At 40.0% G+C, this 144,179-nt stretch overlaps 1 protein-coding gene across 2 annotated transcripts; it reads right to left on the bottom strand.

The window, feature by feature from the left end:
• Positions 1-74,132: 74,132 nt before the first annotated feature.
• Positions 74,133-143,212, bottom strand: RCL1 (RNA terminal phosphate cyclase like 1). 2 transcript variants are annotated; one of them, XM_054583083.1, is made up of 10 exons: positions 142,908-143,212; positions 125,039-125,110; positions 122,440-122,615; positions 116,570-116,644; positions 109,036-109,160; positions 99,386-99,511; positions 95,054-95,210; positions 89,066-89,169; positions 79,573-79,659; positions 74,133-79,129 (listed from the first exon to the last, which is right to left on the bottom strand). In XM_054583083.1, the coding sequence occupies exons 1-10, from the start codon at positions 143,041-143,043 to the stop codon at positions 78,979-78,981; spliced, it is 1,209 nt and encodes a 402-aa protein (XP_054439058.1). In that variant the 5' UTR covers positions 143,044-143,212; the 3' UTR covers positions 74,133-78,978. The 2 variants fall into 2 exon arrangements, with proteins under 2 accessions (XP_054439058.1, XP_054439059.1); XM_054583084.1 differs by lacking the exon at positions 79,573-79,659.
• Between the last annotated feature and the right edge of the window lie 967 nt (positions 143,213-144,179).

Below are 144,179 nucleotides of genomic sequence, written 5' to 3'. Positions count from 1 at the left end.
GTAATCTTTTACCATTTAATGGTAGGTTTCCTTCCTATTTGTATAGGTGAGAAAACAGACCTAAGATATTAAGCAGTGGCACAAACAGACTTCCAGGTGAAGATGGTACAACAAAGCAGGACTGTAGAACCTTCACTCACAAGATTATTAAATAAAACAAAAAACTAGAAGAAAATAAAAAGTTTACAGAATATGAGACATGAGAAAGAACTGTGGATACTTTCCATCTTATTAATGACTGATCTGCCATAGACTTGAAAACTTGGTTGGTGCCCTGATTGGTGTGACTTAGTGGGTTGGGCATCATCCTGCAAACCGAAAGGTCGCAGGTTTGATTCCTGGTCAGAGCACATGCCTGGGATGAAGACCAGGGCTCTAGTTAGGGGCATGCAAGAGGCAACCAATCAATGTTTCTCTCCTTCTCTTTCTCCCTCCCTTCCTCCCTCGCTCTCTAAAAAATAAATAAATAAAATGTTAAAAAACAAAAAAATAAAACGCAGTTGGTAATTAGGAAAACCAGAAACATAGCACTGGAAAAAGTAAGTAAATAATGTCATAAGAACTCTCATTAATTATCCTCAATGTAAATGAAGTGAGAGATAAGGAAGCATCCCTGGGAAAAGTCAAAGTTGGGATTTGCAGAGACAGAAAGGGCTGCTGGAACTTGTCTTGTTTTCAGGGCATTGTGCTGAGTCAGAGGAGTGAATAAGAAGGAGGATATAGCATTGTCTGGATGGAATGAGCTCGGTCATCTCACCCTTCTGAGATTCCACAGAAACCAGCTAAAGAGTGCACTTAGCCCAGACTAGCTCTTCCCTCCCTCACACCCATGCCCATACGCTTGGTTTACAGAAAAGTGGAAAGCAAGCAGTACACTGCTCTTAAAAGGGGCAGAATGAAATAGGTAATCTATTCCCAGTGAAGAAGAAAACAATGACAATTTGAATGGATGTCATGGAGAAAATACAGGAGATAATCGGAATGAATGCAGAAGAAAACACACAAAGAAATTAAAGTTAAGGTGAAAGACGATTTTTAAAAAGATGAAAGATGATAAAGAGAAATCTAAAAATAATCTTCTATAAGGATAATTTGTACCATCAGTGAAAGATGATGATATAGAAATAAATATTCAGAAATATAATATAAAAGATTTTCCCTGAAATAATGGCAGAATTGATTGAAAGTACCCACAGTGCTTTTTTTAAAATAAAATTTAACTTTAACAAAATCAACATTTGATCTATATTTCAATTAGGTTCATAAGATTCAAGTATAAATAAAGAATATTTCAGGCATACACACAGAAAAGACACCCACAAGGGGAAATAATGAAGTTAGTCTCAAAAAAACTCTAGCAACATTTAATGCTACAAAATAAGAGAACAGTACTTACAAAGTTCTGAGGAAAAGAGTAACCCAGAACTATTAAAGACTGCAACGTTGTTGTTTAAACAGATGTTATTTCTCTAAATTTTAGAAAACTGGGGTCACATAGAACCCATAAAATTTTTTTTGGAAAAACTACTTAACTATCTAATCTGACCAACCAAAGTTGAATCAAACTAAATTTAGGAATGGAAAAGTCATGGCAAAAGTTCTAGTAGTGATCACAAAAGTCTTTTAAATGTTAAATTAATACTAAACAACTGAGAGAATTATAACTAATCCAGAACGCAAATGTTATAATTTCTGACAAAGTTTAAATATATGATCAACAAAAATCAATGGTAAATGTAAAGAAAAATGCAAGTAAATGTAAGAGTTCATATTATCTCCTTTTTCCAAACAAGCTGTCAATCTTTATTGCCTAAAGTTAAGCATATTTTCTTTTAAAGGTTACCAACTCTTAATGGTTTTCATAATTTCTTTTCTTAACCCTGGAGGGACATTGTAGAAAGTATCTCTTGTGGGTGAGTGTGGGGGGAACAAACCATTATTTGAAGGTTATCAACCCCTTCCATTTCTATTTCTTTTCTTAAATTCATGTAAAGTTAAATTTTAAGTATTATTTATAGTGTGGTTTTATATACAAGAATAAGTAAAATTACATATAGTATTTACAACACAATTCTTTGTATAGTTAAAACTTACAGTAAAACGTTTCTTTCTTTTTTTTTTTTCAATCCATATACAAAGAGAGAAACCTGGAACTATGTTGAGCAAATGTGACCCTCATTTTGGGATATGGAACTTTGGGTCATTTGTTGCTTTTTTTTCTTATTTTTCTATATATTTTTGAGTTTTTATGTATTGTTTTAGTCACTTCTAAGTTTACATACAGTGAAACATTCTTTTTGATATACAGTTCTTTGGGTTCAAACAAATGCATTGTCACAAAACTATGACCAAAATCAAAACGTGGAACAGTTTCATTCCCCTACAAACTTCCCTCATGTAACTTACTTCTTTGAATTCAACATCTCTTCCCACTCCCAGCCCCTCGAACTCTTAATCCATTTACTCTTCCTATAATTTTGCTTTTTCTAGAACTTCCTATAAATGGAATAACACATTGTATAATCTTTCAAATCTGGCTTCTTTCACTTAGCATAATCCATTTGAAATTCACCCATGTTGTTGTGTACAGTAGTTTATTCACTTTTAATGATTAGCAGTATTCCACTGTGTGGATGTTCCCAGTTTGCTAATCCATTCACCAGTTCAAGGACATTAGGCTGTTCCTATTCTGTGATTATGAATTAAGACACTGTTAACATTTGTGTACAGGTTTTTGTGTGAGTATGATTTCATTTCTCTTGAGTAAATACCTAAAAGTGGCACGTTAAGTACAGATTTAATTTTATAAGAAACTACCAAACTGCTTCCCAAAGTGGCTGTTCCATTTTGCATTCCCACTAGCAATGTATGAGAGTTCCAGTTGCTCCATTTTCTCTCTCTTTTTAAAAAAATTATGTAGTGGCCTTCCTTTTCTCTTGTTATGGCCTTTGTTTTGAGTCTTTTGTCTGTTTTAAGTATTGCTACCCCACCTTCTTTTTCATGTCCCTTTTCTTGGAATACTTTTTTCCTATCCCTTCACTTTCAGACTGTGCAGATCTTTTGTTCTGAGGTGGGTCTATTGTAGACAGTATGTATGCAAGTCATGTTTTTTCTTTTAAATGTATTTTATTGATTATGCTATTACAGTTGTCCCATTTTTTTCTCCCCCTTATTCCCCTTCACCCAGCACCCTCCTTCCCACTAGCATTTCCCTACCTCCCCCTTAGCTCATATCCATGGGTCCTACATATAAGTTCTTTGGCTTCTCTATTTCCTATACTATTCTTAAACTTCCCCTGTCTATTTTGAACCCACCATGTATATTTCAAATTCCCTGTAGCTTTTTCTCCATCCTCTCCCCTCCCCCTCTCCTCTGATAACCCTCCATGTGATATCCATTTCTGTGAGCTGTTGCCATTCTAGTTGTTTGCTTAGATTGTTTTTGTTTTTTAGGTTCAGTTGCTCATAGTTGTGAGTTTGTTGTTTTTCTGTTTGTAATTTTTTATCTTCTTTTTCTTAGATAAGTCCCTTTAACTTTTCATATAACTAGGGCTTGGTGATGATGAGCTCCTTTAACTTGACCTTCTCTGGGAAGCACTTTATCTGCCCTTCCATTCTAAATGATAGCTTTGCTGGATAGAGTAATCTTGGATGTAGGCCCTTGCTTTTCATGACTTTGAAAACTTCTTTCTGGCCCCTTCTTGCCTGCAAGGTTTTTTTTGAAAAATCAGCTGAGAGTCTTATGGGAACTCCTTTGTAGGTAACCGTCTCCTTTTCTCTTCCTGCTTTTAAGATTTTCTCCTTAGCTTTAATCTTGGGTAATGGAATTATGACGTGCCTTGGTGTGTGCTTCCTTGGGTCCAACTTTTTGGGGGCTCTCTGAGCTTCCTGGATCTCCTGGAAGCCTATTTCCTTGGCCAGGTTGGGGAAATTCTCCTGCATTATTTTTTCAAATAAGTTTTCAATTTCTTGCTCTTCCTCTTCTCCTTCTGGCAACACTATGATTTGATGTAGGATCATTTAAAGTTGTCCCAGAGGTTCCTAAGCCTCTCCTGATTGTTTTGAATTCTTGTTTCTTCATTCTGTTCTGGTTGAATGTTTATCTCTTCCTTCTGCTCCCTATCGTTGATTTGAGTTCAGGTTTCCTTCCCATCACTGTTGGTTCCCTGTGTATTTTTCTTTACTTCACGCTGAGCAGTCTTCACTTTTTCCTCCATTTTGCGACCATACTCAACCAATTCAGTGAGCATCCATATTACCAGTGTTTTGAACTGTGCATCTGAGAGATTGGCTATCTGTTCATCTCTTAGTTCTGTGTTTGAGGCTTTGATCTGTTCTTTCATTTCAGCCATATTTCTTTGTCTTAGCACTCCTGTTAGATTGGAAGGGGCAGAACCTTAGGTACTTGCCAGGATGGGGCAACCTAGATCTCTGCATTGTGATGCTGTATGGGGAGAGGGGTCCAAGAGGGAACAATGCCACTTGCTTGGCTCTCAGCTGGCTTTCAGTCACTTCCTCCATTGCCCACAAGCAAATTGGGCTCTTCTGGTCCTGAATCCCAGGTGGGTGGGTTTGTGTACTTTCTAGTGGGTCTCCAATGAACTTTCCTGTGAGGCCAGGAGTTTCTCCTACCACTGCAACCCCCACATGTTTTTACAGTCAGAAGTTTTAAGGCTTTATTTCCCCATACTGGAACCCTGGGTTTCACGGTCTGTCTTGATCCCCAGTTGTTTCTCCCAGTTTTTCTGCATGCAAATGTGGGACTGCCCAGTCCACCAGCTGCCACCTTGCCGCATGTCCTCTCCACCCCAGCTGCCATCTCTGCTTCTCCTTCCAGTCTAGATGAATGTTTCCTTTTTAACTCCCTGGTTATTGGACTTCTGTACAGTTCAATTTCCTGGCAGTTCTGGTTGATTTTTGTTTTTAAATTTGTTGTCCTTCTTTTGGCTGTACAAGGAGGCAATGTACATGTACCTATGCCTCTATCTTGGCCAGAAGTCTCTAAAAGTCCATTTCCTCATCTTCACTTAATAGTTACTTATTAGAGTGTGTTTAAAAAAATTTTTTTTAAATTAGCTATACTAATAAGTGTGCAGTGGTAGGTATCTCATTCACTTCCCCAAGTTCTAATGAAGGAAAGAAAGAAGAAAGAAAGAAAGAAAGAAAGAAAGAAAGAAAGAAAGAAAGAAAGAAGTCATTTTTTAGGAAAGAAATCTTTGAAGCTATTATAGAGAAAGAAAAGAACACAAAATAAGATTTTGAGTTTTTAAAAAATGAGATAGTTTCAATTTTTGCTTTTCCAAGTGTGTCGTATAGTCACTATACTTTAGTACCACCCTAACTTCTTTTTTAAATTTTTTCAAGAAACTGTTAATCTCAGCTTTGTCACATTGTAACATTGAGACCTCATCCCCAGGGCCTAATTCCTCATCTCCAAAAATGAGGGTTTTAGCTACCATTAAATCAAATCAGAATCTCCAGGGATGAGACCCAAGTGTCAGTCTTTTAAAGCTTCCCAGGTGTTCTCACGGGCAACCAAAGTTGAGAACTGCTCAACTCATATCTAAATTGCTTCAAACTCCAAAATTCTGTTGGTCTAATTTCAACTTTCACAAGCCTATTTGTTAGGTTCGCTCAACTGGAGCCAGATAATTCTTTGTTGTGGTTGGGGAGGAGGACTCTCTTCTGCATTGTAAGATATTGAATAGCATCTTTTGATTCGACCTACTCTATGCCAGTAACACACCCTTTGCCCCAAGTTGTGACATTTGTCTCCAGATACTGCCCAATATCCCTTGAGAGCAAAATGACCCCGAGTTGAGAACCAATGCCCTACTATAAGTCATGGTAAACCAAAAACAATTCAGTAAAATTTTAAAACTTATTTTACATAAATGTTTATGATGGCTTTATTTTTGATAGCCCAAAACTAGAAGCCAACTAAATGTCACCCAATAGGTGAATGGGTAAACAAGCTTTGGCTTACCCATAAAGTGGAATACTACACAGCAGTACAAAAGGACTCTACAATAGGGATAAACCTTAAATAATGATATGGAATTTTTTTAAAAAGACCAAAAAAGGAGGCATACATGCAATGTCATTTTGTCCATTTATATACGAGTTCTAAAAATGCAAATAATCTTTTTTAACAAGATTTTATTTATTTATTTTTTAGAGAGGATGGAAGGGAGGGAGAAAAACATCAGCGTGTGAGAGAAACATTGACTGGTTGCCTTTCACATGACCCTAACTGGAGAACTAGCCTGCAACCCAGGCAAGTACCCTGACTGGGAATCAAACCCGTGATCTTTCGGTTCACAGGCTGATGCTCAACCCACTGAGCCACATCAGCCAGTACAAAAATGCAGACAATTTTATAGTGACAAAAAGCCAATCAAGCCAAGTGTTGAGTAAGGTGCAGGATGGGAATAAAGGAGCACAAGGGAATTTTTAGGGATAATGGGTATGTTGATTATCTTGATTGTGGTGATGGTTTCACGTATGTACAGGGTGCGACAAAAGTAAGTTTACAGTTGTGAGTATGTGAGTTTGTTCTTGTATCATTACTTATTGTATGATAGTCCATACGAACAGCTGTAAACCTACTTATGCCCCACCTCGTATGTCGAAACTCATCAAAGTGTGCCCTTTAAAAATTTGCCATTTATTGCATGTTCTTTATATTTAAATATAAGATTTTTTAAAAATTCTATACTACACTGAGGTTAGCATTTCTTACCTGATAGGTTCATTAAAAAAATCCAAATTTAACAACAGACTTCATTAGAAAAATTATAGGGAATGGGGACTCTCTTTCATTTCTGGCAGAAAAGCAAAATGGTCAACCCAGAGAAATCTGACATCATTTATCAAAATTACAAAGGGATATGACCCCTGAGCCCAGCAATTTGGTTCTGAGAATTCATGAACTGCAGTACACCTGCACACTTACACATGAAAGTAATGATGCAAGTGCAAGATTACACATTGTAGCCTGGTTGGGATCTGGGCCCTGCCTCATAGAGGTCAATAAACCAGCGTCCATCCCTGGGGCTGCTTAATACATGGAATTCTAGGCAGCTGGAAAGCTCACTATGTACCGATGGGAGAAAACTCCCAGGATACTCTATTAAGTGAAAAAGTAGCATGATGCCGAGTTGTACATGTGGGTTACTACTTTGTGTTTAAGAAAGGGAAAATACAAAAATATATACTGGAAATGTCAGTGTTTGCATAAAGAAGCACTAAAAATTTATCAGAGCAACTCATAAAAGTGGCTTACTATGTGGGGGTCAGAAGGGTAGGATGGGGAACAGGTGCAAGGGAGACTTCTCATTGTACAGCCTTTTGTATTGTTCCTCTCTTTGATGCTGGGAACAGATTACCTTTCAGCAGAGGTATCAAGTTTCCCCCAACTCATCAGAGAGGTCAACAAGGGAATCCAAGGTCCCCACCTTGAAGTCAGGAATGGCAAATTTGGTTTTTTATAAGACAGGTTGGAGTTGGAGGTTACCATGTCCATCCTCTCCAGAGCTTGTAAATTTTCCTTATCGCCAGAGGCAGAAATTAACCCAAACTCTGACAGGCATCCAGTCTTCTTTTAATCGGTTAAGGGAGCAGGAGCCGGCTAGCCACGCTGGTGGTCTGTGGTGCACGGGGCCTGAGTGCAGGCTGGCTCCCTGGAGGCAGTGGCTCAAAATTTAAAATCTTTTAGAAGCTTTTGTAATATACAGCAACATTTTCTTTTGTGTTTTGTCCTATCTACTAGTGTCTGCACTGCAGATATTTATTAAACAGACCTTAATTTTGATGTTGTGTTGCCGACAACCAGCAGAGGGCACATCTAAATATTGACCACACCTCATTTCTTCTGAGCTCCTGCGGAGTGATGATAAGGTACAAGCTGGCATCTTCACCGGTACAATGCCCGTGTGTGGAGCAAGGGGAGAGCAGGGAGGAAGACAAGACTAAAGGCTGAGGAAAGAACTGAGGAGATAAAAGATAACACAGAAGAGCCAGGGGATTGGCAGGCCGGCCAAGTGGTTAGAGATGTGGGCCACCGAACTGGATAATAAACAGCTAATAAAAAGATGAGTGGTTGCCCATGGTTGGAAGGGAGATGGGCATAAACAGGTGGAGCACAGAGGATTTTTAAGGCAGTGAAGTTACTTTGTAGGATACTAATGTGGACCAAAAAAGGGGCCACGTACTAAACCTGACAGGCTCAGATGAGACCTGCATGGTGGCCTTACAAACTCAGAGACCTAAAGTTACCACATAGGAGGGTCTGAAATCAAAACTTCCAAACTGATGGTGAGTAATGGCAGGTTGTCATGTCCTAGGCCTGTAGCTTCCTTACCAAAGATCAGTTTTAACTTTAAGTGAAACTGTGTGTTGTCTTTTTTGCATCTTTGATAACATACCTTTGGAATGTCAGAGCAATTCCTCTTTTCCAGACTCCTCAGGGCGCAATCTCCCACCAGAACACCAGACTAAGGGAACCCTCATTATTATCTCCGTCTCATACCATCTCTATGTGCTATAAATGGTAATGGTTAGCTATCCTGTACACACCGATGTAAAAGAAGTATGTCTATCCATTTTACATTTTATCCAATCCCCTAGACTCCCCCACTTTGCTTTCTCCCACCTCCCTAATCTACCACCAGTGGATTTCATGTAATCCCCTTATGATTTCCCCTTTGTTATATAAAATAAGTGGTAAAACTGCCATTTTTGGAGCATTTTCTCAGTCTATTGAGATTTTTGCTTCCCAGCAATTGGCTCAAATGAACCCATAAACATTCTCTACAGGTTCAGATATACTTATAACAACATGCATAAAAACTAAAAGGCATCGGAGACAAACTATTAGTACTTTGAGACAAAAGCTGGGGATATATATTAGAGTATAGTACAAATGAATGACTGTAATTTGGGAAATGAAAGAACAAAGCCCGCCCCATTTGTTACTGCGGAACCATTTGCCTAGCAGGCCTATGACCTTGTTAAACATGACTGTCATTTTACTCTTCTGAGCTTGTCCCCAGGACTGGAAATGACTGGAAAGCAAGAAGAGAAATAACTGTTCCCTATAGCCACAGTCAGAAGATAACATTGGAACAAACTGCAGCCTCGTGTTACAGCACCCCAGCAGCCAACGGGCCACACAGCAGCAACCGCCCCCACTCTTTTTTAACCCAATTATAATCCCATAAAAGCTCCAAAGCCCCCACCCCCCAATGCTGGTGTCTCCCCACACCATGCCCCTCTCCTTTCTTGGAGAGTGAATAAAAACTTTCTTATCCACACTTTTTCCTCTTTGTGAGCTCTTCCGCAGCCCCGCGTGACTGACCACCCTACAGGAGAGATGTAGATTATAATTTAACACAGGTTGTATGACACTCCTGAGATAACTCTGCGAACTAAGCTAAGTGAGTTAAATGACTCAGCAGGATTGGAATTCATTCAGATTGGAATTTACTCAGCACAGGAATGTGAACATTTTTTATCTTTGCTTTCCTCAAGTAATGGACAGGGTTACCATGTTGCACAAATTGAACAGGCCCCAGTCGAGAACAATAGAATGGCTAACACTGAGACTACTAATAACTCTAATTTCTGTTGCATTTCATAAAATTCAAATTTAATTCAATTGCATATAGATTTAAATGAGTTCCCCCTTGAACTTCCTTCTCATACACTTTGCCTGTTTTGTTGTTGATGTTTGCATTTTTGCTTCACAGTAACTTATTTCAGACCAAAATTTAAGACGGTCCTCTAGCTAGACATAATAGTAATGAGAGTCAATACACTGTATCTGCATGCCTTGCAAGAAGTCTCCATCAAACACACACACACACACAAACACACACACACATGCACACGCACACACACAGAGCAAACACAAGCTGAAGCAGAATCTCATAAAGACTTCAGACTTCAAAAGTTTATGTATGTGTGGAGCTGGGGAGTCTCTCCCTTCATTTTAAATTAAACCTTGCCTTTTGTCCCAACTTCCCAACCTAATTTCACTTTTTCAGTGTTAGGATGGGCCTGACCAATGTTAAGGGTACGAGTAGACTTAAAGGGAAGGGCATGCCTTACCATTCTGTCTAACATGCAGTTCCTCCTCATTATAAGAGGATTCTAAATTTAAAAATCCATTTACTTTATAGAATTTATTGTAGCCCTAAAATCAATACTGATGGAGCCTTTGGAGTCATTTGTTACCATGTGCAGAATGGCAAAAAAAATTGAATTGTCTGACAGCACACATTCCTCGGTCCAAAAGCAACACTCTGCCTCCTTGTTTCAGCTGTGTGCTGTGAATGTATCCTTTTCTTAATCTACTTAGTGCCATATTTTTCACATTTTTTTGTGCTTTTTCTTGGTGATTTCACTGTTTAAATGACCCCCAAATGTAGTGTTGAAACACTGTCTAGTGTTCCTAAGTGCAAGAAGACTGCAAGGTACCTTACAAAGAAATTACATGTTAGATAAGCTTCATTCAGGTGTGAGTTTCAGTGTGGTTGGCCATGAGTTCATATCAAGGGACCAAAAGTATATATTAAACGAGGTGTCTTTAAACAGTAACACACATAAAACTAGGTATATATTGATCAGTTAATGAAAACATGACCAGTGACTTGCAGAAACCTAACCTTGTATTTCCCCTGGGAGCAATGAATCAGTATTTGTTAATTCGGTATTCACAGAAACATTACAAAGTACAACTACTGTGAATAATGAGAACCAACTGTATCTCAAGGATAGAGACCACTAAAGAGGAGCTAATAGCTGAATTAATTATGCTTGTGCCTTGATCTGGGATATCAATGGTAGCGTGATGCCAAGTAGCACATGTGGGTTACTTCTTACCTTTGCCCACAGGCTGCCACTTAGTAACAAGGGATGTGATTAAACAGGTAAAGGTGGCTTGGCATTGTGGCCTTTGATTGAGAAATGGAAATGGCAACCATGAAATACTCTTTCCACTGCATATTATAGTTCAATGCTTGTTAAACCAAACCAATTATATCTCCTAAAAGTATCAGGTCAGCAAACGAGTGCTTAGAAAATTCAAAACAATGTCAAAAAAAATCAAGTCTATCAAATATATAAGGAAATAAAAACTCTTTGGGTCATGTGATTATCAGATTTTTTTTTTTCTTTTTGACACATCTCTACATTTTCTTATAATAAAATGTACTATAATAAAAGTCAGGAAAAGAGGGGACTTTTAAAAAGATTTGTTTTAGTTGTCCATACTAACAATCTTTAGATTGTTTTAGCCTTTCAGAAATATGAACACTAGAGAAACTGACCTCATTTGATTTCTGGAACTTGGCACTTGAAGTTTTGATCTGCAGGCATCCCCAAGGCCACTCTGCCTTAATTTACCTGGAATTTGGGCAAGTCATGAGCTCAGGTTCTTGCAGTCTGTTGTCAGAGGAAAGACATTAGGGTCCTTTCAAACCAGACTGCCTAAGCAGAGACACAGCTATGTTGTGAGGCTGCAAAGCTGGGTGGGATATGGGTGTGGGTACAACTGGTGCACAGCAAGTTTGAGGAGGAATGCCGCTCATTTTAAAGGGATTGTTACCAGAAGCTGCAGTCAAAGGAGCTGGGCCAGAGTTGCCCAAGTGAGCACCAAAGTACACACAGAGCAAATAGGAAGCTTTGTTGGTGCAAACATTACTATATTGGAGTGATTTGTATAATTATTGGTATAATTAAGTCTTAATTTCGGTATGTTTTTCCATTGGACTGCAGAGACTTGGGCCAGCCAAAGATGACATTTTATTTTTCCTTTGGGAAGAATGCTAAATATTTCAAACACCCTATTCAGCTGCTTCATGATACTTCAACTCAGATTTTCAGATGACCTGGTTGATCAGAATGTGATAGAATAGCAACAGTTTTCACAGCGAAAAGAGAGAAAATACACTCAATGTCTTTCATTGGGTTCTGGTTAATTTACTTATGGTACATCCAGAAAATGCTGTGCAACCCTTACTAAAATATTTTTATAAGCTTTTTTAAAAAGATTTTATTTATTTATTTTTAGAGAAGAGGGAAGGAAGGGATAAAGAAGGAAAGAAACATCGATGTTTGCGAGAGATACATCAACCTGTTCCTTCTCACACACCCAACTGGGGACCTCGCTCACAAACCAGGCATGTGCCCTGACTGGGAATCAAACTAGTGACCTTTGGGGTCGCAGGCCAGCACTCAGTCCACTGAGCCACACCATCCAGGGAACCTATACAGCCCTTAAACAGAAGGACAGAGATCTATGTGTGCTAACATGGGAAGACATCAGCAATAGATATTAATAGTGCCCCCTGGCATGCTGTCTCAGTCCTAACCTCAGCTGCAGGTGTGGCAGATAGTTCCCATGCATGTTGAAAGCCTTCCAACTCAAGTGCCAGCAGCAGGCTCTCAGCTTTTCTACCCCAGAACTTTCTCAGCCCTCCCAGAGTAGACTGGAAATATAGGAAAACTAACCTCTTGAGGCAACCCTTGGCAAATGGGGGATGTCTCCCATCCTTCAGAGGGACAATTCTGAGATATGTTCTACATGGTTACTTAGAATCCTCATGGCATTGCTCCCTAGCGTTGATCTGTACACTCACTTCACTAGGCAGATCCTGCTTTTATAGGTTTTCCCTCCTCCTCTGTAGTACTCTCTTTAATAGTTCATTCCAGATTATTAGGACTACCGGGAAGGGAGGGAGGGAGGGAGGGAGGGAGGGAGGGAGGGAGGGAGGGAGGGAGGGAGGGAGGAAAGAACAGGGAAAAAAAAATTACCTGGCCCCAAGTCCTTTACTCAAGCTTTGCATTGGGACAAACCCAAACTAAGATGATTAATGTACATTGGAAGGAGGTGAGAATCAAATTGCATAACTGGATTCATGGTAGTTCCCATATGTGCAGAAACAAAACAAAACACCACAACAAAACAAAATTATAAGTGATATGTATATATGTTCATATGCATTAGAAATAAATGCTATAGAGGTAATCACACCACACTCTAATAGTGGGTATCTCTGGGGCAGTTAAGGGATAAGGAGACTTGCCATTTTAATTTGTATACTTCTCTATTATTTCTATGTTTAATAGAATAGGTTACTTTTGTAATTAAAAATAAACTAAAGGGGAGAGGGCAGTGGTAGTTCCCCTGGTCTTAAAGCATCTAGCTTCCATTTAAGCTGTAAGCTACATTGTACAAAGAAGAGAAACCATGCAGAGATACAACTACCTGTCTTTAAGACAGATACTGAGCATCCCAACCCAAACCATCTTCAAAGAAAAATCACAAACTAAGTAAATATTCTTTTGGAAACCAGGCTTAATGGAAGATGAATTAGCTTCTTCAGATTTATTCTAGAGGTCTCCAGTGTAGTGACCATGGAAAGAAATATTAAAGAGAGTGTAATGAAGACTACAATACTTTAATTATAGATGTAACGCTGGTCCTTCCAGCATGGATTCTGTGGTATTGTGAAAAAAAATTTGATTACAGTTTTTTATCCCCTCTTCTATCAGTGCCCTCCACCATGTCTGCTTTAGTGACCTCCACTCTCACACTAGGTTTGGTCACATGACTTGCTGTGGCCAATAGGATGCTAGCAAAAATGATGCAGCAGGACCTTAAAAAGCATTTGTGCAGCTCTTTTATTCTTTTGCATTTTTCTTGAAGTTTAATCAACAAAAAGTATGATGCTCCACTGTATGTGGTGGGGGGGGCTATAAGCAGGTAATCTTTTTAGTTTATAATTCTCTGCACAAAGAGAAATCACATCTGAACCTAGTGTAGATCATGAGAACCTGGATTTCAAGCTTGCTTCCATGATTGGGTGAGACTTTGCAGGGTTCTGGGCTATGCTTGCACATATTCTCCATATGGAAATATTTGAATAATTTTAGCCAAAAGGAAAGCTGTAATATTGTAACAAAAAATGACCAAAATTTTTAACCCCTCCCTCATCCACACCATTAGTCTTGTAACTTTGTGATGCTCTCCCAGTCTGACTCCACAATCTGTCAAGTGACTTGATTTCGCAAAGAGATTTAGCAAATAGGGTAAAAGCAAAGGCTTGAAAAATATTTGCAGGTTCAGGTTGCTTCTTCTTTGTGCTTTACTTAGCCTCTCAGTTAACCTCGGCTGAGACCATTCTAGATCAGCTGACAGCCAGCCAGTCAACACTTAGAAATGTGAGCATGCCCAGCTAAGATCATCAGAGCCACTCAGCCATCTTATATTTGACCACAGATGTATACCATGGAAGCCCAGGCGAGGCTAGGGGAACCCAGTTCAGGCCAGCTGAATCTCACAGACTTATGAGCTGAGCAAAAATTTATTGTTGTATTAACATACTAAAGTTTTGTGATTGTTTTTTATGCAGCATTATTGTGCCAATAGATAACTGATACAGATTCCTTATAGAAAGATTCAGGAGTAACTGCTAACTTTCTAAAATCAAATATATAGAGTCACTTACTTTTTAACTTCCTTTCTTATCACTTGTCAGTTCTAGGAAAAGATTTATTTAGTTCATGTGATAAAGTTATGTGTATTGAAAGCTATAAAGGTTTGAATAATTTTGTAACAAGTATTTTCCATAAGTTTTTCTCATATTTCAAGCTGGACTTAATTCTACTTTGAGATATGTATTAGAATAGGATGTAGGGTTTGGCTTTTAAGCATATCATTGACATGGACAACAATGCTGTTAACAATTTCTAGGCTATCTTTTCAGTAAAAGGGATTACTTGGGATTGGTGTGAAGTCCAAAATATTAAAATAATTTCTCTTTGTTCAAGCTGTTGCCTCTAACTTGGCGGGTCATCATCAATCATCATCTTTACCACAAAAATTTTCTAGGTGTTTAGTATATAACAGGATTCTGCTAAGTGCTTTACAATGTATCTTAATCAGTCATTGCAGAAGTCCTTTGAAGTGGGCATTCCAAGGCATTGCTTCTACTAGGAAGCCATCCTTGAGCTCCAATTTGAGTTTGGTGGTACCTTTGAATTCCTGGGGTTGCTTTTCAATCTAGATTATTACATCATCACACTATAAAACCTGGGTGATGTCTTTCTATATCTAATTGTCCTTCCTAGACTCTAAACTTCTAGAGGACCTGGATCATGTCTTATTTATCTTTATAATCCCAGTGCTGGGCACACAGTCTGGTATAAAGTAGGTGTACTATAGATGTTGAACTGGTTTGCTGAAAAGGAAAGAGATGACATGGAAAACTATTAGGTCCAGAGCACAAACACACACACACAACCACAAAATCCATTAAGGACCAACTAGAACCTCTTGGTCTGACATTTAGACTCTATCAGGAACTCTTTCTAGGTACCCTGGTCATCACTTATATCTCCAGAAGAAGGAGGGACATGACACAATCTGGAGAGACCCCCATCACTGAACTTCATACGTTTAATAGCTTTTCTTTTTTAATTTATTGGTTTGAGAGAGAGAGAGAGACAGAGACAGAAAAGACAGGAGATAGAGACAGAGAGAGAGAGAGAGAGAGAGAGAGAGAGAGAGACAGAGAATGAGAGGAACATTGATTTGTTGTTCCACTTATTTATGCATTCATTGGTTGACTCTTGTATGTGCCCTGACCAAAGATCAAACCTGCAAGCTTGGCCTATCAGGATGACACTCTAACGAACTGAGCTACCCAGCCAGGGCAATAGCTTGTTTTTCCTTTTCCCCAAATTGAAGTTACTAAGGTGACATCGGTAAATAAAATTATATAGGTTTCAGGGATACAATTCTATAATACATTATCTGTATAATACATTATCTGTTCACCACCCCAAGTCAAGTCTCCTTCCATCAACATTTAATAGCTTTTAATAAGATTAAACATGATATAATTGTCCATTTGCCCCTGAAAAAGGAAAGGAATTTGGGTACTGATTCTGTGCCAGGCACTCTCCTATGTATTTTTATTTCACTTAAAAACAAATATTGCTATACTCCCTCAGAAAATGAGCTGACTACATTAACTGTAGAGAATAGAACTGTTTTCAAATTTCCTATTAAAGCTGCCCTTTGGTCTAAAATTCTGTGAACCAGCTCTTTGAGAGCAATGTATAACAATGATACTTCATTGGACTATAATTCTTTCTCCAACTTCATCTCTGTAACCAAGTCAGTTTGGTTCTATTATAGATATCCAACAGTTTGATATTTTCCTATTTCCTCTCATTTTAAAATATCTTATCTTTTTTCTTACATATCTTTTAAATTTATACATTCCATGCCAATTTTCTGTGAATTAAGTTAGATATCCACCTCTTTTGTATTTTTTTGAAAAAAAACAGAGTTTTAGGTAAAAAATTCTAAATGGCTAATCGTTTTAGGATGACATATCTGAAGATCATCTTATTTCTCCTAGTTTAATTTCTCAAATCCACGTTCATTAGGAACTAATTGCACTTCCCAGATTGAAGAATCTCCCAATACCTCATTAGTCCTTCAAGGTTTGTTTTTCCCTATAAGCTTAGATTCTAGAAAATTTTCTCTTTTAGTTACCAAATTAGTATTGTATGAGAAAGGAGTTCAGGAGTCTAGGTCATGCATGTTTTAAGATCAAACTAATCTCTTTGGCTAACTTGATCGAAAATTACCTTGACTTTTCCCTTTGTAACAGGGAATCTACATGGTGTTAGTTATATAAGGTCAAGAAATAGACACAGTCCATGATAATTTAGTGGAAAATTAAACAAGAATATCTTTTGGGTTTTTTCCTGGCTATTTTTCTTCCTTGGATTTCCACCTTTTTGCTATTTAATAGATATGTAAAGGATTGTGTATCATGTTGGAGGGGGTGGCAATATCCAAAGAAATATCACAAACTCAATATCCCCTTCCCCAAGATGAATTTTAAAGTTTTAAAGCCTCTGGCAATTCACAGAAATAAATGTTAAACAGGGACAGAAATGTGAAGTCATCAATTTTCTTCCAAATCAATACAAGAAAAGTTATCTTCTTTAAAAAAAATGTAAATTAAAGAGGACAAATGAACATTTATCTATGTTTTAATAAACCTTTAATAAGATTCTCTATGAAAAGCTATTTTTTTTTAAAGGCACTTAGGATTCTCAAGCAAGTTACATCAAGGATAAAGAACTGATATTAAACATGAAATAAGTAAGCTAAATAGTTCTTTTGTAGAAAATGAGGAAGTTTTAATACAGGCTATATCTTTGGGATCAGTATCAAGACTGATTACTTAACATTTTATATATTAGTGGTGTATAACTTCCATCTGATGAATAGCTAACTGGATGGGAATGAACTGCAGAAAGTGCCCTTAAAGCTACGAATCTAAGAATGTTTAAGATGGGAGCCTGAAAGGTATGAATCATAACCTCATTTAAAAAAAAAAGAATCTGCCTCATTGATTGCTAAAAAATTCAGCTGAAACTTTGTAGCCATTTTGCTTCTGAAGCCAAAGAATCCCCACCTCAACCCCCAAAAGATTATTATTAGATGTTTCCATACAGGTATTAAAAATAAACACAGAGAACACAACTTACTTTTTCATAAAAATATGATGTATTTGTCAAGCCTGAATGGAAAGGACTTCATAGTTGGACTGTAAAGCTATCTGGGTTTGGATCTGCCGAGTGTTCAAACCCTGGCTCTGCCACTTATCAGCTGTATGACCCCATGTGACCCCATGAAGATAATGACAAATCTACCTCTTAGTGAGACATGTGTGAAGCAAATAGCATACAGCTTTGCACATAGGAATTTTGTAATATGTATTAACAAGTATTACCTTAAACTTTCTTGGAACAAGGTGAGAGACCAAGTTGCAATACTTGCGGTTCAGAAAAAGACAATGAAGCAGTTTTCCCAAAAGGTGAAAGGGATTAGTTGAAGATTCCCAGGGAAGAGGTTGAAGCAAATTGAAAATTCTGGGATAGTTCCAGTATCCTTGGAAGAGAAAGAAGATGGCAGAATGGAAAAAGTTATTGCAGAAAGATATGAGCTAAAGAGTTGGAGCTTCAAGTTGGAAGCTGAATTAAGAAACCAAAAGTGATGATAAGGTAATGGCAAGTTAGGTGGTAGAGTTAAACTCAGAAATCTCAAGGAAGGTATTTTAACAGCTTCCCTGGAAGAAAATTGTACTCTGAGGCAATTTAACATATTGCTATTGAAAGCACCAAAATCCAGTAGCTCTGAGACCCTAACAATTTTTACATTAAGGCATTTCATTTCATTGAGGTGCCATAAGTGGGCTAGAAAACATTTAGGAAAAAATAATAATTCATGGAAAAAGGATTAGATATCCTCAGTGTACACAATAAGTGAGAAAAGAGAAAAATGGTACATATGAATAGGGTTAAGTCAAGTTATTTACCAAACAGGACACTTACATTGTATAGTTGAGGCTTCTTAAAGTTTCTGTGATGAGGGCTAGATTTTGTACCCCTTAATCATCATCCCCCAAATCCTGCCATCCTGCCATCCTGCCATTAGAGGCTATAAGCAACCTCTAATTGTTTTCTGCCTCTATAAATTCACCTATTTTAGATGTTTCATATGAATGGAATCACCCAATATTTCATCCTTTGAGGTTGGCTTCATTCACTTTAGCTCATCCATGCCGTAGCAGTAATTTCTTTTTATTGTTGAATAATATTCAGTTGTATGGATATATTACATTTCATGTCACAGAGTTTTGAAGAAACTCAATCATTTGTCTTGTAGATTTGTCCTTTAGATTTGACTGACGTTTTGGATTTGGCAGAGTGCTTCCTCTTGGTCTCAGTTAACATGTATATATGTATGTCAGTGGTGGAGGCTGGGGTATAAACTGATAAAAGTGCTTGATTAGATTAAGTATTGCTATCATAGAAAAGAATACTTCAGGTAATGCACGTATTTCCTATAATTTCACATCATAAGACATGTAATGTCTGGTCATTTCTTTCATGAATGGCAAAATAATCAGAATGTTTATTAGGTAGTGTCAGCCTGATTCCTCTACTAACTTTTCACTTTACAGCTTTAACATTCATTGACAAACGTGTTGCTTAGGCCCACTCAGGGTGCAAACAAGTGATTTTCTATTTCTATCATTCCTTCTGCATTTATTAGTTGAAATTCTTTCCTAAAAAACTTTCATCAGTTGTTTGGTTACCCTGAAGTAAAGTTTGAAAAGGCAGGATGAATGCTTCATTTTTTTCTTTTTATTTATCAATTTGCAGATAAGTGGGTGCCCTAACCTTCAGTAGTGAACAATGAGTTTGTTTGTCATGTTTTGCATTATTCTGAAATTGTACATGTCAGATGTGATTCAGTGAGTTGCAATTATTATTCTTGTACCAAAGTCTAGGTTTTTCCCATTACTCTGGTAGCTTGCTTGTTTCCTGGTACAATGAGAGGTTCCAGGTTTATCTTATTACATTTCTTACCCCAAACAACCATTTTTCCAAGGAGCCCAGGATCCTTTTAGTGGACCCTGGGATTTAGCATCCACGATCTGGATAATATGAATACCATTGTCACTGCATTGTTACTGCTTTTAGATCTTTCAGAGTTATAACGGTTAGGTCAGAATAGGAAGTATGTACTATTTTTTGAAAGAAAAAAAAACCAGAAACTATATTAGTATATCCATTTCAAGGTTAAGGATACAGGGTATTGACTTAATTTTTCTGGTTTTATATGTGTCTTCTTTCTTTAAACTGAAAGTCTTGGTTTTTAATGTTAATATAATATGATAGACCTATAATATTTTAAAAATAGCAATACCAGTATTATTTAAAACAATAAGACTAATGAATGCAATTTAATATTTTTTGTGAGTTTTTGTTCTTAGGATATACCTGACTAGAGATGTAAACTCAAAGTACTGCACATTAAAGTCACTTTTAGTAATGATTTTCTTTGTGCAATTTGGCATCAACTTGATATACAGTTGTGGCTATTTGTTTCCATTTGTTTTCAATTTGTAGGTATTTATTTTTATTCTTTTTAAGTTCAACTTCCTACATAAAACATTTACAGGGTTCCAAAGTAAAAACTATATAATAAAGTAACTTGACAAAAGTTTTACTTCTTTCTGCCTTGACCCCAAAATCTTGTTCCCCAAAAGAGACAATTTTATTAGATTTTGAGGTATTCTTCCATTACTCTGAAAATATAAACAAATATATATATGCCTCTCTTACACAAAGATCACTGCAAACAGTACTCTAAATCTTAGTATTTTTAATTTAAAATATATCCTATAAATAATTCCATATACCATACAGAGATATTCCTCATTCATTTGTATAATTGCATACCACATTTTGTTTAATCATTCAACAGTTGATGGATATTTGGGTTGTGTCCACCTTTTGGCTTGGCAACATCTCTTTTAAATAAAGAGACATCTTTTTAAAACACAAATCAGACCATCAGGTTTATCGCCTGAAACCTTTTTAAAGACTTTCCATTGGGCTTAGAATAAAATCTAAACTGACATAGTTTTCAAAACCTTGTTTTATCTGGTCCTGCTCATAACCCCAAACTTACCTCCTTCTCTACCCCCTTAAGCTCAGTTCCTCAAGCCTCTCTGCATATTAGAATACTGTGGATTACTTTAAAAAATATTTTCTCCAGCATTACTCCAGACCAATCAAATCAGAATCTTTGGAGGGCAGGACTGGGGCATTAAAATGTTTTAAAAGCATTATTTCTCAAATTTTAACACACATCAAAATCACATGAAGGGCTTGCAAAACACAGATTTCTAGGTCCCAGCCCCAGAGATTCTGATTCAGAAGATCTGAACTAGGGTCTGCAAATTTGCATTTCTAAAAGTTCCCACTTAATGCTGATCCTGCTGTTCTTTTGAGAACCCTCTCAGCGTATCTTCCACCACTTAACATATTTGTTTTCTTTTTATTATTAAATCACAAATTTTGTTGAGTTGTTAATTGTCAGCACTGTGTAGAAAGGGACTGTGTTTATCTTGTTTACTACTCTACATTCAACACCTAATATAGCACCTGAAGTACAGTTGTTTGATAAACAACTGTAATTTATTGAACCATGATAGAAGAATTTAAGAGGACTACATTACAAATTAACAACTCAAACAGTCAAAAATACATAAGACTACTTCACACACAGTGATGGCCATAATCAAAAAGACAGGTTGGCAAGGATGTAGAGCCACATACACTATTACTAGAAATGTAAAATGGTGCAGACACTGTGGAAAATGTCTGGCAATTTCTCAAAATGTTAAACATAGAATTATCATCTGACCCATCTAGTCCACTCTCAAAATATACCCAAGAGAAGGAAACATGTCCACACAAAGAACTGTGTACATTATTAGTGCTTATGACAGCATTATTCATAATAGCCAAAAGGTAGAAACAACCCAAGTATTCATCAGCTGATGAATGATTAAATAAAAGGTATTGATACAATGGAGTTATTTGGCTATCAAAAGGAATGAAGTGCTGATACATATCACAGCATGGATTAACCTCGAAAACATTATGCTGACTCAAGAAGCCAGCATTAAAAAAAAAAAAAAAAAAGGAAAGGAAAAAACACACAGATAATTCCATTTATAGGAAATGTCCAAAATAGACAAAACTATAGAGATGAAAAACAGATTACTGGTTTCCTACATCTGGAAGAAACAAGAGGATTAAGGAGTAATAGCTAAGAGGTATGAGATTTTAGAGATGATGAAAATATTTTAAAACTCATTTCATTTTGGTGATGTGAAATTTAGTATACTCAAAGTGGCAAAGGGTGCGCCACCCTGTGAATATACTAAAATCCCATTGAATTATTCACTTTAAATGGGTGCATGGCATGGTATGTGAATGATATCTCAATAAAACTGTTATAAGAAAATAATGAAGTAAGGATATTTTTTAAAAAGTACAACTTCTTCATTTAGATTTAGAATTTAGAAGCCTGAATAGACAAGTTTGAAACTTTTATCTAATATGCAGAAAATACAAATACTTTTCAAACATTCATGGAGTGTTTACAAGAATGTATCACATATGATAATTCACAAATACACATACACTCACACATATAAACACTCAAATTGAAGAAATAAAAAAATCCTTATAGACGACTTTCTGACAATGACACATAAACAATAGAAATTACGGAAAACAACTTTTAAAAAGCCATGACAGAGAAATAGTACCAGATTTGCCTTTTTGCCATAAAAAACTATAAAACTAGAAAAAAGAGGAGACGACTGTTTTCAGACATTGAACAACATGCAGGGTAGCACTGACTGTGATCTTTGAGAGTGGAAATATACTAGGAAAGCCCAACAATCAAACTCACTGGCTTTCCGCTGTGGGACGAGGGGGTGGAGAATATAAGCATGGCAATAGTTTCGGTGAAGTGACAGCAGAAATCACATTTTCAGACCTCTGAGGAGTTGGAATATTAGGTCAGTACACTAGAGGAGAAAAAAATGCCTGGGGCATAAATTTAAATGGAAATTTAGCATGAGTTCTTGCTAAACACCTTGGATGCACAAATGCAAGAAGTGACTCCACAAAGTCTAGCAGAGATAAACTTTTGTGGTACTGAGTTAAAGTGCTTGAAGATATTTGGATTCTGGCCCATTCAGTGGTTAAGAGACTATAGTTAGTAACTAAATTATTCAGCTGAGATTCCAGAAGGGACATGCCTTAGAAATAAGGACACCCTAGAGTAAGAGTCCTCCCTAAGAAGACTTTAAAACTGAAATAGACCCACACTAACTAGAGTAAAATGAATCCAGGCAAGACCAAATAGTTCTGTAAGTAATTTAACTGCCCAACACAATGAAATTCAACATCCTTTTCCTCCCCAACATTATTCAAAAGATGATGAAATAAAGCCATCTCCCTTACAACATATAATCTACAAGTTCAGCAAAATTAAAGAAAAAATTAATGAACAAGTACATAAGCAGGAAAGATGATCAACAATCAAGAAAAAAAGAAATGTTAGTAGAAAAAGACACTGAATGACCCAGATGTTGAATTATAGATGATGATTTTAAAGCAGCTGGCATAAATACAAAGGGAAGATACAAAGGAAAAAGTGGTATAATGAATGAACAGATGGAGATTTTCAGCGGAGAACTATATAATGTAACGGAACAGGTGGCTAATTTACAACAGAAAAGCAGATATCTGAAATAAAAATTTTACTGGATGGGCTTAACAGACCCAAGAAGAAAAAGTTAATAAACTTGCAGACAAATCAATAAAAATTATTCACTGTGAAGAAAGACCTAAAAAGCTGAAAAAACTAATAAAGCCTCTGTTACATACAGAATAATATTCATGAAATGAAAGGATTAAGAAGAGAATGGGACAGAAAAATATATGAAGTAAAAATGATGGATAATTTTCTAAATCTGGTAAAAAAATATAAACTTATAGAACTAAGAAGAGTAGTAAGCCCAAATAGATATGAAAATAATCACCCTGAGGCACATAAAAATAAAACACTAAAAAGTAAAAAATAAAGAAAAAATCATAAGAACAGCTAGTAAAATACAATATATTGCATTCAGAGAAATAATTATACAAATAATGGCTGACTTCTCATCAGAAAGAAGGGAGGCCAGAAAACAATATGATAACATTTTTGAAGTCCTGGAAAGAAAAGAAAGGAAAGGAAAGGAAAGGAAGACAGAGAAAGAGAGAGAGAGAGAAAGAAAGAAGGAAAGAAAGAAAGAAAGAAAGAAAGAAAGAAAGAAAGAAAGAAAGAAAGAAAGAAAGAAAGAAGAAGAGAGAAAGAAGAAGGGGAGAGAGGAAGGAGGAAGGAAAGAAGGGGGGGGGGGAGAAAGAAAGAAAGAAAGAAAGAAAGAAAGAAAGAAAGAAAGAAAGAAAGAAAGAAAGAAAGAAAGAAAAAGAAAGATGGAAAGATGGAAAAAAAGAAAACCTCACTCTCAACTCAAAATTTTTGATATCCAGGGAAATGGACTTCAAAATTCTGGGTAGAATAAAAACATTTGCAGATAAAGAAAACCTTAAAGAACTCACTATCAGAAGACTGGCACTATATGAGATGCTAAAAGAAGTTCTTCATGTTGGAAGAAAATAATGTCAGATGAAGTATGAATCAAGAGGAAGGGCCTGATAGGGTAAATATGCAGGTGCAAATAAAAGGTAATTTTTTTCTTCTCAATTTCTGCAAAAGACAACTGACAACTTAAAGCAAAAATATTGGCATTGTATTGTGTAAATTTTTACATAAGTAGATGTAAAATAAGTGATAACAATAGCTCAAGGGAAGAAGGAATTACTGTTGTTAAATTCTTTCTATGTGAAGTGGTACCATATTACTTCTAAGTAGAGTGTAATAAATTAATGATGTACATTGTAATGCTTAGAGCAAACATTTAAAGAATGGTATAAAGAGATAGAGTTGAAGAGCCAATAAAGGAATTGAAATAAAAAAAAATTCTTAAAATGTTAAATATATACCTACTCAATTCCACTCCTAGCTATTTACTTAAACAAACAAACAAATAAATAAAAGCTAAATATATACCTACTCAAAAGTCACCATAAGACAAGTACAGAATGTTAATAGTAGCTTTAATGAAAAATAGCTGAAGGCTGGAAATGATTGAAATGATCATCAACAAATTATAGTATATTTACACAATAGGATATATTTACACTCAGCACTAAAAAAAGAATAAAATACTGATACATGTAATAATATGATTCAATCTAAAAAATAATATGTTGAACAATAAAGTCCAGACACCAAACACTATTATCCCTATGAAGTTCAAGTGATAGAAATCCAAACAGTGGTTGCCTAAGAGGGATGAAGATTAGTCAGGATGCAAGAGAATGATTCTGGGATAAAGAAAATACTCTATATTTTATTTTCCATGACCATATCCTTGTATAAAATTCATCTAATTACAAACTTAACATCTCTGTATCTCACTGTTTATACATTTTACCTGAATAAAAATGTATTTTTAAAAATCCACAACTTCAGTGTAACCTACTATACTAACAAGCTAAAAAAAATGTACAAGAACATCACAACTGATGCAAAAAAAATTATATGACAAAATCCAACACCCATTTATAATTTTAAAAAACTCTCAGCAAACTAGGAATAAGGAAACTTCCTTGACTTGATAAACGACACCTGTAAAAATCTACATCTAACATCATACTTAATGGTGAAAAGCCAGATGCTTTTCCCCAAAGATTTGGAGCAAGGTGATGATGTCCTCTCTCACCAGTCCTACTTCACACAGTACTGGAAGTCCTAGGTACTAAAATAAGACAAGACAATGAAAAAAAAATTTTAACTAAAAAAATAAGACAAGAAAAGGAAATGAAAGATATATATACTAGCAAAGGAGAAAAAAATTGTCTTTGCAGAAGACATGATTGTCTGTGCAGAAAATCATAAGTAATCAACAACAATGAAAAGTCTGTAACTTTGACTTCCTGTCAAGATTGTGGCATAGGCAGGCGTGGCTCACCTCTTCTCATGACCACAACAAAATTACAACTAAAATACAGAAAAACCATCACTCAGAACCAACAGAAATCAAGTTGAATGGAAGTCTGACAACTACAGAATTAAAAAAACCATATCCATCCAGACTGGTAGGAGGAGCACAGACACAGGATGGGCTGGTCCCATATCCATTTGTGATACATAAAAATTCGGGAGGGATACCTCGGGAACAAGGAGTCCCAGCCCCATACTAGGCCCCCCAGCCCAGGGTTCCAGCACGAGGAAGAAAGTCCCCACATCTTCTGGCTGCAAAAACAAACAGGGACTGAGTTGGTGGAAGAAACTTCTAGAGCCCCAAGCAGTTCCTCTTAAAGAACCCACTCATGGACTCACTTATTCAGACTCACTCCCTCCATGCTCCAGCACTAGGGTGCTTGCTTGAGGGGTACCAGGGGCATGCAGTGGGAAGCTGAGGTGTCCGGCATCAAGGCGAGCAGAGGCCATTGTCCCTTTTCTGGGCCCTCCCCTCACAGAGCTGGCAGACTGGTGCTGTATGTAAGACTCCATAACCGGGCTAACACTGTTTGACCTGCCTTGGAGCTCCCCAGAGACTCCACGCCATCCAATTTAGGGGCCCACCTAAACTGCTTTTCCATAAGAATGGCTGGTCTTGGCTCATACTACACAACTTCCTAAACCCCCTCAAACAAGCAGCAGCTGGCCTCCGGGAGCCCCCCGCTAGCAGCCTAGATTCACAGTTTGGCTTTGTCTGGAAATCTCCAAGCCCAGCACAGCAGCCATCTCAGATTGCTTTATAACTCAGGCAGGGTGTCCCTGGGGCAAAACACAGGTATGAGCTGATCTTGGCCTGTACCATCTGGGAAACCCCAGGGCCAGCACAACCCAGTGGACAGCTACAGACCACACTGAAGCACCACCATCCTGCTCCTACACAGCTGATCCTCCACAAAGGGTGGAGGTTGGTGGTAAGTGGTTACAGACAGTTCTTGCAGCTGACTGACTTGGGTAAATCCCTCCCATTGGCCTGCCAACTGCAATGAAGCTCAATTACACAAGGAGGATGTACTCAACCCATAGGAAAGGCACACCTTGTGTACCCAGCTTGGGTGGTAGGGGAGGCTGTGCCACTGGAGCCTATAGGACACCTGCTATGTTAGGCCACACTACCAAGACATGGCATCAAAGCAACTCTACCTAACACATAGAAACAAACACAGGGAGGCTGCCAAAATGAAGTGACAAAGAAACATGGCCCAAATAAAAGAACAGATCAAGAACTCCTGAAAAGGAGCTAAACGAAATGGAGATAAGCAATCTATCAGATGCAGAGTTTAAAACACTGGTTAAAAGGATGCTCAAGGAACTTAGTGAGGAACTCAGCAGCATAAAATAGATCTAGTCAGAAATGAAGGATACACTAATTGAAATAGAGAACAATCTACAGGGAAACAACAGTAGAGTGGATGAAGCTGAGAATCAAATCAATGATTTGGAACATAAGGAAGCAAAAAGCAATCAATCAGAACAACATGAAGAAAAGAGAATACAAAAAAATGAGGATCATGTAAGTAGCCTGTGGGACAGCTTTAAGCAATCCAACATTCACTTCATAAGGGTGTCAGAAGAAGAAGAGAAAGTGCAAGCAATTGGAAATATATCTAAAAAAACAATGAAATAAACCTCCCTAATTTGGAGAAGGAAATAGACATGCTAGTCAAGGAAGGAGAGAGAGTCCCAAACAAGATGAACACAAAGAAGCCCACTCCAAGACACATCATAATTAAAATGCCAAAGGTTAAAGATAAAGAGAGGGGAATGGGTTGTGGGAGAATGGGTGAGAGGAGATTAAGAAGTACAGATAGGTAGTCAAAGAATAGCCATGGGGATGTAAAGTACAGCGTAGGAAAGGGAGTAGCCAAAGAACTTATACACATGACCTGTGAATATGAACAAGGGTGGGGGGACTGCCTGAGGGAGTCGGGGGTGCTGGGTGAAGGAGAGGCAAAGGGGGAAACCTCAGGACAACTGTAATAATATAATGAATAAAATATAATTTAAAAATAAAAGAAAAATTCTATAACTGACAAGCAATTATACCAAGGTTGCAGAACATAGGGTTAATATACAAAATTCAATTGCTTTCTATATTTATCAGTGAAAAGATAGAATTTGAAATTAAAAAACACAATATCATTAACAGTAGCACCTCCAAAAGTAAAATACTTAAGTATAAATCTAACAAGATATGTATGAGTATAAGATCTAAATGAGGAAAACCATAAAACTCTGGCTAATGAAATTAAAGACCTAAATAAATGGAGAGATATTGCATGTTCATCGATAGTTACTGTCAGGACGTCAGTTCTCCCTAACTTCACCTATAGATTCAGTGCAATCCCAATCAAAATCCCCACAAGTTATTTTGTAGATATCAACAAATTGATTCTAAAGGATATGAAGGGGCAAAAGACCCAGAATAACCAACACAGCATTGAAGGAAAAGAACAAAATCAGAGGACTGACACTACCTGATGTCAAGACTTACTATAAAGCTATAGTAATTAAGACAGTGTGGTGGGCAAAAGTATAAACAAATATATTAATGGAATAGAATAGAGAGCCCAGAAATAGACCCACAAAAAATACAGTCAATTAATCTTTGATAAAAGAGAAAGGTAAAAGAATCAAGAAAAGACAGTCATTTCAACAAACAACACTGGAACAACTTGATATTCACATGCCAAAAAGAAATCTGGACACAGACTTTATACCCTTCATAAAAATTAATTCAAAATATATCACAGGCCTAAATGTAAAATTATATAACTCTTAAAAGAAAATATAGAAGAAAATCAAGATTAATTTGGTTTAGATACAGCACTAAATCCCTGATCTATGAAAGAAGTAATTATAAACGGGGTTTGATTAAATTAAAAACTTCTGCTGTTTAAAAGGCACTAAGGAATGAGAAGACAAGCCACACTGGAAGAAAATATTTGCAAAAGACATATTTGATAAAGGACAGCTCTCCAAAATATACAAAGAGCTCTTAAAACTCAACAGTAAGAAAACAACCAACTAATTAAAAATGGGCAAAAGATCTGCACAGGCACCTCACCAAAGAAGATATGCAGATGGACAAAATGCATATGAAAAGATACTCAGCATTACTTGTCATTAGGGAATTGCAAATTAAAATAATAATGACATATACCACACATCTACTAGAAGGGCTGAAATACAAAATTCTGATGATACAAAATTCTGATGAGAATGTAAAGCAACAGGAATACACTCATTACTGGTGGGAATGAAAAGTGGTACTTTGGAAAATAATTGGGCAGTGTCTTACAAAGGTAAACATCGTCTAATTATACAACCCAGCAATAATGTTCCTAGTTATGTACACAAATGATGTGAAAACGTAATGTCTACACAAAATGTAGGTATGAATATTTACAGCAGTTTTATTCATAATAGCCAAAAATTGGAAACAGTCAAGATGTCCTTTAAGAGATGAATAGATTGTGGTGCACCTTTCCAATGGAAAATTCAGCACTGAAATGAAGTGAGCTATCAAACATGAAAAGACATATAGATGAATCTTAAACACATATTCCTAAGTGAAAGAAGCCAGTCTGCAAAGGTTACATACTGTATGACTCCTTTTATGACATTCTGGAAAATGCAAAATTAGACAATAAAAATTATCAGCGGCTCACAGTTCCAGAGGAGTAAACAGATATTTCAGTAGATAAAGCAGAGGGGACTCTGGGGAGCTATGAAATTACTCTATTATGATATTGTAACTGTGGATATGACATTATGCATTTATCAAAGCCCATTCAATTATATACCATGAAAAGTGAATCTTAATGTGTGCAAATTACAAAAAATCATTTAGGAGGTCAAGGGAGTCCCAGGGTGTTACGAAGAATGTGACAAAACCATCTGCTGTATTAAAAATCTGGGAAACGACTTCATGGAAGCAGATGGGGAAAAAGGTACTGACCTAAGTAATTTTGCAAATAAGTGGAGTCTGTAAAAATAAGAGGAAAAGAAACTATATATAAGCACTGGAATTTAGTTGTTAAAATTACATCCCACAGAGGTATGAGTTAACAATTCTGATACTGTTACACCTGTGTACTGAGATAGAACAATTAAGAGAATGGATGGCAGGTGGTAGAGGTCCAGACAGATAAGCAAGGGGAGCAAGCTAGAATTTTACTCCATGTGGTAATAGAGCTCATTAATATATGGTAATAGAGCTCATTAATATGTGGTAATAGCTATATGTGGTAATAGATTAATAGCTCATTAATATATGGTAATAGAGCTCATTAATATGTGGTAATAGAGCTCATTAATATGAGCTCATGTGTAGCTTAATATAAATAAATACAAATGTAAATGGTTACAAGTAGAAATATTTATTTGTATGTGTGTATACACAGATTATCTAAACACATATATTAATATTTTCTTATTCTGCCAGCTGAGAGGGCCTAGAAACAATAACACTTTAGTAGCACTCAGATGTTAGTTTCTAACACTATTCTTTAATCAAATGAAGCAGGGTTCCTTAGAGAAATGACTCATTCTAGGACTGAAAGAAGAAAGTTACAAGATGAGCCTGAAGTATCTTATAGTGGCAGAAAGTAAGGAAGAGCCCCAGACACTCCCAACACGCACACATATACACACAATGACAAAAATAGGGGTATGTTGAAGGGACACTGGAGCCAAGGAAAAGATCTCTTAATGGCCAAAACTGGAACAATTTAAGTAGCAAAAGAAGTAAAGCAGTATTGAATTACAGCCCAAAGTATAAAATGAATATCCATGAGCCTATACATAAATACATAATTCATTAAATATATTATTGAGTTAATAAGAAAAAACAAATCTCCCTTGCAGAAGAATTCAAAATAAATTGTGTAGATTTTCAACCCTCAAGGAGGAAAAGCATAACTCTCCTCTCCTTTAGGGCTACCTGCACACAGTGACTTCCTCTCAAAGAGGACAGGATGGAAAGGGGGAAAAAAGAAACACTTTACAGTTGAGAAACCTGACATACACTAATTACCTCAACGAGTGGTCAAGGTTAGCACCCACATTAGTATACCATGTTGATACTATGTACCCTTGATATGACATCATGAGAATGGCTCTTTACCTTTGTGGTCCTCCTCCCTAAAACCTATAACCCTAGGTTAATCATGAAAAAAACATCAGACAAAGCCCATCAGAGCAACATTTTACAAAATATTTGACCAGTACTTCTCAAAACTGTCAAGGTCATCAAAAATGAGGGAAGTCTGAGAAACTGACACAGCAAAGTGGAGCCTATGGAGACAAAAAGACTAAGTGTAATGTAGTACTCTGGATGGGGTTCTGGAACAGTAAAAAGACATTAGACAAAAACTTTAAAAATCTGGAAAAAAATCTCCCACTACATTCTTCAGGTCAGCTTCTCTTAGGTCAGAAAAGTTCTATTCATGTATCAAAGAAAATGGCCAACTGCAGCCATGAAATCTCATCTTCTGTTTAAGAACCAAAGTGGAACAAAAGAAAATTTCTTCTTCTGATGTCTATATATCAATCCAGGGGAAGATTCTGATTGGGCCTGTTTGAATCTTCTGTCCATCCATGTGACGGAGTCATGAGTAGGACACCTAGATTGACAGTTCCTCTGGGACCACTATAAATGGAAGAACAGTTTCCTAAAGGACATATTGTATCAAACAAGCAAAAATTACTGAGGTCTACTACAACAGAAATGTGATTGATCAAAATGGATTCAAGAAGAGTTTAGAAAATCTGAATACTCCACTAACTACATTCTAAATTGAAAAAGTTATCAGTTATCTATTCCCCCTACAAGGCACCAGTCCCAGACTGTTCTGTCAAACTCACAAAGAATAGATCATTCCTGAATTATTTAAATTGCTCCAGAAAGAGCATGCTGTTTGACAAGATTAGCATTGCCCTATTATGAAAATCAGACAAAGATAATATGGGACAAATCTCACTTACTTGTCCCAGAAAAATTATAGACAAATTTCACTTATTTGTACAGTTGTAAAAATTCTTAATAAGATATTAGCAAATTGATTCAGCAAAGCATTCAAAGAATAATACAGAATAATATCACAAGCCAAGTAACATTTATCATAATATTCTATTATTAGTTTATTTTAATATACTTTACTACATTAACAGCTTAAGGGAACAAAATCATTTGAACCTTTCAATAGTTTCCAAAACGTTTTTATTAATTCAACACCCTCATGTGACTTTTAAAAATGTTCTTAGCAACCTAGAAAGAGAATGGTACCTCCTTAATTTGGTGAAGAGAATCAGAAAACTAAATATGATTCATCATATTTAATGGTGAATCAGTAGAAGCATTTCTGTTAGAGAAACAAGAGGATATGCTCTCATCACTACCTTTTAGCATTGTACTAGAGTTCAGAGTCAATGAATTAAGACAAGAAAATAAAAGGTAAGTATCTTGGGGGAAAAAACGTTACCTGCAAATATACTTTAAAAATCTAAGAGAATCAATTGAAAAATAATTTGCACTGGTAAGATAATTAAATGGCATAGCAAGATTCATGATTATTAGGTTTTCTATACCAGCAATAATAAGAATGTAAAATACAATCAAGTTTCAGAGCTTGGGATTGGCCACCAGAACAAATAATACATAAATATATATTTTATAAGAATTAAGTCTTGAAACGGAAGCATGAAAACCTCCACTTACCTCATTGCCACCACTAATATCTGTTCCCACTTTGACTTGTCACCAGGACCTCATTGTGAATTAGGTTATTAGGTCCTTATCCTCTTTGATAGAGTGGGATCCCTAACAATACGCAGTACATTCTATCTCTATTCAGTTGTACCATTATTCTTTGTATTGGAATAATTTGTGTGTGTTTCTTATTTCCTCTGCTAGATGATCGATGACTTTCTTTTTCTATTGCCTCTCACAATATCTTAGGTACAGTAGGCACAATTATTACTAACCTGAATATAGTCAGACGGTATGTGTAAAAGAGAAGGAAATGGAGAGAACAAATTAATAAGTAGAAAAATAATATCAGGTCAGAAAAAATTGGTGAACATAAATAACTTGAGGCTCTTTTATTCACTCCTTTTCATGGGTAAATCATCATTATCTGAATTCCTTAAATTTCAAAATGGTAAAAGTTCTAGAGCAAAATATTCAGTATTTGGGGAACTTCCAATGAAAACACTAAGAAATATTTCATATACAATTGCCAAAGTGAGAAGGACATTCCTGATTTTTTGTAGGACTTGAATTTAACTCTCCCTTTCCCATTCATCACAAGTTCTCCCAAATACCCCTTTTGTATTTCCTTGGCCTCATCTCTATTTTGCTTTTGTACTTTTTTGTTTTCCAAACTTCCTATCTTTCTTCTCTCCTAAAACTAGGTCTTCCCTTCTCCTCTGTTAAGGCCTGGTTTCAGAGGGAGCTAAGGAGGCCCTGGGGTTCGTGTCTAACTCAGCCATGTCCTCTGGGGCGTGGGAATGAAGGGATCAGAAGTGATCAAATATTTACACAATGCATTCTATGCTTAGAAAGAGTGAAAATTTGGGAATTAAATAGAACTGGGTGGAAATTGGGCTCCAACCATAGTTACAATTTTTGTGCCTCAGTGTTCTCATCAGGAAAAAGAGACAATAATAGCAGATTCCATGGAGAGTTGTATGGTTTAAATAACATATGGTTTGTCCAATGCCTAGTTCAAAGTAGGCACTCAGCAAATAACAGCTATTAAGGAACTATGGTTGAGAAACAAGGGAGGGAGTAGAAAGCCATACTCCAGCTTTTCCTCTCACCTTCCTCCCCTCTGGCCTAAAATCATAGGATTAGGGAGAGGAAAGAAGGCAGGAGGTCAAAGTGTGGGTAAAGCAATACTAAACCTTAAATCTTAATCCCCAGGTTACAGGTGGATCAAAATCAAAGACTTTTTTATTTTATATGGCAGTTTTTATTTTATATATCTAATTTTATCATTTTTTTAAAAGATTTTATTTCTTTATTAGAGAGAGGAGAAGGGAAGGAGAAAGAGAAGGAAAGAAACACCTACCTGTTGCCTTTTGCATGCCCCCAACTGGGGACCTGGCCCACAACCCAGGAATGTGCCCTGCCCGGAATTGAACTGGTGACCTTTAGGTTCAGAGGTTGGCATTCAACCCACTAAGCCACACCAGTCAGGGATGATTTTATAGTTTATTTCAGAGAAAGTATCTAAGCAATAACTTGTATTTGGAATAAAAATCTCAAAGGGAGAAATTCTCTTAGATCAAAATTCCAGCGAAAATGACACACCCAGATAACTTGCCCATTCCAGTATCAATACAGCTTCAAATTATCAGACGGTAACAAAATTTGTTGTCTTTAACACAATAAGTAAACAAAATAACCCCCCCAAAACGCATAAAGTTACCATAGTTGAGAAAGAGAATTTTATCTAATTAGTGAATTTTCTAGATGTTTTATATTTTTGCATTAAAAATGTGAATGCCTGTTGTAGATCATTTACAACCAGTGGGAATTGTAACTCACTTGAGAAATATTTTCAAAAAAGTTAGATAGAACACCAATCCACCCTACAATTATTGCTATGTTTATAATAATTGCTCTGATGAAGAAAAAGGGAAGGAACAAGTTTCAGGATACTGGAAAATGCTTCACTTTCCAAGTATCTGGTCCAGATGGGGGCTTGAGTAGACATGCCTTGCCTCATTGCACAACCGTAAAAAGGAACACAACTAACTTAAAAATGAAAAACACCCAGAACTTCCAGAAAAACTCCCAGAACTGCATGGAAGTCTGACAACCAAGAATTTAAAGAAGCCATATTCATCCAGACGGGTAGGAGGGGCTGAGTTGGGGAGAGAGGGTGTGATGAGGCTGCAGAGAGCCAGGGGGGGCCAGCAGGAGGGACAGGCCCACATTCACATGCAGTGGATAAAAATCAGGGAGATACCTTGTGAGTGAATGTGCCCAGCCCCAGGCCAGACCACACAGCACTGGGGAAAAAAATGAAAGCCTCATAAGTTCCAGCTATAAACCGAGTGGGGGCTGGGGTGGGAGAAGAAACTGCCCATTTCTCAGGAGAGCCCAGAACACTCGCAAACCTAGCCAACCTGGGAACCACAACCAGGACACTGGCTAGAGGGTTGCCAGTAACATACTGGAAGTGGGTGAAGTGGCTAGAAATGGGGCTCGGTCGAGGTAATTCCCCAGAAGTCAGCCAGCAGCTGCATTGTCCCTTCTTTGACCCCCTCCCCCACAGATGGAGCTATGGTTGCCCCGCCCTTAAGAACATACAACGCTCTGACCCACATGACTTAACAGGTGCGTTAAAATAGAATCAAAGCAGCTCTACCTAGTACACAGACACAGGGAGGCTGCCAAAAGCAGGAGACAAAGAAATATGGCCCAAATGAAGGAAGAGAACAGAGCTCCAGAAAATGAACTAAACAATGCAGAGATAGGCAACCTATCAGAATTTGACAAGTTAGCTATTTATCAAAACACTGGTGGTCAGAATACTCAAAGATCTCATTGAATACAGCAAAAACATAATGGAAGAAATGAAGACTCTACTAAGGGAAATAAAGAAAAATCCACAGGAAACCAACAGTGAAGGGAAGGAAGCTGACATTCAAATTAATGATTTGGAAAATAAGGAAGAAATAAGCATTTAACCAGAACAAAATGAAGAAACAAGAATTCAAAAACATGAGGAGAGTTTAAGAAGACTCTGGGACATCTCCAAAAGGGCCAACATCTGAATCATAAAGATGCCAGAAGGAGAAGAAGAAGAGCAAGAAATTGAAAACTTATTTGAAAATTAATGAAAGAAAACTTCCCCAATTTGGCAAAGGAAATAGACGTACAAGTCCAGGAAGCACAGAAAGTCCCAAAAAAGATGGATCCAAAGAGGTCCACACCAAAACACATCATAGTAAAAATGCGAAGGATTAAAAATAGAGAATCTGAAAAGCGGAGAGTTACTTACAAAGGAGTTCCCATAAGACTATGAGCTGATTTCTCAAAAGAAACTTTGCAGCCTAGGAGGGAGTGGCAAGAAGTGTTCAAAGTGTTGAAAAGCAAGGACCTACAACCTAGATTACTCTGTCCAGTAAAGCTATTATTTAGAATGGAAGGACAGATAAAGTGCTTCTCAGATAAGGTAAAGCTAAAGGAGTTCATCATCACCAAGCCCTTGTTATATGAAATATTTAAGGGACTTATTTAGGAAAAAGAAGATCAAAACTATGAACAGTAAAATGACAACAAACTCACAACCCTCAACAACTGAATCTAAAAAAACAAAAACAAACTAAGCAAATAACTAAAACAGGAATAGAATCATAGATATGGAGACCATTTGGAGGGTTATCAGCTGGGAGGGGGAAGGGGGAGAATGGTGGAAAAGGTTCAGGGACTAAGAAGCATAATTGGGTAGGTACAGATAGACAGGGTAGTGTTAAGAATAGTACAGGCAATGGAGAAACCAAAGAACTTACATGCACAAACCATGGACATGAACTAAGTGGGGGAGGGGTGTTGCTAGAAGGAAGGGAGGAACCAGGTGAAGGAGATAAAGGGGGAAAAATTGTGACAACTGTAATACCATAATAAATAAAATATACTTTTAAAAAAAAAAACCTGAGAAAGATATTAAAAAGAAAGGTCTGGAAGGAAGGAAGGAAGGAAGGAAGGAAGGAAGGAAGGAAGGAAGGAAGGCAGGCAGGCAGGCAGGCAGGCATCACTTCACTCTGTCATCATTCAGCCATTGTTGTACCTGATTTCATTGTTACTGAATCCACTGCACTTTTAAGTAAAAAGAAAAAAACATATTTCAGTTAATGCTGACTAGATATTTCATCAGTCTTCCTGTTAGTATGAATCATAGCAGAGAAGAATTTGATGATTTACAAGAAGAAACCATAGTCTATTAATGTGCAAGAGAAAGACATTAGCAACAAATTTTACTCTAAATTTTTCTTTGCGTGCCTACTGTGTACAAGCACTGTTCCAGGATTTCTGAACACACTCAAAAAAAAAAAATACAGGTTATGCTGTCTGACCTTAAGGAGTGTTTAACCTGAAAATTTTTTATAAGAAATCAGCACTCAAAAATGAAACTAGGTCACCACCTTATGTTACGGAAAGCCAGACTCAAGACACGATTCAGGGAACGGAGTAAGCCTTTATTCACACGCGCGGGCTCAGAGGAGGCAGTCTCCAAATTCTGAGCCCCGAATCGGGGTTAGATAGGGGTTTATAAGCCCTAGCATTCCGGCAGAAACGGATGGGCTTCCCAGGTGGGGGAAGGGATTAGCATTCAGGTGGGAGATTGATGAGATTGATGTGCTACCCAGGCGGGGGAAGGGATGTGAAAATGGGCTACAGGAACAGATAAGCAATGATTAACAGTTAACCTGGGAGGGGTCTCTGGCTAGGCTGCTCCTCTTAAGTCATCTTGCCCTTATCACTTATACCACATACAGGAATAAACTCAAAATACATAGAAGACCTAAATGTAAGTTACAAAACCATAAAAATCCTAGAAGAAAACATAGGCAGTAAAATCTCAGATATCAAATGTTGAAACATTTTTGCTAATATAACTCCTAGGGCAAGGGAAACAGAGAAAAAATAAACAAATGGGACTACATCAAATTCAAAAGTTTCTGCACAGCTAAAGAAACCATCACCAAGATGAAAAGGGACCCCACTGTATGGGAGAATATATTTGCCAAAGATATATCTGATAAGGGTTTATTTCCAAAATACAGAAAGAACACATAAAACTCAACACCATGAAGACCAACAATCCAATTTTTAAAATGGGCAAAGAACCTGCATAAACACTTCTCCAAAGAGGTCATACAGAAGGCCCATAGATATATGAAAAAATGCTCAACATCACTAATCATCAGAGAGATGCAAATTAAAACCACAATGAGATATCACCTCACACCTGTCAGAATGGCCATTATCAATAAAACAAGTGTTGGTGAGGATGTGGAAAAAAAGAAACTGTTGGTAGGAATGCAGACTGGTGTAGTCACAGTGGAAAATAGTGGGAAACGCCCTGTCTGGTTTCAGGAACTGTAACCTCGCCAACAGGCAAGAGGGCCCCAAGGCTGGAAATAGTCAGGAGGCCTTGGGAAAACAGACTACTGAGGAGACGAAACCTGTCCGTCTGGCAGGGGCGCAGCAGGGGACTTCACTGTGCTTGGCCCTGTGATGGTTGGTTGTTGATGATGGGTAAGTTCTCTCACAAGGAGAGACAACCTCAGACAGATATTGGCCAGTATGGGCAGCGGGACAAGGACTTGGGAGACATGGAGGAAGAGCAAAAAGATCCACACCCCCTCTTCTCAGCTTGGACATGGCCAGAGTCCTCCTCTATCTGAAAGAAGTCTCCTTATCTCTTGGTGGCTCTTCCATGCCCACTTGTTTCAGGCTTGAAACAATACTAAAGGCAGGTTCAGCCCTAAACTGGGTTGGGCGGTTCCTGGGGACAATCAGGCCTAGAAGTAAGTTCCTATAAGAATGGTTTGTTCTTCCCTCAAAAGCGCTGATAACTGGCTCATACTGGGAAGATTTACATTATTCATAGACCCTGACCTGAGGCAGATCTCTTGTGTTCCTCCAATTGTTATCTATGATCTCTATTTGTTTTCTGTAAACAAAGCCTTTTGACATTGATTGATGAGCTTTGCTCCATACCCCTGTGCGTACAGTTCTCGATAAAAGCCTTTGGACAGGGGGGTTCGGGGCCTTCTCCCCTAGAGGGAGGAGTCATGTCCCCTCTCCCAGCAAACAGAGAAGAGTTTGCAACAACTCGTGTTTATTCCCCGCATCCGTGACAACCCCGGGGCGGGCTCTGTGGGATTCAGAGTCCTTGCTCCCATCTCAGCTGGCCTGGGACAGTAGCCCTCAAAGCCAGGAGCCCTGCGCTCCCCTCAACGTGGCACTCCCCGTGACAGAACAGTATGGAGTTTCCTCAAAATATTAATGAAACTCCCTTTTGACCTGTGATTCTACTTCTGGGGAAATATCCTAAGAATCTTGAAACACCAATACAAAAAATATATGCACTTCTATATTCATAGCAGAGTTATTTACAATAGATAAGGTCTGGAAACAGCTTAAGTACCCACCAGTAGGCAAGTGGATAAAAAAACTGCGGTAAATTTACACAATGGAATACGACACAGCAGTAAAAAAAAAAAAAGAAGTAACTCTTACCTTTTGTGAAAGAATGAGTGGACCTGGAGACCACTATGCTAAGTGAAATAAGCCAGTCAGTGATAGACAAATGCCATACGATCTCACTTATATATGAAGTCTAATGAATAAAATAACAAGCCCTGACCAGTGTAGCTCAGTTGGTTGGGCATCATTCTGCAAGACAAAAGGTCACCAGTTCAATCCCTGGTCAGGGCACATGCCTGGCTCACAGGCCTGGTCCTCTGTTGGAGCATGTGAGAGAAGCAACTGATCAATGTTTCTCTCACACATTAATGTTTCTTTCTCGTGCCTTTCACATCTCTCTAAAAATAAATAAATAAAATCTTTTTAAAAAAATAAACAAAATAGAAACAGAAGCATAGATACATGGAGCAGACAGCTGTTGGAGGGAGGAGGAGGGCCTAGATGTAAGAAGGTGAAGGGAGTAGCCAAAGAACATATATGCATGACCCATGGACGCTGACAACAATATGGGAATTGCCTGAGGGATGGGAGAGGGTGCTGGGAGAAGGTGGGCAAAGGGGGAAAAATCAGGGACAACCCTAATAGCATAAACAATAAAATACAACTTTTTTTTAAAAATCAGCACTCCTTTTATGAGTACTCTGATGTTGAGACTTAAAAGATAAGTGTAAAGAACCCAGCCTTCACAAAAATCATAACATTAACACCAAAATTTCACCAGCTTCAAGCCTCCCATTTGCTTAATCATAGAAATAGCGGAATATTTCAGTTATTTCCTGGAGCTTTGAAAAGTGCTTACAAATACTGAGCTGTGAATGCAGGAGGAAAACAGACTATAGCCAAGTTGCTTGAGTCTCAAAACATTAAGTGTTTAGTTCAGCATACTCTTTTATTTGCCACGTCATTAGCAGTTCGTGCAGGGGTCACACCATCCTGCCAATGCTGGACATCTAGTCACCTAAAAATGACCTTGAAAAGGTAGAGGGAGTTAGGGATGTTTCATAGCAAGTTAGTCCCCAAGGTGCTCTGTGCAGTTTACTCACAGCTTTTTACTTGGGGCACCAGACTAGTAACGCAATTAACCTCATACTTTGTCGGTGTGTAGGCAAAATCCTCATGAAAGTCTTGGTACATTCCTTTGATCCCATTTACTTCATAGCTGCACTTTTCTTGTTTGCTCCAATATGATAATTTATAGTAAAAACATGACAGTCTAGCCTCCTGATTAAGCTCTGCCACATCCATCTCTGCACCCACCCTCCTCTTCACATTGCTCTAAGAAAAAGTCAATCTCTTGTTGAGCAGGTACCAGATCAGAGAGTGGCAGTCAATGTAGCAGGCTACCAATGGTTTCCTGTGAGCATCTCCAAAATGAACCCTTAGTGTATTAATGGTCTCCACAAAGATCCCTGCACAGTACAAAGAAGAACTAAGGTCTTGGGAAAGAGAACTAAAATGCTGTCCTCGCATAAGCAGCAGTTCCCCAAAACTCGATTCTAAGTGCACCAGAATCCCTGGGGAGCTTTTCAAACCTAAATTCCTGAACCTCTTAAGTAGATAGTTAAATTAGGTAGATATTCTAATTTAGTAAGTCTGAGATAGGGCTTAGAAATCTGTATATTTTAAAAGGAATTTATGCTGGTGGGAAGCATAAACACAGAAAAATGTAAAAAATCGTAAGTGTATGGCTTGAAGAACTTTTACATTGTTAACAACTATGTTCTATGTCCCAGGTGACTGATCACATCAAGAAATACAGCACGGTGGCATCCCAGAATCCCTTTCATGTCCTTTTTCCAGAATCTGCTCCTTTCCCCCAAAGTTAGCCCATCTCTTGACTGAATAGCATAGATTGGTTTTACCTTTTTTAACTTCATATAAATGGAACCATACAATATATATTTTTCTGTGTTTGGCTTTCTTTGCTCAGCATAATATTTGTGAAATTTATTTTACCACTATATTTGTGGTTTGTTCATTCTCATTGCTGTTCTGTTGATTTACATTTAGGTTCTTTCCAATTAGGGGCTCTTACAAATAGCACTGTGATGAACATTCTTATACACGTCTTTTGATGCACATATACATGCATTTCTGTTGGGTACATGTATAGCAATGAAACTGCTGGGTCAAAGAATAGACATATAGTTAGCTTCGGCAGATACTGCCAAACAAGTTTTCAATAAGGCTGTGCCAAATGTGAATATTTTAAACTATTTCCCAGTTGATTTGATGCCAGGTTTGGTAACCACTGAACATGAAAAAAGCATGAGCATTTGAAGGCAACCACTATGTACTGCTCCCAATGTATTGGGCAGTATCTTCCGCATGGTAAGACATCAATAAATATATGTTGGGTTAAGTTAAATTTTCCATAAGTATTAATAAATGTGGAAAAATGAAGCTCTCACTTCTCTTTATTTTCTGATCACTTTTCTGACGACTTTATAGAATACAATTCCTAATGAGATGGTATAAAGGAGACATTATTCCAACCAAATTAGCCATCTGTTCTCACTTCATAGAGCCTATACCCCCATAGGGTCAATCTCTCTCAAATCCATCCAGAAAAAAAATCTTTAGGCCTAATCCTGGCTTAATGATAGACACACTCTGTATGAACTGAATGTGTACCCCTAAAAGTCATATGTTGAAGCTGGAACCCCTTGTGCGGCTGTTGCTGGAGAAAGGTCCTCTACGGCAGAGGTCCCCAACCTTTTTGGTACCAGGGATGGGTTTTGTGGAAGACAGTTTTTCCACAGATGGGGGTGGAGGACAGGGGCCAGGACAGGAGGGTGGTTTGAGGATGATTCAAACGCATTACATTCAAGCTCACCTATTGCTGTGCGGCCCGGTTCCTAACAGACCAATCTGCAGCGGGAGGTTGGGGACCCCTGCTCTGAGGAAGTAATTAAGGTCTTAAAAGCCATCTCCAAATAGTCACATTCTAAGGTATGGGGGTTACGACTCAGCATATGAATTTGAGGGGGGACACAATTCAGTCATAATAGGGTGACTTGCACATTTTGTCTATATTGTCTCAATTTTTTATGATGATTATATATTTCATTTCTAATTTTGAAAACAAAAAGATAAGAAAAAATTGTCTAGAAGACTAATATTAACAACTACATATTTACAGGAATTATCTCTAAAGCACTACAGAGGACCCCCCTCCTTTTTTTTTTTAATGTGTCCATGTTCTTCAAAAAAACACCCATTACTTTTTAGTTAGGAACCAGAATAAATACTATTTTTTAATAAAATAAGAAACCCAGTAGCTTTCTTGTCAAAAGCCTGGAAATTAGACATACTCAGAGAAAGGATCTACCTTTAGAACTGGTTAGTGATTTTTAACAATCTGCAATGGCACTTCACTTACAATAGGCTATTTAAAATACATGGTCATCCATAGATTCTTAGGTTATGAAAACTGGCATACGTACTCCCAATTTTCCAGGTTACAGTAATAAAGTAAATCTAGTCTTAAATTAGTAGTTTTTTTCCAAGCAATTATTCAAATTAAAGGTTTTTCAAATGACTATTACATTATGCCTATGGTGAGAATTGCACACTTTTTCTTAATTTACTAAATTTCATTAAGTATTGGGTCTTAATCCCAAAACATATAGTAATAATGTCCTACATATTAATAAACTATTTCTCCCAGGATATGTGCAGCATAGTCATTAGCTAAATAATCACATCATACAATAAAAATCACCTGCAGAGAAATGTAAAGAATAAAAAAATAAATAGGTTGTGACTCCAATACATACCTGTTTTGCCTCAGAGTTTAAAGTTCAGCCAGAAATACACATGTGATTTGCGGACTTCTGAGTTCAGCATCTTTTCCTCAGAGACCACATGAGCGAACTACTGTCAGGTTTGCAGTCTAGCTCTCAGGAGAGTTCCAGCCTGCATGTACAGAAGTCTAGGATGCTTTGAACAGAATTTCCTAACGAGGAAGTTGCTGCATATCCCCCATGTAGCTCTTTGAAGGATAGAGCAATGACATCTTCCAAAATGGTATCTTCTTTTTTTTTTCCCTCCTTTTTTCTTTAGAAACTGCTTTTAATGTTGGTAAGAGTGGATTTCCCAGAGATAGAAAACAACCTAAAGTAACATAACTGGAAATTTTGAAAATTTTTTTTTGTGGTCAGTAAACCCAACAGTTTTATTTCCATTGGGGAACCACTCAACTTCTGACTAGTCACTCAGCCCTTGGAATGTAGCAGGTTTGGAAATTCCCAACCTCCATTCTTGTCAGAGATCCAGTTCTTTGCCACAGTAGTTCGCATTTACCAGTGCTTTAAAAATGGTGGGGTTTCTTTTTCCTTCACATTTTTAGGAACAATAAATCCAAACACTCAAGAATGACTATGGGTAGAAGATGACAGAGGAGTGACAGCTTTCAGTATTACACCACAGAATGTGATGTTCCACAAAGTCTTTGACAATAGCAATATTGTACTTACAAATATTTCCTTCCTGTACATTTTAAGCTAAAAGTTGGCTTATATTAGCAATTATCTGAATACCTGCCTCTACACCTAACTCTATTCAAGCTGTAAAGCTAACCATGTCTACCTGCAGAAAAAAGAATAGGAGAGAAAGAAGAAATGGCCAACAGCTATGTAATTGAGAGCTACTGTGTGTGTTTGGGTTCAATTCTCTCATCTTTCAGGTATAGAATCTATGCCATTTGGTCTCCAGGAAATAAGCAGGCTCTTTGCTGGGTTCTTTGGCAGGATTGGGGAGGCACCTTGTGCTGCTGGGTTTGCTTAGGAGGGGGTTCCATGTGGGCAATTGAGCAGCACAGGTTAAATGAAAGGAGTTGAAGACAAAGGAAGAACGGAGGAGGCAGCTGGGCAGTCATGGACTGGATGTTGGCTGATCTCCCTTGTGGACCTTGGCAAGCAAGGTGGAAACAACGCGAAGCAGTCCTTTACAATTCACCCAGCCTTTGTACCTACAGAACTCATCTGGCTTTCTCAACACCCGCATGTTGAAGAAATGGCCAGTATTTATGGAAATACTGTTTTGTATCATTTCCCATTAAGTTTTCAGGTTTTTGAAACACACAACTGGGCTTCAAATTTTTTTTTCAAGTACTCATTTATTTGTATTGTTGTTTTCTATTACAGTTGTCCCAATTTTCCCCCATTGCTTCCTTGTGCCCCGTCTAGCCCTCTGCTTTCACAGCCAATCCCCACCTTGTTGTCATGTCTATGGGTCATTTATACTTGTCCTTTAACTAGGCCCTTCCCCTTCTTTCCTCCCTTATCCCCCTCCTTGCTCCATTCTGGTGCCTGTCAGTCTGTTCCTTGTTTCCCTGCCTCTGGTTCTATTTTGCTAGTTTGTTTGTTTTGTGCAATAGGTTCCTGTTATAGGTGATATCATATGGTATTTTTCCTTTGCTACCTGGCTTATTTCACTTAGCATAATACTCTCTAGTTCCATATATGATACTGTGAAGGGTAGGAACTCCTTCTTTCTGCTGCGTAGTATTCCATTGTGTAAATGTACCACAGTTATTTGATCTACTCATTTACTAATGGGCACTCAGGCTGTTTCTAGCACTTGGATATTGTAAATAATGCTGCTATGAACATAGGGGTACATAGGGGGTTTTTTTGAATTGGTGTTTCAGGATTCTGAGGCTATAATCCCAGCAATGGAATCACTAGGTCAAAAGGCAGTTCCATTTTTAGTTTTTGGAGGACATTCCATACTGTTTTCTACAGTAGCTGCACCAGTCTGCATTCCCTCCAACAGTGCACTAGGGTTCCCTTTTTTCTGCATCCTCACCAGCACTTGTTTGTTGATTTGTTAATGATGGCCATTTTGACTGGTATAAAGTAGTATCTCATTGTGGTTTTAATTTGCAACTGTCTGATGGCTGGTGATGTTAAACATCCTTTCATATACCTCTGGGCCCTCTGTGTGTCCTCCTTGCGAAGTGTCTGTTCAGGTCCTTTGCCCATTTTTTAATTGGACTGTTTGTCTCCCTGGCATTGAGACATATGAGTTCTTTATATATTTTGGAGATCAAACCCTTCTCTGAGATATTGTTGGCAAATATGTTTTCCTATACAGTTGGTTCCCTTTCCATTTTGATGATGTTTACTTTAGCCATGCAGAAGCTTTTAATTTGATGTAGTCCCATTTATTTCCCTTGCCTTAGAGGGTATATCAGTGAAAATATTGCTGCATAGGATAACTGAAATTTTACTATCTATATTTTCCTCTAGGAGTTTTATGGCATTGCAGCTTATGTTTAAGTCTTTTATCCATTTCAAGTTTATTCTGGTGTATGGTGTAAATTGGTGGTCTAGTTTTTTTTTTTTTTTTTTTTTTTTTTTTTTCGCATGTACCATTCCATATCTCTCAGCACCATTTGTTGAAGAGGCTATTTTCACCCCATTTTATGCTTCTGCCCCCTTTACCAAATATTAATTGGCCATAGCTACATGGATTTATTTCTGGGCTCCCTATTCTGTTCCATTGATCTATGTGTCTGTTTTTATGCCAGTACCAGACTGTTTTTATTACAGTGGCCTTGTAGTATAGTTTGATATCAGGTATTGTGATCCTTCCAAATCTGATTCTCTTTCTCAAGATTGCTGCAACTATTTGGTGTCATTTTTGGTTCTATAAAAATTTTTGAAATATTTGTTCTTAATCTGTGAGACACGTTATTGGTATTTTAATAGGGATTGCATTGAATCTATAGACTGCTTTCGGTGGTATGGACATTTTAATGATGTTGACCCTTCCAATCAATGAACATGGTATATGCTTCCATTTGTTTGTATCTTCCTTAATATCTTTCTTCAGTGTTCTGTAGTTTTCCAAGTAGAGGTCTTTTACCTCTTTGATTAAGTTTATTCTTAGGTACTTTATTTTTCTTGTTGCTTTAGTAAATTGGATTTCCCTCCCAAGTTTCTGTTTCTGTTATTTTATTTTTGGTATACAAAAATGCCTTCAATTTCTGAACATTGACTTTGTATCCTGCTATTTTTCCAAATTCACTTATTAGGTCATGTAACATTTTGGTGGAGCCTATGGGATTTTCCATGTACACTATCATGTTGTTTGCAAATAATGACAGTTTTACTTCCTCCTTTCCAATTTAGATGCCTTTTATTTCTTTTTCTTGTCTGATTCCTGTGGCTACAAATTCCAATACTATGTTGAATAAAAAAAGTGGTTAAAGCAGACATCCTTGTCTTGTTCCTGATGTTAGAGGGGAAGCTTTTAGTTTTTGCCCATTGAGTGTGATGTTCGCTGTAGGTTTCTCATAAGGCTTTTATTATGTTGAGGTATGCTCCCTCTAATACCACTTTGCTGAGCATTTTTATCGTAAATGAGCTCTGTACTTTATCAAATGCTTTTTTAGCATCTATTGACATGATCTTGTGATTTTTGTCTTTCATTTTGTTTATGTAGTGTATCACATTTATTGATTTGCAAATATTATACCATCCTTGGGTCCCTGGGATGAATCCCACTTAATCACAATCTTTTTAATGTGTTTCTGGGTGTGGTTTGACAATATTTTGTTGAGGATTTTAGCATCTATGTTCATTAGCAATATTGGCCTGTAGTTTTCTTTCTTTTTTGTGTCTTTACCTGGTTTGGGAATTAGGATAATACTGGCTTCATAAAAAGAGTTTGGGAGTCTTGCCTCTTCTTGGATTTTTTGGTATAGTTTGAGAAAGACAAGGGTTAGGTCTTCCCTAAATGTTTATTAAAATTTACCCGTGAAATCATCCCCTCCAGGGCTTTTGTGTGCCAGGAGCTTTTTGATTCCTGTTTGAATTTCATTAATTGTTACCAGTCTATTCAGGCTTTCTGCTTCTTTTGATTCCATTTTGGAAGATTATATGTTTTTAGAAACTTGTCCATTTCACCCAGGTTTTCAAATTTCTTGGCATATAGTTATTTGTAGTAATTATTTACAGTCCTTTGTATTTCTGTGGTATCAGTTGTAATTTCTCCTCTTTTGTTTCTGATTTTGTTTATTTGGGTTCTCTCTCTTTTTTTCCTGATGAGTCTGGTTAAAAGCTTGTCAATTTTATTTATCTTTTCAAAGAACAAGCTCCTGGATTTATTGATCCTTTGAATTGCTCTTTTAGTCTCTGTGCCATTTAATTCTACTTTGATCTTGATTATTTCCTTCCTTCTACTTGCTCTGGGCTTTGTTTGTTATTGTTCCTCTATTTCTTGTAGATGTAGGGTTAGGTTGTTTAGTTGAAATGTTTCTATCTTTTTTAGGTAGGTCTGTATTGCTATGAACTTTCCTCTCAGGACTGCCTTCGCTTTGTCCCATAGGTTTTGGACTGTTGTGTGTTCATTTTCATTTGTTTCCAGAAATTTTTATTTCTTCCTTGATCTCATTGTTAATCCATTCATTATTTAATAGCATGTTGTTCAGTCTCCATGAATTTGAAAGTTTTTGAGTTTTTCCCTTGAGGTTGGTTTCTAGTTTCAAGCCCTTGTGATCTGAGAAGATGCTTGATATGATTTGTATTCTTGAGTTTGTTGTGACTTGTTTTGTGACCTACCACGTGGTCTATTTTTGAAAATGTTTCATGTGCATTTGAAAATAATGTGTATTTTGTTTCTGTGGAATGAAAGCTCCTGTATATATTAATCGAGTCCATTTGATCTAGAGTGTTGCTCATTGCTAGAATATGCTTGTTGCTTCTTTGTTTGGACGATCTATCCATTGTTGACAATGGGGTGTTAAAATCCCCTACTATGAGTGTGTTGCTGTCAATATCTTTCTTGAAGTCCTCCAAGATTTTCCTTATATATTTTGGTGCTCCTGTGATGGGTGCATATTTATGTTTACAAGGGTTATATCTTCTTGATGAATTGTTCCTTTGTTTATTATATAGTATCCTCCTTTGTCTCTTTTTATGGCCTTTGTTCTGAAACCTATTTTGTCTGATATAAGTATTGCTACCCTAGCTTTTTTATCAGGTCTTTTTGCTCAGAATATTTTTTTCCATCCCTTCACTTTCAGTCTGTGTAGATCTCTTGTTCTGAGGTAGGTCTCTTGTAGACAGCATATATGAAGGTCATGTTTTCTTATCCTGTGTCTTTTGATTGGAGCATTTAATCCATTTACATTTAAGGTTATTATTGATAAGTATTTATTCATTGACACTTTTTCCCTTTGTTCTTGTGTTCTTTTCCCTCTTTCTCTTTCACTTCATCTTCTTAAAGCAGTCCCTTTAGCATTTCTTGGAATGCTGATTTGATGGAGATGTGTTCTTTTAGCCTTTTGTTTGTTTGTTTGTTTGTTTGTTTTTGGTCTGGGTAGCTCCTTATTTCACCTTCCATTTTAAATGAGAGTCTTGCTGAGTAAAGTAGTCTTGGTTACAGGTCTTTGATTTTCACTACATGGCATATTTCTTGCCATTCCCTTCTGGCTTGTGGTGTTTCTGTTGGGTAATCAGCTGATAGCCTTATTGGGGCTCCCTTATATGTTACTATCTGTTTCTCCCTTGCTGCTTTTAATATTCTCTTTGTCTTTGAATTTTACCATCTTAATTATGATGTGTCTTGGAGTGGACCTTTTCAGGTTCATCTTGATTGGGACCCTCTGTTCTTCCTGGACTTCTGTGACTTTTTCTCTAATAAAGTTAGGGAAGTTTTCTGTTATCACTTTTCAAACTGGTTTTTTATGTTTTCCTCTTCTCCTCTGGTATTCCTATGATATTGATATTATAATGTTTCATATTGTCCTAAAGCTCTCTTACCCCTCTCTTCATTCATTTTGAGTCTATTTTCATTTGTTGCTCTGACTGGGAATTTTTTTACCTTGTCCTCCAGCTCATTGATTCGATCCCCTGCTTCATCTATCCTGTTTTTAATTCTTTCTATTGTGTTCTTCAGTTCAGAAACTGTATGCTTCATTTCCTCCTGGTTCTTATTGATAGTTTCTAAGTCCTTTTTCATGATGATGTAGTTCGCTGCAAGTTCCTTGTAGCTTCCAGGTAGTTCTCACTGAGGTCATTGAGTTTCCTCATAGATATTATTTTGAACTCAATGTCTGATAGTTTACTTGCCTCTATTTTACTTAGCACCCTTTCTGGGGATTCCTCCTTTTCTTTCAATTTGGGGTTGTTTCTTTGTCTCCCCATTTTAGTGGAGACTCTTCTTTTTGTTTCTGCTTCTTAGATCGATCTTCTTTGACTCCCTGTCTTCGTGGTATGGCCTTCTATGGTAGGAGATCTGTGGGATTCAGTGGTGCATTCTCCTTGATCTCCTGAACTAATGTTCTTGGGATGCCCTGTCTGCTATTTATGTTAGTTCTCTAGTTGTAATTGGGTTTTTATTGTTGCTGGGGCTTTCCTTTATGGGCTCTTTCCTCCAGTAGGCTGACTGAGGGTCATTCTGTCCACCATGACTTGGGTGTTTTTGTGCAGTTGCTGCCAGAACAAGAGAAAACAACCCAGGAAACAAAATCCACACCCACAAAAATAACCCCCACCCACAATCACACTACCAAGAGCAAATGAGCCAGTATTAATAAGGGCATAAAGAGATCAAGAGTATTATAAGAAAGGAGAAATGAGTATGAGATGACTAACAGAAAGAAAAATGATTTTGAGAGGGTAGAGGGAGGAGCAATAATAACAGTAGGGAATTGGGGCAAGGCAAAGAGAGAAAGTAAAATTTACATCATAATAAAAAAGGAAATGAAGAAGCCAGAATGGAGCAACAGAAAGTAAGCATATAGTATTAAGTTTAAACAAAAATTAAGACAAATATAGTGAAAGGGAGAAAGAAAAGGAAAAATAATTAAATAAATGAAAAAATAGGAACCAGATTGGAGAAAAAGATCCACCACTGCACTATCAAAAACAAATGAGCTAAAATTTATATAGGTTGGATGGGATTAAGAGGGGGGAAAAGAAAGAAAGAAAAGCTTAAGAGATGTCTAGAGAAAAGGGAAGTGATTTCAAGCTGATAGAGGGAGAAGAAATACTAAGAGTGAGGAACAAAAGCCAGACTAAGACTAAGAAAAATTAAAATTTGAGATAAAAAAAGAAAAGGCTATAGGAAGGAAGAATGGAGTAGGAGAAGGCACTGGTAAAATCTGAGATTCGAAATATCCAACTAGTGAATATCTAGAGATGAAATTGAAGAAATGCAACAACAACTACCCTATCCACAACCAATGAGCAAAGGTTAATAAATGTGGAGAGAGTACAGGAGTATTTTAAGAGCGGGAAAAATAATGTGAGATGACCAATGACAACAAAAATGGTTTTGCAAGGCTGGAGGGAGTAGAAATAGTAAGAGTGCAGAAGGGAAACAAGTCTTAGTAAGAGAGAAAACAAAATTTAAGATGAAGATAAGAAGAGGAAAAAAGAGGGTAAAATAGGGAAACAGGAGAGAGGAGTAAAATATGAGATTTGAAATAAACTATAATATAAAATCTTGTGACTTAATATGCACAAACTTGAGGGACAAGAAATGAATGTTAAAAAGCTTTGGAAGAAAGATAATATTGCAAATCATGAAGAAGACTGGTGGAATTTGTCTTGGTAGCATCTATTATTTACAACTGTTTTTTCTTTTTGGAACCACCTTGGTGATGTCAGATGGTGTCCCAGACTGGCCTTAGGCAACCTGTTGGAGCCTACCACAGACCTACAGTCTATGGCTGACTCCTTCAGTTGTTAATCTAGTCACTCTGTAATCAGCAGTCTGGTTTAAGCACCACAGGGTGGGGCAGAGTAATTCCTGTAGGCAGAGCTATTGCTTCCCCTCAGGCTGCTGCCACTTGGAGGGGAGTGGTCTGCCTGAGCAAGACAGTTGCTGCAGTATGGGGGATGACTCAGCACCAGGATCCTGGTGGCTGCTCTCTCAATTATCTCCCCAAAGTCAACACCTCCAGTCTCTTTTCAAGCATGTCTAGTCCATTCTGGCCCCTCTTTGCAGGATCCCAGGGTCAGTGGCTGCAAATGAAATTTTGTGTATTGGCCCTTAAAAAGCTCTCTGTTTCTCCAGTTGTCTGTCCCTGACAGAGAGAAACTCTGCCACTTTTCACAGCTGGATGTTATCTGGGTTCTTTTCGGGCTCTGGAACTGTAGACTAGGGAGTCCAGCTTGGAGTTTAGACCCCACACTTCTCAGGGGGAACCCTCTGGCCACTGAAATATTCCTCTGGCACTTCAGCTGCCACCCGTGGGAGCCCAGCCAGTCCTCTCACATCTCCTCTGCACGCTGTATCAGTCATATTGTGGTAAAGCTCTTTCTTCTGTCTGCCTATGGTTATAAGGCTTCTTTCCTGCTATTGTTCAGTTGTCTATTCTGTACTATTTCTCTGAAATTTAGTTGTAATTCCAGGTTGGTCTTGGGAGGAGGTTAGTGTAGCTTCTACTTACTCCTCTGTCATCTTGGATCTCCTCTCAAATCTTAATTCAGTCACTTTCTGATGGTGTGACCTTAAGAAAAGCAATTAACTTCCCCATGCCTCATTATTCTTATTCATAAATGGGTGATGATCACACGTATTTCATAGGATGGATGTGAGGGTTAAGTGACATAACAGAAGTCCTCAGTACATGGCCCAGCACATGAGAGTAAGCCCTTAATAGATGTTAGCTACTATTTATAATAAGCATTTGCTTGGTATTATGCCTAGGGAGTTCTTTCCCTCCCTAAGATCGTATATTCACTCATATTTTCTTTTATGGTTTTATGGTTTACTATTAAACCTTTAAAAATATTTTTTAATCGTGGTAAGAACATTTAACATGCCCACTGCTTAGCAACTCCCCATTTCCCTCTCCCCCCAGCCCCTGGCAACCACCATGTCACTCTCTGCTTCTGTGAATTTGTGTCATACACCTCATATAAACAGAACTATGCAGTATTTGCCCTTCTGTGACTGGCACACTTCCCTTAGCACAATGCCCTCAAGGGTCCATGTTATAGTCTCAAGTTTTACATTTAAATGTTTAATCTACTTGGAAGTTATTTGGATATATAGAATAAGGAAGGGATCTAACTACTTTTTGCCAAATGGTTACAGGTAATAATTTAAAAAACAAAACCATGTAATACAGGATTCCCACCAAGAATAAGGACAGGTAATTCCTTCATACTGAAATTAATCCAACTTTTTCTTTTGAAAAGTAATTTCTACTTAGGGTATTTTTTAAAGGCTGTAAAAATATTAGGTTTTCTTAGTGCATCCTGGTTTCTGTCATCAAAGATAATAAAGCATTTATTTATCTTCTCATAAAATTAGTTTAAGAAGAATATTCCAGAAGGGAGTGGAAATAAAATGAGAAAACTAATGACATGCTGGTGGCACCAACTAACTCTTGTCTATGGCTGGCAGGAAGGAGCTATAAAAAAATCCATATTTCTAGATATTTATAGACAAAGTGACATAATGGGAAGGGAAGGAAGCACACCACAAGCAAATTATTTGTATTCTATTTGCTTAAGCCTACTTTGTTTTAATTAATATGGTTTAATAAAATATATAAAATAGAGAATAAATTAGAAATGGACAAGAAAGATGATGAGAAAGAAAAATGAGAGTAGGAACAGGAATGAATCTCTGTGCATTTCCTATGAATAGGCCACAAATTTATCTCTGAACTTTCAACTGTCAATGTAGAATTAAACACAATCTCAGCCAAAAAAAATGCAAAGTACCTTTAAGAAAAAAGTATGGTAATTTCTCAGAGCATAATACACAGAGGTAGATATTGCTGGTTGTCTTGCCAGAATTCATTCTCCCCTTCATCTTTCCTAACAGAACCTCAATTTTTTTCAGAAGCTTCCTTACACAGCACATGGAATTGAAGGATTCTGACCCCAGAGATGGACTGATTAGTATAAGCCAGCCAGTGACTGATTCAAGAATGAGCATGTGATTGAATTTCAGCCAATAAGACAACAAGGTGATGGCTGCTAAAAAATTCTAGGAAAGTTCTTTCCTGGCCTTAAGAGACCAAGGAGAAGCTTATGTCTCTTACCTGCTGGATATCAAAAGAAGCTGCAGTACTGCTGAAACCATCTTGAAACCATGAGAGAAAGCAGACTGAGGACAGGCAAAGCATGAGAACGGAAGAACCAAGACAGTTGAATAGAAATGGATTGAAATTTCTGACCACGCTGCAACTGAAGTCTACACTACTATTAGACATCTACCCATGTGGGGCTCATAGTTTACCAACTTGACCATAGTGTCTGACATTGCAATCTAAAAGCAGCTGATACATACACCTTCCAGGGTATGAAAGCATGCCCTCTTTTTTGCTAAAATTTTTCTACTTGTTCTTCTATGATGAGCACATTTTACTTTATCACCATGAGTTGTTAAAATAGCTGGTTTTAAATCTTTATCTGCCAATTCCAACATCAGAGTAATTGGTCTCCATTGATTCTCTTTTTTCTTGAGTATGGCATCATATTATCCTATTTCTTTTAAGTCTAGAAAATTTGGACTTTATGTGGGCATTGTAAATAATACATTGTAGAGGCACTTGATTCTGATACATGTTCTTCTGAAGAGTATTAATTTTTTTTTAACTTGGCTAAACTCAGAGTCTAAACTCTGCCTCTCCTACAGTGGACAACAGCTAAAATCTCTGTTTAGTATTTCTTATATCAGTTGGGCTGGCTGGAGTCTATCTCAAATAAAAATCCAAGTAGGTAGTTAGCTGGATACATGGATTTGGAGCTCAGGAATGAGATTTCAACTACAGAAAAAAGATTGAGAAGAATCAGCCTATAGATAGTAGATGAAGTCATTGGAGTAAATGAAGTCACCTAAGCATAAAGGAAGAATAAAGGAGTGTATATTAATTTGTTAGGGCTGCCATAACAAAGTACCACAGACTGGGTGGTTTAAACAACATAAATTTGTTTTCTCACAATTCTAGAGGCTAGAAGTTCAAGATCAAGATATTAATAGAGTAGGTTTCTTCTGTGGCCTCTCTGCTTGGCCTGCAGATAGCTGTTTTCTCCCTGAGTCTTCCTGCTGTATCCATCTGTGTCCAAATGTCCTCTTCTTATAAGGAGACCAGTCATATTAAAATAGGGCTCACCCCAATAACCTCATTGTAACCTTTTACTTGCTTTTTTAGAGATCCTGTCTCCAAATACATCACATGCTAATGTCCTGAGGGCTAGGACCTCAACACATGAATTTGGGAGGACACACAACTCAGCACATAACAGAGAGCATTGACAAAGGCCAAAAGAACTCCAGCATTTGAAGGTCAGGAAGTAGAAGAAAAAACAACAAAAGAGACTGAAAAAAAAAAGTTCCACAAAGGTAGGAAGGTGATCAGGAGAGTGTCCCAAAGGCCAAAGGTAGAAAATTTCCAGGAGGGCATGGTCAACAATATCAAATGATGCTATTAGGTTAAACTTGTAAGACTAAAGGGTGTCCAAAGGATTTAGTGAAAGACAAATTATTGGTGACTTTGGTGAGAATACCATGCATTGGCATGGTGGAGTGAAAGTCTGACTGAAATATAGAAGGTGGTGAATAAGATAAGAGAACAGAGGCATCTAACCTCTGTGGGGTTGGAAACTAAGAGGAAAGAATAGGAAAGAGGTAGGACTTCATTGTGTCACTTATTGCAGGTTGGCTCATTAAGCCCCCACTTCAATCCCTTTTAGCTAGCTTCCTTCACTGTACTACATTCATCAATCCATTGAATTGATATTTGTTGAAATCCATTGAATTGATGTCTAATAATGTGCCGTACACTGTTTTAAGAGCTTGGGGTACATCTATGAGCAAAACAAATATCTCTGCTCTCATGGAGTTTAAATTCTTGTGTAGAGAGACAGACTATAAGCATTAAACACAATAATAATAAATATATTATAATTAAACTTAAACAATAAATTATACAATTATATAGTATATTAGGAGGTGTAAGTACTTTGAAAAAAGAAATAGTGAGAAGAGTAAGGGAAATGGGAATTCCAGAAATGGGAAGGGAGGACAGTTGCAGTTTTAAATATCAAATGATACATTTAACGAACAATTCGCAAGGTTTCTACACTTAAAACCACCAGACAAAGAAATATTAAAAGAGCAAATACATGGAGAAATGTACCATTGTGTGGGTTTTTCTACATCAACAACCAGTTCTCCAAGTCTGCGGACACCACCTAGGTATCCAATTATTCGATTTAATTCTGACACTAAACACCCAGAGTTAATCTGATTCCACAGCTTAATGGCCCAGTCTGTCCTGACTTCCGATACCAGTTTAAAGTCCCAGATCTCCCATTCTTTTGACCAACCTGCTATAAATCAGTGGTTCCCACAAACCCCTTTTTAGTTTCAGTAGGTTGCTACAATGGGTCGCAGAACTCAAGAAATCACTTTACCTACGATTACCCATTTATTATAAAGAATACAAATGGACAGCCAAATGAAATACAAAGGTCAAGGTCCAGAAGCGTTTTTAGTATTGGAGTTTCCATCCTCGGGAAGCTGGGGTACACCACTCTCCCAGCATGTGGACATGTTCAGCAACCTGGGAGCTCTCTGAACCCCATAGTTTAGGGGTTTTAATGGAGGTTTCATTACATAGGGAAGGTTGATTAAATCATTGGCTATTAGTGATCTCCAGCCCTTCTCTCCTTCCTGGAGCTCAGGGGCGGGGGTAGGCTGAAAGCTCCAATCCTCTCATCACACGTTGTTCTTTCTGGTAACCAATCCCCTTGAGGCTGTCTAGGGGCCCCAAGCCACCAGACTTGCCCTTAGCATACAAAAAGGTACTCTTAGCACTCTGGAGTTCTTGTGCAGGAACCGGGAATGAAGATCAAATATGTACTTCTTATTACCTCACAACATCACAGCCATGTTTATGGACTGAAAAATTCAGTATTGTTAAGGCATTTGTCCTCCCCAAGTAAGTTAATAGACTCAACGCAACCACACTCAAAATCTCAATCTAATTTTTAAATGTACATGCAGATAAAAAATTTTAGAATAGCCAAGTTAATCTTGAAAGGAAAAACGCAAAACAAATTTGGAAGACTTTCAAAACTTACTGTAAAGCAACAGAAACATATCTGTTCCCACCTGCCGGTTTCCCTTATGTTCAGCTGAGACCTACACATCCGCTTCCCACACACCAAAGCAACCTTTTTTCACAGTGAGAGGACACCATATACAAAACCTAAGTTAAGTCAAAGCCTTCCTAAATACATAAATTGACTAAATACACTTTCATGTTATCATTTGGGAATTCTATGGGCAATGTAGGACACAACCAAAGCATTAAGTTCTTGATCTCAGAAGAAAATTATTGACCAACATAAAATAATTTTCAATTCTGTTTACCTCAATCCAATACTTCCCAAAGTGTTTTACTTGGTATTGGTGTTTTATGAAAAGGAAGGACGGAAAGAAGAAAGGAAGGAGGGAGGGAGGGAAAAAGAGAGAGAGAAATGTCTTAACCAAGTAAGACTGGGGATTGCTGAGTTCATTGATTTTATTGTTGCAGGACTTCCTAGAACTTTTAATATGATAATGTGCACCATAAGTTTCCAAGATGGCAGAAAGCAGACTTTTGTGTTTGAAATGCTTTTAAAAATAACTAATGTTCAATGGAATAACATACTTTGAGAAATTCTATCTCTGGCCAATGGGGAAATGCTGCAAATATAAATTCATTGTTTTTTTCTTGAGAGAATAGCTAGTCTTCAAGCTTATAAAGGTAAATCTTATAGCTTAAGTGATATAAAAATCTACTTTTTATCAAAAAAAGAATAGGATTAGGAGCTAGGAGATGTGCTCTTATAAATAACTGGCCTTGGGAAAGCATCACTTTAATCCTTTCTTTGCTACAGCTGCAAAAGCAGAAATCCCCAGGCCACAGGGTCCTTTGTGGTGGCAGAATTTAAATGAATTTGAATAACACTGAATTAAAGAGAATACAAATGGTAGAATAGAAATCCCCAGATGATCCAGTTAGAAATTCCCTCCAATTGTCCTGATTCTTGCTCTTACAGTACTGACCACAATTTGATGTTGGGCTTCCTCCCAGTGTCCCCACAAGCAGAGCAAGGTCAAATGTGCACATTGCTGGAGCAAAGCCACCAAGGATGGGGCAAATCAGCAAAGGCAAAGAAAAAGGTGCCCACTTTGTAGACCTTCCCACCCACAGCAGTGTTCATTCAAATGTCCCCTTGTCAACAAGTCCGGTGGAAAAAAAGAAGCAGGGAGGGATCTTTAAGAACCTAAAGTTATATGCTGCATTATTCACAATAGCCAAGATTTGGAAGCAGCCCAAGTGCCCATCTTGGGTAGATAAGTGGTTAAAAAGGCTGCGGTAGATTTACACAATGGCACACTACTCAGCCATAAAAAAGAAGGAAATCTTACCTTTTGCTACAGCATGCATGGACCCAGGGAGTATTATGCTCAGTGAAATAAGCCAGTCAGAGAAAGACAAATAGCATGTGTTTTCTCTTATATGTGGAATCTGATAAACAAAACAAACAAAAAAAATAGAAATAGATTCATAGATATAGAAAACAGACTGACTGTGAGAGGGCAGGGGAGTTGTGGGCTGGGTAAAAAAAAGTGAAGGGAGTCAGCAATAAAAAAAAGAAAAAAGCAAAAATCTCATAGACAATAGTATAGTGATTAGTAGAGGGAAAGAGGGTGGGGGTGGTAGGAGAGGGTAAAAGGGAGGTAAATGATAATGAAAGGAGATTTGACTTGGGATAGTGAACACAGAATACAACATACAGGTGATGTGTGGTAGAATTATACACTGAAACCAATATAATTTTATTACCCAAAGTCACCCCAGTAAATTCAATAAAAATTAAATAAGTAAATAATAAGAATGTAAAGTTATAAAAATTCAGAATAATCCAGATGATTAGTTCTAGAGGGAGAATCTGGGGGAAAAAAACCAAAGAGTCGATGAGAGTACCTGCTCCAAGAGATCTTTCATTATATATGTTTCCTTCATTTTATCTTGCTGCAGTGTATTCTACTAATTAAAAATTCATTTAATGTATGTTGTTTTTAAAAACTGGAAATATTGCCCTGGTTGGTGTGGCTCCATGGATTGAGTGCTGGCCTGTGAACTGAAAGATTCCCAGCCAGGGCACTTGTCTGCGTTGCCAGCCAGGCCCCCAGTCGGGGGCATGCAAGAGGCAACCAATTGATGTTGCTCTCTCACACTGATGTTCCTCTCCCTCCCTTTCTCCCTCACCTCTCCTCTCTCCAAAAATAAACAAAATCTTTTAAAAAATAAAAAATAAAAATAAAAATTGGAAATATCTCTAGGAAGATCTAAGAGCTATTAAACCTATATCTGGGGTATGAATTGGCTCAGCGAAGCCACTTTCCTCTTAATATCTGAAATTATTTGCACTCAGGGAACAGGTTGTGATTGGCGGTGTGAAGAAGGTCAGGCGGGTGCTGTAGTTGGGGGAAGGCATGGTGGGACAGGTGCAGATAAGGCATTCACACAGTGACAGAGAAGTACCAAAAAAAAGTGTGAAAAAGGAAGATGTTAATGACAAATGATCCAATTTCAAATGGCCCCTAAGGCTCATCCTTCCTTTTCTTCCTCCTCCCTCCTTCATCTTACACTCTCTTGCTCAAGGGCACCAGGGGTTAGGGTTAGGGTTAGGCTACATCATGGGTAAACTTGGTTTATACAAGTTAGCCTACCAGCTAAAAATCACCTCTTATTGTGATGGCCAAATGTATTCCAAATTCCAAAGACCTCCTTTCAAAAGAAATCTTTGGGGGATATAACGTGTCCATGAACTGGGAGTTTCCAATAATATACAGTCAATAAGTATTTACTGGGTGCCTACTATGTATAGGCACTACTAGGTGCTGAAGAAATGATTGTACGATGGAGACTCAGAGACTTCATCTCAGCTTTCACAAAGCTCAATGCAAAGATCCTATTTGCATTTCAAAGGTCACTCCCAAGTTCAGTAAGCAGGTTGAAGGGAAACAAGATTGGAGTCAGGTAACCAAGGAGGAGGCAGCTGCAGAAATGCAAGGAAGGTCTTGGTCCTTAATCTCTACTGAACATTTCTGAGTAGAAGGATATTAACAAGACTATAGTCTTTTGTATTTTTGTCAAAACTTTTATTTTAATTAGTGGAATAATGGGCATTCTTTGCCTCTAGGTTGATAGTAAATAACTGGTTGGGTTTTAATATTCTATACCAACACATGCCAGTCTTCAGTGAAGGACTGCTCCCTCTACAGTGGGCGCGACCACAGAAAGTCCCCGGGCAGAACAGAAAGGTTCTGGCAGGGGGATATTCTGTCTTGCACTAAAATGATAAGGACGAGACAGTACGGTAAGAGTGTAGATAATTGTTATTCCCCATTGAGGAAGGCAGTGACTCCTAAATCACCCTACAGGTTATGGGAAGAACATGGAATCAGGAAAACTGTCATGGGCTCAGCGACTTACACACTTCTCTCAGCCATATCTAACCATTAACCTGGGTATTCCACATGCTCTGGTGACCCACAGTTCGAGAAACACAGCTCCAGTCAAGCAAATAATAAACATTGGTTGGAAGAGTAGACATACAATTTGTTTATGGAACAAGCATGCGTTACGTTCTCCATAAGGTTTGTCTTGTTTTCACAGTTTTGACTGTTTCTCCTCTCACCGCTTCTCCTCCCATGCTTAAGCAGTCTGGCTTCTGTGTTACCATTTAGCCATCTTTCCTCTAGGTCGTTATCCCCACATTATCACTAGCACTTTGATTCCATTTAGAAAATATTCCCATATGTAAAACTCAGTCTTGAGTGCTATGAGGGCCACAAAGAAGACCAGGAGGAACATGGGCCCTTCCTTCAAGGGTATTTCTTTTGACCTTTTCTGGCTCCATTAATTTTTTTTTAATCCTCTATTATTAACTCCCTGGCTCTCTCTAGCTCTGCTCTCTAGATCCTGGTTGCCTCTGTAACATAAACTTCCAGTCTTTGATAATTGTTACATTGATGGTCACAAACGAGTCACAGATCTAATAACACGTCATTTCCTGAAGATAGCCCCCCGCCCACCTGGAATCTGAACTTGGCCATGTGATTTGTTTTTGGCCAGTGGACATCAGTAAACACAACATAAGCAGCGCCTTGATAAGTGCGAGCACATTGCAGCTTACTCTGTTGTAACCCTGCCACCGCCCTAGGGAGAAGCCTGGCCCTTGCTCCTTGAGGAGGGAAGATTGAGAAGAAACCCAGCTGTCCCAGCCACCCCAGTTGAGTCCAGCAGCCAGTGGACTTGCCTGCTGAATGCAGCCACACAGAGCGCCCAGGCGAGACCGACAGAAGAACCACCCAGCCCTGCCACTGCATTCTTAGAAATAACTGTTTAAGCCAAAGTTTTGCTATGAAGCAACTGGTAACTGAAATATAGGCCTTATTTTCAAGGCCCTTCTCTGACTGGCATGGAAGAACTCTGTTTTAATCCTGAAGGTCTTCTGCCAGCTCTTCAAGCTGCTATGCTCAGGGCTACTCCGCAAGAAGGGAGAGCGTGGGCTCATGAACCCCCTTCTGACATCAGCCTTCCTGGCTGGGTGGCTTTGGACAATTCACTTAACCTTTCTAATTCAGTTTTCAGCATTAGAGAAGTGTTGTTCAAAATGTGGTCCACTTGCATCAGAAGTCACGGAAGTGTTTGTTAAAAAAAAAAAAAAAAAAGGGTGAAGCAGCTGTTTTTATAACAGCCAAAACCTAGAAACAATGTCAACATCCATTCACTGGTTACAGAATATAATATACTCATACAATGGAATATGTTTCAAAGGACAGAACTACTGATACACTTAACATGGTTGATTCTCTCAGATATTACTTTGAGCAAAAGAAGCCAGACACAGAAGAATACACACTGTATTGTTCTACTTCTTTTAAGTCCTAGAATACGCAATAGTGATTTGTGATCATCAGGCAGAACAAACTGGTGAAATCAGAACAGTGAAACATTTGAGTGGGAGGGGGAAGGACCGGCTAGAAAGAGGCCTGAGGGAACCTACTGGCACTATGGAAATGTTCCGTGTCTTGATTCAGGGGTAGGTGACATGAGTACGTGCGTTTGCCAAACCATTAAACCATACACTTAAAATGTGAGCATTTTTGTATGAAAAGTATACTTCACTAAAAAAAGAGAGAGAGAGAGAGAGATCACAGAAAACATGCAAATTTGGGTGGGCTGGATACTTCAACTGGCTCACTCAAACTCTATTTCATCTCCTATGTGGAGAAGTCGGGAAGCTTCTGGATGTGAACTGGTTCTGCCAGTTGGGTGTGTTCATGAGACTTTTGGAATGTGGAAAAAGAAGGCAATTCCACTTTGCCATCTTTCCATGGAATGTCAGGTATAAACAGTGGGCTCTGGCCAGTGACCTGGGCGGTGGCAAGGACGACTGTGACAGAATGACAGCCTGCAAACCTCCAGATCTCAGCTGTGGTGCAGTGACCTTGACACCAAGAGCCCAGTGGCTCCCTCCCCTCCAGCCTTTCCAATGGCTTTGCGAGCACCTCATTCCTCGTTCTAAATCCCTTTCTGCTTTATAACTGCCCAGAACTAGAAGCCTGGGTGGTATCTGTTTCCTGCACTAAACCCAAAGACAGAGACCCACCCGAGACCAAATGGGGTCATGATAATACCTAGTTCATGGGGTGATTGTGAGGTTCACATGAGATCCTACAGTTAAAAAAAAAAAAAAAGCACTTGGTATACAGTAGGTGCTCAATACATTAAGCATCTACTAAGTATCGGGTTTTGTTTTGTTTTGTTTTGTTTTACTTCACTGATTTTAGCAAGAGGAAGTGAGAGAAACATCGATTTGTTGTTCCACTTACTTATGCATGCATTGGTTGATTCTTGCATGAGCTTTGACGGGGGATTGAACCCCTTCATGTACCAGGATGACACTCTAACCTACTGAGCTACCCGGCCAGGGCCAAGTATTGGGATTATTGGGTTAAATTATTGAGATTGTTACTGGACAAAATGTAGGCATCCATGAAAGCCTAGGTGTCTGGTGCAGACACGGTTTTGTAGAAAAAAACTGGAATGAAATTTCTGGGATCTGGCCACCAGTTCTAGCTGAGTCATTATCTGGCCTCTGTTTGTATATACAACACCTTGAGTCAGTCTTTAATCTTTTTGAGTTCCCATTTCTTCATCTGCAAAATGAAGGTCTTAGAATAAATGATCTTTGGGATAATCCCAGGGACTTCTGACACTTTCAGCAGATTAACTCATAGTTGGGTATTTACTTCTCTGTGTGTGCCCTGTTCCTGGAGAGTGAGCCCCACCCCGCTGAGTGTAACTGACTGCTTTGGGGGTGAGAGCCGACACAAACTGGGTCAGTCAGACTCTTCCCTGGGGATTTTAAAGTAGGCTGCTCCTTGAATGAAGAAGGTAAAAACTGGGAGGTTGTAGGCAAACCCCTTTCTTCCCACTAGGGAGACTAAGAAGCAAAGAAAGGAGAATTTCAGAGAGAAAAATGAAGCATATCAGCAGAAGGAAGCTGCCTAGGCCCTGAGAGCTTTCAAATTCTTTCCGGAGGCTTAGCTGTATGCCTGCCCTTGCATTCCATGAGACTACCTGCATCCTTATAATACAGTCCTCCTTTTTCTTTAAGCTAGTTTGAAGCGTATAGTGAATCATAGTAGCTATTGTGTTTGTCTAACGCTATCTCCCCATCCCTTCTTTTGATTTCCCCCTTTTCTGTGTGTTGGGGGAATTCCTCCCCCAATCTGCATGAGGGTGTAGGAGGACAAACCATCATGGGTGCTTCCCCACCCACAGGTGGGCAGGATTCAGGTAGGCCAATCATTGTCCCCTACCCCCCTGGCCACAATGATTGTTTTATGTACAGGCACATTACCCAATCAGAGCCAATCAATGCCTTCCCTAGCTTGATATTGGGAATTGGAAAGAGAAGTTCCTTTTCTGTTTGGGTGGCTACACTGAGATGATGTACTATATTTTGCAGTGTATGATGCACACCTCTTTGCCCCTATTTTTGAGGGAAAAATAAGGATGCACATTATATATGGGTAGTACTAATTCTGTATCTATATAAATGTTTTTAATTTTTTTATTCATGCTTATGCATTAAAAGAGTAACTCTAGAAAACAGTAACTATATCCATATGTTCAAAAATAAATGCTAAAATTCCTTTATAATACAAAAAATTATCTAAGTTTAAATTAAAAACTGAATTAAAAAATTAAAATGAAAGATTTTTTCCCTGAAAGTTTGGGCCAAAAACATGGGTATGTATTATACATGGCAAAATACATTACCCATTTTGTGAAGAGATGATCTGAAGCCAAGCAGAGACAAGCCAATCTAAGGGAGGGACCTCTGAAGATATCTTTCGAGCCTTAGACTCTACCCTGCTTAAAGTCAGAGCCATTCTAGACTTTCTGGTTATGTAAACCAATAAATTTCTTTGTTTAAGCCAGTTGGAATTGGGTTTCCATAACTTGCAACCCAAACAGCCCTGATTCATCAAGTTTATGTCTATTACTTGCCTCCAAAATTCTACTAGAGCAATATATACAAATACAGACTTTAAGAAGTCTTGGAGTTTAGACAACTGTCCCTGCAGAATGAATAAGACAACTATGTCAACAGGCATTTCCCAGTTATCCTCATAATTCCTTATGGGTCCACTTTCTGGAGGTCTGTCAGCCTTGGTTGGGTCTTTGTTACAGTTTGAACTGTGTATTTTTGCTACCCCCTCCCACCCACCCCTTAAAAAAAAGGAAAAAAAATATGTTTAAGTCCTACTCTGGTACCTCAGAATGTGACCTTATTTGGAAATATAATCATTGAAGATGTAATTAGTTAAGATGGGGTCATACTGTAGTAGGGTGGGTCCCTAATCCAATATGAATGGTGTCCTTATAAAAAGACAGCCATGTGAACACAGAGACCCAGGGAGAATACCACGTGAAGATGGAGGATTACAGTGATAGAGCTACAAGCCAAGGAACACTGAGGGCCACCAGAGCCGGGAGAGAGGCACAGAAGGGAGTCTTCCCTCAGAAGGTACCAAATCTTCTGACACCTTGATTTTGGAGTTTTACCCATCCAGGTTGTGGTAACTTGTTACAACTGCCCTAGGAAATTAAGGCACTTTCCCAACCAGGAAGCACTGTTTGGGTGAAGGTGGCAGGTACAGGACTGTAACTTTATTAGGTCAGAACAACTGTCCTTATACCTTCCCACTCCTCTACTTCTCTTTCACAATTTGTTTTTCTTTTGCTCTAGGGAAACTGGAGGCCTAGATGGCAATTCTGATAAGGCGGCCCACAGTCAACTGCAGTGTAACTGAGTTCAGAGCCCAGTTTCGAAGGGACTCAAACACCTGTAGAAATTGGCACTTGTGACCCACTAGAAGAGGGAGAATGGAGACAGGGAGAATCAAATACTTTGGCAGAGCAAGCAGCAAGACAGGCACCCACCAGCTGGCATCCAAGGCCCCACTCTCAGCCCGTGTCTGGGCAGTGTGTGAGGTAGCCATCCCGGAAAACACAGAAATTTTCCTTCTCTTTAGCCAGCAGCCAGCCCCGTGCCCAGCCCTACTACTGGACAGCCAACCCAGGGCAGGGAAAGGGAGAGAAGGGCAGGGGACAGAACAAGAAATGAAGCAGGCACAAAACCTGACATCTCTGAGAGCAGACCCCAGCTTGCTGCTTGTTCTCTGCAGCGAGCTGACAGAAGATGGGGATGACCTGACCCGTCACCAGCCCAGGAGGATAGGGGGCCTCTGCTGAGGGCTGTGTGATTCTGCTGGAAATGCAGCCTCAGAGAGCTGCAAGAGAGATTGAGAAGATGGGGTGGTAATTGTTACTCAAATGTTTTTCCTCTAGAGTTTTTCTTCTGAAAAGACCACAATCTCCTTCTTCATTAGCTAAGCCCTCACTCTACCCATTGGGAGGACCTCCCAAGCTGGACAACTCTGACCCTCCAGCTAATTGTGAGAGCAGCTGCTGAGTACAATTTCAAGTCTCGCTAAAGAGAGGCAGTGCGGAGGTGGGTGGAGACCTTCCCACTGAAAAAGAATAACCTAAAGAGTAAGACAATGCAAGTTGTGGCTTTTGAAAAAGTCTCCTAGCAGATGTCAGATACTTGATTCCCAGCAATGGCTCCATGCAACTGGATTTATTAATTTAATGTTGAAGTGAGGTCAACACCAAGGAGTAGATCAAACTGTTCTTGTCCTTAAGCCCAGACAGGTTTCGGTGACGGAGATCCCACAGCAGCAAAAGAATCCAGTCAGGCTTCCCAGTAACATGAGAGACTCCCCCAGGCACTATCAGTGACTGCAGTCTTGGCTCTCCATACCCTCGCCCTGCCTGGAACAACACGTGCCTCAGGGCCCTGCTCAGCTCTCACCCTTCTCTTCTCTTACCTCAGAGCCTTTGGGAGGTGAGAGAGCTATGGGTTGGGCTCACAACACAAATTTGTCACCAGCTTGAGAAAGGTTAGTATCTCTAAGGCCACCACGATTGTCAGGGAGAAGTGAAATCCCGGGTCTGGGATTTGTTTGTTTTGGGTTTGTTTTTTTTTGCCATTGCTTTCAGTTTTTGGTATACCACTTAAACATGTCAAATCTGGAAGCTGGAATTATCCTTAAGGACAACCTACCATACCATGTGCCAGCACTGCTATAGGTCCAGCGGAAATTCAGCCAAAAGACCCCAGAGGAACACACAGTAGAGTTCCTGGCTGGTGGCTCTGGCCCCAGCTTGCGTCCACATTCCTGTGCCTCTTCCATACCCCTCTGGGCATCTCCTTCCTGTGCCCACCTCTTGAAGGATTAGTTTCATCTCATTCCAGGTACCTTTTTTCGCAGTTCTAAAAGGTTTTGCTTTTGTTAATAAGGGGAAACAGAGAAAAAAAAATGACTCCAATTTATCCCCCTTCATATAGCCTCTGTAAGAAAAAACCCAGTGGCCCAAAACTATCAGGTCCTTAGTCACCCAGAGCTACAGTGTCCACGTACCAATGACTCAAAACGATACACCCGAGACAACTGCCAGTCTGGCCACTGTAGATTTCACGTAGTACAAGAGAAGAAGGGATGAAGTGAAGGTGGGGACAGATCCAGACCTCTCTGGGAAGCAATCACCAAAGAGAGGAGAACAAGAAGGGGAATCCCAAGTACAGCTGGGGCCACCAGGCATTCTCAGGTCCATGATGTGAAGGGCGTCTCCTCTCATGCGAATCTATAGCATCTTCCTCAGGGTAATCACCTGCGAAGATGAGATCCTTATTTCAAAAGAGGAGCCCTTTGTTATTATAAATATCTAAGAAACTCTCAGTAGCCTTTAGGTTTTACACTTTATTATTGTAGGTGTCCTCAGTAATGGCAAGTCTTCTCAGGACACATTTGATGACAAACAAATCTGAAGTCACGCAGAGTGAAGCCTAGCCAATAAGCTGAGTACCTCTTGGGTCAAACTCTAGGTGTGCCCGGCTTAGTGATTTTCTCTTATGCCTCGTAAAACGGGCCAGAAGGAAGGAGACCAGGCTTGTGGGGCACTGGTCATCAAGCTCACCAGTCAACAGGGTCTTGACCGTGTTAGGTCCAGTGTACCAACGGCACAGTCTAGTAGGGTGAGTGCCACTGAGAGGAAAAGTCCTTATCCTTTGAAGACAACTTTCTAGGTCTGTGGCAGCCTCGTGTTTGAGTCCCAAGTCTTGTCTCCAACCCCAGCTCCCCAAGAGAGGTCCTTTGCCAGCTCTCCTCAAACCTAGTGTTCAGGGCCACAGGCGACTCCTCCAGACATCCCGCTGCAGGCCAGCGTCTCCTTCTAAACCACTCCAACAATGGGGAATACCTAAAGCAAAACGTGAGTGTCCCCTCCCCAATCGCACGTGCCTGGAAACTCCTATTAACAACCTAGAGTGTATTCTTCCACCTATTTTCTCTCTGGAGACTCTTAAGTCTGCACTTATAGCTAAATCAGTGCCCATATTTTGCATGCTATTCAGAGTCCACTGCAGTGGCCCCAACAACTCACCCTCTGCGAAGCCTTAAGTAGGTTGTGATTACGTTGGGCCAGGCAGGCTTAATTTCCAAGTCTGGAGAACTGGTGGTGCAGCCACAAGGGTGGGACCAGGGTGGGTGGTGGGACAAGCAAGGCGGTGCTACTGGCCTGTCCAAGTGACAAGGTCAGCAGTGCGTACTGGTTCAAGGGCCAGGATTTGATCTGAACTCTGGCTGTGCCACCTGGGCCAAGTCCCTCTGTTCTTCGGCTGCATTACCTGGTGATTGACAGAGTTGGAATTAGAGGAAAAATGCCCCTGGAACCAATCTGTAATGGAATGGGATAGAGAAAATCGTAGTGATCAGTATTCTGCTCAGGGAGCATTCTGAATGTTGTTTAACAGAATATTTTGATAAGCCGCTGGGTGTTCAAGGGACAGAAGACCATTTCTGTATTACATATTTGCTGCCTTGGCCTGTCCAGCATCCGTTTCCCTGTCTTGGCACCAGAAGCTGTTTTTTCATTGGCGGACTGCTTCCCCTGTGTTCAGTGCATGTGGTTTGGGAGTTAAGACTCCCATATGGTTTGACTCCACCAGGCTCTAGGAGTTGTCATGTGACCTAGGCGTGGCCAATCAGAGCCATGCATTCCCCTGAGCAGAGTAACTGATTTCTGGTTGGGCAAATGGCCCAAATCAATTCTATGTTTTTCAACTCGATGGGGATATCGCTGGGAACTGTTAGAGACACTTACTGTTGGGGCTGCTGAGAAGACATGATGTAAGCCAAGAACTTCTCATGGTCTCTTGACACCATCTGTACGGGACCCTGCTAGAGAAGAGAGCAGAAGAAAGACCAGAGTCACAGAGCAGAAAGGATGAGTCTTAATGACATCAGTTAAGCCCCTGGATCCAGGTAGGCCCAATATGAGAGGCATCCTTGGACTTTTCCTTTAAATGAGTTAATATAGTCCCATGCTTGCTAAAGCTTGTTTATTTTCAGTCACATATGCTAAAAAACAAAAAAAAAAAAAAACAAAAAAAAACCAACTTTACTAATGTAATGGCCAAGGGGGAATACTGGGGCAACGAAAATGACAAAGCAGGTCTTCTACTGAGAAGACAGTAAAAACTGGGGTGATACCTTTAGCATCCTCCTTGTGTAGCATCTACCCTTCCCTCACAAAGGGTTCATCCTTTCAACTCTAAACCAATACTGAATAAATATTTAAAATACATCATTTGAAAGACATCAAGGCATGACCCGCTAGACATACTCACATGTCATGGTTCAGAGCTCACAAGTTTTGCGTTCATGTTCCAGCTTCTCCATGATCAATGTGACTTTGAGTAAGTTTCATAGCTTCTCTAAACCTAATTACAATATAAGTGCCTGTGAGGATGAAATGAGAAATGTTCATGGAAGTGTTTTGAAATCCATGAAGCACTCAGGGAAAACCTGAACGCTTGCTACCTTGGAAGGCTGCTGCTTTGTAGAGGAAGATGTGCTGAAGGAAGAAAGCAACATTTATCTCAAAGGGAGAAGGCTCAGTTTAAATAACATTTTAGTAACAACAGATGAGTGATGCCAGATGGAATTGCATCTCTTTGAATGATGAATGAGAATGACTCAGTAACTGAACTGACCTCATCTTCCCCCTTCTCTCTCCTAACTTACCCTGCCCACCCACACATGTACAAGCAGACAATCAAGTTTTGTGCTGAGAAGTTAAAAAATTCCAGGCCATTCCAGAATAATCATATGGCCAGAGTAGGTAACCAAGAGGAGACTACTGGGGAGAAAATAATTATAGAAAGCACGGAACCTCTATTAAACATCTAAAATTTTCATTCACCTGTTTTCTTCATGATAGCATCTGTTGATTGAGAAAGTACTTAATGGAACAAGTATGAATTAAGAGATGCTTTAAAATGAATTCATGGATTATTTTAATAGCAGTGGTTCTCAGCATTGGCAGAGAGAGTCACAAAAGAATGGACAGGTCGTATTAGGTGTGCTGCGTCCACAGTCCTCTAGGGGCACATGGTTTCCCTGGCAAACAAGTAAGACAAGTAGGACAGCGCCTGAGGGACTGGAGCCGCTGACCCCTGCCACTCTCAGGGCAGCCCCCCTTGTTTTCCCAAAGCTGTTTTCTTGGTAGTGTTAACAAAGGTACTCCGCTCCCACATGCTCCTCACTCTGAGGTTGTTTTCCACTTCCATTTGCACTCTTCTTCTCAGGTAGTTGGTCAGGGAGTTCAAGTTCTCTTCATTACTTCCTAACTGGGGTCGCAAATGCATGTCTCTCATTGAATCTTTCTTGCTATTTCACCATCTGAACTCCCAAAAGACAAAACTCAAAACCGCAAATAGCACCTACTCAGATTGTCAAGAACTGCAAAAGTTTATTTATCCTTGATGTACAGCAGTGAGGTTCAACCTTTTCATCTCATGGCATACCTAAACTAACTGCTAAAATTCTGTGGCCACAAAAAAATACGTATTTTTTGTTGATCTGACAAAAAGTAGGTATAATTTTGATTCATTTATGTCAGACAGCTATTGTGTTGGCTGTTGTCATTTTTTAAACAATTTAAGGGAAAAGAAGTCAGTGCCCCTGAATAGTCAGGTGTTGCATGTTTTAAAAATTCTTGCAGTACACTGGGTGAAAATCACTGACATACAGCTTTAAAAAAGCACCCATTTTAAGTTCTACATTTTAAAGGAGATACCCAGAGCGTATTTGGGCAGATTCTTTTCTGGAAAAGCCCATCAGCAGAGAAATAAGAGTGGCAAGGGCTTGTCTTAAGTGTAAGAGTTTCTTTTTTTTTTTTTAAGGTTTAAAAAAATTTAATTTTAGGAAGAGGGAAAGGGAGGGAGAGAAACGTCAATATGTGGTTGCCTCTTGTACGCCCTTAACTGGGGACCTGGCCTGCAACCCAGGCATGTGACCTGACTGGGAATTGAACTGGCAACTCTTTGGTTCGCAGGCTAGCACTCAATCCACTGAGCCACACCAGCCAGGGGGCAAGTGTCTCTTTTTCAAAACCCATTTCAAAAGCCCAAGCCCTCTTTCCATTCCCAGGTTCACTGCCTCAAGGACCCTGTCTTTGCATCTTGGTGGTAACTGCTGGCAGATGGTGCGCTGGTCAGAGTTCTCTGAAAATCCAGCTGTTTGGGGGCTCATGCTTGGCATAAGAAGTATGGCCAACCATTTCTCCATGATACCCCATTTCCAGGGGTTTCTTCCTGACCCATTACTAAGACTTAGATTAAGCTTCCACAACGCTCTAGCACTTTCCCTGGTCCCCCCCTCCTCCCACACCCAGACAATAGAACTACATACATCTTCTGACCTCTTCTTGCTGAGAGCTCAAGTGGGCGCTACTGCCACGTTTTGGCTCTGAGCCAAAAAGAAAACAATGTGACTCTCAAGAAACTGAAGACATCGTAATTATCACATGATGAAAAAAATAAATAAAGTCCCAGCTTATCCACATACCTGACCCCTCCAATTCCTAGAAGCCCAGGCAAGAAGGGTAGATAGTAAAGGGTAGATGGTGGGGCTGGTAGCCATTGATTTGAAGTTCATAATGTCGGGGAGTCAATGCTATAGGGCTGGGGCAAGGGTTAGTTAGATTTGAGCTTGGATTTTCAACCAGGTTCCACATAACTGCTTGGCTTCACACAAACTGTAATAAAAAATGGAACAGCTCATCTTTTCCTAAAAACTCCTATTAGACCAGGATTCCTTAGAGTATGGTCTGCTGACTAAGAGCACTACATGCAATTCTTTTGTAGGTGGGTAGGGGGGAGTAGGGTATAAAAAGTTCCATGGTCAAGTCAGATTAAAAAGTGGTAGGTTAAACAGTTTTGACTTCAGTACTTCTGGGAACTATGCTAGTGTACATTGTGATTCTGCAAGTCCGGACGCAGGTTGCAGTACTGTCTACATCTTTATGGAGCCCTTTCCAGGGAAAGGGCCACGATGCTCTGGGGAGCGCTGCAGTGGACCTAATGGGCTCTACCCTGGAGGTGAGCACAGTGCTCTGGCCCCTAGTCTTGCTGCCAGCCTTCAAAGAGAGCCAAGGTGCAGGAGCCTAAGGCACTTATCCAGCATTATAGGCAGGTGTTCCCGCGAGAGTCCCTCCATTGGTGGTACCTCTGTCCCCACGCCTCAGCTACATCACAAGTCACTTGTGTGTGGGGCCGGGGGCGGGGGGTGTTGTCTTTCTTTGCAGAAAGATGCAGAAGAGTGGGGCAGAGGGGATGCCTGATCTTTACTTACCTTGGAGCTAACGGAGAATCACAAGAGTTGCACCTGAAATTCTTAACGTAACTAAACATGCACACATTTACCTGTAAGTGTATATGTGTATAAGGGAGGACTCCAAAAAACCAGAATTATCTTCTGGAGGGTGGGTCTCTTGTAGTACAGACTTCCACCACTAGGTGAATGTTCTAGGAACCCATCGGTATCAGCGTACCAGCTGGTGGTGGTGTGAGAGGCTGTGTGCAGCTTCTGTGAATTTTTCTGAAAACTCTTCCAACATATTTGCCCATTTCATGATGGGTGATTTAATGAGCACACCTGCCCACACTATGCTGAGTGTTCAGCAGTTTTTGACCAAAGATGGCATAACCCTGTGCCCCACCCTCTCTATTTGCCACCCCAAGCAACTATTTTTGTTTCCCCAGATGAAAAAAATCCTCAAAAGGAAACATTTGCCAGTGTAGAAGAGGTGAAACAAAAAACAGCAGAAACGCTAAAACCCATCAAAATCAATGAGTTTAAAAACTGTTTTGAGCAGTGGAAAAAACACCTCAATAGGTGTATTGCATCAAGTGGAGAGTACTTTGAAGGTTACTGAAGTTTAAACATGTAAGAATACACAATGTTTTATAAATTCCAGGGGGGTGTTTTGATCCCGCTTGTGTGTGTGTGTACGTGTGCATGTGTGTGCACACGTGTGCATATTATATACAATAAAACTCTAAAATCAAAATGTACAAATTATTTGAAAATAAGAGAAATATCATGTTCCCATTCTAAATACCTTGTCATCCCTTATACTCACATGTCTTCATTGCTCTTCCATAGGTAGCTTTTGTGCTGTTATCATTTTAATTCTTGTATTCTAGGAATTGGAAGCAAGTTCTCATTTCCATCCCCCACTCCAGAATCTGCTTCTCCAGGCTGGGAAAGGAAGAACCAATGGAGAGCACCAGCTGACACTGCATGGAGACTCCCCCTTCCCTTTAGGTTGGCCACCTACTCTCCCCACTGGCCCACAACACAAGGTGCTCTCACACCCAGACCTGGTCATGGCCGATTCTCCTCCCAGTGTTATTGTCCTGGGTATGCTCCCACTTTTAGCTCAACAATACCACTGGCTAAAATGATGAACTTTTGCCCGGTGTCCATATTAACCTTGGTCTTCTCGATACAAAGGCCTTACCTTTGCACTAAACCTTTTGTAGATGATCTGCTTCTGGGTTGCGGTTTCATAAGTAGCAGAGTAGCTCCCTCGCTGCAATCTACTGAAAGTCAGCCCTCCACACAAGGATTTGCATGCACCGCACGTTTGTGGGGAACCCGGCGCTAAACAGACCTTACCTTTGTTAGGCACCATTTGTTGAATTGAATTCATCCTTGTCTGCCCAATTCTATACTTTAATGCGGGGAACATTTTGGATGGTGAAAGATGGTGGTGGGCACGCAGTTTCGTGGGAACATGCTCTCAAGAATATTCAGGGAATTAGGTAATGTAACCTGCAGTGGACTACTGTTGCTTCTGCCTTACCAGTGTCTGCTCTCTTCTTTGTAAAAGCTTCAGCTTTTCCTTTGGAAATCACCTCTTAATCCTTAAGATCGGGCGAGGCTGACATCACTACCATCCAAGGAGAGACCAGAACCCAAAATCATCAAAGAGTGCTGGGGAAGGAAGAGAACACTGAAGAAAGCAGAGCTGAGAGATGCGGAGTTTTCTAATAACAATGTAGTTTTTTACACTGTACTTGTGGACTATGTTGTAGTCTGATGATATTGCAGATCCTCGGTTTGGTTTGTACACACAGTGGCTCTGGGATCTGACAGCCCTGAGGTAGCCCTGCCCGTTCACTTCACCCTCAGTGGATGGATCCTGTTGGAACATGGTGAGCTACACAGAGATGCCTGTAGGCCCTTTTTACTGTGTAACGTTTGGCATGGGGCCATTTACCCCAACACGCATGCAGGTGCCACATCTTGTCTTTGGCCTCTTAGCAGAAACAAGTACCAGATGTAAATATATACTCTGTAACTCATGCTGACATTAACCTTTTAGGCAGGAGACTGCTTTGAATCCCCACCAGGGATTAAACAGTTAAAAAGAATCCTAAGCATTTAATACATAACCATTATGTTTCATAAATCCGCTCAATACCAGAGTGGATGATAGTTTCCCCATTTTGCAGATGAGGAAACAAATCCCAGATGGAGGACCTGCCAAATGCCATTTATCTACTGACACAGCTAGGATTCAAACATAAGTCTCATTCTTAACCCTGTGTTACTTCCACAATGCTCTACCAACACTCAAGAAACCAAAAGCAGACTTGGTTAAGGAGCTCAGCTGGTTAGAGTGTCATCCCAATATGCTGACGATGCGGGCTTGATCCTCAGTCAGGGCACAAAGAATCCATCAACGGATTCATAATAAGAGAACAACAAATTGATGTTTCTGTCTCTCTCTCTCCCCCTAAAATTAATAAATAAAAATCAAATAAAAAACAGCAGCTTTCAAAAACAACTTTAAAATCATAGCTACACCAAACCTTAAAAGATGAACCCAATTCATACCATCATAGGTTAACAGGAAGGAGGATTACAAAATAGCTGAGTGTGGTGGGAGCTAACATACAGGAGGCACCCAGAGGCCGATGAGAATGTGTAACTGCCAAGGCTTTAAGACCAGCACGGAGGCTCAGTGAGGGGAGCACGCAGTTTCACTCTCTAGGTTTCTTAATGACATTATCAAACCATAAGTTATAGCCACATCTCATAGTTCCGAAGTGCTTTTTATAACTTTGCCTTTTAAATTGCTTGACCGGCGACTCATTTAATAGATGATTAACTATGATTCCTTGGCAATTACATGGGCCTGGAAATGCTTATAAAGAGAAAAATCCTTACCTGTGTTGTTTTCAATATTCTAACAATTAAGGTGGGAAGTATTTCATTTTGTGAATATTTAATTATTTTTGCTCTTCTCTGCATAATTTGGAGCCAGTACTGTTTTTCTTGTTGCAAACATTTTTATTGGTTTTTCAAAGTTTACAGATCTTAGGCACAGTGCCTTTAATTGCCTAACAGGTAAAACAGTAAGTAGAGAAATCACAGAGGAGTATGTGGGAAGGTCCAGGAACTAAGCACATTCGACATTTCAAATAGCCCGAGGAGGGTTGTCATGACCTAATATGGGATCCCTACATGTCGCAAGCCAGGACCATTTCAAAATATATAGTCCTCGTCCCCCCACCCTCTCAATACCTCCCCTTAAAGATCAGAAAGAGCTTCCAAATGTCCTACCGTTCCCAGACACAGCAGGAAGAGGCAGGTGCCTCTCCATTTCCCTTCCTCTGGAACAACCTCTTCTCCTAAGACAGAAAAGAGTTGCCAAATGGCCACCAGAGAGCCCAACAGCAGTGCCACCGCTCCTGTGGCCACGTGACAGGGAGTTGCTGCGTGTATTATTGCTGGGCTGGTTCACTTTGTCTTTAAATTGGCCTTTGGTTTCTAGAAATTCACCTACTTTCATCAATTTGAATATACATTCCCCAAATCATAGGAGAAAGTATTAATCAATATGAATATTTAGGAATGGGGAGGAAATGCAGAAATAGAGTGCCCGGAGACCTCAGAGAAAACATCTCAACGTTTAAAAAATATTCCTGCCAACTAACCTTCCTTTCGCCCCAAATAAACATCTCAGAATGGGGAGGGGTAGAAAAGGCAATGTGGGGCACCTTATTTTTCTGGCACCATCTCACACCATCTACCCCAGATCTAGAGAGGAAACCCAAGAGTGGAGAGGCGAATTATTTAATGTCACAGCAGCTGGTCAGTAGCTGAGCTGGGCCAGAAAGCAAGCTGTGCCTCACCTACTGCGATGACCATCACCTCCTCTGCAGACCCAAAAGGAGGGTCTCAGCAGAGCAGGATGCACATCCAGAACCACTAGCATTGGAAGGACCAGAAAAACCCTGATGTGGCCCGTCAACGGGGCTGCCTCAAGGCCCACGTCTCAGGCTGGGGGTCAGACTATCTGACAGGTGTGGGCCAGATGTGATGAAGAATGAAAGCAGCCCCAAACCCAAGCAGGCCCTGACAAAACGGCAGGTTTTATTTGCTTGAGTAAAGGAATGATGTGGTTTGGCCTCCGTAAGATGCCAAACATTGGTAAATAGCTCCACTCAAACGTCTTCTTAGAGCTAGCCAACTAGAGTACAAAAAGACCTGTCTTGCCTATTGGTATTCCCACGAACTATTAGTCACTTCTGTAAAACAGGCCATGGTTGTCTGCACATGGACACTCTAAGAACAAGTTACTACTTCTCCTCCATTCGGGGCCAGGTAAGGAGCAAGGGAGCTCCAGGTTGGGCTGAGCCTGTGGTGCTGCTTTTCCATTCATCACAGCCTGGCTAAAATTGCCCATGGGTACCTGCACAGGTCTCCAATGAGATCCCAACAGGACATTCAATGGAAGCCAACATTCTTATCCTTTCACCACGACCAAGGCCCCCAGGAAATGCATTTCTTCACCTCTCCTTGGTCCGTCCCCGTGCCTCACTCAGGTGAATCTCTTGGGCACAGCCAAAACTGGGGTAATGTATTTCCCTGGTGCTTCCTTTTATCCATGTATTTTTGATTTTATCCACTTCTTCAAGCCTCTCTTTTCCATCCTGCCTACTTCTTTTCCTACCTTTAGCATTGTCAACTCTTCCCCTCAGTCACGATACAATTAATTACCAGCCCGGGCCTCTCCTGGGAGTCTCCCAACACAGTAGGCCTAAAGGAAAATAGCCACCTCGTGGTCTTTTGTGGTAAAGTGACAGTGAAAGGACAGGCACTGTGGTGCAACTTAAGTGTTGGCTTCTTTTTGTTGGGTCTGTAATCAGTGATGTCCTTCACCACTTTTTATCAGAAAAGATAAAACAAAAACCAAAACAAATAAACAACAAAAACCCAGGAAGGCCTGCTGTCCTATGAGGGCAATCTGGATTTCAGCAAAGCCTTCCTGTTGCTCTTTCCCCATCAGCATGTCATGTTGCAATACCTTGGCTTCCTCCCACCTTCTATCAACTGTCCTGACAAATATGGTAAAATAATCACGATGGAGGCTGATGGCTGGTGTTTACACAGAATGTAGTTGAAGGGTGTTGAAAGGCAAAAACAGGGCCTGGTAAATGACGATAAGGCAAAGGCAATGATTTTGCCTTGACCTCAATAAAGTCAGGCTTAAAAAAAAAATGTATCACTGGTTTTATTAAGGGGTCTATCTCAGAGAGGTCTCTCTCTGTCGAGGGGAACAGACAAGCCACGGCAGAAAACCAAGCCCAAAATGCTGATCTCCCATCAAACTACCCCAGGGTAGCCAGACCAATCAGGAGCTAAGCTAAGCTAAGGCAGAGACCATGGGAGCTTAACGTCAATAAGATGTACCAGCAACCTGCACAGGATGGCGTCTTCCCTAGAAGTGGTATTATTTCTCTTGGGCATTTGAGAAAAGGGGCTGGAAGCAGGCTGTTTAAATAAACATTAAATTTATTCTCCTTTTGGCAGTATCATCCCCACTACTGCCAGATGTTCCTACTCCAAAAGCAGCTGTGCTAGATGGAAGGCTGGAAGCCAAAAGACTCTTCTGTGTTTAGAGCAGATAGGAGCATGCATACTTTCTACTGCTTGCGATCATCTGCCTGGAGTCTACATGCCACCCTAAATTGACCAACAGTACCATTCCCACAGCTTGAGAGACAGAAAGCTCCTGTGGAATAGTATTCAACATGTGTCTCAGTATCCAAGCGTTGGAAGATCTGGGTTCAACCAGCGACAGCATGAAATAGGACTGCAGCATGTGCGGTATGCAAAATTCTCAGCTGACTGACCAAAATTTCCAGCCCATGGCTCCTCAAACACTAATCTAGGTTCTGTTTTGTTCAAGCAACTTTCAGATACTGAGATTATCCAGGTGGGACTGTGATATGAGTCATTTAAAAGCAATGTTTTCTTCAGTTGATACCACAAGAGGAAGTCAGATTCAAAGCACGTGCAAAACCCGATGCAACAGAAGGATCTGATGTACCATTGCTGGCTTAAAGGGGCAAGTGAACCAAGTTGTGAGAAACGTGTGCAGCCCTTATAAGCTGAGAGCTGTCCCCAGCCAGCCAGAAATGAACTCCAGTCCTACAACCTGAATCCTGCCAGCTGAATGAACTGGAAGCACATTCTTTCCCAGAGCCTTGCCTGGCTGACACCTTGACATCAGCTTTGAAACCCTAAGCAGGGAACCTAAGCAAGCCCACCAGGACCCCCGACCTACAGAACTGTGAGATGATAAATGGGTTATTGTTTCAAGATGCTAAGTTGGCGATGATTTGTTATGCAGCAACAGAAACTATACAGCAGGTAAAGCTCTCTGCAAGTAGAGTGCAGTTCCCAATGTCTGGACTTCTTCAATGTTAGCCGTCGTCTCTGCATCCTCCCACACCCCTTCGTAAGAGCATAGACCTCCTCAGGCCCCTTTCACTGAAAAAGAAAAGCGTATCAAGAGGACTGAGGAGACAAAGACTTTACATACTTCAAAAGCCCACCTCAGGTGGAGAAGACCATTTGGAATTCTAGTAGAATGAGATCTTCCCCCTTCTACCAACTCCAAGCCCGTACACACAATCCTGTGTTCTTGTACATTATTGCTGGGGAGGCCTTTACCTGTATCCCTTCTCATAACTGTGTTCACGGCAAGCAGTCTGGGGGGATGAAGTGAGGTTCTCATCTGGAGCAAGAGCAGTCATGCTACAAGGGGTAGAGTCCCCAAGCATGCATGTTCCTTGGCTGTGACGCAAACCCACTGCATGCCTGGAATCTGCCTGGCACCCCCCGCCCCCCGCCCCAGGTCACTAGTGTGGGAGAAACAGGAGAAGCCAATACAAACAAGAACCTCTTGTTGCTCGCTCTTGTGCTCCGCGTAACAAAGTTCATCGTCTCTGACAGGATTCTCTTGTCTTCTGCTAGCATCCATGAAACAGTAATAATCTTACTCACCAATAGGTAAAATTCCACACTATTACAATTCCATCTTTAAATCAGGAGATCTAATCTTTAAAAGGAACAAAATATCCTTTTAAAATTTTCTTGTGGAGATAAAATTTACATCGCAAGATTACTGAGAATAAAATAAAAAAAATGTATGGCACACCTGAGATACAGAAAATATCCAATAACTTTAATTGGACCCCTGCCCTTCCCAGGCACTTATCCCCCACATACAAATACAATGAACCAGGCAGGGAGCAGAATCTGTCTCCGAGATAACAGGGTCCATTCCAAAGACAAGGAACGAAATAGTCTAATGTACCATTTTCTGAAACTTGCATAACACTGCACTGCTTGTAAAGAGTTTCCAATGGTATTATTTCCTTTAACCCTTACACAGAAACCAAGGTTCAGAGGTCAGTCCTTGCAGAAAGAACAGTAACAGATGCCACAGGGTCTGGAAAACAGGGCTGCACGGCAGGAGCCCCGGGATGCGGGCTGAGGAAGCCCTGCTGAAATGTAGCTGCGGTGTCCGCCTAGCAGGACGGCTGTGTCGTGGAGGCACGCTCTGTGTCCAGGAAAGCTGTGCAGCTCTCGTCACTACAGGGCCTCCTGAGGAATGTCAACACCACTGGAGAAATGGCTGGAAACCACATGATATAAATATGTCTTTTCCTTGGGTATTCTGATTGTTTTTAAATGGAAAACCTAAAAATGCTTTAATGTAAGAAGCTATCCTGTCCTGATGAATTTGGAGTTGGCCCCCTTTGGGTCCTTGGCAGCTTCTGCTTTGTCTGCAGGCGTTAGGGCCTTTTATCCTGTGACAGTATCACTTGAGGGTCTTGCTAAGGTTGGAGAAGCCAATGCCGACACAGGTCATCAGCACTTTATCCCCGCCCTTGCGTTCTTCACCGCATGGCTTGGTTTCAATTTTAAACATAATCTGGAAAAAGCTCTTCAAATGACGCAAAAATTCTATCCTAAAAAAAAAAAGAGGGAGGAATGAAAGAGGAATTAGATTTTGGAAAAACTCCTCTCACCTAGAACCCAAGCTTTTAATTTCCCAGATCAAGAGTGACCAAAATTAAGAAATTTTCACCAAAGCTGATTAAGTCATAGTTATTTATAGCCTATCAGTCTCCAAAGAGGATTATTTGTGGAGGGATGCACACAATACAACAAGATGAATTACATAAAGTTAGAGGTTAGTACATGACACGAAGTTTTGTCCTACACGCTTGTTACAGTGGACATAAACATGGCGCTATTTGAGTGGCTCCTGCAAAGAGAGAAACATGCAGTTGATTCACAGCTTCGTGCGGTAAAACCAAGCAGAACAACTACTGCTGATCCCAAAACACAGGTCTCTCTCTTCATTCCTCGGCTTCAACAACATCCTTCCATTCACTTAAGCAATATTTACCGAATGCCTACAATGTACCGGGCACTGTTCTTGGTGCTGGTGATGTTGCAGTCAACTAAAAATCCCCTCTCACATGAAATTTTCAATCTAGTGGGGTAGACAAGGTAAGTTAAATATTCTTGAAAAGGGAAATTTAATAATGTACACAAGGCAGATGGGGAGGAAACAAGGGTAAACAATATCTGTGTGTATATGGCAGGAGGCAATATTAAATAAGGTGGCCAGGAAAGAGCAAGAAGTTTCATGGGGGCTGTTTCTTGTCATCTTCCTTAAGGAAGAGCTATGGCTTCACCCCCTGAGTATCCTGGGAACAGCAATTCCATGGAAGGGCTATGATCTGGGTACGCAGACTTCTACTGGTCTGGCCTCGCAGATCTAGCACCACCCCAGTTCCCTGACCATAACACCCACCTGGAGAATTTATTACACATACAGATCCCTGAAGGCTCTAATCAACTGGCAACTGACAGGGGAGACAGGTCCATGTGGAAGAGCCCAAATCACAGGCCGTAGGCAAAGACGTCCCCTCTCCACTCGTTTCCAGGCCCTCTCTCCCCAGTGCACAGGGCCAGAAATCTGTTATTCATAAGCACCCCTGGTGATTTTTATCACGCAAGTTTGAAAAACACTGGTTTAGTTAAGAACAGATGTTCCATGTATCTGTAATAAAGCACTCCAGCAATCTTGTGTTGTGCTCCCTGCCAATCGAACCAACCAAAGTCCCTATCCCAGCCAGATGGGTCTCAGCCCCAAACGTACATGGAATCATCTGAAGAGCTTTCAAAATACTGATCCTGACCTGCAGATCAATGGAACAGAATTGAGACCCAGGAAATGAGCTCACTCATTTATGTTCAACTGATTATCAAAAAGGGTGCTAAGATAATTCAACAGGGAAAGAATGAACTTCTCAATGAATGGTGCTGAGACAACTTCACATAGGCCCTTTCTTCACAGCACACAAAAAATAACTCAATATGGATCAAAAAGCCTGCATGTAACTGCTAAAATGATGAAATTCCCAGAAGAAAGCAGGAGGAAATCATGACCTTGGGCTAGACAATGGCTTCTTAGAACACAAAAAAACAGAGTGATGAAAGAAAAAGAAACAGGACTTCATCAAAACTGAAATATTTTGTGGACACTATCAAGAAAAGTGAAAATACAATCCCCAGGATGGGAAAAAAATATTTCCAAATCATTTATCTGATAAGGGTTTAATACCTAGAATATATAAAGAACTCTTAAAACTCAATAATAAAAAACCAAATAACCCAATTTAAAAATAGATAAAGGATCTGAACAGACATTTCTCTAAAGACGATATGCACAAAGCCAATAAACACATGAACACACGTTCAACACCATTAATCACAGGGAAGTGAAAATCAAAACCACTGTGAGATACCACTTCACACCCAATAGAATGGTTAAAATAAAAAAGACAGATGATAAGTAATATGTGGTTCAGATGCAAAATAGAAAATTGTTACCGCTGTGGAAAACAGCCTGGCAGTTCCTCAAAATGTTAAAGGAGTTATCGTATGATTCAGCAATTCTATTTTTAAATGTATATACAAGATAAATGAAAACACACACTCAAAAACTTGTACACAAATGTTCAAAACAGCATTACTCGTAACAGTCAAAAAGTAGAAACAACCCAATGCCCATCAACGAATGAATGAATAAACAAAATGTGATATATCCTTACAATGGAATACTGTTCAGCTATAAAAAGGTACAAAATATTGATACATGCTACAATATGTACCAAAAATGATTGAACTTTGAAAACATTATGCTAAGCACAAAGAAGCCAGTCACCAAGTTTTTTGAGAGAGAGAGAGAGAGACTGTGTGTGTGTGTGTGTGTGTGTGTGTGTGTGTGTGTTTAACTTCACACACAATTTGTGAAGTTAAAAAAAAGTATCGATTGATTCAGGCTCCCACCCTTACAGTATATACCAAACTAAGTATAAAGCCTACTGTAATGAATTTTCCCTCTTCCTGCTCCTCTGTTCTAGTCAATCTAGTTAAAGGAGGGAGAGGCAAAAAGGAGAAAAGGGGGCCCGAACAATCTCTCACCCTGTTTGGCTGACATGACCAGCAGGCATGTCAGGGGTTAAGAGATGAAACAGGAACTGCCCTAGAGAGTAGTTCTGGTAAGCCCTGCATGCTCACAGATAAAGTCCTCACTTCTTTACTCTCTCTCCATCTCCATCTTTAAAATAACTTTCCACTTGTCAAGTCTTCTACAGAGCATTCCCTGGCCAATAACCCTCCTGTACTCTTAGTTCTGCTTGTGGTGTCTAATTAAATGCTTATGTATAGTTGTCTCACAATTGTCCCCTTCCTCCCCTCTCCACCTTAGTAGATTATATAAGCATCTCAAAGGCAATAACCTTAAGATACCATTGAAACCCATTATAACTGCTAGGCATTATGTAAAGCATTCCATATTGAGGCATGAAAGAGAATTTAGGAGTAAGGACTAATTTTGGGAAATGACTTCAACATTCTTAGCAATTAAGGGAAGTCAGTTCTTCCCCTGCTGGCTTTCCTGTCTTACTAACCAATTTTTAGTTTTTTGCCCTTCACCCCACCCTGTCCTAGGAAAAAAAGAAAACAAAGACAGTAAACCCACAGATAAACAGTCCACATCTGTGGGCAAAGCGTCCAGCTGGCAGTAGCACAGGCAAAGCCAGCCATCTCACCAACTCATCCGCACTCCAAGAAAAAAACAGCTTGTCCTCTCTCTCGGCCCTAACACAGGCCTGCTCCCAGAGCCTCCCCAGCCTATTCCACTGTGAATCGTTCAACTGTGCTAGAAAAGCCAGACACCCGCCCCAGCTGGCAGAATTCCTAAGAGGCCACTGCTTACTTCTGATCTCTTGGAGCAGGATGGGAGAAACACAGGTCTGAGTGTGCAGGCCTACATATTTGCAGCTCTGAGGTATTGGTAGTCTCTGGAATAGTTAGGAAAAGCCAAGCTGGTTCTGCTTTTTACATAATGTTCTGCCAGCCCCTCGACCTGTCTGAGAAAGGCTGTCCAAGGAAAAGGGTTAAGGTATGTTTCAGAATGCCCTCCTGCCTGCAGCCCCACACTCCCTGTCTCCTACAGCGGGGCTATCAAAAAGCAAACATGTTCAGAAGCTGAGAAATAACCACACACAATATTAAATCCTAACAGTCTCTTTAAGGAAAGGAAAAACAAACAGAATAAACTTGCCCCATATCAACACACAGCTGAACAGTCACATCCGGTGCTGATCCACATCCTCCCCCACAGCCCCACAGCCCCGCAGCTCAATGTGCCTCCGGCCACACACAGGCCCCACGATGCCCCACCCCATCCCCTCCCTTTTCTTCCAAACACCACTCTGTAGATCCACACTTGCTAGGCACAACCATTGGGCCACAAAGCCAGGCAAACGAGACTGCCACCGCATGCTGAGGGCAGCTCTGCTCCCCTCCACACAGTGTGACTGGCAGCTTTTCAGAATGACCGTATCAGACAGCTGGGACTGTGCACCTTCCATGGGAAGGGCTTAAGAGAACAATTTCTGTAGTAAACTACTTTTTCCAATACAAAGTGATTTATTTAAAAACAAACAAACAAACAAACAACTGGCTTCTTGTGAAAGCCTCCAGGCCATCAACAAGCAGGTTTCAGAGAACCCTGGAACACAGAGATAATTTTTTCCTATGTATCTTCCAAACACGGGTTGTTCCCACCAGCGCTGTTGGTCAACACGTGACAGCCACTGGGCTCAAAGTCATCTGTCCAGTGAATCCCAGCTGCTCAGGACTAGCTGGGTTGTTGGGCCCTGTCCCTTTATATACGGCCCCTCACACCAGGTCCCTCTTCTGATAATACCTGGTAGACAAGTGGGGGTGAAAGCAATCATGGGGAGCTTTCTCCCCTTAGCAGCTCCCAAACTACAACAGAGGTCCCCCATTCCTGCTGCACCGAGCCACTCAGACAGTGGAAATACCTACTTCTCGGGCCTCAGGAGGGGATAGGAGATCTGGATGAAGCCCCTATAGTCATCATACCACAGCTTTTAAATGTATTGGTGGCGCTTTTCTGCCAAATAGTGGCTTTCCCAAAGTCCAGCTGGCCTATGCTATAAAAACTAAGGCATTAAACTTGGTTATAATGGCAGAAGGAAACAGATCGGCTGGTGGCACTGTTGGGAGATGTGGGTCCCAGGAAAGTTTGGTTAAAAACTCACTAAGAGCAGGTCACTGACCTCTCTCTCATCTGAAAAGTAAAACTATCATTTGCTTTTACCATACACCAAATCTGTTCTGGGGTTCAAACAGCTTAATAAAGGTGACAGGGCTTCCCAGCATGTTAAACACAATTAAATCACCAATGTAAGGTGGAGCGTTATCCTGCTCGCTCAGGAGAGCAGTTAAAACACCTGAACCCAAAGAGCTATAGGCCAGGCCAGCACATCGCTTTCCCCTGCATGATTGCCATTTGCTCTTCACACCGCTGTGTGACAGGCAGGGCGAGCCAAGAACCCCTAGTCAGTCCATGTTTAACGAGGACCCTGGGCCCTTACTCCCCAGCACTTCACGAGTAGCAGAAAGAGGTCATTTATTAAAGTGACAAAAAAAACCAAAGCAGCATGGTTCATTTTAGACCTCTAAGTAAAGATAGAAGGAGATCTCTATATTTGTTTTATTTCAAGTAATAATGGTCCATGCACCTTATTTGTTGACTAAGCCTTATTTTCTCCATTGATTTGAAATATCAGCTTCATCATATATCACATTGTTAGATATATACATTTGTTTCTAGAATGCTCATTATACTTCATTGATCTACTTGATTATTTCTGTGCTGGTGCCATGTTGTTTTAATTGCTGAGAATTTATAATGGTTTTATTTTTTTATATTATATTTATATAAATATTTATATTTAATATTTTATAATTGACTTTGACATTTAAAAATAAATAAAATGGGAGGGAGGGAGGGAGAAAGGAAGAGAGAGAGGAAGGAAGGCAGGCAGACAGCCTCCTACCTTTTGCAACAACATGGATGGAACTGGAGAATATTATTCTCAGTGAAATAAGCCAGTTGGTGAAAGACAAATACCATATGACCTCCTCTATAAGTGGAATCTATTCAACAAAATAAACTAATGAACAAAATAAACCACAGGCACAGAAACATGGAGCAGACTGAAAGTGACCAGTGGGGAGGGGGGAAGAGAACAATGGTGGACAGAAGGGGAAGGGACTAGACAAAGCACATGTATGAATGACCCATGGACATGGACAACAGAGTGGGGATTGACTGTGGGAGTGGGGGGGTGGGGGTGGGATGGGTGCAAGGGGGGTAAAAGGGGAAAAATTGAGACAACTGTAATAGAATAAACATGATTTAAAAATAAAAAAAAAATTTAAAAAAAGATAGAAGGAGGTCATTTTACATTTTGAAATAAAGACTCTCCAAAAAATGTAGCATGGCTCCCTGCCTCAGGAAGGGAGGTGTCTGGAGTCCAACCCCATACATAAGAGCCGTGGGTCAGGGAAGCATGGATTCCGGATGAGACTGTCTGGGCCTGAACTCCACATGCTGACTGTGACCCTGGGCATGTGACTGGGCCTCTCCATGCCTCAGTCCCCTCACCTGCAAAATGGAGTGTGCAATAGTACCTGCCTCTGTCACCCTCAAAGGGTTATTATGAAAACTAAATGATTTCATATTTGGACAGACTTAAAACAATGTCTGGCCAATTGTAAATTCTACTAAGTGTTTGTTAAATAAACACCTTACGCAATTCTTGGAAATAGTAAATAAGATGTGTGTAGTCTGTTCAGCAATATGACTGCAGGAAGTTAATCATACATTCAAAAATTAATGGATATAAATGTATAGGTAACTGAGCAAACACAATTTACAGCTGACTTTAGGCTGGAAATTACCCAAAGCAAGTTTACTGGGCCTCCTGGTGCTCAAGGTGACCTTAACACGAGACTAGATTTCCCGGAATGGGGCAGGACAAAGGGGTGTCTGGGTGGAAATCGCAATGTCCAGCACTGACCGAGCTCTGCCAGGCATGCTGCACTGCTGCGAGCATTAAGTGCATGACCTTAAAGCTTCACTCCATCTCCACAGGCCCATGACTACAAGACCATTCACCTTCTCCACAGACGAAAGAAAGGCTCAGAGATGCTAATGATCATGGTCCCCTGGGGCTCCAGGGTAGAGCCAGTGGTGAAATCAAGTAGGCTGCACACTTCAATGTCCGTATAGCAACAAAATTTTGAAAGTTCTGGTAACCTCAGTCTCCAATCATAAATAATTTGTGAAAGTGCTATTTTCTTGCTGTTAATTCCACTTTCATGTATTTAAAAACATAAGTCCTCCCTAAACTGTAATATTAATTTTTTTCACGGGAAGATGAAACCAATGTCACCAACTGTAAACCATCTAAAACGCAACAAATTGAACAGAAATAGATTCTTCAGGAGATACCTCAAAAAATTAAGAGTCGATCTGCCTTTTGACCCAGTGATCCCACTTCTAGTAATATATCCGAAGGAATCCAAAACACAAATTTGAAAGAACATAAGTACCCCCATGTTCATTGCAGCATTATTTACAATCACCAAGATATGGAAGCAGCCCAAGTGTCCATCAGTAGAGTGGATAAAACAACTATGGGACATTCACACAATGGCATACTACTTGGTTGTAAAAAAGAAAATTTTATCCTTGGTGACAGCATGGATTGACCTATAGAGTATTATGCTAAGTGAAATACGCCAGTCAGAGAAAGACAAATACTGTACGATTTCACTCATATGTGGAATCTGATGAATGAACTGGACTGATAAGGAAAATGGGGACAGACACAGAGATTGAGAGCAGATGACAGCTAGCTGGGGCGGGGGGGATGGTGGGGTTGGGGTCAGAGGGATTGAGCAAAAAGGAAAAAAAGTCTTCATGGACGTGGACAACGTTGGTGATTGCTGGGAGGAGGGGGGGGGAAGGAAAAAAATACAGTAAAGATTAAATTTTAAAAAAAGAAATAGACTCTCCACATACCAACATGTTATCCAGTATTATTTTATTCTACAGAAAAAAAAAAATCTCTCTGGCCTTTCTGAATAATTTCATACATACAGACTTGCCTTCTCAAGTAACACAGTTGGATAAAAAGACAAGTAACACAGAAAACCACCAACATAAGTAAGAGGGAAGAATAAAAGGAAGAACAGAGACCCTGATTTTTTCAGAAAGGGTTTGAAAGCAATACGGCAATAAAAAGATCCTCCTTAATCCCTATGCACTGAAGAAAAAAAAATAATTAAAAAGCTATGTATACAAATCAGAATGTGAAAACTGCCAGAAGAAATACATTTCTTTACCCCAAGGAGGGTCCTGCTTCCAGTTTTCTTGAGAAATTTCAGATGTAAAAAACCAGATTTTTATGACTTTATCTATACATAAAAAAAATGATAGTTTCCTCTCCAAACTCTTGAATCCAACTAGGATAAACTGTCCTCCCCCCAACCATGATTATACTGACTATAGATTCTGTGCCTTTTTTACCCTAACTGTACCCCCAAATATGACGTTAATTTTGCCTACTGGTCCCTGAAGGATGTATATTTCTTCCTGCCTTCGCCCTTCCTCATTTTGAGCCACTGCAGCCTTCCACAATGATAAAGGACCGAAAGGGTCCCAAACAGATACAGCTTTCAAAAATAAACTCCTTACAACCCCACACCCCCTACCTTGTGCTAGCTTACCAAAAAGAAAGGAGGCTGCCCTTTCCCACCCCACAGCAGTCCCCCTTGCATGAAACCCCGAGAGGCAGGAAATCCAGAGAAAGATAGCCCCAAGTCTCAAACATAACTTTGCAATTTGCCCCAGTCCTGTAAAGCTCCATTCAGAGTAGACCACTTTATTTTCCTGGGAGACGTAGTAATTTTAGGCAAGGTTTCTGAAGACAAGACACTACAATTAATGTTTGGTGAGAGAGTCAAGGAGAACACAGGAACTTTAAAAAAAAATCCAGTCACATCTTAACTATCTCCACAGGGGCTGCTGACTTGAAAAATTATAGAGGCCCTATAGCCGAACTGAAAAAAAAAATCTCTAAGGGCAAAAAAAGTGTCAAGTAAAAATAAAAATACATATTCCATTTCTTACATAATATTCTGCCAAAACCCATGCCCCACAACTATACACGTCTGGACACAGCTGCAATGCTGTGCGAGCAACCTGATCTTCTGCTGCCCTGAAGCAGAGGTTGGGAAAGCAGTGGCAATGAGAGCTAAGAAGCTGAAGGGGCCATAGCAGTCACAGGCTGTCAGGCGCTTCCAGCAAACTCTCTACAGGAAGTGAATCTCTGCACTTCCGTAATCCCAGCCCTCACCTCCTCTCCAAATGCCTTAACTACAAAATCTATTTTAGCGATGTTGATTCCTGATGTTAGTGTGCCATTGAGGATTACTCAATTTCAGGTTTCCTGTGCTGTGAAATACTTTACACAAGTTATCAGCAGATAAAGTGGTCCTCACCAGTTTCCTGCTTATCAGTCTTCTCCCATTGCTAACAGAATGCATTCTCTTTTATTTCCTTCTTCCAAAAAGACCTCCCACCACCAACACAAAATTTTAAAAAACCCCTCTTTCAAGCTCCTGGTCTCTATGCCCCCCAGCAATGATCCAATAGTGCAACACCCCTCAGCTGTGCTTGTCCCGTTCCCAACGTGATGGCACCACCATTCTTCAGTTATCACAGTACTGTACCTTTCAGATATACAGCATCGGTACCATGATAACCGAAAAAGGACAGTTCAGTCTCATATCTACCTGAATATCTCCTCCCATGCAAGGCCCACCCACCGACAGCCAGATGTCAGTGCTCAGACTGTCACCGCAAACTCATTTGCTAATTCAAGTCTTCTAATGAGCTGCTCTTTTTGGAGACTGCTTGTTTAATACCTCAGCCATCAATTCTGATAGCATCCAGTGGCCAAACTCATCTTTACAATTTCCCTACCTGTCCAGTGGCATTACTATAGACATTGCCTCTTTCTTCATCTTTCCAGCCAGTGCATACCCTATCATCTTGGGCAAAAAGACAGGCCTATTTGCCACAGCTAGGGAAAAGAGGGATTAAACAAAACTAACAAAAAAAAATCCAAGCAAGCTATAATGGAACCTGGAGTTTACCTTCAAAATTGTAAAAAATCTAAACCATAGACAAAAAAACTATCTAATATACCACACAGCTTCAACAACATGGAGCTGAGAGATGGGAGTGATGAAACTATAGGGGGGAAAGGCAAAAATATTGTTAAACACCAGGTTAAGAGTGACAACCTCCAGCTCATTTAAGGGTCAGAACAAGCAGGTGTTCACAGGGATAGGCTGTGCACAGCACAACACCTTTGTCATCTCATGCAACTGGAAGATTAAATTGGATAGCATAATGAGGCTGAAAGAAAACAACTCACGTGTAGGGAGAGAGCGGTCCTAGCAGGACTTTGGAAACATCCTGCTGTCCCAGGGTCATAAACAACAGAGCCAGGCTTTGGTTGGTCGAGTCCACACATCCACCCTGTAAATACAAACACTTAAAAGATTAATCGTTATACCAACCAGAAAATGGAAAACCAAGAAAATAGTCACAAATACCCAGAAATACCAGAACCACAGAAGAACAGATTGCAAATTTCAAGCAATTATAAAACAGAATATGGGTCTTTCAAGAGTTGTGCCTATGTAACTTAACTGTGGGGGTTAAACTAACAGCTAATAGAAACAACTGTATTAGCTGAGACTATCAGAATAAATAGACATTCAAGTTTACTGAGGTACATCTACAGAAAAGTAAAAGTTTCCCTTCTAATTAAAGCAGCAGTAGGATATACAAACAAAAAAGCAAAATCAATACTAGGAAATGTACAGTTAATTAACATGGGTGAAGTGAATGCACTTCTGTTTATTTAACCTGTTGTAGACCACCACAGTCAATCTGACATGGAAGAACCTTCATCTGTAAGACTTAATCAGTCAAAAACTGCTTGCTGTGACTTTAGTTCCTCCTCCTTACCCTTTCTGTGTGCCTCAAAACTGAAGAACTATTAAGATCAGATACGTACATTCTTACTACTTATGCACTATTTCCCCCACTTTTTCTTCCTTTTCTTCCAAACCAATAGAACTCCTCTCACAAACTTTCTCCTGAAGAGCAACTGTGTTGGTTGCCTTTCTTCCTTCATTTTTTAATTTCTCGACCATTTTGGCCATTCTGCTGCTTCCACTAGATGCATGCATTACTGCTATTTGCACATGTGCCTTAAAAATGTCTTCCTCCCTGATCATTCTTTCTGGGGTAACTGTACTTAAAACAATTCAAACTTACATTGTACACAGTGAAAGTAGAACGACCTTGAATTTCTACATATTTTGTACATCACAAAAAGAACCCAGTTTCTGAGGATGGCACGTCAATGCCCAAGTCTAGACTCCCAGACTTTAAACAGAACAGGTGGCCACTCACTGCTGGGTATACCTCTCTCCTTTAGAAAGGCATGTAGTGTAGGAAATAAATCGATTCTCAGGCACAGACATTCACTCTTTGCTGTCGGGTTTCATTTATGACAATGGAGTAGGAAAATAAAGGGGCTTTATCCTACTGCTAGCCTTTAAGAAAATCTATTGCTCTTCCTAACCTACCTTAAAGGATAATATTTACCCCGTTAAACAAATTTTAGGACAAGAACATGTATAGCATATATATTTCTATCCAAAAAAGAAAGCCTGACCAATAGAGAATTGAGGACCAAAACTGTTTTACAAAACTTGTTGCCTTTCATATCGGGTTGGCCAAAAAGTTCATTTGTTTTTTGTACGATGGCTCTAGTAGCATTTAGTTGCCTCTAATTTCATTCAAAACAATTTTATTAGATTGTATTGTGGCAGCTGTCATTTCAGCGTGCATTTTTAAAAAAATCAAAATTGGTGAATTTTTGTGTAGCCATTTTAATACTGAAGGTGGAAGAAAATATGCCAACATTTTCAGCATATTATGCTTTATTATTTCAAGAAAGGTAAAAACACAACTGAAATACAAGGAAAGATTTGTGCAATGCATGGAGAAGGTGCTATGACTGATCGAATATGTCAAAAGTGGTTTGTAAAGTTTTGTGCTGCAGATTTCTCACTGGACAATGCTCCATGGTTGGGTAGATGAGTTGAGGTTGATGGTGATCAAATCAAGACATTAATTAAAAAGAATCAATATCATACTACACGGGAGATAGCCGACATACTCAAAATATCTAAATCAATAAAGTTATTGGTGAAAATGAAAATGTCTTATTTTACAGATAAAACTGGATATATTTTTTGGCCAACCCAGTAAGACTGTCTAAAATTAAACTGTCCTCTTCAGTTTCTGCCTCTTATCACCATGCTACTATTCCACCATTTTCAATAGATTTTTATTGATTTTTATTACGTACTACACCAGTATTTTAGTGCAATAAATATGTTGGGGGTCTGTGTACAGGAGGATACAATGGAGGGTGTGGTAGGGCCACCCCTCAGCAGAGGATACAACCCTTGTGCCAAGGTGCTTCAATCACACTGAAATATCGAAACAAAAACAATTCAAAGTGAAGCCAAAGCTCTGCAGCCACTGAGAGCTATGGACACCCGGACAGCCAAGGTGAGCGGGGAGGGACTGCTGCTCACAGCACCAGGGGGAGGCTTTGGGAAGAGGGGGACTTAAACTGGCCCCGGAGGGAGGGGGTTTGGAGGGGAAGGAAGAGCAGACCGATGAGGTAAATATGACCCAGGGCCAGCAAGGAAAAACCAGGCAGCCAGCCTGAAAGGGCTGCATGGTACCTGCAGGGGAGAAGTATGTGAAACTCTGGGAAAAGGTGCAGTAGGCAGACCAGGGCTTTTCTGAGTCCAGCAAGGTTCTGATTTATCTTGGGAAAGTGAGAAGCTAGTGAAGGTCTTTCAGCACAGGAGGGAAAAGATCAAGTAAGTATTTTAGGAGCTCAGACTGAAGGGGATGTTGGAGCAGAACTGGAAAGGACTTCTCCCCTGAAAGAGGGGAAAGCCAACAGACATAATGGGAAGGGGAAGGGGGGGAGGAGGAGAGGAGATGAAGGCAGCAAAAAGGATGGGACAGGAAAGGCAGTTCCAGAGAGCCTGAAACAGAATCCAGAGGACTTGGTAACTGATGAGACAGAAATAGAACAAGAGGGATTAGATCAGAGGATTAAAACTTTGATAAAAATAAATAGCACTTTTAAAGGGGATTATGTTTTTATTACTTATTTAAACCATGTCACAACACAGACCTATAAATTATTATTCATAAAAGCGTGAAGCACTTTCATCCAAAAACTGAAGATCGCGGACACGCAAAAAGGAAGTTTCTTTAATGATTTAAAAAAGAAAACTTGGTGCAAGCACAATGAAATGATTTTTAAGTAGAACTTAACTAGAGTAAAGTGAAAAAAAATAAAATAGCCTAATCCAGATTGCAGGTTTTCTCTCTTGTGGACTTGTAGACTGTGTTTTCACCCTGAGGCCTATAATGTGCTATTTACGGGATAAAAAACTCACGCTCCAGCAAGGTTATTCTGTAATGTGATGCTTTCAGTTCCGCTAGATCTACTGGAAAGAGATGGAAGGGTCTCCAGTGTCAGAAGGGGGACCTCCTACCACCAAGGAAGGGAAACCTGAACGAGTCGCTAGGAGCTTAGGGACGCGTGGATCACATGCACATTCCATCTTCACAGATGTCTAGATGACAAACTTCCTAGATGACATGGTGGTCACCTCTTGATCATTTATTTACTCCCAATTTTTAGTTATTACTTATCTTTCACACACACACACACACACACACACAAAATCGCTAAAGTAAGCATCAAACATTGAACTGACTTAGCATCAACAAAGCTAAGGCCAGACCTTGGCTATACAGGAGTTATGAGAAGATTCTTCCCCCTCAGAAGGATTTCACTTGATGGGATATTCTTTCCGCCACTACTTGCTAGCTACAGGGTGAGTAGAGGGAGTGGACTCACACTACTGAAGACACAATTATAGGTCTTTTGTCTTCCATTTTAATTAGACAAACGTTAAAAAAAAAAAAAAAAAAAAGGTCTAAGACCAGGATATTTTAATTCACTCCAAAACAGTTCATTCCTTCTTGTTCCACCGTGCGACCAATGAGATATTATTGAAAATGGTGACTGATCAGGGAAGAACATTGTGGCTACCAGCTGTTTCCCTTAGTGTCCTGGGTAGGGATCAATACCCAGAACCAGGCCTCACTCCACCACAATGATTAATAAACTACAGTGACAAAAGGAGTTAAAAAATAAAACAAAATCATCACTCTATCCCTGCCTTACTGATTTTATCTCATTAAGATCACATATGATTTTTGCTACTTTCAACAGGGCAAAGCTCCCTGGGAGACCTCAGGAAAAAAACCACATATCTAATAACTGAGAACATACAGAAATACAGAGAAGAAAGGCTCTTCCACTGAATAAAAAAAAAAAAAACAATTTACAAATATTATACAGTATACAAAAGCAAATCAAAGTAGAGTTCTTGCTAGTGTTCAGCTAAGAATGTGGGGCCTCACATACACAGCAGAAAAACGACCACCACTGGGGCTTGTTCTGGATTCTGCACGTCAAAGAAAAGGCTTCACCTTCCTGACATAGATCCAAGGCAAAAGATAGCACAACCAGAATCCTGAAAACAGAGTTGTGACTCTCCTCCAACCAAGTATATGGGACCTTAAAGAATGCATTTTCAGGCAGCATTATCTTATTTCTCCTGCCATCACCTTTCCTTCCCTCCCAATTTCTTCCTTATTTTAAGTCACCTCGACTATTTTTGGGAAACAGTAGAAGTGTATGTACAAGGGGGGACCCAAAAAACCCAAAATTTATTTATAAAAAACTGTGTATTTATGCTTAAATGTTTACATTTCAGTCACCCTCAAAGTATTCTCCATTTGATGCAACATACCTATTAAATTTTCTACTGCTCAAAAACAGTTTTTGAACTTGTCAATTTTGATGCCTTTTAGTGCTTCTGTTATTTTTTGTTTCACCTCTTCCACATTGGCAAAATGTTTCCCTTTGAGGACTTTTTTCATCTGGGGAAATGAAGTCGCTTGGGCGAGACTTTGGGGTGAATAGGGAGGGTGAGGCCTGGGAGCCATGCTGTTTTTGGTCAAAAACTGCTGAACACTCAGTGCAGTGTGGGCAGGTGCACTCATAGATCACCCGTCATGAAATAGGCAGAAGTGTCAAAAGGATCTTCAAAATAAAATTCACTGAAGCCAAACACAGCCTCTCACAACACCTCCAGCTGGTGCACTGTTACAGATAGGCTCCTAGAACAGTCACCTAGTGGGGGAGGCCGGTACTACAAGGGGCCCATTCCACTGGAAGATAATTCCAGTTTTTTTCTTTGGGGTCCCTTCTCATATGCCTACATGCATGTTGCTTGTATAAACTGACAAAGAAAAAACTGTGGCAACTTAAGAGGACAGACTGGTCCAAAGTGGTCTGAGTTATATCCTATTAACAGAGCTGCAGATGCAAACAGCAAACTATGAAGTCTTATCTTCAGCTTCTTGTCCCTCTTTCTCTGTCCTGCATTTTCATCTTTCCAAAGCCCCTGCCATGCTCTGACACAGGACTGCCTTCCCGAAACATTCCTATGCTCTAGAATGGTGGTCCCCAACCTGTTTGGTACCAGGGACTGGTTTCGTGGAAGATATTTTTCCACAGACTGGGAAGGGGTGGTGGACAGGAGGCGGAGCTCAGGCAGTAATACAAGTGAAGCTTCACTCACTCACCTGCCTGCCACTCACCTCCTGCTGTGCAGCACGGTTCCTAACAGACCAGGGACTGGTACCAGTCCAGGGCCCAGGGGTTAGGAACCCCTGCTCTCGAACACACTGTAAATTCTACCCTGTTGACACTATTTTCTATCTGAATTGACTGTCATACAAATCCAGATTTCCCACTTCTCTTCAAACACCTGAAAACAATGAGCTCCCACCCTAACATGGCAACAACTGGGGGAGCTGAGATGGTACCTGCTTTGGTCCTCGCAATGTATTCTCTTCAAGTGACCAGTCACCGCCTAATCTCCTTCATTTTTTACCTTCTCCTTCCTGTATAACATTGTTCCGGATCTTTCCATTCTCAACTGTTAAAACTTACCTGCCCTGTGTTTTAAACCAGGGGAGGCTAGATCTCTGCTTATTGACTACTTTAGCTAATCCATTAAGCCAATCATATTAAACTGATAATGGGTAGGAAGAGAGGTTAGCGCCTTGGCTTAAGCCCTTGGAAGAGGAAGAGGGTGCTAAGAAATAAAAATGAGAGGCAATGAGCTGCTTCCTGGTGGCTCCTTTCCCAGACTAGTGGAGGCTGAAGACATACCCTATAGATTTCTTCAAGCAGCAGCTTGGCACAGTTCCTGCCCAGGTCCTCGGGAAGCACGGCTTCTCCCTGGCCCTGGGGGTTGGAGGCCAGTTCAGCACTGAGGAAGGTGCCGTTGGTGGTCTCAGCAACCAGCGACAGCCCAAAGCCTGGAGACCTGGGGATTCAAAGGCACAGACACTGAGTAGAGTTAATGTAATGATGTTCAGATTCACCAGCAAAAGGAAAGAGAAAGCAACCATCTTTCTAATGGCATTCTGTTGTTACATCAAGTCTTATTAGAGTTCTTACTAGCTTACTCTGGAAATATGTATGACTTCTTGAAAGCACACATGGCAGAACCAAGGAGGATGCAAGTGTGCATTGCTCTTCCTGTCAGCCCTCTCGTCCCCACCTTTCCCCTATCCTCCACACTGTAAAAGACCCTACTGTGAGAGTCTAACATGAACAAGGGCTACTAGAAAATGAGCACTAGTTTCTGCCACTTTCTGAGCAAGGGGCTTTGACACTACAATTCTGCAGAGCTGGTATTAGTGTCCATTTTACAAATGAGGAAATGGAGAAATCAAGCAACCTGTACTAAGTCCGCACAGCTAGAAAGTGAATGAGATGCATTTCAAAATGCAAGTTTTCCAGACCCCAAAGCCTAAGCAAGGTCGCCACCACAGCCCTCACTCAGAACCAACCCCGAAGGTGCGAGATGCCCAGAGACCACCTGATTACAGCTCCTCTTGGTCTGCATCCAGCTTTCCTCCCCCAAAATGAAAAATACTGCACAAGCCAGAAAGGACCTAAATAAGGCACGTCTTTGTTTTTGTCACCAAGGGACATCTCTAACTCAGAATTCAATTAATATAATCAAGAAGCTGGCACCATGGTCCTCTTTCCTATTGTGTTTCTACCACCCAGCAGCCAGAACCTAACACCCTGTGATCCAGGACCACAGCTGACTCATTCACTCATGAACCCAACAAACATCTGGGGGGAAGCTTCCATGGGCCAGGAACTGGGGGCACTGTGGTAAACACAAGAATTCCTGCCCTCACAGACTTCAGCGATAACCAGTTCGACACAGAACAAAATCAGTCCATAAACAGTAGGAGACAAGCGCCTCCCCACAAAGTTTCCAGATCTAACACCTCAAATCTACTTTGCTCAGGGCTTTTTTTTTCTTTTTTGAGCTAGAGGGGTACAGAGGGAGGAAGAGAGGGAGAAACATTGATTTGAGAAACATCAACTGGTTGCCTTTTGTGGGAATCCCAACTGGCGACCACACCTGCAACCTAGGAATGTGTTCTGACCAGGAATCAAACCCATGACCTTTTGGTTTGCGGGACAATGCTCCATCAACCTGAGCTACTCCAGCCAGGGTGCCCAGTGCCTTTTAGGTAAACATGTCATCAGAAAAAGAGCAACCACTACAGTCCACACACAACACAATACAGATGAGCCTCTTCTGACGCAGTTCAACACACACGTTCATCAAGTGTTTCCTATGCACTCACCACAAAAGTAGCCAAGTTTTACTATGTGTAAAATTAATGATATTTCAAATGCACTGTATGAACTCCCTATAGGGAGGAACTATAATGGCCAGTCGCTGCTTTCTTTTTAAAAAATACTCAATGATCTATGCAGCCCAGGGTTAATAACACCCACCAAGGGAAGGGGGTGTAGTGAGTCACCTATGTAATCAAAGGTTCCAGAGCACTCTGTATAATGCGTAACAATCTGACACCATGCCACCCATCCATCATCATGGGACACTTTAGCACAATCTCAAGTTGCCTTTGAATTGCTTGACCAGGAGGCGGGTGGGGACGCCCAGCTCTGCAGCAGAGGCAGTGGCGTGAAAAATTAAAGCAGAGAAAATGGTAGAGGAGGGAGGACGAGAAAATAAGCTACCATCACTGCTTTAATCCACGTAGCCGAATTTCTCAAGAACTTCTAAATTTTCCCATCCATGTGAATTTTTTTCAGGTATGTGTACTTGTTATTACAATAAAATTTACAGTTGATCAAAAATGTTCCATTTAATATTACAGTTGTTTCACGTAAAACAAGATAACATATTAAGCTTTCTGTATACTACTCCAATCCGCCTCCTCCGCAATTTGGGGTGTGTGTTATCAGTCCTATTTCAATTTATGCCGACAAAGCAGCTGGTCACCAGGTGACCTCACTGAAGATGCACAGTAGTGCAGTCTGTAAGTGACAACCTCCCAAACTTCCCAACTGGTAAAGGACTAGTTTGTTTGTTTAAGTCATGACTACAAGAGTCAAAATGATACCACACTGGAGAGATGTGCGCATTGGTCAAAGCACTGACACAGGCCACCAAAATTTGCTTGCTCCCAAGGCTCTAGGCCATGCCCATAACATAAACTCTCATGCCTAGATTTCACTAAGCCTAACTGATATCGATACTTCACCGACTCAGAAGAGATTAATACCCACCCCATGACTTTATAATTTTGTAACAGAGATTACAGTATCATCTGTAATTTAAGATTTAGAAGATTAAACAACCTTATCATGCATTGGTTTTAATTTTTTAAGGGGAGCTTGGAGTTGATGACCCACGTCTATGTAGAGCTACATCTGGATCCATGTGTAAGCTTCCTACAGAGGCCTCAAACGGGGGTCAGCTGAGTCAGTCATTATAAAAAACTACGCTATAGCTGGGGGAAGTACAGCCTTCCAGCCTGCTCTGCTTCATCCCTGGCCACCCTTTGGGACAGAGACTAGACAGAAAAGGCATGTGGAGATCAGGCCATTCAGACAGCTGTTGCTATCTATCCTCCCCCGCCCCTCTGTAATCCCCTCTCCCCAGAGAACTGCTGACACAGAACTCCAGACCTGTGGCCAAGAAGAAAGGGAAGAACAACCTCTGCAGCTACCATTACTGTAGCACCTATTATGCACCAGGCATTGGCTTAGTGGCTGACATATGTGATCTTTTCATCTTTGCATTCATTATCACTCCCATGGTATGAACAAGGAAAATACTGGTGACATCTGAGCAATACACAAAGGTTTGGGACCATCACTGACCTTTCTAACCCCCAGGAAAAAAGGGTCAGCTTTGCACACAAATCCTTTCACAACTCTAACCTCTGACACCACCACCTCTATCACTTTGGACTATGAGCCACTACTGCGTTTCCGAAATCAACTTGATCTTTCCCTGAGGCCTCATAAAGGTCAGAGATTCCATAACACCCTCACCCCTCCTTTATTCTCTTTTTCCTTCTTTTGCTGAAAAGAAACCTCAAATGGAACATCTATGAAAAGGGTTTGCTGAAGCACCACTTAGGTAAAAGTTGATTTCTTAACACACCACTGTCGATCTTAGGACTCTGATATTCTTATTTTTAGGAGACATTCAGATTTCAAGTACAATAAAATTCACACTAAAATGTTTCAGTAAAAACAAAGAAACCCACACAGGTAAAGCAAATTTGGCAAAATATTCACTCTTAACTATAGGTAGCGGGAATACATAGGTGTTCACTATATTATCAACTTTTTTTTTCAATTAGTTATATTTGATATTATTTTATATTAATTTCAGGTCAACTTTTCTTTATGTTTATCATTTTTAGAATAAAAAAAAAATTTTTTTTAAGAGAGGAAGGAAGAGAAACATTAATTGGTTGCCTCCCAAACGCACTGGGGACAGGGATCAAACATGCAACCTCTCAGTTATAGGACAACACTCCAACCAACTGAGCCACACCAGTCAAGGCAAAAAATTGGTTTTAACTGCTTCCCTAACCTACTGGTTTTTAAATATACAATGAAAGCCTAAAACAAATATTTTCATTACACAGATCATCATTAACTTTTAATTTTCTAAACAGGTTTTCCGCAAAGGCTTTAACTAAATCAAATTCAAATCTGCAAGAACAACTTTCTTTGGCTCTAGGGGTGTTGTTCCCTTGATGGAAAGAGAATCTGACTGGTACTTAGGCCAACAAAGGATTTTTTTCCCTCTAAACTATTTACTCAGGGTGGAAGAACTTGTTCAACTTTTTGTAGGGACAGAGTGCAGATAGGATTTAAAGCTTAAAGCAGTGTTTATAAATAGCTGGGTTTTCATTCTGCAGGCTAGGGACTGGACCCCTCATCTCCCAGCACTGGCCTCTGGGATGCCTTCCATGTGACAGGAGTTACTGGTGACAAAGGCAGTAAGTCAGAAGGAAATTAAATCTGAAAGTATTCTTCCTCTGGCTGCCCAACCTCAGAGCTGACAGCTTTAACCTCAATCAGAATAGGAGTATGAAAAAGTCTGGGTAGCAGTAGAATTGGGCTCCAAAAATGCACACTTACTTCCCAGAGTTGATTCCTTTCATGTGGTCTGTGTAAATATAGATATCAGGTATAAACTTGTTGAGGATACTCCTTGCAGAATCCACAATCCGGTTTGCCATCTGAGGTGATACACGTACAGAGTACCTACAACCTGGAGTTAAGGTCATTATTCTACTTGGACTTCAGAACAGAGAAAAATCAGTTATAAAGCTGGCAAATATTTGTGAAACTGTAATAACTTCGAATTGCATTTGATTTGCTAACCGTAGTTCATTATTTAACTGTATAATACCATCATCAATTTTTATATTATTTTTATTTATTATTAATTTTTATATTATAGTTATAAAATGCTTAAAAGCTCATGGTGAGAAAGCCAAACAATATAAGGAGTTGGAAAGTAAAACCTCCCCACCCTGATCTAGACTTTCTAGCCACACCCCCACCCTTAGAAATGATTCAACTCAATTCTGGCACAAATGAAGGCAACTGCCTCTCAGTATGGCATGAGCCAAGCTCCCTTAGAAGGACTCGCTGATCATTCCCACTGCCGAAACTAGTGACTCTTTCTCTTACAACCTAAAACCAAAAGAGATGCCACACGGGGGATGACCAATCCACCCCCTGGTTCGTTGACAGGGAAAGCAGAGAAAAATTAAGAGAAAGAGCATGGGAGCTGCTGTATGTAAAGATCGAAACAGTTTTTTATTTTTTAACTTATAGGGCCTATTTTCAATTATTTAAGTAGCAATCACTCTATTTTGTGGATGATTCTAACTCCTTACGACCGCTACCTCATGGTCAGAATACTGGTTATCTAGCACTTTTACAACAAGGTACCACCGGGAAGGTAAGGAGGAAGATATCAGCAACTCAAATAAAAAGGCTGGTGTTTGAGGAAGTGGAAAACAGAGACTGGCTCTCCCCAACCCCATGAATTAAATAAAAAATAAGTGTGTACTGAGCACTTTCAATGTGCAGTGCATGGTCAGAAGCTAGCTACATATGTAGGACAAGGGGTTAAAAGAATGGAGAAGTAACAACATGAGATCTTCCCACTCCCCTTATGTAAACCTCACGTGGCAAGTCCAACAGGGAAAACAAAGTGTATGGTCTGCTCATTTCAGTTCAACTCTTCAAAAACTACTATCAGTAACATTAAATTTTCATTTGAGCTGCAAAACAAAATGCTCTGAGTCTGTGTAAAAACTTGATTACCATCAAGCTTCCATTTCTGATCCATTCTGCACATTCCACTCAAAGATTGATCTTCCTCAAGCTACTGAGATCTCCCAGTAACTCGGACCCTCCCAGATCTTGCTGTCGGACCCTCCGTCCTGCTCAGTGTTTCTCCCCAACCTGGTAACATCACATCGTCCACCCATCCCAGTTCTCCAGATTCTTCATCCTGAACTGCCTTCCTTCATTCTTCAAGTCCAGAACTCCCTCTCTTCTGAAACCCGCCAGCCAGCACCCCACTGTGGTCAGCACTTTGACTTACCACACATCTCCCTTCACACACACACACATGTTCTTGCTTGTCAACAAGACTGCACACTCCATAAAGGGAAGGGGCTCTGCTGCTGCATCCCTCACAACTCTCTAATACACTACTTTTGTACCCAGAAATATTCAATAAATATTTGACTTGACTCAAAGGGCAAACCTGAAATGAAGAAAGAGCAAAAGGGGATTTTTCAAAACACACACACAGCCCAGTTACATCACCACCTCTGCTGTCCAGAATGTACTTTTGACCACAGGCAGCTAAGACAAACAGTCCCAGGTCTTACAGCCTTTGGACCAGGGGGGTGCTGTCCTTGCGAGGCCTGAGGCTGCTCACTCTCCATAGGAGAGCGCAGATGTCACACCCTGACACACAATCCCACATCGTTTGTGATTTCCAAAGTTCAAAGTACATTATCAGCTTATTTTATGTTCATGGTAACCCTCTGACAAGGGCAATGGATGGATTCCCAGTTCCAGGGCTTACACTGAGGACGAGTGGGTCACAGACCTAAGGTTCACAATCAAACAGATCCACTTCCCAAAGACAACCTCTTCCCCTACCCCTCCAGAGCCGTGAAAACCAGGAAGGTGACAGTGCTGATTCAGGGTCAGTTGAAAAAGGGAAAGGAGCTTTAAACTGGCTATCTAGAGTCTCTATGGAGCCATCTGGTTTGGCATTGAGGCCCTACCAAGGAACAACTAAGAGTTCTACAATCAGACTGTGTTGAAGTTCCAGCACCAGCAAACGGCACCACGCAGGGGTCTACTGTGCTACTCTCTGTGCCTCCACATCCTCACAGTAAGAGGATAATCATAATACTCTCCCAGGGTTTGGAGGCTCAAATAAAATAATGCATGCAAAGTGATCAGTGGTGCCTAGTACATGATTGGAGCCCAATAAGTATCAGCTATTGCTCTTCTTACTGTTAGTCCAAGATTCAAAGCCCAGAGCAGAAGTTTTTATCCTTTCAGGAATCAGAGACCCCTCTGAGAATCTGATGAAAGCTACGACATTCTCTCAAGAAACACAAGAACAGACGTCTACCTTTACAGGTTATCTGAGGGTTATGAACGTCCTGAAGCTCACCCATGAATACCATATTAAGAACTCATATCCAAGAGACAAGTTCATACCTATAGTCCATATGGCCTGCAGGTCAGAGAAACCCAAGTAGTGTACACGTGTGTGCATGCATGTGAGGGGGAGGCGGGGGGGAGAGACAGAGATTTTGGTTCCCTGAGTACCTTCCCTACAGTAAGAGGAAAGAAACCAGATTGTCCCACAAATTCCAATTCATACCCTTCTTCTGCCTCTACCCCAGTTTACTCATTAATTCTTATGTACCAAATCAAGAGCTACCAGGTCAACACTATAAAACTAAAATAGAGTGCTCCCTTCTGTCCCACCCCACATCACGCAAGGGGCAGAATGACAGTGGGTGGCATTAAATTAACGGCAACACACCAGCAGTCACAGCTGCTGGCAGGAACACCAGCTCCCTCCCAGACCCTGGCGAGTCGATCACAAGGGGAAAAAAGATGCACTTTGGGTGTTGGCTCATTAAAACAACAAATGCACGTAAGAGAGTGGGGCTAGTTCTCCCCACTTGAGCGCTCCTGTGGGGACTACAACCTCCAAGTTCAGATCAATAGTTAACCAGCCTTGAAATTTTGTAAAAATCACAAACCCAGCTAAAACTTTTCCCAAAGGCACTTTTCTTCCTAGGCTCCAATACTGGCCAAGAAGGTGATCTCAAATTCAAACCCACATTCCTCCGAGGTGTTGGTGAAATGGACTACTCTGCAGAGCAGTGGCTGGAATGTTTTTTGATTTGCAAATAGGGATTTCTGTCTTTTCCAGGGTGTTTAGTGGAAGATCACAGAGGATTCAGGTGTCATATCCCCTGCCTCAAGCAAGAGGGGGCTTGGGCCCTCACCAGTCTCCCCGGCTCAGATTCTATAAAGGGCAGGCTCTAAGGACACCAGGGAGAGAAATGAAGGAGGAACAAAGTCAAACCCCAGGTGCCTGGGACACTGTAGCTTTCAGCTTTCCTGTTCTCCCCTGTACAAACCAGGATGCTTACCCATTTCCCAGCGACATCAAAGGCTCATTCATGAGGCTTCGCATACCCAGTGAAGAGAGTGCCAGGCAGGACTCCAGTGTGAAACCCATGTGGTCACAAGACTGGGTCAAAGCAAACAGCACACTCTGGAAATCACATTTCCAGACTAGTGAATGGATTCTAAACAGAGTTCACTGCCATGGTAAGAAACAAATCTCAAATGAGAAAAAACAAACTGAAATAGATCTTTAAGTGTCTAAGAATTCATGTACAAGGCCAATAACTGCAGCACTTTTGGCAACAGTGAGGTCAATTTAACTATCCGTCAACCTAACTACCCTGTGAGGGCTCCCCGACAGGAACTGTTTCTCACCCACCTGCCTGCTTTCTCCTCACATACACAAGGGGGTGGGCAGTAGGTGGCCTGAGACAGCCATATGAACAGACTACAATCCAGGGAAGCTGTGTTATAAATTCCTCTGTTCTTGATGATCCTTACAAAACACTTGTGGCAGCACCCCAAGTTTAATCTTTTATCTCAACAAAGGCCCCCTCTGCCCCATGGGCATGCAGCCTACCTGTTCCATGTTCCTCACTACTTACTGTCCAAGTTAATAGAGACCCCCTGAATAGTTAGATCACTACACACTTCTTTCCTCCATGTAAGCCTACCCTAAAACCGCCTGAGAAGTACAAAACTTGACTCTATGCACCTACCACACCCCCAGAAGGAGACATCCTGGTTGATCTCACTCTGTCAAACTCCTTATTGGGGCAGCCATCTCCCAACTCCACCCAGCCCCTAGGCCGCCAACGTCTACCCTTACCCAGACCCTGTTCGCACCAAGAAATTCACCACTTTTAACACATGAAACCCCAAAATGATTCCCTAAACTGACACTTATCTACTTCTACTACCTGTTATGGGGTCCAATTCCCTGACTATGTGCTTCCCTCAGGCTGGTGAGCTCTGTTGTGGTCTGCAGGAAGGAGCACGCTGACCATTGCCTCAACGACAGGCTCACAAACTACCCCCCTGACCTTCCTTCTGCACGGCTCACTCATCCTGTCAATCCACGCCCACCCCTGGTTGGATGAAAGCGGCCCTCCTATCTTCTCTACTTCCTCCTCGAGGCTGCTAACTGCTGCTGGGTGCAGCCACACAGCCATGTGGCTGGCACCTAATTCAGCTTCGGCTGAGCCTGCGTTGCTGTCCTACAGCCTTCTTATCTTTAATTACTATGCCCCACTGTGACAGTCCACTTTTACCACCCTTGTCAGATTCCCTCTTCACACTCCTCCAATCCCCTTACTCTTCATCCTATCCTATCTTAGTGAAAAAAGGAAACTCCTTACTCCCTTCCACTCGCCTCCAGACAAATCAACCTAGAGCCATCCTTACCATATGCCTGCCATTCTCAATTCATCCCTTCTCAAACAATAATAAAAACAGCAGCTACACCATTTAATGCTTACTTGTAAACGAGCCCAGTGCCTTGTACTATCCGTCTATGACCTCATTTAACCTTCATTACAGATATAGTAGGTATAATGTGCCTAATGATAAACACTGACAACCAAGGCTTGGAACCAAAATCCTCTTGGTGAGTGGCAAGGCCAGATTTAGAACCCACATCTATCTGATTCCAGCACTTGTACCTTAAATCACCTTGTTGCAATGCTTCATCACTCTCCCTGTCTCATACTTAATCTCCTTTACCCAACCTACAGAAATACTCAAATCATTACCAACACATTGTTTAAAGGAGGGCATCATCACTTCTCAGCCCTTTTGGCTAAGATCAAGTGTAAGAGGGAATGTTATCAACTCTCTCTTCATTAAGTTACCACCTCATCTTTCTTTTTACTTCTCTTTCCAGTCAAGAACCCAGACTTCATTCACTACTTCCCTCCCAGTCACTCCACAACCCAGAACTGATGATCTGATCTGTCTGCACTACTTTAGGGAAAGAGGTCCTCCCAGAAGCATCAGTGATAGTCTGCTATGAGTTCTTCAACTATTCCCCCATCCTAGTGCTCTTTACGGCATTGACCTGGGCTTCCAAAAGCTGCATTGTCTTTATTGTCCTCTGACTTTCCATCGTTTCCCTTCCTGGGAGCACCTACTATGCTTCTGCTCTCCAAGTCCTAGTGGGCTCCCAGTGTTCTGTCTGCCCCTCTTTGCGTCCCACAGGGTAGCTGACTCTAAATCACTCATTTCTAGACCTCACCTTGCCCCTAAGTTACAGATCCACATTTCTAATTTCCTTTCTAGACTTGTCTCCCTGTAACCATCGTGGAAGGCCCTCAAACTCAACATGAATTAAAACTGAACTTATCTTCACTTCCTCACATCCTGCCACATCACCCCAAACATTTGTGGCTACTATAAGAACAAATCTCTCTACCTAATGCCTAAGAGAGAAACATCAAAATCATCCTCACGGCTCCCTGAGCCTCTATTATAGACACAGGTAATCATTGTGTCCTATTCATTCCGCTTCTAAGACCCTGTAAACTAGTAGCCTGCACCTATCCTCCAGCCACTACCCTTACTGTCTCTTCTTGAGAGCACAATAATTCCCTGTCATCTTTGCCCCTAAGTGCAGTGCTTATCATCAGGTTTTGTTTTTTTTTTTAAACTTGTACCTTCTAAAATGTCTACAATGAGCCAAAGTTCTTTCAGGACCATTAGGGTTGTACTCATAATATACAAATTCATTCTACAGAAGAAAACTGCTGACTTCACAATGAAGAACAACGCTTCAACCTTCATTGGCTCCTGCCCATCTTCATGCCCCATCTTCTCCTGCCAAACACCACTGACCGACCTGCACCTGGGCCATAGCACACTGTTTGCCACTCCCCAGAGCCACTGTGCATTTGTTACCTCTACACTGGCCCACTTTTCTGCCTGAAGTGCTTTTCCTTCCTTGCTCCACTTCAACAAGCCTCTGTTCTTCAAGGCTCAGTCCAAATGTCCTGTCTTTTCCATAGGAGAAAGCAGAGATTAAAAGCCAGGGCCGCAGAGTCAGACAGATGGGGTTCAAACCCCAGTTCTGCCACTGTGAACAGTGTGACTGACTTTGGAGCAAGTTCCTTAAGCTTTTGAAGCCTCAGTTTCTTATCTCTACAAAATAGGACTTAAGTAAACTCAGGAACTTTGAGGCTTAAAAATAAAACATATAAAATGTAAATATATTAAAAGTTCCCAATTAAAAGACAGACTGGCTGAATGGACAAAACAACAAGATGCAACTATATGCTGCTTGTAAGAGACTCACTTTAGACTTAAGAATGTATATACACTAGAAGTAAAGGGATAAAAAAGATAGTCCATGGAAATAGTAACCAAAGAGAGCAGACAAAATATATCAAACAAAATACTTTAATTCAAAAATGACTTTCAAGTCATAAAAGACAAAGAGGTCATTATATAGCAATAAAAGGATCAATTCAATGGAAAGACATATGGGTTAAAAATATGTATGTACTCAACATCTCAGCACCAAAAACATATAAAGCAAGTACTGACAGGTCTGAAGGGAGCAACAGACAGCAATAAAATAGCAGTAGGAGACCTCAATACCCCACTTTAAATAATGGATAAGAACATCCAGAATGATAATCAGTCACACGTAAACACATAAACAGCACACCAACATATACAGAATGGGCCTAACAGACATACAGAAAATTCCACCTAGTAGTAGCAGAATATACATTCTTCTCAAGTACACACAGAATATTCTCTAGGATCACATGTTTTGTCATCAAACAAATCTTAACAAATTTAAGACTGGAATCATCCCAAGTATCTTTTCCAACCACAATGGAAAATAACTACATATCAAGAGCAGCAAGAAAACAAGAAAATTCACAAATATATGGAAATAAAACAACACACTATTAAATAGTGTGTCAAATAAGAAATCAAAAGGGAAATTAGAAAATATCTAGAGACTAATGAAAATAAAAACACAACATACCAGACCTTATGGGATGCAGCAAAATCAGTAGTAAGAGGGAAGTTGAGAGTGATAAACATACCTACATTCTTTCTACAAAAAGATGATCTCAAAAGACCTAACTTTACACCCCAAGGAAATAGAAAAAGAACAAACTAAACCCAAAGTTAGCAGAAGGAAAGAAAAAATAAAGATTAGACCAGAAACAAATGAAACAGAAAACAAAAGAATACAAAAACTGACATAACTAAGAGTTAGTTTCATGAAAAGATAAAATCAAACAATTCTTAGCTAGAGAGAGAAAAGACTCAAGTAAAATGAGGAAAGAAAGAGAAGACATTACAACTGATGCCACAGAAATCAAAACAAGATCATAAGAGATTATTACAAATAATTTTACACCAACAAATTAAACAACCTAGAGAAATGAATAAATTCCTAGAAACATATAACCTACAACCAAAACAATCAAGAATAGAGAGCTTGAAAAGAACAAATAACATGTACCAGATTGAAACAGTAATCAAAAATCTCCTAACAAAAAAATAGCACAGGACTAGATGGCTTTATTGGTGAATTCCACCAAACATCTAACCTTAAACTTCCAAAAACTGAAAAGGCAACACTTAACTCATTTTTTGAGGCCAACATCAGTTAATACCAAGCCAGACAAAAGCAGTTCAAGAAAAAAAAAAAACTACACCCCTGATGAATATGGATGCAACAATTCTCAACAAAATAATAGCAAATCAAATTCAATAGCAGAATAAAAGGATGATATACCATGACCAGATGGGATTTATCCCTGGGGCACAAGGATGGTTCAACATGCGCAAATCAATCAATGTGATACACTACATAACAGAATGAAGGATAAAAATCACATGATCATCTCAATAGATACATAAACCTCCAACAAAATTCAACATTTTTTCATGATAAAAATTCTCAGCAAATTAGGTATAGAAGAAGCTTACATCAATAAAGATCACATATGAAAAGCACACAGCTAACATCACAGTCAGTGGTGAAAAACTAAAGCTTTTCCTCTAAGAACTGAAACAAGGCAAAGATGCCCACTCTCACCACTTCTATTCAATGAAGTACTGGAAATCCTAACCAGAGCAATTGGGCAAGAAAAAGAAATAAAAAGCATCAAAATTGAAAAGGAAGAAGTAAAATTGTCTGTGTTTGCAAATGATGTAATTTTATACATAGAAAATCCTAAAGGCTCCATACACACAAAAAAAAAGAGAATAAATTCAATAAAGTTGCAGGATACAAAGTCAACATACAAAAAACAGCTGCATTTCTATATACTAAGAACATAAAGCCTATGGTTAGTAATACTGCATTGTGTGCAGCTAAAATATTTGCTAAGAGGAAAGATCTTAAGTGTTATCAAAAAATAAATTAATTAAAAAAATTTTTACATAAAGAAGATGAGAGGAGACTTTTGGAAGCAATGGGTATATTTATGGCATTATGTTTCACAAACCTACTTACTTCTAAATTTTCATCAAGTTGTATACATTAAACATGTACAGCTTTTTTGATGTCACTCATACTTCAATAAAGTAGTTTTTTAAAGCTAAATTAAATATATAAAGTAATTATCCCTTAAGTACAGAGTAAGCACTTAACGAACAGTAGATAATATTCCAGCCCTCCTATATCCTCCAGACAAAATTAACCACTCTCTACTCTTAGCTCCCCCAGCCCACTGCACATGTGTCTATATCATTTTACACATTATATTAGAACTATGTGTTTACATATTTGTTTCCTTCATCAGATGATGAGCTCTTCTGAGGGAGGGGCTGCAAGTGCATTGGTGACCCCCAAATCAGAGCCCTCAGGACAGTATCACATACATGGGAGCCATGTAAGTGTTAACTAAAACAGAAAATGATAAAGATTAAAACAAATAATGAATCACTCAATTTGGTCAAGGTGTAGCAGATAATAAAGCATCATACTTCATCCAACAATTACAATTTCACTGTTAAGACTTTTCCAAGATTGTTTTCTAAAATGCAAGTAACCCTGGGAAGAAGTAAAGTTGTTATGACTCACTCTTCATGAGGTGAGAAAAAAATAAGAAATTTGAACCAAATGTAAAGGATACGCCATTCCTCTGATGCGCTTGATTTTTCCTGGATCTGTGAGCTGAATGGGCTTCAGGATCTTCCTTACAGGACATGAGAAAAACACTTCGCCTCCTCCTCCAGGAGGCACTCCCCGCCGCACAATCTGCACACATGGTGAGAAAGAAGAGGCAAGGATGCAGCGAAGAGTACATGACCCAGATACTCGACTCAGTACAGTTTACACCAAGGGGCTCTTCCTTGGACTAGAGACAGGTCTTTCACATTCAACCCAGCAATCCTTTCAAGGTCAGCAGCACCTGATTTTAGTTCTAAGAGGACACATGATGAGCAAGGACACCCCACAGTGTGTTAGAAATAGCAGCAGACACCAAGCCAGCATGTCCCAAAGTCAAGTGGGTCTTCTTCCTTAAATTGAGGGACTGGCCTAGTTCATGAGTTAATCCCTTTTCTTAACTCTTTTCTCCTCTGAAATTAACTGATCTAAAAAAACTCTATATTACAGTCATGAGACACTTTATGATGGGGATATGTTCTGAGAAACACATCATTAGGTGATTGGGCGACTGTGTGTTATGTCATAGAGTGTACTTGTACAAACTTCTGGCGTGGTTACTACACACCTAGGCTATTCGATATAGCTGTTTCTAAGCTACAAAACTGCACAGCATGTTACTGTACTGAATACTGTATGCTAAGTATTTGTATATCTAAGCATATCTAAACATAGAAAAGGCACAGTAAAAATGCAGTATAAAAGATAAAAAATGGTACACCTGTATCAGCCACTTATTATGTAGCTTGAAGAACTGTAAGTTGCTCTGGGTGAATCAGGAGTGGTGAGCAAACACGAACACCATTACTATGTACTACTATAGACTTTATAAACACTGTACACTTAGGTTACCTTAAGTGTATTTTAAAATATTTTCTTCTTTCAATAATCAATTAACCTTGGCTTAACATTTTTATCTTTATAAATTTTTAATTTTTTGAGAATCAAGATGGCAGAGTGAGTGGAAGTCACACTGACCTCCTCCCAGGGCCAACCTGGAATTACAACTAAATTGTGGAGAAATCACCTGGAACAAACAACTGAACAATGGCGAGAGAGGAGCCTTGTAACCTCCGAGACAGAAGAATCAGCTTTAGCACAACCTAACTGGTAAGGACTGCAGTACAGACCTGAGAAGGCAGGCAGGGAACCCACGGGCGGCAGCACCAGAAGGATACTGAAACGGCCAGTGGGATCCCACTGAGAAGAGCAGGGTCTGAACCAAAAGCAGGGATCTCTAGCCTACAGCACCAGAGCCCAAAGAGTACAAACAGCCAGCTGCGAAAAGCGGCAGGGTTGCTCTCTGCCAGAAACAGGCAGCTGGTGATGCAAAGAACTGTTTAAAGGGCCAACACATAAATTTTTATTTGCAGCCACTTACCCTGGTCTCTGGCAAAGGCGGGGGAGAGTGGTCTAGAGACGCCTGAGGAGAGACTGGGGAAGGAGGCTTTGGGGAGAGAACAGAGAGAGTAGCCTGCGGGATCTCAGTGCTGACTCATCCCTCACAGGGCAGCAGCCATCTTGCTCAGGCAGAGACCACTGCCCCTGAGCGGCACCAGCATCAAAGGACCCAATAGCCCCGCCCCCAGGTGGGATTCCACCCTGCCCTGTGCTGCCAAAGCCATCTGCTGAGTGCAGAGTGGCAGACACAGACAGTAGATCTCTGGCTAAAGCGGGTACAGAGAAGTCTGGAGACACTTGAGAAGAGACTGCGGACTGAGGCGCTGGGGAGAGAATGGAGAGAGTAGCCAGCGGGACCCCAGTGAGGACTCCTCCCCCATGGCAGAAGCATGAGAGGACCCAATAACCCCACCTCCAGGAGGGACTCCGTCCCACCCTGAGCTGTCTAAGGCAGCCTGCTGAGTGCAGAGTGAATAGATTAACACCTGAAGGAGACAGCCACAAACAGTAGATTCCTGGAGGTCTCGAACAGACTGCCTAAGGTCAGACAGGGTCAACATCTGACATCATCAGAGGCAGATCCAGAAAGTAAAAAGAGCGGTCTCCTACCATAGAAGTTCATACCACAAAGTCAGGAAATCAAGACAGATCAACGTAAGAAGCAGAAGCAAAAGAGAAGAGTCTCACAAATAACGGAAAGACAAAGAGAGACCCCCACTCGAAAGGAAAAGAAGGAATCCCCAGAAAGAGAACTATATGAAATAGAGGCAAGTAAATTATCAGATATCGAGTTCCAAACAATGGTTCTAAGGAAGCTCAATGAGCTCAGTGAGCTCGGAGAGAATTACAAAAAACTACAGGGAAACTATGAGGAACTTACTGCAAACTACATCAGCATGAAAAAGGACACAGAAACTACCAATAAGAGGCAAGAGGAAATGAAGAATACAATTTCTGAATTGAAGAACACAGTAGAAGGAATCAAAACCACACTAGATGAAGCCAAGGATCGAATCAGGGAGCTGGAGGACAAGGTAGAAAACAATTGCCAGAAAGAGCAAGAAAATGCAAAGACTCAAAAAGAATGAAGAGGTGTTGAGGGAAATGCAGGACAACCTGAAACATAATAATATCCGTATAATAGGGGCACCAGAAGAAGAAGAGGATGAAGAAAGGATAGAGAACCTGTTTGGAAAAGTAATGATGGAAAACTTCCCTAATGTGAGGACAGAAAAAGTGACACAAGTCCAGGAAGCACAGAGGGTCCCATTCAAGAGGAACCCAGTGAGGCCCACTCCAACACATGTCATCATTAAAATGGCAAATATGAAAGACAAACAGAGGATCTTAAAGCAAGCAAGGAAGAAAGAGGTAGTAACATATAAGGGAGCCCCGATATGGCTAGCAGCTGACTTCTCAACAGAAACACAAGCCAGAAGGGAATGGCAAGAAATATTCCAAGTCATGAAAAGCAAAGGCCTGCAAATAGAATGCTCTACCCAGCAAGGCTCTCAATGAAAATGGAAGGTGAAATAAGGAGTTTCCCAGACAAAAGAAGGCTGATAGACCTCCACCAAACCAGCATTGCAAGACACGCTAAAGGGACTGCTATATGATGAAGAAAAAGTTTCTATGAATACCCAGTTCCTTTCATAGTTGCCAATACTTTATATTACCAATATTTTTAATACATATTAATCTGATTGTGACAATATTATTTTAATTGTTCCTTTACTATTTGTTGAAACTAAACCTGTTTTAGTATATTTCTTGCCTATTTCTATTTTTTTTTTAAAGGCTTTAAATGACTTTTTGGTAGTCTTTATCCATTTATTGATTAAAGGTTTGTAGGACTTCTTTCCCTAAAAAAAAAAAAAAACACAAAAACCAAAAAAACCCAAAAAAACCCCACCCTATTAACTATGTTTTAGATGTGTTGCAAATACTTTTCTATTGTATTCCTTGTCCTTTAACTTTTTTATATGTATATTACTATATAGTTAAATGTTTAATATAGTCTTATTGTCAGTATTTATAGCTTCTGGATTTGAATATTTTACTTCAGGGTAAGAAAAATATAATTTTGTATTTTCTCCTAAATCTCCGTAGATTCTACATATTGATTTTAAACTCACCAGAATATTTCTTGTATAATGTGTGAACTAGGGCTCTGTATTTGTTTTATTTCAAGTAATGGTGGTCCATGCACCTTATTTGTTGAATAAGTCTTATTTTACCCATTGATCTGAAGTATCAACTTAATCATATATTGTTAGATACATACGTTTGTCTCTAGAATGCTCATTGATCTACTTGATTATTTCTGTGCTGGTGTCATGTTGGTTTAAGTGCTGAGACTTTTTAATGGTTTTAAATTTTTTTTAAGATTTTATAATTAACTTTGAAATTTAAAAAAAATTTTTAAAAAATCAATCTGCATTTAAGAAAGAAAGAGAGAGAGAGATATGGAACTCCTACCTTTTGTGACAACATGGATGGAACTGGAGAATATTAAGCTAAGTGAAATAAGCCAGTTGATGAAAGGCAAATACCATATGATCTCACCTATAAGTGGACTCTATTCAACAAAATAAACTAACGAACAAAATAAACCACAGGCATGGAAACATGAAGCTGACTGAAACTGACCAGAGGGGATGGGGAAAGAGGACAATGGTGAAAAGAAGGGGAAGGGACTAGACAAAGAACATGTATGAATGACCCATGGACATGGACAACAGTGGTAACTGACTGTGGGAGTAGGGACTGGGGGTGGGATGGGTGAGGAGTGTAAAGGGGTAAAAATTGAAGCAACTGTAATAGAATAAATATGATTTATAAATTTAAAAAATAATAAAAAATACAAAGTAAAAAAATTAAAAATAAAATTTTAATTTTTAAATTAATATTTCACATTATAAACTTTTTTCAACTTACTATAATAAGACTTAGCTTAAAACACAGTGTACAGCTGTACAAAAATATTTTCCTTCTTTCTTTATATCCACATTCTATAAGCTTTTAGCCTAGGCCTATACAAGGTTAGGGTCATCCACATTATTGTCTTTCAACATTACATCCTGTCCCACTGGAAGGTCTTCAGGGGGAAATAACACAAATTGGGCTGTCATCTTCTTATGATAACTATGCCTCCTTCTGGAGTACTTCCTGAAGGACCTGCCCTCAGGCTCTTCCTGAGGAAATATTTCCATGGTCATTTTTCTTGGTTTGTTTACTTTTTATCAGCATAGGTTGACTTGTAAGCAGATAATGTACCCCGAAGAATCCTCCATTTTGAAACCTTTTCAGTATTGGGGTCAAGGTTTTCAAATTTCTTAAGGAGACTTTAAGTCCTACAAAAGCTTCTGCTAAATCCTTCACTGTGAAATCTTCCCTTCCTTCTCCTGCAGTTTCCTCTTCTCTTGCCTCTTCTTCAGATATGCATTCCTGTCCTGGTTCCAAAAACTCATTAGACAATTTCTTAGGAACTACCTCTAGGAGCTCCTCAGTGTCAGCCTCATTCATACCATAGTTAAAATTGTTGGCCATCTCAACCACAGCCTTGCTGATTTGACAACCTCCCAGCCTTGGAAACTCCTCTGAAGTCATGGACAAACCTCTTGAGTGTCTTCTTGGTGACATTACCCCAAGCCCAAGGAAGGTTCTTGATGCAGTTGTGGATAATGTAGGAAGGAAGAATTACACCAGTGTCTTCCTCAGTTGCAGAGGAGGACTTCCTCAGTCCTCCTCTGGGAGTAGGCCTGAAAAGCTGCTATAATTCCTTGATCCACTGGTTCAAAGAGGTGGTGTTTGGAGCAATAAACACCACTGTGGCATTGGGATAAAGATCACCAATAAAAGGAGGCTGTCCAGGAGCACTGTCAACAATAAGCAACATCTTAGAAGGGATGTAATTCTCCAAACAGTACTGTCACATTTTACTGACAACAGTAATTCAGGAGGGTATCTTGGAAGCAGAGCTGGGTCATGCATGACTCCTTAACAATCCTGTAGTACAGTGGCAGGGTGCACGTACTGATAGGTTTAAAGGCCCGTGGGTTCTCATTGTGTGCCAGCTACAAAGTGTTTCAGCTGGTAGCCTGCAGCATTGCCCTCAAGCAAGACTTATCCTGCCCTTAAAAGCCTTGAAACCTGGCACAACTTGGCCTCCTTATGGATGCAAAGTCCTTTCAGGAATCTGATTCCAGAATAGGGAGGTTCAAACCACACTGATTATTTGTGCTGCAAGTAATTTTCCTCCACAATCAGCTTATCTAGAATGTCCCCAAATTCTTCAGCTCCCTTCACAGTGGCACTTGCAGATCCACCACTCATTTTCACACTATAATGAATAACCATTCTTGAATCATTTAAACCACCCAAAGCTAGCAATAAATTAACATCATAACCGAGCCCAGCCCCTTCTTTCAACATCGCAAACACACTTTTTGCTTTCGCCAAGACCGTTGCAGTGCTGAGAGGGTTGAACAACTGCGTCTGGTCTTCAACCTAGGTCATTAGAAGTCTTTCCATGCCTGATATAGGCCCTCCTATAATTTTTGTTAGTTTCATTGCCTTTAATGAAGCAGACCCTTTAATAGCATCCGTCATTTTGTTTTGTTGCTTCAAGATCATAGCTATGGTGGAACAGAATGTGCCTGATGGCAAGCAATAACCATCACTGATTCTCTACCTGTGTAGTCCTTAATCACTTTTTAATTTGTTTCCAGGTCAATCACTCAACATGGTTTCTTACTGGCAATATTTACAGTGGGTTTTGTTTGCTGAGGGGCCATGATGAACAAAACAACATGAGACTGAATCATGCACAAAAGAAAATGATGAGACGTGGTAAATATGATATGTAAGGCTGCTGCCAATGTAACACAGCATGTTTTATAGCCAACTTTTTTTATAAGAAGAGTGAACTCTATAATAAATAGCATAGTATAATAAGTACATAAACCAGTAACACAGTCATTTATTACCAGTATCAAGTAATATGTATTATACATAATCATGTTATACTTTCATATGACTGGCAGTGCAGTAGGTTTGTTTACACCAATCTTACCATAAATATGAGTAATGTGTTACACTGCAATGTTATGACAGCTACATCACTGGGTGATACGTGTTTTTTAGCTCCATTATCTTATGGAGTTGCCGTTGTATATGTGGTCTGTCTTTGGCCAAAACATCATTATGCAATGCATGACTATATTAAAAATAGTCATTTTCCCTGTTTAAAAAATTGATTTAGCCCTGGCTGGTGTGGCTCAGTGGACTGAGTGCTGGCCTGCGAAGTAAAGGGTTGCAGTTTTGAATCCCAGTCAGGGCACATGCATTGGCTGCTAGCCAGGTACCCAGTGGGGGGCATGCAAGAGGCAACCACACGTTGATGTGTCCCTCCCCTTCTCCCACCCCTGCCCTCCTCCCACCCCTCCCCTCTCTCTAAAAATAAATAAATAAATCTTTTTTAAAAAATCAATTTAAAAAGGATGCTAAATAGCTTATGACATCCAGCGTTATCACAGTAACTTGATGTAATTCCTTTCAAGTGCAAACAAACAGATGCTTATATTCCTTCTACTAGGTTTTGAAAATACTGAAAATTCTAAGAGGCATCCAAGTTGAAAGACTCCGGAATTCTAAGAGGCATCCAAGTTGAAAGACTCCGGACATAAATTATAACTAGATGATCTAGATTAGACAGGCATTATGGCTAGAATCCTGGCTCCACAACTTATTAGCTGAGTGACACAAATAGATTTGTTATGAGGAGTAAAGAACATGTGTAGAATGTTTGCAAAGTGCCTTCCAAAAATGTAGTGCAATACAACTGTTGGCTACTATTGTCATTCCTAAAAGGTCCCTTTCAGCTCAAAATCTGTAATATTTGGTCCATGTCCTGTGGATCTTGTAAGAAATGGTGACTTCAAATGCATGTGTGTGTGTGTGTCTCTCTCACACACACACACACACACACACACACACACACACACACACACAGAGTCATACAGCTCTTCCAATGAGTTGGTAAGAAAATGGTTTACAAAGATATACACATATCCAGATAACAATTCATATATTCTTACCTTTAGTTCAAGTGATTCACCATCAATTCCAAACTGTTTCAAAAGAGGGAGGGCTGTTGCCCTAAGAACATCAACCTGTAGAATTGTTTCAGAATTAAAAGAAAAAGTTTCATTAAAACTTGAGCAAATGGGAAAGAGCTCATGAAGAAGGCTGAGGCATACCAACCAGGCAGATGATGTGTCATCTGGTAAAGGGAAAGGACGCTGACTTACAGCTAAGGGCACAGAATGACTGTTCCCAAGTAAAACGGGGCTTTTATAAGCCACTGGCTCCCCTGGGCCCCTTTCCTCACGTATGACATGGAGACTTACACCTGCCTTAGAAGTCATCATCATGAACATCAAGCAAAAAGCATAAGAATCTGTCGGGCTCATACAGAAAACAAACTGGGACCCCTGCTCATTTTTTTAGGTGAAAATGTTTCAGAAAAAATATTGTATTTTTGTATTAATCTTTTCCCAACACAGTTGTTTAATCTTTAAAGCTTGTGGCACTCCAAAGGCAAAGGAAAAAAAAAAAATTCAACAGCTACTTAAGAACCTTGCTGATGCCCTCCACACAGGAAGTTAAAGGGTAGCTGGTGGTTCCAGAAGAAAGTGAGGGCAGCGGCGGGGAAGTGATCACTTCAAACTACATGAAGCAGCACCAACCCACAACTGCACAGTGAATGGCAAGCCTGCGCCAAGTATTACTGCTATCTTCTCCCCTCTTGAAACTCACAAGAGGCCTGGGGTCCTTTCTCGTTCGTTTGTGGAATCCTCAGAGTGTACGGATGACATTCAAATCACACTGATCTAACAAGTCAGTCAGTGCTGCCTCAACTGCAACATGGGAAAGAAATTATTCCCTTACCTGCTCCCAACGGGCAAAGGGCCATTCCTCACTACCTTAGGGGCTGACCCTAGCAGGAGGCAGGGAGGGCAGGCAGCACGAGCAGAGGGCATGGGGGGAAGCGCTGGTCTTGGCTCTGGCTCTGCCTCTGCCTCCAGAGAGCTGCATGGCCTCAGACAAGAAAATCCCAACTGTCTGAATCTCTTTGTCTCTAAGTAAGGGTCTCAGACCGTGTGTCTCCAAGTTTCTACCTAACATGCCATGAAACATGCTAAGATTCAACAGAATGATTCTCCAGTAAGGCTTTACAGCAGAGAATAGGCCCCCATTAAATATTCTGCTATCAGAAAATGAACCTGAGGTAGAAATGACCTATGAAGCCTATGAACATGTTGAGAATGGATCACATGGGGCAGAGGCAGTTACTAGGAAAACCGATTGAAGATTAGCTAATTTCAACCTACATATTAAAGTTAAACATACCCAAATACTAAAAAAAATGCACTTGAGATTGCCAGAACCAAGAAGAATTCTGTCTAGGCTAGTATTGAGGGCAGCTAGGGAGACAGCCAAGCCAGATTCTGGAAAAACCAGGGGGATACAAGGATGTGGGTTACTCTATCTACATGACTCCCTGGAACTGGGTAGCCACCAGCTCCCCTGGGGACAAGAAAGGCAAGAAAACAGAATTGTCTTTCTAGCTCATCCTACCTGTACCTGGAGTCACACAGGATAAAGTCAGATTTACTCTGAGGGTCAGCCAGAAGCCCAGGTACAACTCCTGGTGTGGTCCGGTCTCCTAAATCACTCTCCACCTGACATAAACGAGGGCACGCAACTCGCTGTGGTGGGACGAGGGCTGGAAGAGCATGTGTAGGCTTGAGTCCCACTCTGCCTCTTACTAGCTGTGAGACCTGGACACTTCCCTATCTCCCCAGGGCCCTGACTTCCTGCTGTGTAAAATGAGGGGCTGGACTGGACATGTTCCAGTCCCCTCCAGCTCTGCACACTAGTTTTAGCAGAGTAGGGGTGGGCAGGCTTCCCTTAAGTGACTCCTTAAGGGAAACTAAGCAGTCACTCTGTGGTTAAGAGAGAAAAAGCAAAAGGCTGACCCCCCAGGACAAAGGTGTCAGTCATCCTGACAAGTTCTGTCAGTGAACCAGCAAGTAGAGATGTCATCAGATCCATGACAAATAGAAGGGAAGAAACTGCTCTGTTACCTTGTCTTAAACAGTGACAAGAACACCCGCCTCATCGTTTGCACAAGAACTGGGTAAATGTGGATACATTTTATACAGTAGAACAGGGCCCAGCCCATAGATTATTGTACTTCATTCCCGTTCCAGGGCCAGAGTGAAAAAGAATAGAATCTTCACGCATCACCTGACAGGGATGTTGGCACCAATAAATATTTACAGGAGGTTCTGGTGCCAAATCACTGAGATTCAAAAGGAAACATCCTTGAATTTTGCTTCTCATTTTCTATCCTTTTGTCTCTGAGGAGGGGGGAAAAGTCTACCTTTAAAGCGTATGGCACTCTAAAGCCAAAGAAAACCAAAAACATTATTCAACAACTTAATACTCCTGCCGATGCCCACCACACAGGCTGTTGGAGGGGAGGTGGCTCAGCGCACCACTTCTGTTATCAGTGATCATCCCCCCGGACTTCTGCCGGCATTACCTTCATTAAATCCCCCAACTCCTTAAATTCTTTCTTCTCTGTTACAGCATCTCTGCAGCCCACAAGCAAGCGCAAGCCTCTTCTCATTTAAAAAGATATTTCCAACGTCATCTCTTCAGGAATCAGTATATAACCTGTATCACCTAACTTTCTGTGGTTCTCTTTCTTACTCATTCCTCAACCTGTGACTGTCCTTACACTCCAATGACACTGCTCTCTCAAAGGTCAGTAAAACTTGTCATTGCTCAATCTCCCTGCTCAACCCTAAATCGGCTCCTGAAAACACTGACTCTCTGGATCCTTTCTGGGTCCTCCCTGGCTTCTCATAACCCAACTCTTCCTTGGCTTTGCCAAGCATTCTATCTCCACAGTCACTGTCTACAGCTCCTTTTCCCCTGCTCGTATCTTAAACGTTCATTTCCTCCTCTTCTATTCTCATTCCCTGGGATGATCAAGGGGCAAAAACTCTAATGCTCAACACAGGCCACAAAGGGTATTTAAATGGATGATGAGATTAGCTAAGACCTCCAGCTAACTGGAGCTCAAGCCTTTTCCAATGAGGGCAGCTGCTACTCAGCTCCAGCTGGTGGCTGTCCGGGAAGAACTGCCATCCAGTGCTGCCCCATCAACCTACTATAATGTAAAATCTGGGTTTCAAACATGAATATTCAATTCAGATACACACATTAGCACACTGTGCAGGCCAGAGGAAAAACACCAGCAGGATTAACTCAGCCAAAAAGCTGTCAGTGTTCAACCTCAGCCCTGGTCCATCTCATTCTCCTACGGATTTAACTTCAGTAGGTAAGATACTAATGACCTGTCTCTGAGGCTCTGGATAGTAATTTCCGACGGCCAACTAGACAGCTGCATGTGGATATCCTCCTAATCTACTAGGGAACAGGATCAAAAATCAAACATGTCACCCTTCATCCAACCACAATTTTCCTCTTTCCTGTGTCAAACTTCCTGATCTCTAGCCTTCAAGTCAACCAGGACATAAACATGGAATTATTTTATGGATACTCCCTCCTATCACACCTCCAACTGGCTGTCAAATTATAAAGTTTCCCTTCCACACCATCCTTCATATCTGTCCCTTCCTTTTTACTTCCATCTCCATTATGTTCAAACTAACTGGCACCCCCACTTCAATTCATCCTTCTCTCAGCCTCCAGAGTTATCTTCCCTAAAAACCAGACTGATTCTGTGGTTTCCCTTCCTCTAGAAAACCCTCCTGGACCCTCAGCACTTTGCTATTACCTCTATCAGAGCCCAGAGGTATTCAGCCTTGTAATCTCCCCAGATGTTTTCACACCGTCCACCCACTGAGGCTGAGTTCCCTAAGGGCGGAACTCATCATATTCATCCTGGTGCAGAGAGCAGATGGGGAAACTACTATTAAAAGAAAGCTCCAAATGAAGGAGCCACAGGCTGAAAAAGTTACTATTTATCCAAGATTAGGTACATTTATTTTATCCTGGGTTGGAACCAAGGCTGAAAAAGTTACTCTTTATCCAAGATTAGGTACATTTATTTTATCCTGGGTTGGAGCCAAGAACTCCCGAAGGTCATTTTAGTCTTGCAGCTAGCAAAAGCAGATAGTCCTGTAACATAGGAAAACAGATTTCTTTTATAATACTATGGGTAAATGAGTTAAGTATTGATACTATTTTTGGGGAATTCATCAACTAGTCTTTGTTAATATATAAAATCTTTTTTAATGTTGCCAGTGATAACAGCTTTTAAGATCATTAGCAACTATAGAAAGAGTACAAAACTGGGACACACAGGGCCAAAGTCTCCCTTGTGCTTCAGGGCCTCTCCTCCCCCCCTCCACTGCTGCGCCTCTATCTACAAGTGTAAAGGCCTCCCCTTAAGAACACTTTTAACTCAAGTGCCCATTTCTTTGATTCTTCCAGAAAGTGCAGGGGGGAAAAAAGCAATCCTCTGAAATTAGTTTAAAATTCTAAACAGTTTATTCAACATTTCTTTTCAGCTAAGAATTTCAGATCATGCACTGCACTCGGATTCCTGGAAAAGAGTTTATATACTTGAATTCCCAAGAATTGGGAAGTAAGTCTTTTACTCTCTAATACATATTAACTAGGTTTATACTCTAATAAGTGTATTGCTGAATACCAGCACTTTCCACTTTGGGGCTCACCGAACCACCTAACTGTTCTTCCCTCGTTAGAAAAGTTACACACTTCACATTCTGCCTTAAGAAGCCACCCTTTCATTATTTGTTTGTTTGCTTTGGTATTTTTTTTGTAAATTTAAAAAACTTTTTCAATTACAGTTTACATTCAACAGTATTTTGTATTAGTTTCAGGTATACAGCATAGTGGTTAGATAATCATACACTTTACAAAATGGTCCCCCTAATATTTCAGGTACCTACCTGGTATCATACATAGTTATTACAATATTGCTGACCCTTCATCAGTCTTAATTCCCTGTCAGTAGAGGTAAAGATAAAGAGTTCTCAGCCTGGACTTCATGTCATGGCCCTAGGCATTGAGATCCCTTTTCTGGACAGCAGAGCATCCAAAGGTGCGGATCCTTCCCTCCACATGAGAGGTCTGAGGCAGGTCTGGGCAGGACTGCTCTAATCTCAATCACTCTCTCTCTCTGGTGTCCATGTGCAACAGGACTGCTCTAATCGCCCCCCTTACACACACGCACACCCCCCCCCCCCATCCTATACTGACTCTAAGACAGTTGCGGTGGCTACAATGAAAATTCCACCTGAATAAACTATCCTCCCCACACATGCAGTAAAAGTAGCCGGCTTAGTAGCAAGGTTGCTGGTGCCCACGAACTATCAAAGCTCACATATACCATCCCTGTCTCTATGCCTTTTTTCTAAATCTACATACAAGTTCTTCTCAGATGAAGAATGTCCTAACATTCATGATTGAAGCCCGAATAAGTCATGATTATGCTGCAATGTCGCCAAGAAGACATTCTTTTCTGTCTAAAATTTTGGTCTACTTTCCAGCCTCTGCTATCATATGACCTTACAAAAGTTCCTCTCTCACACACTTCAACCAACGGTGCCATATTTCATGTCAACCATGACGAGTCTGCAAGCATCTGTTGTGAAGGTTCTTAGGCATGACAATGAAAGGCACCTTGATGAGGGGTACCAATCATCACTGAATTTGACTAATTACGAATCTTGTTTTATTTGCATCCTGGAGTGATTCATCTCTAAATCTCAAGGTAAACAACAACAACAATACCACAACACTCAACAATAAACCTGTGCTTTATCAGGAACTTGTTTCTCAAAGTTAGGTTGTGACAAGACACAAAACAAAAATCACACCATGGTTTGGCCCCTCTACTCACTGAAGGGTCAACTTGGTCATTGGTCACTCCTCGGAGAACTGCTCTCAGCGGGTGCTTCATAAACGGAGCCAGGCAAAGAAGACTCTCCAGGTAATAGCCAATGCTGCGGAGGACACTGCAGTCGTGTTCCACAGATCCACCATACAGGAGGCCAGGCTGATAATACAAGGTTGTTCCTTACACAACAGAAAAGAGAGCCACATTCAGCGGGAAAAATAATCCGTTTCACAAAAAAGACAAAGGGACCCTAACCAGGTAGCTCAGCTGAGTGGGTTGGAGCACTGTCCCAATGTGTCAAGGTTTCAGGTTTGATCCCGTCAGGACACACACAGGAGTCAACCAATAAACACATAAATGAGTGTAACAACAAACTGATGGGTTTTTTTCCTCTCTCCCCCTCCCCATTCCTCTCCCTCTCTAAAAATAGGTAAGTTTAAAAAATTAAAAATTAAAAAAACAGAAGTAGTGAACACAGTGAGTCCCAAGGTGAGTCGGACATAGGTATCCAGGAGAGCTCAAAATGCCATTCCTAAGGGCCCACGCTTCAACCCAAAAGCTGAATCATTACTGTCAAGCTCCTGTAGTAATAATAAACTGAGTATAATTTAATAAACAGTAATAAATTAAGCCCTTCCCTAAACAATCTGAACTGCCAAAGTCATGGCAGGGCACAGAGAAAAAATCCTAATATGCATCTTAATCCCCCAACAGCACATTCTCAGGCTGCGCTGAGGAAGGGTGTTTATAAATGATGCTCTGAAATCATCACACCAGGAATCAGCCTCTTCTAGGCCCCTGAAAAGAGATTTCCCATATAGCACACTCACCAAACAAGATACCTAGAAAAAGCAGGTGCTTTATGGCAATTCCGTTAATAGTGGCTATTTTAATAGTAACAAATGAAAGTATCTAAATTTACTTAATAGCTTTATTAGGAACTCTTTATTATCTTAATTCACTTCTCCACATATTCCTATCATCCAAAAACTTTCTTACTAGATTAAGATATTAGAGAAAAACCAAAGTAAGACACTCTTAAGAGTATCATGGGGATATAAAAGGGTGAACAAGCTCTTTTTGCTGGTCAAATGTTTTACAATGTCTTCTGCACAATTTATCAACAGACAAGTTTAGCAACAAAGGAATGAGGTATGTTCAGTCACTCAAAAGGAAAGCTGCTCGTAGGAATATCACAGAATAAATTTAGGTTTTATTGTACTATATTAAAAACCAAAATCCCAACAATCACAATCAGAATCAATCAAAATCAGAATCATATTCTTCCCACACTTCTCCAAGGGAAAGATTTTATACATTCTACGTTAGTTATTCTAAACACTATTAATGAGTAACAAAACCAATCTTTTAGGTCAAAAAGAAAAACAAAAAACAAAAAACGCTACACAACCCCTAAACACCACAAATATGTTCACGTCTGCAAATCAGCCAAATGAAAAATTGACCAGATCATCAGAATGAAGTATTCTACTCTGGGGCAGTGCTGGGACAGGGGAGACAGGAGGCAGAAGCACGATCATGTAAATGTCTACTTCCCAGTGTAAGCTGCACACGTGACTAAAAAAGAGTAGATTACCTGCCCTCTGAAGCACCAGTATAAAGTGCTAAAAAAACCTCCAGCAATTTCAACTAATGGAATCATAACTTACAAAGGGCACTTGAAGCCTCACGCCTAAAACCTGCTCTCTGTAAGGTACGACTGAATGCACCTACCAATGGACAACTTTGGTGTGGTGTCAGGCCACTTATGAAGCCAAGCTTGTCTTCTTTCTTAAAAGAGTCAACATATGGGAAAGTTCAGAATTTCTTTTGTTGCACATATGCAAAAAGGTACACAGTTCATGGAGCTTGGCAAAAGATGTTTCTGTACAATGCAAATAAAAGGGTTTCTAAGAGCAAACAAAAAGCTAGAAACAACCTGAATGTTTATCAGTATGGAGCAGTTAAATAAATTGCTATGCACCCATACAATAGAATACTATATTAGGCCTATTGAAATAACTGAAATTGACCTGTGACATCTGTGCTAGTGAGAAATAAAAAGCTAGCTGCAGAACACAGAGCGAGCACAACCCTGCTGACGGTCTAAGAACCACCCATGCACGCGAATGTGACTATGGCTGCACATGGGGAGGGAATGGAACAGGAAACAGGTGAAGGGACTTTCATAATTTTTGCATACACTTATTGAAATTATTTTTAAAGACAAAATAAAAAAATAAAATTCAGCACATCCAACTACCTCCTAGAATTTGTTGTAAGATTCTGTTGTGACAATATAAGTAAATGTACTTTGAAAAGTTGTATGTAAATGTTAGGTATAAAATATTTTTACTGTTAAAAAAAGAGCATGCTTGTTTGTTGATATGAAATTTTCATTTTTCTTACTTCCTTAAATCAAGTGTATGCCCCTTAAAATGGCAAAGTTCATGCATAACTCCAAACAACTGTATCACAAACAGGAAACTGGATTTTTCCATCTGAATACAATATTTACACTATCAAAACAAGTGAGAAACACAAGGCTGTTTAAGTAGTGCATGTGTAGGTGCTTTCCAGAATGGGAAGAAAAGGAGCTTACCTGTTTGGTTTATTTCAATTCGAGAACCATTTGTTATTTTGTCCAACAGCCTTATGAAGCTGGCTTCAAAATCTGTGGGAAAAAGAGAAAACAGATTGGCCTCTTGTTAGGTCACCATGTCCAGACAGCATGGCCCATTCAGGCACTGCCATGGAGGTTAGGTAACTTCCTGCATCACACTTGGGTTTTTCTCAGGATCTGGGTGGGTTCACTGGTTCAGGAATCTGAAGCAGCTGAGAAGCACTGACTAGCATATATATGTTTAGTAGAACTATTATAAACAGTTCAGCTTTCATATTCCACAAAAAATAGGAACTCTACCAGCAATCTAATGGGATACTAATTTTAGCAACATTATCAACCATATGACCTATTCTTCTGACCACAGTACATACCAAATAACAGAGAAATAGCAAAAAGTAGGGAAGCGTTTTAAAGTCAAATACTTTCTTACAAAATACCTGAGAGAGCAGGTTAATTTGAGGGCTATCTTTCAGTCTCAGACACTATGAGGTCTTCCTTCCTCTACCATCTTACTGATTGACCTAGAGCTATCTAACCAGTTCAGTTTTTAATTTCATTATAAAAGTGCTTGATGTACGGTATTCCTGCCATCTTCAAGTCCAAGAACTATTTGTTACTTTTTTTAATGCATGAGGAAAGACTAGAAGGAAAACCATCAAATGTTAATAAATGGGTTTCTCTTCCTGGCAGGACTGTATACACATTTAATTTTGCTTAAATTTTAACATTCAAATTTGCTTCAATTCATTTTAAGAACAGACTTATCTATACTATAAAAGCTGGTCATACTGACCAGAGTGACTCAGTTGGCTGTGCATAGTCCTGAGAAGCGAAAGGTCACCGGTCGATTCCCAGTCAGGGCACATGCCTTGATTGCGGGCCCTGCAATGGGCAACTGACTGATGTTTCTTCTCTCTCTCTCTTTCTCCCTCTCTTCCTTGCTCTAACAAAAATAATTTTTTAAAAATCTTTAAAATATAAAAGCTGGTCATTCTTTAAAAGGGGGGGTGTAGAAGGGCAGGAACTGATTTTAAATGTGAAATATGGAAGTAGAATGAAGATGCAAAATAGGAGGTCTGTCCAGAAAGTATCCACTCATGTAATAAGAAAAATAGACACATTTATTGAAGATGATACAAGATACAAGAAACATTGTACGTAGGACAATGACACCTCAGACCCCTTCAGAGTAGGCACCTTGGGACCTCACACAGTTCTCCCAGCTTCTCTTCCACTGTTCTAAACACTCTCCAAAATCCTTCATTGGAATTGCCATCAGCTGGCCTGTAGTATCTTTCTGAATTTCATGAAGGATCTGAAATCTCTTCCCTTTCAAAGGTGATTTTAGTTTTGGGAAAAGCAAGAAGTCTTTGTTGATTGCAGCCTGTACACATTCAGCATTCTCAGGTGTTCTGCTTGTTGCAGGCCTCCCAGGGGTTGGGTCACTTTCAACAGATTCTCCACCTCCTTTTAAGTGTTTGTGTCACACTTTCATTTGTAGTGCTTTCATTGCATCATCCCTGGAAGCCTTCTGAATCACCCAAATAGTTTCTGCAAAGGAATGTTCAAGCTTCACACAAAATGTGATGCAGATTCGTGGCTGTATTCAGTCATTTTGAATTTGATGGCCACACAGTACATGTGCTCGCCCAATGGCATCTACCACCCCCACTGACTGGTACCGTGAGGTCGTCACTGTTCACGCATGCACATTCCAGTCCACTCTCCTTGACTGCCACGTTACATCGATGTTGCGCAAACCGTTCTCATATTAACAATGTCACTGGACTTTTTCCAGACAGACCTCGAGTATGCCCTTTGGCCTTTCTGGGTTGATCTTACACATGTGCATGCGCACACACACACACTTTAGCTTCAACCTCCTGCCCATGAACAAGTACAGGAAGTTCAACTCTTCTGCACTGAAGGCACTGTGACTGCCTGGCACCTTCTGCAGTTCCCATTCCTACAATAAACTAGCAGAGTTTGCAAGCACAGACTCCAGCAGCCACCTGGACTGATCCCAATGGGTCAGCAGATCAGCTAAGCAATTCCCATCCACCTGTTCTGTTACCAAACACAGAGCTAGTTAAGCTGTCCCTTAACTCCTGTCATAGTATATCCTGCAATCTGTACAAAAACCACTGAGCTAAAGTCTGAGAAACTCCAATTTGTACTGAAACAAATAATAATGTTAATAACAACAGGTGTGTATTAATGCTTGCTTTATAGCCACACATTCTCTCATTTAATCCTCAAAACCCCAAGGTAGGAAGTGCCATTTCCATTTTATAAAAAAGGCTTAAGTTCGGGAATGCCTACTGGCTTGCAACTGGCAAGAGGCAGGGCTGGGAGCTGAGCCCAAGTCCGTCCGTCCTCCAAAATTCATGCTCTTAAGCACACCATGACTCTAGTTTGCCTAACTCAGTTTAATCCCTCAGAACCAACTTTTTCCTCTAGAAAATCACAGCACATTTTCAACTGCAAGCACTGACCTACTGAAGGATCCTGCAGACAATTTAACAGGTCCCTAATCACCATTTATTTTTAATGAAATTAGAACAGAATAAACAATATCAAAGTAACTGTATATAGTAAAGGTACTGGTTATGAAACTTGTATGTGTATTAGGCTGTGGTGTAAGTAGCATCACACATTTTATAAGTTAACTACATAAGTTAACTAGAAAACTTAACTGGAAATTATTTCTATGGTCTTTTTAGATAGAATAATTCTATCCTTTTATAAAAAACCACACAGTATCTGGTTTTTCTATATACCACAGAAAAGACTTTGACTTGCTCAAGCTTCCAAGGTACCTAAATGAGACAACGAGCATTTATGAATAAAGCCCTCAATTAAACTTCAATGCTTTTACAGATTAAGAAAGGGAAAACAAAAAACAAAAAAAAAAAACATGACTTTAAAAATTTTTTTTTCCTGCAATCCACAGGGAATGGGCATATAAAGAGACCTCCAGGCAAAACTATGACCTGGTCATGACAAATAAGTGCTTAGGAAGCAGTACTTCAAAAAACCACACACAGTTCCAGAATCCTAGCCAACAGTGAAGATAGAGCTCCATCACCTGGTACAAAAAAGATCTCAAGTTCACCTAATAATACTAAGACTGAGTCCCCCAAGCTTCATTAAGACAACGTATGTAGAATTCCTTGCCCCTTCACTTCCCACACACCCTCTGTGACTCTTCCTCTTCAAGGCTGTTCCTGGGGGTACAAACTTTCAGATATCTAAAAACATTAGGGAAGAGTTCCAAAAATAAGCACAATTTTACTGTACTGCTTAAGAATACATAATGAGGTTATAAAGTTAGGGAGATAATTAACACGAATGTCATAATGGTCAAGAAACTGACCATCGCAGTGGGCATGCAAGGAGCTATAAATGAAAAAGGCCCCACAGGCACAGGTAACATTCTATTTCTTGATCTGAATGGGATCATACAAGTGTTCACTTCATAATCCTTTAAGTACCATTCTCCTGACTTATGCGTGTTATATTTCACAGTTTAAACAAATGTGAAATTTTGTTTAAAATGTGAAATATTTGTACTGTTAGGATTTCAATCTCAGGATTTCTTAAATACCAACTCCAATGCCTAACATCCTTGGTTCCCTAACCCCCAAGGAAGTGAGTTCATCATTTCTTTAAGGGGGACAGGAATTCCTATAAGACAGTGTCAGTCATCAGTCGGACCATTCTTCACCAAGAAAAGCAAAACCATGTGTCAAAGAAGCGGAGTGAGGGAAAAAATACACTCTAGAGTTTTATACTTTAAAAACAAAGGAAATATCAGTAAGTACAGCTTTAATTTAAAAATATTACAACTTATATATCTAGAAATAACTAGTCTCCTTAAATAAACTGATACATGTATATTTCAGAATATCCTGCAGCCTTATAACTAATGAGGTGTTTTTATACAGTAATGTGAATCATCTCCATGTATGTTGAGTGAAAACAAAGATAGCCATTTGTGTGAAAGAGAATAAAGTGCACATGTATTTGTTTAAAAATTAAAAAAGAAGAAGCCACCCTGAAAAGAAACACAACAACTAGTAACACTAGTTGGTTCACAAGGAAGATAGATGGGGAGACAGAGAGAAATAGACCCTGTAAATCCTTTGGTTCCCTTTGAATTTCACGCCATGTGTATGTGTTTTTAAAAATACATAAAATTTGCCCTGGCTGGAGTGCGGCCTGTGAACCAAAGGGTCGCTGGTTCAATTCCAGACAGGGCACATGCCTGGGTTGTGGGCCAGGTCCCCATTAGGGGGTGCGCAAGAGGCAACCAAATACTGATGTTTCTCTGCCCCTCATTCTTTTCCCTTCCCCATTCTCTAAAAATAAATAGAATCATTAAAAAAATACATAAAACTTAAAGATACAAATAAAGGTACTGTAACAATTTAAACAGCCAACAAAATTGCTCTCATTAAATAGTCTATAAAAGATGTTTATAATGCTATGCAGGCATTAAAATATTTTAAAGTAATTATTTAATTACCTTAAGAAATGCTTATATTATACTAAGGAAATAACTAACAAGTAATATATAAAATGTGATTTCAATTTCTTTAGAGAAGTAACTAAAAGATGAGACAGCAAACTATGTATTAACATGCAAAATTAGGAGTCATTACTTTCCTCATTGAATTTAAAACGTAGACATTACAAACACATACCCAATTCTCAGAATAAATTAAAAGATGTCCACCCACTTGGAAATAATGTACATATAAAATATATTCACATTATAGTATAATATGTAATTATACGTGACAAATAATAACTTATTATTTTAACCTAAAGAAATAACATCTTTCTTAAATTATGACCAGATCAAGAACAGTGATTGATATTAATAAAAAATATCAATTTTATCAAAATATATGGAAATCTACCGAAAAAGTTGAAATTCTTCCAAATTAAAAAGTATACACATTGAAGAAAATATGTACCACTCTAACTTAGTAATGAAAAGGCAAGAGCAAAATAAACTGAGATTTTAGAATCTCAGTTTCAATGTAACAAAATTGTAAGACAAAAAGTAAAAATAATAATCTTAAAAGGAGAAATAAACAAAATGAGAAATATAGTAGAAAAATTAAGCTAATTCACTGAGAAAACACAACACAATTCAACAGCCTTATTCATTTTTAAAAGAAAAAAATGTGAATAAAATCAGAAACTTTTCCACACACTGATCAACAAAATCAACAAAAAAAGAACACAAGAATTTGTAGTAAATTTTTCTCTATTATTTACAAACACATTTGGAATTAAGATAGCTATGCAAAACAATGACAAATCAAAATAGATAAACAACAACAAAAAAAAACACAAAAAGCCCAAAACAAAGGGAAGGAGAAAATTTATCAAGTAATAAACAGAAAAGAGCACTAGTGAAATTACTGGAAATTTTTTCCAACCTCAAAAAAATTCTTGTTACTCATTCCAAAGAACAGGTAAGAATGTGCAGAGATGGGTTCAATTGAAGAACAGTTCAAAGCACCACACACAAAAAATTAAGTTACAAACTAACCAGATTTAATGAGAATAAAACCTCCTATATAAAATCTTAGAAAAAGACCATAACACATTTTTTGACTACACACTATGGTTAAGGAAGGGTGCATCCCAAAAATGGACTGCAGATAAAGCACAAGAAAAACTACAACATAATTAAATACAAGGTTAAATACATAAACAGGGTGAAAAAAATCAAGTAACTAGTTTAGTTGCTACTGAAAAGGCATCTGATAAAAATGCAACATCAATTTTTCAGTAAAATTCTGTTTTAAAAGTATAATGAATAAACTTATTTAACATAAGAGAGTTCACAAATAAAAACAGAAGCTTTAAAAGTTCAAGGAGAATGTCTTTGTGGCCTCATGGTAGGCAAAGATTTCTTTAAAAGGACACAGAAAGATTTATAAACAGGACTACATTAAAAGCAGCAACTACTGTTCATCGAAAGACACCATTAAGAGTGCAAAACAAGTCACACTCTTAATAGTGACTTGCAATACTTTATCACAGAATACATAAATTGTAGCGTATTAAAAAATGTAATATCACGACATAGCAAGGAAAGGCAACAAACTACTGCAGCTATTCACAAACACAATACAGAAGTAAAGAAGCCAGACACATACACAAAATATACACTCAAATTATGGTTAATATTTTAAAAACCAAGTCTATTGTGTAAAAAGTCATTTTATTGTTTATTTTAGCAACAGGAAGAAATAGGCTGGGAGCAAGCATGAGTGGGGTTTTGGGGTGCACTGGTCATGTTTTATTTCTTGACATGGGTATATCCACATAGTAATAATTCATCAAGCTATATATTCATAGTTTGTGTACTTAATGTATAGTATACTTAAATAAAAGATTTTTAAAAATGAATAATCAAGTTCAAAGAAATAATACCTTTAAAAATACTAACAAAGCAAAGAAACCCAATCATCTCTCCAATTTACCATGATAGAAATGTCATTAAGTATTTATTTTTAAAACATGACAGAAGGTGTCAACACAAGGAAGAACTCAATTAAAGGAAATCATCTTACCAATTAAGCACGAGACTTTCACATACTTTGATTTGACCCCATATTCCCTTTTATTTTTTTGGCAAAAGCGTAGCCTTTGACCCAGCAATTCCACATCTAACTTTATCTTGCAGAAATGGAAGTATGCTAGGCTCTATCTACAAAAACTTTACTGCTGCTTTATTTATAATAACACTGAAGATTACTTTTATTGTTCCACACCTTCAAATTTTCCTATATATTATGTTTTGCTTATAAAAAAACCTAGAAAAGAAATAAAATCAACAAAAGGCAACTTAACTCTCTGATTTATGCTGTTTTTACCACCTTTTAAGTTTTCTATTTATATCCAAACTCTTGAGTTCTACTCCTTTTCTTTACAAACACACTAGAAGGTAAGCTTTCTCTAGCCAGAATTCACTAGAGCAGCAGTGCCCAGCCTTTTTGACACCAGGGACCAGTTTCATGGAAGACAATTTTTCCATGGACTGGGGCAGGGACGGGGATGGCTTTACAGCCTGCCACCAGATGCAGCTTAATTGTCACTTGCCACTCACTGATAGGGTTTTGATAATGAGTCTGCAAGCAATTGATTTATGATGGTCTCTGTTCAGTCAAACTCCTCTGCTAATGATAATCTGTATTTGCAGTCGCTCCACAGCGCTAGCACCGCTACCGCAGCTCCACCTCAGATCATCAGGCATCATCAGGCATTACATTCTCGTAAGGACTGTGCAACCTAGATCCCTCGCACACGCAGTTCACAGTGGTGTTCGCACTCCTGTGAAAATCTAACGCGGCAGCTGATGTGATAGGAGGCGCAGTTCAGGAGGTATTGCAAGTGATGGGGAGTAGCTGTAAATACAGATGAAACTTAGTTCCCTCGCCTGCTGCTCACCTCCTGCTGTGCAGCCTGGCTCCTAACAGGCCACAGACCAGTACTGGCGTTGGCCTGGGGGTTAAAGACCCCCTGCACTAGAGCACTTCCTCCACCTCAGGTAACTATTAGAGACAGAGGAAAACAACATTATATAATAATAAAAGAGGCAATCCACCAATCTTAGATGCACCAAACAACAAAACTTTAAGATAAGTGAAGCTAAAACTGTTCAAACTGAAAAGAGAAGACAAATCTACAGTTAGTTGGAGACATCGATACCCCCTCAATAAATCAACAGAATAACTACATCAGCGATTTCAACCTTTTTCATTTCATGACACACATAAATTAATTACTAAAATTCTGTGGCACACCAAAAAAATATTTTTTTTTGCAAATCTGACCCAAAAATAGGCATGACTTTGATTCATTTACACTAGACTGCTACTGTTGTGTTGGCTGCTATCATTTTATTTGACAATCTAAAGGCAAAGAGGTCACTGCTCCTGACTAAACAGACAGGTACTGCATGTTTTAAAAATTCTCATGGCACACCAGTGTGTCTCTTACAGCACACCAGATGAAAATTGCTGAACTAGACAAAAAATCAGGAAGGGCAAAGAACTCAACAATGCCACAAACCAATAGGACCTAATCAATAGTTATAAAACACTCCATCCGTGACAGCAGAATACACATTCTTCCCAAGTGCTCAAGGAACAGATGAGGTCTGTCCCGAAAAAAGTCCAGCCATTGTTAATAATAATAACAGCTTATATGACATAGATGTAACTTGGCAGCCAAGGAGAGTGGACTGGAATGTGCATGTGTTAACAATGACAACTTCACTCTACTAGTCAGTTAGGGCTGTTGACACCACTGGAGTGAGCATGTGTTCTGTGTGGCCGTCTTGTTCAAAATGACTGAGCAAGTACAGTAACAAATCTGCATGCACTTTTGGTTTAAGCTTGAACATTCCTCCATGGTAACTATTTCACTGACTCACAACGCCCCATCTCTGGGCAACTGGTGATTGGTGGCTTCATCATGACAACACACCCGTTGATGCATCACATTTCATGCGGAGGTTTTTGGTGAAACCCAGGTAACCTAGCCACACTATAACCCAGATTTGGCGCCCTGTGACTCCTGGCTTTTCCCAAACCTAAAATCACCTTGGAAAAGGTAGAGGTTTCAGATGATCAATGAGATTCAGGAAAATACTACAGGCCAGCTGATGGGAATTCCAATGAAGGATTTTGGAGAGTGTTTTGAACAGTGTAAGAGAAGCTGGGAGAACTGTGTGAGGTCCCAAGGTGCCTACTTTGAAGGGGACTGGGGCACCATTGTCCTACCTACAATGTTTCTTGTATCTTCTTCAATAAATGTCTCTATTTTTCATATTACATGGCTGGATACCTTCTGGACAGACCTTGTATATCCAGATAAACCATATCTTGGCCATAAGAGAGGGAAAAAAAACAAACCCTCAACAAATCTAAAAAAATTGAAATCATACAGAGCATGCTCTCTGACCATATTGGAATCAAGCTGAAATCAGTAACAGGGAGAGAACAGAAAAATATACCCACACTGGAAACTAAACACACTTATAAATAAGTCATGGTTCAAACAGAAATCACCAAAAAAAAAAGAGAGAGAGAGAAAGAAAAAACACAATGAACGGAATAAGTATTAAAATATGACACAGCGCCCTGGCCAGGTAGCTCAGTTGGTTAGCACGTCCTCCCAATGTGCCAAGGTAGCAGGTTTGATCCCTGGTCAGTACACATACAATAATCAACTGGTGAATGCATAAATAAGTGGAACAACAAATCAATGTCTGTCTGTCTGTCTCTCTCCCTTCACTTCCTCTCTATAAAAATCAATAAATAAAATTTTAAAAAAATACATGCCATATCAAAAATTGTGGGAAACAGCTAAAGCAATGTTGAGAGGGAAGTTTATTGCAGAAAATACATACCTTAGAAAAGAGAAAGTTTCCAATAATTTAAACCCCTCCTCAAGAACCCAAAGCAAGCAAACATATAATAAAAGAGCAAGAATAAATGTAATTGAAAAGAAAAATATAGGCCCTGGCTGGGTAGTTTAGTTGGTTGGAGCACTATCCTTTACACTGGTCTGGGCACATCTAGGTTGTGGATTCAATCACCAGTCAGGGCACATACAGTGGCAACTGATCAATGTTTATCTCTCTCTCTCAAATCAATAAATATATCCTTGGGTGAGGATTAAAAAAGAAAGAAAGAAAAATAGAGAAAAATCAATGAAACAAAGAGCTGGCTCTTTTAACTTAACAAACTTCTGGGAAGACTAGCAAATATAAAAGAGAGAAAATATAAATCATCACTATCAAGAAGGAAAAGCGGCTATAACCAATATTAACAGGCTAAAGAAGAAAAATTACATGATCACATCAATTAATACAGAAAAGTATTTGACAAGATACAATACTCAATCACAATTTAAAATAAACCTTTTCAAAAAAAAGTATGAGAACTTCCTCAAGTTGATAATAAAATATCTAAAAAAAATATATTCAGTTAACATTGTACTTAGAGGCAGATACTGGGCACATTCCCTCTAAGGGAACAAAACAAAGAGGTCTGATGTCATCACTCTTATTTAACACTGTGCTACAAGTTCCAGTGAGTGCAACAAGGAAATAAAAGGAAGAAAGTTCAGATAGAATAAATAAATAAAACTGTTCCTATTTGCAGATGACATGACTGCCTACATAGAAATCTCAAGTATGCAAAAAATAGAATAAGTAAATTCAGCAAAGTTGCAGGTTACCAAAAAAAAAAAAAAAAAAAAAAAAATCCAAAAAATTGAATTGCATTTCTATATACTAGTAACGAACACATGGAAAACAAAATGAAAAATACTATACCACTTAAAATTGTTCAAAAAAGTGAAGTATTTAGGTTTAAATATAACAAAATATGAACAAGACTTAATTTTTTTTTAAATATAAACAGGACTTGTATGCTGAAAACTAACAATATTGGTGAAAGAAATCAAAGATCTAAATAAATGTAGAGATATACTATATTTATGGATTAGAAGACTGAATATAGTCAAGATAACAATTCTTCCCAAATTGACATATAGGTTTCCTGTCAAAATCCTAGCAAGACTTTTTAGATGTAGATAAGATTATTCTAAAATTTATATTGAAAGGCAAAGAAACTAGAATAGCTAAAATAATCACAAAGGAAAAAAAAGAACCAAGTTGGAGGGATTAGCCTCCCCAATTTCAAGACTTATTACACAGGTACAGTAATCAAGATCGTGTGGCACTGGCAAAGGAATGCAAACATACATAGTGGTACAGAATGGAGAACCCAGACCCACCCAAATATGTCCAACAGGTTTTTTACAAAAGTACAAAAGTGATTAAATGAAAAAGCCATCAACAAATGGTACAAGAGGAAGTTGGATACACATAGAAAAAACACTGAACCATGACCTAAGTTTTAAACCTTATACAAAAGTTAACTTATGTGTAAAACATAAAACTATAAAATGTTTAGGAGGAAAAAAACCAGAAAATTTTCAGGATGTAGGACAAGGCAAAGTGTTCTTAGACTTGACTCCAAAATATAAGCAACAAAAGTATTTCAATAAGTTCTATTTCATTAAAATTAAAACATTTTCCTCTGCAAAAGACCATGTTAAGAGAATGAAAAGACAAGCTATGAAGTTGGATAAAATATTAGCAAACCATATATCTGACAAAGGACTAGAGTATGTAAAGCAATCTCAAAACTTAACAGTAAAAACAAACAATCCTACTAGAAAATGGGCAAAAGACATGAAAAGACATTTCACCAAAGAGACTATGCTGATGGCAAATAAGTTCATGGCAATATGTTAAACATCATTAGCCATTAGGAATATGCAAATTAAGTTACAAAATAGTACCACACAGTATCAGAGTGGCTATAATTAAAAATAGTGACAACACAAGAGCATTTTCTCAATCCACTGAGATTTTCCTTCCCAGCAATTGTCACCAGTCTTTCTCAAATAAACTCATAAAAACTAAAAAAAATAAAAATAAAAATAAAAATAGTGACAACACTAAGTGTTCACAAGCATGTAGAGAAACTGAATCACTCATATATTGCTCATGGAAATATAAAATGGTAAGGCCATACTGAAAAGCAGTTGGGCAGCTTCCTAAACATGCAAACTACCATAAAACCCAGCAACTGGACTCCTGGACATCTATTCCAGAGAAAGAAGGACTTATGTCCACATAAAACCTATACACAAATTTTTATAGCAGCCTTATTCAGAACCACCAAAAAACTGAAAACAATCCAGATATTCTTCAACAGGTGACTGGTTAAAAACAGCATACAAAGAAATGCTATTCAGCAATAAAAAGGAACAAACTTGGTAAAAACAACTTGGATAAATTTCCAGAGAATTATGCTGGAAAAAAGTCAACCACAAAAGATTGTTTACTGTATGATTCTATTTATAGAACAAATAACAAAATTATAGAAATGGAGACAGGTTAGTAATTGTCAAGGGTTAAGAAGTGGGTAGCAAAGGAGGAAAGTGAGTGTGGCTATAGAAGGGCAACTTGAAGAATCCTTGTGGTGATGGAAATGCTAAGCATCTTCACTCTTACCAATGTCAATATCCTGGTTGTAATACTGTTACTATAGTTTTTCCAGATGTTACCACTGGGGGAAACGGGGTAAAATACAGACAGATCCTCTGTATTATTTATTACAACTGCATGTAAATCTACAATTATTTGAAAATAAAAAGTTTAGTTAAAAAACTGTGCATAGTTTCATCTCAAACAGCGTTTTACGGCTTCCAAACAATAGCAGATCTGAAAATAAAGCATTAGGATTCTTGGCATTTGCCTTTAAAAGATGAGCTAATAATCAAAATATGGGAGCAAACTTTTACAGTCAACAGAGGCACAAGAGGGCAGGTTCCTAAGCAACAAGACAATATTCAATCTACACTTACCATTAGTGAAATCACCGACCTTCCCCAAATCCACTTATCCACCAACAACTACGCAACCCAGACCATAATGGTATATCCTTGGGGTACGACAAGAAATACAGTTGGGTCTGTGTTCTGGTTTCCTGGCACAGAGCTACTAAAACCCTTGGAAGTTTCCAGAGTGCTAGAGTATCTTTTAGAAGTTATTCATAAGGAGCCCCTTTTGAACACACTTGAGTTTATGCTGATGACGTGACTTAGCATGGGGCCCCTAAATAGCCTCAGAGCGGAGCAAGCGGAACTGGTTATTTGGAAGACCAAATGACTAGAGGGTTGGAACTTTCAGGCCCACCCATGGGCCTGGGGCGGTAGGTGGGTGGGGAGAGCCAAACGGGGAGATTAAGTCCTATAAAAACTTTTGAATAAGGAGAGAACTTGCAGGTTGAGGTAGGAATCCAAGTTCTGGGAAAGTGGCATACCCTGCTTCAGGACCCTCCCAGACCTGGTCCTATATAACCCTTCATTTGGCTGTTCATCAGTATCCCTTTTAATATCCTCTATAACAAACTGCCGAGTCAAAGTACATGTTTCCCCAAGCTTTGTGAGCCATTCTAGCAAATTATTAGAACCAGTCAGAAACCTCCAACTCACAGCTGGTTGGTCAAAAGCACAATTGACTCAGACTTGCCATTAGGACTTGAGACTGGCATTTAAAATAGGGGGAAGTCTTGTGGGAGTCCTTAACTTTTGGGATCTGATGATATCATTGTGTAGATACTGCCAGAGTTGAGTTAAATTTGTGGACGTCCAGTTGGTATCTTCTGAGAACTGCTTGATTTGGGGAGGAGAGGAGGGTACCACATATCTGGTGTCAGAAATATTGAGAGCAGAGGAGAAAAAGAGATTTCCCTTATAATTTTTCTTTTAGAAGACCTAATTAATGAACAGCCACATTGATCTATAAAACAATACATCCGTTTAACCAAAAGATGTTCTACCTTTCATTGAACTGTTATGTAGCATGTCTCTCCAGTGTATTTTAAAGGATTCTTTCCATTAAAACTCCACTTATCCTTCCTTTTTCAGAATCTCAACTGGTTAAGCCAAGGGCAGCACGCCAATAGGACCAAAAAAAAAAAAAAAAAGAGGCTCCTCTAATTTTCCAGGAGAAGACAGTGAGGCTTGGTCATGAGACCTGCCCAGGAACTTCGGTAGTAGCAGTCCTGTATCCTAACTGCTAAACCAGTGTTCTTGCCCAAATCCATCATTTATGTATTCTCACTGTAACAATTATCATTCCAGTGAAATTTTGTCCATTTAGACCTCACCTTAACAAGAAAATATTAACTCAACTGAACCCTGCAAGACACAGCCCTTGAGAAACCCAGAGACAGAGGTATTCTGCACAGCCGCTTTGCAACACAAACCCATCTCCCAGTTAGATGGGAGAGTAGGCCCTGTAGGCTAGAGCTGGCTGCACTCTCCTTCCAGCTCTGTGACTCAGGGGATGTTCAACTTTACTAGCTATTTCACTTAACTATCTTGGCTTTTTTACCTTTCGAAAAACAACAACCAAAAAAATTTTTAGTTCCTCCTCACTGATAGTAAGAGTCTAACGAGACAATACAATTAAGAGTGAAGCAAAAATTACACGTAGCTCTATAATAAAAACCATTCCAGGATCATATTTCTTTGGAGTTAAAATTCTTCTCATTATTTATAATCCCTCTGCACTGGAAGGAGGCAGTTTTATTTAAGAGATTAATTGATCTGCCAGAAGTCACAGAGTTTGAGCTGTGTCTCATCCCTTTGTGAATCCTTGCACAGTTTTCTTGGTACCACATACTGCTGTTCCCCACTGTTAGGGATTGGAGAAAATAAAAGGCTTATAATTAAGTCCAGAAGGTCAGGGTTTTTCAACATCAGCACAATTGACATTTTGGACAGAATAATTCTTTGTGTGGGGAGCTGTCCGGTGCATTGGAGGATTTTTAACAACATCCCTGGGCTCTACCCACTAGATGCCAAGAGCAGCCTCCCAGCTGGGACAACAAAAAATGTCTCCAAACACTGCCAAATGTCTCCTGGGGAACAAAACTGCCCTGGTAAAGAACCATTACATTACATATATAACACACAAATATTTGGAAGCCATCACCTAAAAGGAAAACTTTAGCTCAAATAGAGAAAACAAAGAGAAGTCATTATTCTTTAAAGATCTGAAAAGTTTCCATATAGGTTGGGGAACAGATTTTGGGTGCCAAAGAGTAAAACTATTCCCAGTGGGTATAAGCATGCATAATAAAACCAGCTAACAGTTATACTTCCCATATGCCAGGTGCTGTTCAGTGCACTTTGAAGTGTGATTCCATTTAATCCTTACAATAACCCTAGGAAGTCGCTAGAACTGGCCTCATTTTATAGATGAAAAAACTGAGGCTCAAAAATGTTAAGAGAATTTGCTGAAGGTCCAAGAGCTAATAGCAAAAGCAGAACCAGGACTCAAACTGAGGTCTAATTCTGAACCCCAGCGCTTAACCACCAAGCTACTACAACTATAAAAAAATTAAGGATTTTTCTTCAACATAGTGATTTAAAAAAAAAAAAAAAGGACTTTTTGACTTAAAAGCTGTTTCTTTCACCTATAATGATTCTTGCAGCCAACATCTCAATCCTCTATGTGCAGGCCAGAAGCAGATGCAGAAAGCCTTTCTTCATAACAACCTCCAAGGAAGTCTCAGTATAACTCTGATGAGCCCCTTTACAACATTCAGGCTTTCCTACTTCAAGTTGCTCAAGCTATTCTATCAAACTCTTCCTTAGAAAACTCCTTGAGAGTGGGGCAACCACCTTCTCACATTTATACCCCCACAGAGCCTTATACATACTAGGGCTCAATAAACCTTTTCTGAATGACTGCACCATCCCTACCTTCCAAAGCTCACACAGCAGGAATGTTTTAAGCAAGCACTTTTGAAAGATGTGCAGTAATTCTTGCATGTAAGCTGAAGATTTTATTGGAAATGCTCTGAGTTTTTCCCAACTCTCACAGTCTAAGTACAATAAGAGTCAGAAAGAAAAAGATGACCGGTAACACAAACTGTTGGCTAGATCTTCAACCAAGTTCAAAAGGACTTGCTTAACTATGAACAGGTAGCATTTGTCAGGGGCTACATGTATTTGTATATGTGTATATCCATATACACTTAGATATATATATATATACACACACACATACCTAAGTATCTATGCATATCTACGTATGCTTGTACAGTGATCCCTTGGCATCATGAGAGATTGGTTCCTGGACCCTGTGGATACAAAACTCTGTGGAAGCTCATGTCCCTTACATAAAATGGTGCAGTATTTGCATACAGGCTACAGCAGGGTATGCCTATACATCGTTTCATTCGTATGGATTCAGCATAGTGGCTTGGTGAGTGGTAAATTCAAGTTTTGCTTCCTGAAACTTTCTGGGATTTTTTCCCCCCAATATTTTTGACCCACAGTTGGTTGAATGTGTAGATGCGAAAACCATGGGTACAGAAGACCAACTTATGTACACCTATATCTCAGTTCCCTCTTTAAGAAATTAAATGTGTATAGGATTTTTGAGACTCTAAAGCCAGTCTAAGGAGGTCTAAATTAAAGGCCTCTTTCTTCCCCTATTATATTAATAAAGTAAGACAAATAACGCTACAGTGTTCCTCAAAAAATACCAGCACATCTGCCAACCAGTTCTACCTCCCCCAGGTATCCTCTCAGGAAAATGCCAAGTAGCCAAGCCCTGTTCATGTGTGTGGCAGTGAAGAGATGGTCATAAAGAGTGGAGGGGGGAGGCAGGAAAGCATCCTTTGGAACATTAAACATTAGTGTGGAGGCCACCCGTCAAGAGAAAAACACTAAATTGTAGCTTATGGGCACTATACTTCAATTAGAAATCCCAATCACCAGGATAAAGTACTTTTATTCCAAAAACAAACCAACCAACCAACCTATGCCCAGTATTCATAGAAATAGAAACCTGTCTCCTTCCATAGCGAGCTAGTGATGAGTTCTCTAGGCAAACTCGGGGGATGCAAAAGGAAGACCTGGCTGAGAATACCAGAGTATACCAATCAAGCAACTGCTTTGCCCAAGCGCCAGTCTCAAAATAGGGGCAAGAGATGTTGAGGGGGAAGAGCACCTGACATAAACCAGGCTAGCATTCCCTCCTTAACTTCTTCAGTTACAGCAAGGGTAATAATCATGTACCAACACAAGTCTTTCCTACTGTCAAGATTCCTCTCCATGGTATGGAGGTCTTTGGTTCTTTCTTTCCTAACCTTGTATTTCCATCAATGACATGGCATTTTCCCCTTAACGTGCAACCAATCAACATTCAAGAGAGGCAGAAATGTAACTGTCCAGAAAATGCAGACAGATGATGAAATGAGCTGGCCACCTATTACAGGAGCCAGGGCAAAATTAAACATATCAACACGACTCAGAAACCTTCCAGGACTAACCACAAACTGTCTCCTTTAATATGCTGACAGTCTGTTTTTTTCTTAACTGAGTCTCCCAATTTAGGATAGTCATACTCAAGCTTTTAAAACCATGTGTCTCATTCCAGGGGACCAGTTGAAAATCGGAGCCATTTAATCTATGTGTGGTCAAATGGGGCCTACTTTTAATCGAGCTACCTTTGTAGGGTAAAAAGGAAGGTTGGCAGCCTAGTTTAGCACTTGTCACCAAGCCTTTATTCAAGTCAAGGCAATTAGGCCCATGACTGTTAAAAATTTATCTCAAAGCTCCTGTCCTGTGCACATCAATCACAGTCATGGCTGAAAAAAAAAAACAGAATTGTTAAAGATTCTTTCATCCACAGTCAAGGGGGAGGTGTGAGGACAGCCGAGAAATCATGGCGACAGGGACAGCCGGTATTTAAGGGGGCAGCTGCGTCTGAGACCTGTTTTGGGACAGGACACGGGCCCAACCGGTGGTACTTTTCTTTCCAAATCTCCCTCCACCTTTACCTCTGCCCATTCACCACATTTCAGTCCAACAAACTGTTTTTTCTCCTTTTAGAGGTTTATAGAGAGAGCAAGAGGTACTGAAGACAAGCGAAGGGGGCGAACCCTGGGGTTTACGGCAACACGTAATGCTGGAAAACGTGTAGCTGTTTACTACCGGCGCCCAGGAGACAACGAGCGCAGCACGCAGAAGAGCTCACCCTCCGGGCCCGACCCCGCTTCCCACACCGCCTAGGGAGCATTCGTGCTCGGGGGTGACGCACGACTGGCCCTCCCCAAAATGCCCGAGGGACCCCGAGGCTCCCCGCGCGCCAGCCCCCAGGACATCAGCGCGGTCTCCCCGTGGCGCCCGCGCCCACCCGGCGGGCTGCTGTTACCTTGGAGGCCGGGGTTGTCGTCTCTGGCCCGAATCTTTCGGATTTTGACGGGGCGCCCGCTCAGAGTAGACAGAACCAGACGCTGGCGTAAGAAGTTGCAGCCCGCGTAGCAGAGAGAGTGTGTCTGAGTCGCCATGTGCGCGCTCTGCGCAAGGCGTGGGCGGCCGGGGGTGGGGGGCGGCTACTTCAGACAGGCGTAGGGTCGTAACCTTGGTGGTGGCCGCGGCGACAGTAGCAGTGGAGACCGGGGTTCCCTCCCGCAGCCCAGCAGCCCCGCAGCCCCCCGCGCGTCCACGTGGTTTGGAACAGGAAGAGGCAGAAACGAGACACCGGGTCAGAGGGGAGCAGGGCGGAGCCGGTGACCGCCTCCCCGCCTATCCGCCAGAGTGAGGGCGGCACTGTACCGGGCCACGCCGCTATTGGCCCTGGCATGATCTGGGCGGTTCCCGCATCGCGTCGCCATTGGTCTGCTGGAGCTGGGCGGAGCCTGAGCCACGTTGCCATTGGCCTGCTCTGCAGTTGGGCGGTGCTCGGGCCCCGGCAACAGCGCGCGGCGAGAAGAGTGAGGGGGTGGGGGTAACCTGGGAGCGGAGGCGTGGGAGCTGGCTGACCCCACAGAATGAGTGGGGTTTCTCCCAGAGCAGGAGCAAGTGGAGGCAACGGACTGAGCTTCATTGCCTGCTACGTGTCAGCCACTTCGCATCTCTATTCAAGACACCACTAAGATGTGGATGGTATTATCTCTCCCGTCTTTTTCTTAATAGAGGAAAAAAAGGGATTGGCGCGTTTACCCTGTTGGAGGCACCGTTCTGAACGTATTGCTAACACTGTCCCCTCGTTCCCCTTGTTACGCTGCTCTTCCCACGTTACATGTCGGGGGACTCGAAGAACATTGCAAAGCTGGCAGTGGCAGCATTCACTGAGACTCCAGTCTGCGGACACCAGGCCATTGCTTATTTTATTGTGAGACATCAAGTTTTGCTCCTTTCACATCTGTCTCTTAATTTCCACTCACAGCGCCAAGTCAGGTCCCCACGTTTCACATACCTCAAAATGGGTTGTTGGAAGAGCTTCACACACAAACACACACTTTACTTTTCCCTCTTTCCCGTCCTCTTCTAATCCTGCGCACCAAAATCTTACCAAAAATTGGATTATGTCAGATCTCTGTTCAAAACCTTCAAAGACGCGCGGTTAACTATCAAATGACCACAAACTTAGGAGTCTAGTATCATAATAACGTGGGTTTGCAACCATTCTTGGATAATGTCC

Source organism: Pteronotus mesoamericanus, unplaced genomic scaffold (assembly GCF_021234165.1).
Source record: "Pteronotus mesoamericanus isolate MK-2021 breed Mesoamerican mustached bat unplaced genomic scaffold, CSHL_Meso_final contig_73, whole genome shotgun sequence".
Lineage (NCBI taxonomy): Eukaryota > Metazoa > Chordata > Mammalia > Chiroptera > Mormoopidae > Pteronotus > Pteronotus mesoamericanus.
This window is presented reverse-complemented; position numbering and strand designations above follow the sequence as displayed.

What these genes read in the sequence shown, in the direction of transcription:
- RCL1 (XM_054583083.1), bottom strand. Translation starts at nt 143,043, where the DNA reads ATGGCGACTCAGACACACTCTCTCTGCTACGCGGGCTGCAACTTCTTA. An exon ending in CGACAACCCCGGCCTCCAAG is followed by an intron (nt 125,111 to 142,907) that starts GTAACAGCAGCC and finishes TTTTTCCCACAG; the next exon opens with ATTTTGAAGCCAGCTTCATA. An exon ending in ATGACCAAGTTGACCCTTCA is followed by an intron (nt 116,645 to 122,439) that starts GTGAGTAGAGGG and finishes ACAATTCTACAG; the next exon opens with GTTGATGTTCTTAGGGCAAC.